The sequence below is a fragment of the Juglans regia genome, chromosome 13, assembly GCF_001411555.2.
Source record: "Juglans regia cultivar Chandler chromosome 13, Walnut 2.0, whole genome shotgun sequence".
Taxonomy (NCBI): domain Eukaryota; kingdom Viridiplantae; phylum Streptophyta; class Magnoliopsida; order Fagales; family Juglandaceae; genus Juglans; species Juglans regia.
In genome coordinates, this window is record NC_049913.1 from 33,898,752 (window position 1) to 34,018,474 (window position 119,723).

General features: G+C 35.2%; 7 protein-coding genes and 1 pseudogene across 9 annotated transcripts; 2 read left to right on the forward strand and 6 right to left on the reverse strand.

Moving 5' to 3' along the window:
- The first annotated feature begins 5,468 nt into the window (after positions 1 to 5,468).
- Positions 5,469 to 21,808, forward strand: LOC109010817 (heat stress transcription factor A-1b-like). The gene is made up of 2 exons (XM_018991732.2): positions 5,469 to 5,799; positions 20,023 to 21,808. Exons 1-2 carry the CDS (start codon positions 5,563 to 5,565, stop codon positions 21,301 to 21,303), a joined length of 1,518 nt encoding a protein of 505 aa, XP_018847277.1. The 5' UTR covers positions 5,469 to 5,562; the 3' UTR covers positions 21,304 to 21,808.
- A 2,444-nt stretch (positions 21,809 to 24,252) lies between these two features.
- LOC109010828 (syntaxin-22-like) lies at positions 24,253 to 28,733 on the reverse strand. Its single transcript, XM_035684665.1, has 6 exons — positions 28,308 to 28,733; positions 26,056 to 26,149; positions 25,665 to 25,804; positions 25,395 to 25,472; positions 24,677 to 24,834; positions 24,253 to 24,321 (listed from the first exon to the last, which is right to left on the reverse strand). Exons 1-5 carry the CDS (start codon positions 28,487 to 28,489, stop codon positions 24,687 to 24,689), a joined length of 642 nt encoding a protein of 213 aa, XP_035540558.1. The 5' UTR covers positions 28,490 to 28,733; the 3' UTR covers positions 24,253 to 24,321; positions 24,677 to 24,686.
- A 2,426-nt stretch (positions 28,734 to 31,159) lies between these two features.
- Positions 31,160 to 38,842, reverse strand: LOC109010815 (syntaxin-22-like). 3 transcript variants are annotated; one of them, XR_004798036.1, is made up of 9 exons: positions 38,461 to 38,842; positions 35,843 to 35,939; positions 35,451 to 35,590; positions 34,304 to 34,378; positions 33,023 to 33,141; positions 32,781 to 32,881; positions 31,747 to 31,953; positions 31,578 to 31,634; positions 31,163 to 31,314 (listed from the first exon to the last, which is right to left on the reverse strand). XR_004798036.1 is itself a non-coding variant. In XM_018991731.2 (7 exons), the coding sequence occupies exons 1-7, from the start codon at positions 38,640 to 38,642 to the stop codon at positions 31,876 to 31,878; spliced, it is 792 nt and encodes a 263-aa protein (XP_018847276.1). In that variant the 5' UTR covers positions 38,643 to 38,842; the 3' UTR covers positions 31,160 to 31,875. The 3 variants fall into 3 exon arrangements, 1 of the variants encoding a protein (XP_018847276.1); XR_001999263.2 differs by having other exon boundaries at positions 31,164 to 31,314; positions 31,578 to 31,953; XM_018991731.2 differs by having other exon boundaries at positions 31,160 to 31,953.
- Positions 38,843 to 49,074: 10,232 nt separating this feature from the next.
- Positions 49,075 to 54,562, reverse strand: LOC109010811 (annotated as a pseudogene).
- Positions 54,563 to 59,612: 5,050 nt separating this feature from the next.
- LOC109010827 (wall-associated receptor kinase 5-like) lies at positions 59,613 to 63,159 on the forward strand. The gene is made up of 3 exons (XM_018991745.2): positions 59,613 to 59,768; positions 62,514 to 62,691; positions 62,789 to 63,159. The coding sequence occupies exons 1-3, from the start codon at positions 59,613 to 59,615 to the stop codon at positions 63,157 to 63,159; spliced, it is 705 nt and encodes a 234-aa protein (XP_018847290.2).
- Positions 63,160 to 63,892: 733 nt separating this feature from the next.
- On the reverse strand, positions 63,893 to 64,366 carry LOC109010826 (uncharacterized mitochondrial protein AtMg00810-like). Its single transcript, XM_018991744.2, has one exon. It carries the CDS (start codon positions 64,364 to 64,366, stop codon positions 63,893 to 63,895), a length of 474 nt encoding a protein of 157 aa, XP_018847289.2.
- A 7,286-nt stretch (positions 64,367 to 71,652) lies between these two features.
- LOC109010825 lies at positions 71,653 to 72,693 on the reverse strand. The gene has a single exon (XM_018991743.1). It carries the CDS (start codon positions 72,691 to 72,693, stop codon positions 71,653 to 71,655), a length of 1,041 nt encoding a protein of 346 aa, XP_018847288.1.
- A 36,381-nt stretch (positions 72,694 to 109,074) lies between these two features.
- Positions 109,075 to 114,688, reverse strand: LOC109010810 (wall-associated receptor kinase 2-like). The gene is made up of 3 exons (XM_018991729.2): positions 113,652 to 114,688; positions 112,812 to 112,997; positions 109,075 to 110,517 (listed from the first exon to the last, which is right to left on the reverse strand). The coding sequence occupies exons 1-3, from the start codon at positions 114,508 to 114,510 to the stop codon at positions 109,289 to 109,291; spliced, it is 2,274 nt and encodes a 757-aa protein (XP_018847274.1). The 5' UTR covers positions 114,511 to 114,688; the 3' UTR covers positions 109,075 to 109,288.
- Positions 114,689 to 119,723: the final 5,035 nt, after the last annotated feature.

Consider the following 119,723-nt stretch of genomic DNA (forward strand, 5'->3'; position numbering starts at 1 on the left):
CTGCATTGCAAGAGGGACTGTTGCAAATTATCCATTACATTGTCATGGGGCCGAGCATTCCAAGAATTACAAATAACATCCTCACACCCCTCAGCTCCAATCCACATAGCCTCAAAACGAAACATCTTCCTCTTTCTCCATATTGTCGATTCAGCCCCACATGTATTAAGAAGTAAACAATTATGATCTGAGTGACTAAGAGGAAAATTATTTACCTTTAGGGTATAAAAATATCCACTCAGGATTGGCCAAAAATCTATCAAGCCTCTCCTGAATGAAAGCCTCTCCTTCTCGCATATTAGACCATGTGAAAAATTCCCCAACCATGTGTAAGCTCTGAAAAGACATGAATCAATAACATCCCAAAAGTCCCTCATTTGCCTTCAGTATGCACTTTACCACCCTTTTTCAGAGTTAGAAACTACTTCATTAAAATCTCCAAAATAGATCCATGGAAAAATTGGAGGGACTGAAATAGATTTTATAAACTGCCAAATGCCTTTTCGGCATACAACATCCGAGTGATCATAAACAGCAGTTAAACGCCATCGACAATTCAAAATCAAGTCAGTTACCCAAGCATCACAATGGTTCTTTGAATATGAAACAAGATTCAACTTAACACCCTTATGCCAAAAAAGTGCAATACCCCCACTACATCCTTCACAACTCACAGCTAACAATCCATTAAATCCCAATACAAATTTCAAAATTTTCATTTTTCTACTTACACATTTAGTATCCATCACAAACAATATGTTGGGACCTTCTCTTCGCACAACATCAAGAAGAACATGAAAAGCCTGTGGGTTCCCTAGCCCACGAGCGTTCCAACTCAGCAACTTCATGGTGACCGGTGGGGCTGATCATTAGCCTCCATCTATAAAACTTTAACACCCACCAGACAACGATCATCAAAATAACAAAGCCTCTTAGAGTAATTTGTGCCTTCATTATCATCTACCACTTCAGTCAAATGTTTTAATGGTATAGTAGAAGAAGGAGACTTACTTGTGATTGGTTTAAAACCAGAAGCTTTCAGCTTCAACAATGCTCGTCACCTACCACCCTTCTCAGAACCTGCGAATCCTACGAACCGACCTCCCCTCGCACATTGCTGAGCATCCTTTCCCCGAGTATGGTACTCATGTAATGAGAAAACTGAAGCTCCCTTATCAACCAGCTTTTCCACCATAGCAGATTTCCTTTCTTCCCTAACCCAATTATCCTTTGCACCTTTAATTCCATCCACATTTACCAAGATAGCCGAATGTTCATCAAGACATTTTGAATCATTCAAGCCCTCTGAATCTCCCTTCAACATTGAACACGATTTCCCTTTAATAGCCTATGAACTGCACTGCATTTTCTTCTCGGGAGCACTAAGCCAAGTAACATTTGAATTGAACAATGCCCTAGCAGATGACATTAAAGGCCTGTCCAAACAATCCAACCCATCCAAACAATCCAGTCCCGGCCCATCAGAACAACCCAGTCCAAGCCCACATCTCATATCTGAAGTCCCTCTTTGTGTCTCCTTACTTTCAGCGTTTGAAAAAATAATCGGCATCCCACCATAACCGTTTTCAGTAATGGCCTTCCCAACTAACTGCTCTCCCAAACTTCAATTCCGTGCACCTTCACCGTAACCGTCATTAGTAACGATCTTACTCCGAGATTGCTCATCCCTTTTTCAATTGACTGACGGGTAAAACGTCCCTGACTTCGTAATAGATTCCCATCCACCCATAACCATGGCTTAAAAGGATAGCCTTCAATCTCAAATTGAACTCTATTAGATTCCCATAGATCACATTCACGGTCTGAGTGACCCAAAATGCCACAACAATAGCAAAACATTGGAAGCTTTTCCTATTTCAAGTGAATCCAACAAGACTCAAAAGATTGTAAATTCAAACGTTTAACTCGTGGAAGAGGTAATTTGATATCCATTTTAACTCGAACTCTACAAAACTCTCCCCATGCTGGCATAGACTCTGGTACATCTATATCCTCCACTTCCCCAATAGTATTACCAATCATATGAAGCACTGCAGGGTTCATGCAATTCAATGATAGATCAAAAAGCCTAATTCAGAAGGACACATGATTTAAACAAAGAGTAGAGAGCTGGCTGTTCCCATCATAATCTCGCATCAGTACGAGACTTTTGTCAAAAAATCATGGCCCATCATGAATAACATGAGACTTATCTACCACATCCGTAAACTGCGCCAAGAATAATCCATTATTGAGATCAAAGAATTTTACTGCCATGATTGGAACAAGATTGTTGTTTGGGACCCCTTTCTTCTCTGATGGTTTTTGTCGGGACTCACTATAATTTCTTGCATTTCTTCCATATTGTTTTGCCACCATTCTATCCATGGATTTGTTTTCTCAAATTGGTATATGCTCTTAGCCATGAGCCAAACTGAGATGTTTTTGCTAGGCTCTGTTTATTTAACGGTACTGTGACACTACACCCATTCTCATCATGCACCAATTTACCAAATTTGAAACACACTCGAGGCAGCCTTTCATATTACAAAGGAACCCAACTTTGCTTCCCCAACATATTAACAATTCTTCCCCTTGCAATTGGTTTCCTCAAATCAAGTTCAATTTGGACTCTCAGGTTACTTCCCCACCCAATTCTATATTCCCTAACATCAACATCCTTCACTGACCCAATTATTTTTTCAATCTAAGTCCCTATTTCTCTTGTCGTACAAATCAATGGGAGATTATGCAATTGTATCCAAAATTCTTCAAAATTGAAACTCATTTGTTTCGGAGGAGTAAGCCCATCAAAGATTTTGAGGATGAATAGGCTATTATCACATAACCATGATTTTCCAGCTAGAACTCTGTCTCGATCCATTTGCTTCTCAAAGGTTATTGTGAACAAACTAGGGTTAATATCTTGCAAAGTGAAATTTTTACTTACTCTCTGGATTTTTGCTAAAGTTGATCTCACAATCTCCTTCCCAACAGCATGATCTGAGCACAGCTTCCCCACCAAGCTATTCTCTCCCTTTTCATCACTTCTTCCATCCGATCTGTATCAAGATTAATGACAAAATCTTCCTCCTCAATTAACCTCAACTGTGACCACAAATCTTCTCTCTTCCATCTTGCCCCACTCAGCCCTTCATGCAGACTATGAGACTCTTCTTCCTTATTATCATAAGTAAAGCTGTGCATATAATTCGATTACCTGTTGAGCTCGGCTAAAATAACTCGACTCCACCCGACCTGACTTTATCGGGTTTCATCTTTTCCGATCTCCAACTCGACTAGTAGCGGGTCTATGTTTTGGGTGTCAACCTGTTCGACTATAAAAGCATACTTATCTTTAGTTCTCAAACCCTAGCCGCCCAAATCTGGATGAGAACCCTGCCTCCCATCTCCAACTCACTGATCAATTCGTACGTGAGGTTGCCTTCATTGGATGAGGCGTCTGCGTAGGAGACTATCGCATGGCAGAGCTTATTTGGGTCGCAGGATACAGGTAGGACCGTAAGAGTAGGGTCTTGGTACGGGTTTTGCAGGCCAGTGAGGAGCATGAGATTGGAGAGTAGGAAGAAGATAGAAGTGGGTTGAATATGGAGTGGAAGTTTGGGTTTGTGTTTGCAGTAAAGCCAAAAGAGTTCACTCCCCATGTCGAGGACCATGATAACGCTCTGTGGGGGCAAACCTACGGTGAGTGAGACTATTAGGGTCACATTGTGGTGGAAATGGAGTTTGTTTGGAGGTTTTCGAGCAGAACCAGGTGAGAGTAGCGTCTGGGCTTTGAGGGGCAATATGACTACTTCATGTGTTGCAGAAACAGGGTGCTGCTGCAGAAACAAAGTGACTGTTTCATGATGAACAGCCGTAGAAGAAGGAGAAGCATCGAGTTTTGGAGAAGATATGAATTTTCTTAATATCAAAAGCCATTTCGCTAATCAAGTTGAAGCTCTTTGTCTTCGTTCTTCGCAAGGATGGGCAAAGGTGCGTGTGTTTATATTCAATTCCCAACTAGCATCCACCTAGAAACAGCTAGCAGAGAGGGGGGGGAGAGAGAGAGAGAGAGAGAGAGAGAGAGAGAGGTTACTAAGTGTGTTTGATGTTTGTTATGGCCTCTTAAGGAAGGGGAGATGGGAGTGGGTTACTGGGCATTGCAGAGAAAAGTGTTCTGTTGAAGCTACGAAGTGAAGGTTAGGGTTGAGTTTTGAGAAACTCCAAATGTTGATGATGGCAATGGTGATGTTTTCGTTTCCCTTTTTCTCTCTTTATTTTTATTTTTTCGTTTGTTTTTCTTTTGTAAGTGGCTCTTCCATTCTGCAAGTATTTTTTGGGTCTTTTCTTGAATTTGAGGATGATTATAGATCTGAGATCCTTCGTTTTTCTTCTGCAAGTGGCTCTTCCATTAATTTTTTGGGTCTATTCTTGAATTTGAGGATGATTGTATATCTGAGATTCATAGAGAGATTTTGTAAATTGATGTACAGAAAGCAAATTTTTTTTGGTCGGGTCATATGGGTTTGACCCTATTCTATTTTGTTCGGGTCGGGCGAGTCGGTTTGGCGCCATAAACAAAATCATTTGGGTCGGGTCGAGCACAAACCCGGTTGTTCTAGGCCGAGTTATAGGCCTAATCATAAGTAAGAGCAGATTGTAAACTCCACATTCTCCTTTTTCCCTAGATAGAAGACGGTAGGAGACTTTTTTTCGAAGAAGAAGTAACACTTAACAGTTGAGACTATAATTTTTCCTTTATTTCATTCAAGTGATGTTGTAAAATTTGATAACCCTTAGATAAATCATTATTGTAAAAAGAGAAAAATCCAAATGTCACGTCAATTAGTTGAGTTATTTTATTTTTAAGTTAGTGTGTAAAACATACCATCCACATAATTTAAATTATAATATTTGAATTGTAAATTTAAATTTTATATTTTCTCATCTAAATCAAATTATGTCATGTAAGCACTGTATTAAATGTGTTATGCACATTGGCTTATAAATAGAATTTTTCATTTTAATTTGACAATACATCCAATAAAATTTAATGTTTATATGAAAATTTCGAGCAGCATAGTTTCTCCATAAATTTTTAATATAGTATTTTTTCTTTTTAAATCAAGCCATTTAATTTGATCAAAGGTTTTAAGAAAATCTCAATTATAAGTTCTTACGTTTGATAGATAAATTTTATTTTAATAAAGAAAAATGTAAATGTACTTGAAAAAAATAAAGAAAAAAATTTATTTATCTATATGTCAACTAAACTGAAAATTATGAAATTTAAGATTTAAAATTGAATTAAAAAAATGATAAAATAAAAAATAAAAAAGCTTTTACGAGTTACGAATGTCCTGCACCCGACGCAACCGTGACAAACCCGACTCGATGCGTTTTATTTTTCAGCGGCAAATAATAATGAACTATATATTGACCCACCAACGTACGTGGCGGTTTACTTCCATTCCTTCCTTCCTTTCATTTTCCTCCGAAACCCCCAAACCCCTCGCTTCCAATTTCACTCGTTTTCTCTCTCTCAGAACCAGAAGAAAAATGGCAGATGCTAATGATGCGGGGTCGTCCACGACGGCGACTACGAATCCATTGCCTCCGTTTCTGAAGAAGCTCTACGCCATGGTGGACGACCCGGAGACCGACTCGGTTGTGTCTTGGAGCAACGGCGACAACAGCTTTGTGGTTTGGAACCCGCACGAGTTCGCCTCCAAGCTTCTGCCCAAGCACTTCAAGCACAATAACTTCGCTAGCTTCATCCGGCAGTTGAATACTTACGTCGGTTATCTTTATCTATTTTTCTATCTTCTCTCTCTTTTGTTCTTTCTTCTTTTTCTTTGCAAAATGTTGGGGTTAATTTCGGAATCTAATTAAGATCTGGCATGCTTAATCTGAATTAATCTAAAACATTTAAGAAGCTTGGGTTGGGAATTAGGAACTATTTCGGCACCAATATTTTAATAGGTTAGTTTACTAAAACGAGTAAAAAACGGTATTATATTGTTCGGAATCTCTACTGCCATACTGTGCTGTCAGTGATAGAATATGCACATTCGAGCTCTATTCTTTATTGGTGGATCAATTTAGTGCTTTTAGTGGCGGTCCTTACTGGATAATTATGTAAGGAGCTCTCATCCTTCTTGGGACTTTTGAGGTCCTTACTGGATAAAGCAAGCACTCGCATTTCTTATCTGCCATAGATATATTTTGTAGACCTTATTGTCTAATGCTATGTCTTAGACCATACTGTCTGATGTTTTATGTATCAAATTTTGGGGCTTCCTATATTTATTGACATAATTACTGGAACCGACTATATATCTCAAAAGAAAAAAGATGTTTGGGGAGATTACTTAATGGCTAAGCTTATTTCACAGAAATCGGATTACTTAAATTCCAACTTATACAAGGATTTGTTCTTTAGGACTCTTTAGAGGGTATGAAGGTTGATGGTTTTATGTTCTTCCTTGGACAAGTAAATAAATGCGATAAAAAAATACGAAGGGGGTATAGCTGCAGCATTTGAGGTATATGGTGAGATTTGGTGTTGTTATTTTGATGTTCATATGTTAAGGGGGAGAGAATATAGTTTTTGTCCAGCTGGCCAATAGATCTACCACAGTTGCAGGCATAACAGAAGATAACTCTATCCGGCTAAAGACTTCCACCCACAAGGCTCTGGTTGTCTCGCAATGTAGTAAGAGGTGTTCCACTGTCTCGCCAGATCTCTTGCACATGCAACACCAATCTAGTATAACTATCTGGTGCTTCCTCAGATTGTCGGTAGTTAGAATCTTACCCAATGCTGCTGTCCATGTAAAGAAGATCGCTTTCGGAGGCGCCTTATTTTGCCAAAGTCTCCTCCATGGGAACAAAGTATTAGCGGCTTGGGAAAGGGACTTATAGTATGATCGAATTGAGAAAATGCCCTTACCCGCAGGAGTCCACCACATCCTATCAGCTTGTTGTCTAATCGGCTTCACAGAATAAACAAGGCTGAAAAAAGGCCCGAATCCACAACGTGACGTTCCCACTGGGGAGAGTATGGTATTTGACTTTCACTTATAAAAAAAGTATGGTATTTGACCTTTTTTTTCTCGGATAAGCGTGGTGTTCGACTGTAAATGGTATAAACTCAAATCACACGGTAGTGAGCATTGGATTGGATTAAGTGATTTAATGGAATGTGAAATGGGAAGATGTAAATTGGAAGAGAATGTGAATTGGGAGAGGGAAATTGGAGAATTCCCATCTTAGTCACTTGAAAAATTCTATTTACAAGATGGTGTGGATGACACACCTTCCACACCCTGGACATAGCATGATTTGGACATAGCATGATTTGAGCAAGAGAAATTCAACATTTTGACTCTTAAAAATCAATTCTTGTCACGTAAGCGGTGTGGATGATGTGTTTTTCACGCCAGCTTCAAGTGGAAGGACTCTAATTTCTTTAGGTAAAAATCGTGAGTTCATTCTACTCGTATCTAAATGAAAACTATCAGAATTGCAGATTGAAAGTGTAATACCCAAGATTTAGTGTAACATGGTTGTGAGTGGGATCCAATATTGCTTAGATGGAAGAAGTTCTTACTATTTATAATGATTATAAGGTGCTCCTATTGTAACCTTGACTTGCCCTTTTATAATATAGGCCTAGATGTGGCTTGGGATTTCCTTGGGTCATTATAGAAATAATGTGGTGGGCTTATTCATTAGAACTTGTAAGCTGGGGTGGTGACAAATTGGCTGATAGAATAAACATGCATATGCATTTAGAAATTAGGTAGAAGAAGCTGTGAAAACCCTTTTCTAGTTGACAGGTACTTGTGGCTTGGAATTATTATGATTATTATTTTTTATAAATGGAATAATATCAATGGATTGATAGTTTTTTTAATTAATGGAGACACAACGAGTATAGTATCTATCACAAGAGTTAATAGGCCTTCGGGAACACGAGGTCTAAGTCACATTGGATTTAATATTAGTAGTTTGAGATTTTTGGTTTCCATGGATGCTAATATCAGGAAGTTTAAAGGAACTATTAAGGAAAGTTAGGGATCTGAAATGGATTGTTCCTTTAGATCTCTATTTTTAATGTGGCAATGAGTAAGACCATGAGGTGCATTTCAACGAGGGAGCTGGTGTGGAATGGAGGTGTATTAAGTTCATTTTGGAGTAAAGAATTATGTATTTTAATGTTTCAGTTGATATGGAAGAAAGACGTGTCAATCCTTGTGGGATTAGGAGTTGATGGTTCAAATTTGCCATTTAGTTCTTAATGCTATATCTGAAAAATTCTCTCTTCTTAATTTCTACCTAATTGCTGCCTTACCATAACGACCACCCCCGTTGCTGCAGCAGCTAAATCTTTGTCGTTTTATGCACCCTATTCTTCCCTTTTAACATATGATAGTTCTGTTGTGCTCATTGTCCTCTCATATGGTGCCATTTTAGTAGGGTCATGTCTATTATGTTGTCTCGCTAAGATTCTATTTCTTTCCTTTTTGTTTTCTTGACATTCATGCTTTGGCCAAACAAAATGCCACACTCCATTAATTATATGAGAAACATCCTTTTGATTAATCTCTCATTTTTATTTTCTTTGCAATATATCGGTTTTAAAAAAGTATTCTTTCTATTTTTTTGCTCATTTGAGGACATCTGGCTTTTAAATCATCCAACCACAACTTTGGATTACAATTCAACTCTCTGTTGGACTTACCAAAAATTTCAACAAATGCACGGACCATTGTATTTTATTAATTTATAATTTCAAACTTGCAGGTCTACTTATACTTTGAGTGGGTATCTTGGCTTGTCCATTTTTGGGTTAACTTGGCCAAAACTTGGTGTATCTATAACTGAGACGTCATTGTAAGTTAGCAGAGTCCCACTCAAGTTTGGCTTCAGTGTAAGTTAGTAGGGTCCGCTCAAATTCTCGCCAAATCTATATTTTATTTTTCCATGGTCAATACATCAGGTGTTGATGCCTATAGATCAACTATTCTTAAATAATATAATCATAATCATTTTGGTTTTATTGTTCATGTCATTTTGTTGCTATTGGCACGTTACATGATAAACTAGTTGGAGAAAAACATAAACAATAAATGATGATTTTAGTTCTCAAGGAAGTTACAAGGGACCTTTAACGCGAACGAATGTTACAAGGTCAACTTTTCTCTTTAGGACATGCTTTTTCTTTTTGCGTAGAGTATGCAAAACATGTTTGGTTCAACATTTTGGATGTACCCTTCCCAAGAAGTTCTATAGAATGGAAATGATACCCATACTTCCTAGGCTTAAACTTTTGAGTGGAGATGAGGTTTAGGTTGTATGCTGTCCAATTATAAGATAATTTTGTTCAGAGCTAGTATTTGATTTGCAATTGAAATTGTCTAGAATATTTGTTTGTTTCTGCTCTATATGATGTCGAAGACTGCTAGCTTTTATTATTATTTTTTATAAGTATTCAAGAAGTTTTATTCATAATAATAGCAAAGCCCAATTACACAGGGAGTACACATGAGAAATACCTAGCTATAATTTACAACTAAAAGAAGAAAGTCATGGACATTAAGGTCTCATTTGTTTTCACAACACATCTCATCTCATCTCATCATTACAACTTTCTCAAATTTTCACATAAAATAAAATAAACAATTCAACTTTTTCAAATCTCAAAATAATAATAATATTAAAAAAGTATATTTTGACAATATTTTATTCAATTTTTAACTTTTATCTCAACTCATCTCATCTCATCTGCGAAAATAAATAAGGTATAAGTCCATTACAAACAATAGCCCCCACCCAACATACTAGAAAGTCCACCAATCTGCCAGGCATGACCCATGATAAACCAAGTCATGTAAAAAAATCAGCCCACAGGGTCCTGGCCACTCGTAATGTAGAAACAGATGATCAACATATTCACCATCTTTCTTACTCATGTAACACTAGTCCAATACTATTAATCGATGTCTCCTTAGATTATCTATGGTGAAAATTTTGTCCAAAGCTGCTGTCCAAACAAAAAAAAAGCTGCTTTTGAAGGAGCTTTGGTCTGCTAAATGCTCTTCCAAGGGATTGAGAGCCTGCCCGGGTTCGATAAAACTCTTTGAAATGATCTGATTGTGAATTTACTTTTTTTGGAAGGGCTCCAAAACATCCTATTTATAGGGCTCGTTTGTTTTCGCAGATGAAATGAGTTGAGATTAAAGTTAAAAAGTTGAATTAAGTATTGTTAGAATATATTTTTTAATATTATTTTTGTTTTAGGATTTGAAAAAGTTGAATTATTTATTTTATTTTGTATTGGAAGTTGAGAAAATTGTAATGATTAGATGAGATGAGATGAGATGTTTTCTGAAAAGAAACGAGGCCATAGTGCCCTCGGTCATACATATGGAATACAGAGCCGCATAGAAGTCTGAAATAACCTCTAACTCCCAATCTTGGGCTGCCCTAGTGAAGTCCACATTCCTTTGAGGGGAGCCGCTAGAAAAAGCCAAAAGGTCCGCTATCGCTACATCCTTTACTCGTGCTAACTCAAATATGGCGGAGAAGGTGTCTTTGAGACAACGTTCACCACACCATTTATCATGCCAAAATCTGACTCGAGAGCCATCGCCCACAATAGTATGTGTATGTCTCCTGAAAGTCTCCCAACCCTTCTTAATGTTTTTTCACAAACCTACCCCATGTGAGCCGCGTACCTCATTCAACCACCCCATGTTTCCCCAACTTGTGCATCAATGACAGACTTCCACAAGGCCTTCCTTTCTTGTTGGTACCGCTACAACCATTTATCTAATAAGGCTTGGTTGAACTTTGTCAAGTAAGAATACCCAATCCACCTTCGGAAAATGGAATGCACACCATGGTCCAATTGACCAGAAGGAACTTGAACTCGCCCCCCAAACCACTCCACAAGAAATCGGCTTCTCAATACGGTTTACAATCTTTGCTGGGAACCGAAACAGAGACAAAAAATAGGTGGGGAGGTTAGAGAGAGTACTTTTAATCAATGTGAGCCTATTGCCTTTTGATAAATACAACCTCTTTCAAGATGCCAACCTATGCTCCACCTTTTCAATCACAGGATTCCAACTCTGTTTTGATTTGAAGGAAGCACCTAATGGTAACCCAAGATGTTGAAGAGGTAAAGAAGATACCTTACATCCCAAGAGAGAGGCTAGAGCCGTCGCTTCGGGAACATTCCCCACCGGCACCATTTCAGACTTGAAAGATTAACTTTCAAACCCGAGGGAGCTTCATATGAAAAACTTTTCTCTCCGTACACATGTGAAATATCACGCTGTTTGGTGTTTCTTCGTCGATAGTGTTTTGTTAATGGCGTAAGAATATTGTGGTTTTTCTTTTCGTTGACGTTGGTGGTTTTGGGTGTTCGATAGTGTTTTGTTGCACTAGATAATGCCCTCCATGAAACGTGTTGTGATTGAGTCTAAGCTTTTTGAGGTGGGTAGGGATGGGTGATATGTATTTTTGAGCGAGAAAGGGCGGAAAGGGGTGAAAAATATGAGAGTGGGGGTGGGGACTGCTAGGTGGTTTTGTAGAGCTCTGGAGGGTGGTCTGAAGGCTGCAGATAGAGGCTTTTACCCTGCTCATAGGGATGGGGACAGAGGCTATATTGCACAAAGCTGCTCCAATGCTTGAGGGACTTACATGGTTTTGGCGGAGTATGGAGGTGGTGGGAGAGGGAGTTTCATTTTTATCCCTGAAGGCAGAGTTGGGATGTGCTGGAGGAACCTTATGGTGGTGTTGCAGGAAGTTGTTAAAGGAGATATTTCTGTTTTGATGGCACCTGCGAAACCGTCGTGTGGAGTTCTTCCGTCATCATTCAGGGAGGCGCTAGTAGGTCGGCTTGAGGGGCCTTGTGTTGCGAAGAGGACAAAGATGACAAGATTTCTTATGTCTGGTGGAGTTCCTTCTTTGGAGAGGGGTCAGTGCAACGACAGTAATGGCAGGGATGGTGTTGGTCCAAATAAGGAAACAATTGTAGAGGCCTTAGCTGTTATTGAAATTCGCTTGGGAGAACTAACTGATATAGTTGGTTGGCTGAAACGCAGTGTTTTGGGGCAAGATATGGAAATTCTCAGGGGCTTAGGAAAGGGGCAAGCCTTGGGCCCAGAAGATGGGCCTCAGCCCAAGGTCATACTCGACCCAGTAGTGGACTTCGTCAGGAGAAAGTTTCCAAAGGTCGTTGCTGACCCTTTGGTTCGTGGGCCCAACCCAATATTGCCGATGAGGTCTCAGGTGGTCTCGCCACAGGCGATCGCGTTGATGGTCTTGCCGTAGGCTGTCGTTCCATCGGCGACAACAATTATGCTAATGGGACCTCTTCCAGATCGTGAGGGTCTTGCACAAAGCCATATCGAGGGAGCTCCTCCTCCTTTGGCTATTGGACCGTTGCAGACAAGCCTGATGGGACCTCAGGTGGTCTCCGACACGGTCTTGACCCAGGTAACGCCGGCGAGGGTGGTAGATCAAATTCTACCTTCGCGCGAGGAGGAGATAATGCAGATTCCGTCTACGTTTTGTAGTTTTCCAGAAGTTGATCCCCAAAAATCGCCGATCCATAACTTAGAACCCTCATTTCTTCATTTGGGTCTTTGTTCTACCTATGATGATCATCTGGAGGTATTATCAGAAGAAGGGGAAATAAAGAGGGGGGTTTTCTTGGAAGACACAGTTGGGGGGTTATCGCAGGGACCCTTGGAGGTTAATGTGGACTTCTCGGATTCTCTTGCAGTGGACAAAGTGGGCACTGTAGTAGAATGGAAAGGTAACAATCTATTTGGGGGGGGAGGGAGACGCAGAAGTAAGGGAGCCTCTTCCATTGTACTGTTTGTTACCGAATGACTTTGAGTTCTCTGAATGGGTATTCCAAATTGTAAAGGACATCCAACAGGTTGTGGGTATGAAATGTGTGGGATATGAAGAACAGTTTATGGCCCTCCTCACGTCCATTGAGGTGAGACATGCTTAGTCCAAGAAAGCTGATTCTAAGAAGCAAAGGGAGCTTAATAGGCTTAATTGGTCGTTGAATGAGGGTAGCTCAAGCCACGTTAGGTCTAAAGGGAAGGGGTTGGTTGTGTCTTTATGAAGCCAAAAATTGTGTCTTGGAACGTTCGCGGGTTGACCGAGGCTACTAAACGTCTACACATAAAAAATCTACTTCGGGATTGGAAGGCGGATATCGTATGTTTACAAGAAACCAAACTTAAATTGGTAAACATAAAACTCGTGAGAAATGTGTGGGGTTGCCCGTATGCAAATTGGGCCTATCTAGCTTCGTAGGGGGCATCGAGCGGTATTTTGGTGATGTGGGATAAAAGGGTCGTGGAGAAGATGGAGGAGTTTGTAGGGGAATTTACAGTGGCTTGCTCTTTTAAGATGTTAGAGGATAATTTCTTGTGGGCTTTTGTAGGTGTTTATGGATCGAATGTTGACAATATTAGAAGTCATTTGTGGGATGAACTGGCTGTTATCTATAGCGGGTGGGAACTTCCTTGTTGCATAGGAGGAGATTTTAATGTAGTAAGGTTTCCTAGTGAAAGATCTGGAAGCACTCGGATACATCCAGCCATGGCTGAATTTTCAGAGTGCATTTTTGACCTGAATCTTGTTGAACTCCATCTAGTTGGCGGTCTCTTCACATGGTCTAATAGTCAAACTTGGTTCTGGCTGGACAGATTTTTAATATCGTCGGACTGGGAAAGCCATTGTCCAGAGGTATGTCAGAAGCGACTGCCGCGCCTATGCTCGGATCATTTTCCCATATTATTAGATGGAGGTGGTATTCAAGGAGGTCGTCGTTATTTCAAGTTCGAAAACATGTGGCTTAAAAGCGATGGCTTCGTGGATATGGTAAGGCATTGGTGGTCTTCTTATCAGCTTTATGGTACCCCTCTTATATTCTTGCAAGCAAACTGAAAGCGTTAGAGGAAGATTTAGACCTCGTTTGCATTCAAAACCCACCTCAACTCATCCCATTTCATTATTACAACTTTTCCAAATTTCCACACAAAATATAATAAACAATTCAACTTTTCCAAATTCCAAAACAACTTTTCCAAATTCTCACACAAAATATAATAAATAATTCAACTTTTATTATACTAGTCACAAACCATCTCAATTCATCTCAACTCATCTCTAAATCCAAACCACTCCTTAAAGTTTTGGAATTTCCAATCGTTTAGAAATATAAGGGAGCAAAAGAAAACTCTAATGGAGGATTTACAGCATCTTGATAGGATTATTGAGGATAGAGCTCTTACCCTAGAGGAAGTTTCATGTAAGACAGTGCTGACATCAGAGTTGGAAAGGGTTTTAACTTTAGAAGAGATTTCTAGGCGACAGAAGTCAAGAGCTCTTTGGTTGAAGGAAGGGGATCGAAGCACAAAATTCTTCCATAAAGTAGCTAACTCTCATCGGAGAACTAACTCTATTGAGATGCTGAAAATCAATGGTAGTGATTGCACAGAGGCCCCTGTGATCCGGGAACATGTGATGAATTTTTGTGAACATCTATTTATTGAAAATGAGGGTTGGAGGCCCAAACTAGATGGACTTGGTTTTGAGTCCATAGAACCACAGACAACATCCTGGTTGGAAAGATCTTTTGAGGAGGAGGTATTGGATGTGGTTCGAAAGATGGTAAAGGATAAAGCACCAGATTCGGATGACTTTACGATAGGGTTTTTCCAAACATGTTGGGAGGTGGTGAAAGATGACATTATGAATGTGTTTCAAGAGCTTTTCTTGGCTGGGAAATTCAAGAAAAGCCTGAATGTTACTTTTATTGCTTTGATTCCGAAGAAATCCGGAACGGTGGAGTTGAAGGACTTTAGGCCCATTTGCCTCATTAATGGGATATACAAAATCATTTTAAAGGTGCTAGCTAACAGGTTAGGGGTGGCAATTGATAAAGTAATCTCAAAGCCACAAAATGCTTTTATAAGGGGTTATCAGATTCCGGACTCGGTCTTAATTACAAATGAATGTCTGGATAGTAGATTAAAGTCTGGCACTCCAGGTATTATTTGTAAATTAGATATGGAAAAAGGATATGATTATGTAAACTGGGAATTCCTCTTGTACTTGCTAAAGAGATATGGCTTTGGGGAGAGGTGGTGTACGTGGATCAAATGGTGCATCGCAACGGCAAGATTTTCAGTCTTGATCAATGGTAACCCAGAGGGTTTTTTCAATAGCTCTCGAGGCTTAAGACAGGGTGATCCCTTGTCCCCTCTGCTTTTCGTTATCGTCATGGAGGCTTTGAGTATGATGTTATCAGCTGTGGTTAGTCATGGTTTTATGGCTGGTTTTTCAGTGGGTGATCCACATAGGGGTCTCATCTCGGTCTCCCACTTATTATTCGCAGATGACACCTTAATTTTCTGTGATGCAGAGCAAGACCAACTTAGGGCATTGAAGGCGCTTCTTTTTTGTTTCAAATCAGCGTGTTAGGTTTGAGAGTTAACTTCGATAAATTAGAGTTAGTGCTTGCTGGGAACGTCAGCTTCTCTCGGCAGTTGGCTAACACTCTTGGGTGTAGGTCGCTTCTCTCCCTATGACATATTTGGGGTTACTATTAGGGGTTGCTTCACGCTTTGTCTATTTGGAACACAGTTATTGAAAAAATAGAATGAAGATTGACTGGGTGGAAGAGACTGTATTTGTCGAAAGGAGGCCAGATGACTCTTATCAAGAGTACTCTCTCTAATTTGCCAACTTACTTTCTATCTTTATTTCCAATTCCAGCTAGTGTGGTGGTGCGAATCAAAAAACTTTATTGGGATTTCTTATGGAGTGGGATAAGAGATGAATTCAAGTTTCACCTAATCAGTTGGGATAAGATGTGTAGACCAATTCCTTCAGGTGGGTTGGGGATAAAGAATTTTAGAACTTTTAATCGGCATTGCTTGGGAAATGGCTTTGGAGATACAATTTGGATCCAGAAGCTCTATGGAAATTAGTGGTTGATTGCAAACATGGGGGGGATTGGTGTACTAGAGATGGGAATGGGTCCTATGGGGTGGGGTTTTGGAAGCACATACGACATGGTTGGGGAGTGTTTTCTCATCATACTAAATTTTTGGTGGGGGAGGGCACTTGTATAAAATTTTGGAGGGACATTTGGTGTGGGGAGGAGGCTCTAGCGGACGCATTCCCTTCCATTTTTTGTGTGGCATGTGATCAAGAGGCTTCAGTGGCGGATCTCATGGTTCGCTCAGGGGATCAACTCCATTGGAATGTCACCTTTAGTAGAGCAGCTCAAGATTGGGAACTAAACAGTTTTGAGGCGTTTTTCAGTTGTGTGTACTCTACGAGATTGTCTAGATTGAGAGAAGATAAGCTGTGGTGGAATTCAGCAGGTAAGGGTGTTTTTTCGGTTCGCTCCTTCTATAAGTCCCTTACTTTGCTTCCAAACATGCATTTTCCTTGGAGAGGATTGTCGAGGAATAAGGCACCTCCAAAAGCACTTTTTTTCACTTGGACAACGACTTTGGGTAAAATTCTGACCACTGATAATCTGCGGAAGCGCTGGGTTATTATTTTAGAATGGTGTTGTATGTGCAAGAAAGTTGGTGAGACAGTGGATCATCTTTTGTTACATTGTGAGATAGTTGGAGCACTGTGGAGGGATGTGTTCATTCGATTAGGGTTAAATTGGGTGATGCCTGCTACAGTGGTAGCGGTATTGGCTAGCTGGGTATTGCCGGGTGGTGCTTCACAAATCAAAGCTGTGTGGAAAATAGTTCCTATTTGTATTATGTGGTGCATATGGCGGGAGCATAATGAACGGACATTTGAAGATAAGGAATGGTCAACAGAGGATCTTAGAATTTTATTTTTCCACACCTTACTTCTTTGGGCTATTGCTGTAGATTTTAATGGCCTAAAGGTACATGATTTTCTTCTTTCTTTTTTAGTAACTAGATAGTTTTTATCTTTTGTATACCACCTTGTATACCTGGGCTTTGCCTATTCTTATTTATACTACCGTTTACTTATATAAAAAAAAAAACTTTCAAACCTGAGACGTCTTTGAAACAAAGAGTAGAGCCCTCAAATATTGGATATGCCCGAGATTTGCTCCACAAAATATGAGAGTGTCATCAGCAAACAACAAATGAGAAATATTAAGAGAATCGAAGTTACCATTCCCCATCGAGAAACCGTAGAGAAAGCCACCTTCCACGACCTACAATCATCTTACTGAGGGCTTCCATGACAAATAGGAAGAGTAAAGGAGAGAGCGAATCTCCCGGTCTCAATCCACGAGAGGAGTCAAAAAAGCCCGTTGGAGAGCCATTCACCAAGATAGAGAAGCAAACTATTGAGATACAAAACTCTATCCATTTCATCCATCTCTCTCCAAAACCGCATCTTGCAAGTAAATAAAGCAGAAATTTTCAGTTAACATGATCATAGGCTTTTTCCATGTCTAGTTTGCAAATTAACTCAAGTTCCTGAGATTCGAAACGTCCGTCCAGGCTGGCTTTTATTATTATGCTCATGCTATCTAGTCTTGAAAGTAGGGTGGACGTACATATGGGTACCATTGTGTTTTTCACTCATCAACAAATCATAAGGATACCATTATGTCTTTCATTTGTCCGCTTCTATCAATAAAATCTCACGACGCTCCTAGCTTGTCAAAGAAATGGTAAACTGGATGTAGTGTCCTGTTATGGTTGTATAGGGGATATTAAGTTTTTTTATACGTCAATCTTATTAGTAGTGCATAGTGGGCTGTGCTAGGAGAGGTCCCTGTTACAGAAAACTGTGGGTTTGACACTGTCCAATTATGTCGTTTGTCCTTTTTTCTTTATTTTTTTTTATGACTGGGGAATCACCCCACGACAGAGCCCTTAGGACTCACCCATGGAACCTGAACCCCCGGGGGGACTAGCACAGCAACCCACCGTCATGGCCTCCCACTTAAATCGCAGTGTGATCCCAGGGGGAATCGAACCTGTGACATGGGGCACATGCACACAAGTTTGTCCTTACCACTTGGGCTACCCGCGGGTGGGTGGCCTTTTTTCTTTCTTTATTTTTTTCCCTTGTCAAGGTCTTGGGGAAATTTATTTTTTAAATAACATGCCCATATCTCAAATTTTTTTTATGCCTTATCTAAGGCCATAGGTTCCCAATTATCTTAGGCTCCATTCGGTCAAATCCTTCCTGGTGGACACATTTTTGTTATAAAAAGATATATTTTTGAAAACTAATTTGGTTTAATGTGATTTTCTTGTGTTTGGTGTGTGTCAAAAAATCAGTATTGTACTCTTCTTTTGTTGTTTGTTAACAACTGGTTTGTGGCTGGCGATGGTGGGTTCTGTTGGTTAGTGAACAAGGAATGGATTCCTGTGTATGTCCTATATACTTGGGCCTTTGTCTATTTTATGCTCAATAAAATCTTGTTCGACCGATAAAAAAAAAAGTGAACAAGGAATGGATGAGGGCAGTCAATGACCAATGGGGGGCTGGCAGTTGGATGGTGGTGGTTGGAGTCTCAAGCTCGCTCTGGAAAATGTTTTTATCTCTTCAGAAGAGAAGGCTGGTCAATAAGGCGCAGTACTTTTTTTCTATAATAGAGGTGCTGCAATAGGCGTGCTTGGCTAACGAATAAAAACCTTAGTCTGCTTTTGTTCTTTTCTATAAATATCCCATTCCCATTTCATGTGCTCTATTAGCCAATCCCTTGCTGCTTGCTTCATCCCACCTTACCTGATCATTTGTTGTACCCTAACTTGAATCTAGAAAAACATTTGTGTCGACATCTGTCCCATTGGCTTTGAAGGTGCTGGCTGATGAAAGACATCCGCAGATGCCCCCTTCTGTGCCTATTGGCTTGTTTAAATGTCTTCTTGGTCCTTTTTTCTTGTTCTTTTTCATTTTCCCTTGTCATGGTCTCGGTGATATTGATATGTTAAATTACATGCCTGTATCACAATTGTTTTTTTGCCTTGTATGATGCCACGATCTGCCAATTATCTTAGGCTCCATTCATTGAAAATTATTCTTGGGGGAAAACATTTTGTTTAAAAAATGTATTTTTGAAAAAAAATTGTATTCGTTTGATTTTCTAGTGCTTGGGGTGTTGAAGAATCTATTTTGTATTCTTATTTTGTGGCTTGTTAACGGCTGTATATGACTTCTAGGCGTTGCTCTTGTATATGACCCGTGTACTTGGGCTTTGCCTATTCTTATGATCAATCAAATTTTATTTCTTGATAAAAAAAAAAAGGGCTGTTTGTGGCTGGCGACTGGTGGGTTCTGTTGGTGAGTGGGCTAGGAATGGATGAGGGCAGTCAACGACCAATAGGGTCAGTTGGCAGTTGGATGGTTGGGCAGTAATGGTCTGAGTCTCAAGCTCACTCTGGAAAATGTCTTAAATTCTTTAGAGGACAAAGACTTGGTCCATCTCTTAAGTGGTTATTTTCTGTTGAACCATTTTTTTTTTCTAATTGATAATTCCACCATGCATTAAAGTTATGGAAATGACTTTACAGAAGGTGATTTTTCATGAAAGAAAAGAAATCTTTGTTGCCATGTGATGTTTGTAATTGGTTGCACTTGAAGTATTGAAAGAGTTAAATTTATATATTTTGATTCTTAAAATTGGTGCCTAGGAAGTAGGTCAAAAATTATTCAAAGCAAATCAGTTCCATTGTTGTGGGAAGAAGATATCAATAATGATTATGGTGAGTGCCTGTGCTACTCATCCAAGGGAAAAAATGATGAGTGCCTATGCTGGCCTGGTCGGTGGAACTTAGAAAAATTTACCTTATGTCATATTCTCAAAAGTTCATGTCATTGAGTTCAATCTTGTTGTCTTAATTGACATTAGTATCATAAAAATTGAAACATTTTATGGAAACAATTTGAACAATTTAGGGTTTTTGCTTCTATTATATTTATATGTATAATAATTTGTTCATTTTGGTTTAACAGGGTTTTAAGAAGGTGGACTCAGACCGTTATGAATTTGCAAATGTGAAGTTTCTAAGAGGTCAAACACACCTTTTGAAAAGTATCAGTAGGAGGAAACCAGTTCATGTACCCGGTCAACAACCAACTGAAGTGCCGAGCTCCTCAGTTGGGGCATGTGTTGAGGTAGGGAAGTTTGGGCTGGAGGAAGAGGTTAAAAGACTTGAAAGGGACAAGAATGCTCTTATGCAGGAACTTGTTAGGTTGAGGCAGCACCAGCAAGCAACTGATCACCAGTTGCTGAGTGTGGGACAACGTGTGCAGCTAATGGAGCAGAGACAGCAACAAATGATGTCTTTCCTTGCAAAGGCTATGCATAGTCCCGGCTTATTAGCCCAGTTTGTACAGCAACAGAATGAAAGCAATAGGAACATTACTGGAGTGAATAAAAAAAGGAGACTCCAAAGTCAGGAAAAAGAAAGTGTAGCTGGTGAGGGTCGCACTAATGCTCCCGATGGACAGATTATCAAGTACCAGCCTTCAATGAATGAGGCAGCTAAAGCACTGCTGCAGCAGATTTTGAAGATGAATGGATCTCCTAGGGTGGAACCATTGATGAACAACCCTGGTGCATTCCTTATTGATGATGCTCCTTCTTCCCATGCATTCCATGGTGGAAGTTCCTCGGGTCAAGTTTCGGGAGTGACCCTTTCTGAGGTTCCACCTAATTCTGGACAGCCTTTTATGCCAGTAGAGTCAGGATTTCCTGTTAAATCCCCATCTACTGCCATTTCAGAGATTCAATCTTCCTCCTACATGGTGCCTGATCATGCTACAGCAGCTGGATTCCCAAATATTGATGTTTATAATTCTGGAGAAGAGACTATTTTGCCTGACTTCTCTGAACTGCAAGGAATCATGCCAGAAAGCACTTCTGAAATCCTTGATATGAACTTCGTGGGGTCCGAGACTGGGAATGCAAGTTATGTGGATCCAATGTCTGTTGTTTTGGATGCGACAACGCCCATGAAAACTGAAGCTCTTTCTCCAGAAAGTGATGTGGAGGCCCTGCTTGATGAGATCCCAGTACTTCCAGGCATTAACGATACTTTCTGGGAACAATTCCTTACAGGGAGCCCGCTCACTGAGGATGCAGATGAAATTAATTCGAGTTCATTAGCTGGTGGTGTGACCATGGATCATGAGTTACCCATAGGAGAGAAGAACAACTGGGACAAGATTCAGTATATGGATCATCTTACTGAACAGATGGGGCTTCTTGCATCTAAGACTGGAATAGCCTGACCTTCTCACCAATTGTATATGCATGTTCCTCACCATCGAGAGGTAAACTTTTAACCAATCACAGATCATAATAAGCATGTTCATTGTCACCAACTGCCAGTTTTACAAAATGAGCCAATGCATACAGTATTTGTCACTGATCCCACATTGTGGTGTTTGATCAGCCACTTAAGTGTTCCTTTTTCCCTTCATCAGCTCGAGTTCCTGTCATGGTGAGAAGATTGTATTTATAATGAAACTCTGTATATGTGATCGGCTTTTCAGAATGATGTAATGCCAGTTTTTCTAATTACTATAACACAAGGAATTCGCTAGTACATCGAGTATAGTATATTCTGATTCCCCTTAAGCTGTGCTAAAAAATTATTAAGAATTACTGACATCTGTATGTACTTAAAAACTCCTGAATTGCTTTAGTTCTTCTTGCACGTGTGACTTGTTTAAAAGCTGTCTTTGTTCCTGTGGCTGTCTTTGTTCCTTTTCAGTAAAGCATATTTTTGCCATTTGGATGCCGGATGGTTACAACATGCATGTATTGTACTCTTATGGAATTTTGTCTAGATGATTGTTGATCGATTAGAGTACTGTAGTGCCAGAGATTTTACTGTGGTCCTAGAAAATTAAATTGCGGCCAGACTTATTTTTTATTTAGATTTTTGATCAAATTGGGAGCATAGATGGTAGAAGAGATTGTGGAGATGAAGGAAAGAAAACATAGAAAGCAATAAATGATGGTAAGCTGTGTGAACAAAGGAAAAATTATGGGCTCTTTTAGGGAGAGAGATAAGATGAGGATTTTGTGAATAATTGTAAGATAATTTGTGAATAATAATGAGAAAGTTTGAGTTGAATATTTTTTGAGTTTTGGGAAAGGAAAGAGAAAAAGATTAATAAAATATTATAAAATTAAAATATTTTTATAATATAGTTTTATAATATTATTTTTGTTTGGAGCTTTGAAAAAATTGAATTGTTTTTAATTTTTTGTTTGAAAATGTGGAAAAATTGTAATGATTAGTTTGAAAAAGTTGTAATGATTAGTTTGAAAATGTTTGTATTTGAACTATGTTTGGGAAGGAGATGGGATAAGATGAGATAAGAATTTTAGGATGGGATCTATTTCCAAACAAGTTTGAATCCCCACACTTGTAGAAAAACTGCTAATTGTCTCATGATTGCACCCTTAAGCCCCCGATTGGAATTTAATTCAGTCTAATTTTAAGTTGAGTCTAAGATTTAAATACCCAACTCTCAAGTAATTAAACTCATCTTAATTCAAAATCTCTTTACATGTGAGACTCACAATTTTTTACAACTTAACATTTTTTTTATATGCGAGACTTACAATATTTTTTAATTTTTCATAAATATATCTAAATTTATCTTAATATTTAAACACATTTAAATTTATTTTAGATAGATATCGTAAAATTTATTCTATCATTTTAATTTATTATTATTTATCAAAAATTTAATTCATCTTTATACCGTATTTTCTTTTTCCTCCTTCCCCCTTATCCATAAAGAAGAAAATTAAAAGACAAAAAAAAGTGGGGGGGTTGTGTTTGAGGATAAGATTGTTCAGGGTGGTTGGAATGAAAAAGTCAAATGGACATCATATCATCTTTGTGCCTTAAGTTTGTGTACGATATTCTAACTATGTACCACTTGAAATAAAATATGCGGATGCTTCCCCTTTTTTTTTATTTGGCACTGAAATAAAATATTTTAAAGAAATAAAGAGAATAACTTGACGGATGGAAAATTTTGACGGTAGATCCTTTGCCGTTCTCTGTTTTCCCACTTTCTTCTTTTTGTAGTTAAGAAATATAAAATATAAACATTGGAAGAATACTTATGGTGTCCATGGACGGTATAGACCTTGACATTAAAGGTTATATGACTTGCATATTATATCTTTCCTCTAAATTGAAGATTTTTCTTCAGGTTGGGAACTGTAGACCTAATGAACTAAAATCCTACCCTAAAAGGTTATTTTCTATCATTATATGGAATGCCCCGATAAAAGTTAATTTTTTTTAATGTTATGTATACCTGAAAAGATAAAAAAACAAAAGAAATATATGCAAGTTGTGCACAACGTTTGTGAGCATTTTATTTGGAATACAACTTTTTCCATTCAAGTTGTGCTATATGTACTTATAATTTTACTTATTAATTAATTATAAAATTATTTTTATTAATTTTCTTTTAAAATTTAAAATCATAATTTTTAATATATCAATAACTGTCCTGTGAAGAAATAAGTTTTTTTTATAAATTTTTCTTAAGTACATTTAGTATTTTCCTTGCCAAATATTGGAGTAGATGAATAATGACCATTTTACAATTATTTTACAACCAACCAATGTGGTTGTCACCTCTCCCAAAAAATGTTAAGATTCATCATTATTTCCTTGTACCTCTCCATGACTCCTTTCTCAATATAGACTCTCTCTAGTCTCATGCAAGAGCACCCCTTACTTTTCAGCCATAGTCATCAGCCCTCTATAACAAAGACTAAACACACCCAAAACTGGGGAACCGAAAGATATGTTACCATCTCAACTTGATGATTTTCTACACCTATAAAGTCTTTAGCTTTTGTGTAAATAGAAAGATGCATGTCAAACAGGGCTCTACAAGACTCCGTTCTACGCCACCACCGTTGGAGACTCGGAGGTTCTCTCTCTCTAACAATGAATTCTACCCATTAAGATGCAGTTTCACAAACATCAATCAATATATTCATCAAGAAATATTCTTCACAGTTCACATACATAAATCTTGTGTACTAAGCTGCACCAAAGTTTGAAACAGAAGACATTAAGTACTCTAGGAGTCTTGCTACAACAATGAACTTATGAAAACACTCACTTATACACAAATGAGCAGGAGATGTAGAAGTTCCAGATTTTGTTGACAGTATAATGAAATCCTTGACAATTTACATCATTTGCGGGAAAACCTCAGAAAGTGGATGTCAGCTCCAAATGATTGGACTGTATGATTATTTATCTGAGAGGATAAAAGGAATACATGTTTAGCACTGTCAGTCATTATAGAGCATGCAGAGCTTTCAAATAACTAATAGAGAGATGGAAATGCTAGTTTTTCCCTTGGGTCTGACTGCTAGTGAATTTTAATTTTTTTTCTTATATTTAAATGTTTAAAGAGTGTCTACTATTCAATTTGTGTATTTTTATTTATATTTTTTGAAATGTTAAAGATGTTTAATAAAAAAAAGTGAAATTGCACTAGGGGCATGCCCAGCGTAAAGAGCTGGGAGGTAAAACCAATAAAGAAATCCTTTTTTCTCCAAAAAAAAAAAAAAAAAAAGTGGTGTAAATATAATTATGGACACAAGGCTTACCAATCATTGTTCAGGTGTTCAGGGCCAGGAACGCGAGATCCTTCAAAATCTCATTTATCTCAATTAGCTGTTGCTGAATTTCTGTGATCCCCTGCTCTGTTTCTTCTATAATGGCTTGATTAAGTATAATCTCATCCACCAGTACGACCTGATCTTGTCTGTACATAGTATAATGGAAATTGAAGTTGCACTATTTTTAATCTCCAGTTTGAAAAGGGAATCTCTATACACTATAGTCTGAAGGTTTTTTTTTTATCCATCCAAAAGAGAAACAAATTAAGTAATGTCCTTTAGAGATAGGTTTTGTCTGTATTTTTCTCCTTTCTTTTTTGCTTAATGATAAGAGAGATGGGAGGGAGCAGGGAGCATGGCTTCAAAAACTCTTTCTTATTGTTGACATCGTGTTCTATGCAGAAATCTCATCGTGTTCTTCTGTGGAAATTACTTCGTTAAGAGACTGACACAAGAGCATTGAAGAGTCACTTGCCTCAAATTCTTCACTTGTTTGCTAGGCAACCCCTGCAATTTGTTTGAGTGATACGGTTTTTGGAATTGCCTGGGTTACTCAAAAACAAGAGATGTAAGCTAACAGGCATAGGTTGTGGTTTTACAGGAAGAAAATTTAAGGGAAAAAAAGTAGAGTCTTAGAAATGGGTGTCTACCTCATTAGTCAAGGAGTACTAACCTTTTTAAGGATCTCCAAGCTATACATGCATACCTTTTGGATTCTAGAATAAGAGCCTGTCGTTCGGGAGACCGAGATGAACTCATATCCTCCCGCTCATGGGCATCAGAACTACATCATGATATATGAAATTTAAGGCATGCAAGTCAAATATATGATCAAAGCTATATTTATGCATAAGTATGTGTGTGATCACATAACTGCTATATATATATATATATCTATATATATGCTCAAGCTTCACTGACAAAGCCAAAAGTACATATTACCTATCTCATTATGGACAGGTAAAGATAACATTACCTTGATGGAAGACCTTCTTTGGGGACAAAAGGAGCATACGTTGCTTCCCTCTCAACTGCAAGCTTTTGAACCTTCTGAAATTCCTTAAGAACCGACTGGAAATCTTTTGCAAGCTTAGCATCAGTGATCTTCTTGGCAGCCTGGAGTTCAATGAGGAAATTTCAAGGCGTAAGAAAATAAAACCCAATAGTACCTCCATCATCCCACCCCGAAACAAAAGAAACAAAACAATAGATAAAAAAAAGAAAATCTAGAATTGTAAGATCCACTTAGTAGAAACGGAGCAGAGGAGGAAGAGCATGCGAAGGTGAACCAATAGAACAATAGAGAGAGGGAGATTCAATGATGAAGCGTTCATTTTAAAAATTATTGTGGATATATATGAACTTACACTAACTTCCAAATGCTGGTCAGTTCCACTAGCCTGTTTAAGTTTAGCTGAAGTATCTCTCACCAACCCCCCAATGTGTAACCTTGCCTTGTACCTGCCAGTTAAATGAATCCAATGTATGTATGTATATACCAGTCAGAAACAAGATTGATGGTGCAATCTTCGAGAAATGCTACAAGGAAGCCTTAAACCATACACATCTACTTAATAAACATGTGATTTGTCATTTTTATTCTTCTATTTAAACACACACACACACATATATATATATATATATTTAAGCTTTAAGATAGAATGACAAAAATGATAAATTACATATTGATTAGGTAGATGTGTGTGGTGTAAGGCTTCAATGTAAGACCTTTTCAAAACGAAAATTGGTATTATATTTTTAAATGATTTATTTATCTAGTCAAAAATTATAAAAGAGAACGGCATGCAAAAGGTGTTAAGTTGAAAAGGTAAATTCATATGCTTTAGTTAGCTTATTATCTTGGATCCATAAATGAAAAATGCAACCATCAAATTGATATGGTGAAAAAGATTGAAACAGCTATTAGTGGACTATGAGAAAAAAAAAAGGATCAAAATGGAAATTACAGTCTTTTTCAAAGATAACAACATGTATCCTATAAAACTTAATTTAATGAATTAACATAGGTTGAAATTACTCTCGATCGCCAGTAAAATAGAGATTTCATATAAAGTAAAATATCTAGCAGCTTCTGGTCTGTTGAATTCATATCCATTTTAAGAAACTATCTTTATTTTCTCTGAAAGATTATTTATTTATTTTGAGGGAGAAATTTATATTTTATGATAATCTTTTTTTTTATAGAAAATGTTTTATGATATTCAATGCTCAATGAATAAATTATCCAGAAGTTGATAGTAACATGTAAAATAACATGTTTTACTTTTCAATTAGTTTATAAGGGAGTTTCAGTCTGATTAAACTGATCTCTTCATAGTAAACTGATGGGGGGGATGCGGAGCAATAGGTCAAATTACTGTAAGACTTCTTGTTCGAGTACTAGGAAAGATTTCGGTTTTTCTCGTTCCTTCTCTTTAATAAGAATAGGGATTTGAAATAAAACAAATTCTTCATTTTCTTTATCTTCTCTTTTTGGAATGTACATATGCACTCAAATTCATTGTCCTTAATTAATACTGTACAGAATTATAAGAACATAACATCTTTTACTAAGGCTTCGTTTGGGAATAAAAACTATCTCATCTCAAAATTTCTTATAATTTAATTTCTAAACATCACTTAAATACAATAATTTTTCTTCTAGTCATTATTTAATTATTACAACTTTTCCAAACTTTCAAATAAAATATAAAAAACAATTTTAACTTTTTCAATTCTAAAACAAAAATTATATTATAATAATATTTTAATTTATAATATTTTTATTCAACTTTTTCACTATCTTTTACTAAAATCCAATAAAACTTCTTAACTAAAATTATTTCATTATTTTTTACAAACTATTTCATAACTATTGACAAATTTCTCACCTGATGTCATTCCTAAGCCTAAAAGGGAAAAAAATTCAGTCTTTCGTGTAGATCACGGGTATCCCAAGAGAACAAACAAGGCAATAATAAGGTAAAAGAATTTATATGCACAATATTGTACAAGTACTCTTTGTATGCTTGTTTAGTTTACCTTCAATTTTAAGCTATGTTTGGTTATACAGTTCAAATGAGATGATATATTGTATTGAAAGTTAAATAAAATATTATTAAAATATAATTTTTATTTTAAAATTTAAAAAATTAAATTATTTATTATATTTTACGTGAGAGTTAAAAAATATTACAATAATGAGATGAAATGAGATAATTTTGTTTATCCAAACCGACTAAGCAGCACGTTTAACCGATCGACAATGCATATTTCAGTCAACATAGTTAAAAAACAGTCCAAAAACTGCAGTAGAAACTTGTTTTGCTTCCGAGCAGCACTAGGAAATTAGACAACCTAGCAAGCAAAGGATAAAGGGAAAAAAAGGAAAACAATGACCTATAGCACGATCGTAAGCACGCCAATGGATTCTCGATCATTAAAATACGAGAAAAAAGAAGACATGAATTGTTGAAATTCAGAAAACACAAACCCAGAAGTTGAATCATCGTTTATTCCAATAAAAGAACCATGCATAAGACACATACCAGACTAAGATTAAAAAAATAAGAAAAAAAAAGCATAGGAAAGAGGTTATGAAAACGAGAAAAACACCCACAGCCGGTCACGGAGTTCGAGAGTGTCCTTGGGAGTGCCAAGGGAATTGACAAGGCGAGAAAAGGAAGACACGGCGGTGTTGATTTGGAAAATCCCAGAAGCCAAGGCCTGAGAAGGGTCTTGCTGCTGTTGTAGCTGTTGGTGTCGTGGTGGCCCGCCAGCCTCAAGATCTCCGGAGCGCATTTTGAAGCAGAAAAGAAGTTGAAGATGCTTTATCCACAAAGAAAATAAAGAGTTAACGGCTAGAGGAAGCTGTTTCTGTTGTGTTGGTTTGCTAGAGAGGATGGACTTTGATTAATGTACAATAATATATGCAGTTGGAGACTTGGAAGGAGAATGATTCTTTCTAGTGTTCTCTTGGAGTTCTGAGGTGTTTCATGTTTGAACCTTGAGGCTCTTTTGTACCTTCAATGTCCAACTTGGAAGAAACTTCCGTTGGCCCGGATCAAGAATGATTCAAGATAGGTGCTAAATCAACCATATATATATATATATATATATATGCATACACACACACACGGTAAGAGCTTATGTGCAAGTCACGTATTCTTTGTTGAAAGTCTCTTCATTTTTTATATGGTAAGATGCATGTCAATTAGAATAACAAATATGATAACTATAAATATAATCATAAATCTATGCCACAGATTTTAGAAACGATTATAATTATATTTGAAAAAAATGAAGGAAATAGAAAATTTAAAATTATTGAATACATAACAAATCAAATGTTTAAAGTTAACTCATTATATTGAATCATAAAAGGACATGCATTACCCTACCTATTATAAGACAAATTAGACATGTACATAATAACAATAATAATGATGATGACGACAACGATATTGGGATTAACAAAAAATCTAGAGACGATTTTGAAATAGATTAGCGAAAGAAAATGACAAAAATTCGACAATCTCACAAAGAATACCGAGATTTAGTGGTTCGACTTGAACAATAGTCTACGTTGGCGGAATCGATCTCAAGGAATTCACTATCACAAATATAGAGTACAAAAGAGAAATCACAAATCGCCTCTCAATCCTAAAAGCCCCAATACACCCAATAAGCTCTCAAAATATCACGAAAGGAGTTCTCACTCTATCTGGCCACTCACCCATTTTCTTTTTACCAAAATATGTTTAAAACAACGCATGAACATTCGTTCGAGTGGATTGTCGAGTGGAAGTTGAGCGAATAATCTGTCTGAAATTAGCTCAAGCGGACTATTGAGCGGATGTCAAGCAAACAGTCTGTTTGAAGTTCGCTCTAGCCACAGTCGAGCCAGGGTCGAGCCAAATCTCTGGAATGACATTTTTAACAGAAAATCAAAACACAATTCCAACAAATAATAATAATAATAATGTTCTTATAGACGAAAATAAAATAAAATAAAATAATATTTTTTAATTGTTTAAGAAAACTACATGGGTATAATTTTTATTGGAATGATAAAAGGTAAAAATAGAGTATTAATTTGAAATTTAAAAAATGATAATGTTTTTTTTTTCAAATGAAAATAATATTGTTTTAAAAAGTGTTATTCAATATGATTCATTATCATGAGAAATGATATGAAGATAATTATTATTTTTTTGAAACGATATCCTATAGTAATACAATATTATTATTTAAATTTATAGACAATATTCTCATTTATAAAATTAAATATAATATTATTATTCTGTTCAAATTTGGGATTGCAATATCGATCTTAGAAAATAAAAGCATGGTCTTACCAAAATAATTTTTTAAATGATAAAAAGTGTTATTAATTATTTTAATAATAATTTTAAAAATGCATTACAAATAGATAAATATGAAATGCGTTACCACAAAAAATAAAATAGTAAAAATGATAACTTAAAAGACCAATTATAAATTGAGGCATAAATTGGAACCTCAAGATAATAATTCCATTTTGTAAAATGAAAATATTATTAGTCCAATAACTATGATTTGTTTTTATAAATTACTATGAAAAATAATATGAAGATAATTGCTATTTTTTTAAATAAGATTATATGCGAGAAATACTATTATTTTTAAATCTAAGAAAAACTATGAAAAAAATCCTAAATTATTAATTTCTTTCACAAAAATTCAATAAACAAAAATTCACAATTGAGATAATTTGTAATACATTAATATTTCATTCTTATTATTATTATTATCTCGTGATTGCATCGGCTTCGTTTGGATCCCAAACTCATTTCAACTCATCTCAATTTATCATTACAATATTTTCAAATTCCAATACAAAATATAATAAATAATTTAACTTTTTCAAATCCTAAAATAATAATAATATTAAAAAATAATATTCTAATAATATTTTATCATCTCAACTCAACTCACTTCAACATCCAAACACAATCTCAATCACATCTCTTGAGGATAAGATTGTTCAGGTAGTTGGAGTGAAAAAGTCAAATGGACACATCATCTTTGTGCCTTAAGTTTGTGTACATTATTGAACTATTTACCACTTGAAATAAAATATGCAGATGCTTCCCCTTTTTTTTATTTGGCACTGAAATAAAATATTTTAAAGAAAAAATGTGAATAACTGGATGGAAAAATTTGAACTTCAGATATGCCCTGTCACATGGAGGGATGACTTCTTCTGTTTTCCCACTTTCTTTAGGTTGAGAATTGAAGAGGACCTCAATGCACTAAATCCTACCCTAAAAAGGTTATTTTCTAAGATTATATTGAATGTCACGAAAAAAATTAATATATATATATTTTAAAATTTTATGTTATACCTGAAAAGATAAAAACAAAAGAAATATAATGATACATCCATGACTCCTTTCTCAATCTAGGACTCTCTCTCTAGTCTCATGCAAGAGCACCCCTTACTTCTTAGCCATAGTCATCAGCCCTCTATAACAAAGACTGAACACAGCCAAAACTGGGGAACCAGAAGATATATTATCATCTCAACTTGATGATTTTGTACACCTATAAAGTCTTTAGCTTTTGTGTACCCGCCTCTCATTTATCTGTAAATAGAAAGATGCATGTCAAACAGAGCTCTACAAGACTCTCCATTCTACGCCACCACCGTCGGAGGTTCTCACTCTCTAACAATGAATTCTACCCATTAAGATGCAGTTTCACAAACATCAATCAGTATATTCATCAAGAAATATTATTTACATACATAAATCTTGTGTACTAAGTTGTACCAAAGTTTGAAACAGAAGACATTTAAGTACTCTAGGAGTCTTGGTACAACAATGAACATGTGAAAAGACTAACTTACAGACAAATGAGCAGGGGATGTAGAAGTTCCAGATTTTGTTGACCGTGTAATGAAATCCTTGACAATTTTACATCATTTGCGAGAAAAAACCTCGAAAAGAGGATGTCAGCTCCAAACAATTGGACTGTATGATTATTGGTCTACTTTACATTATGGAAATTATATGTACCTTTTATAAGCTGTGTGTGATTAGAGTTGACAAGAGCAGCACAAGTTAGGCAGTAGGCACTTGCTAGCGAACACCATCAAGGACATTACAAGGAGATCATATCTCAAAATCAAACTCAATCTGAGACGATTAATTTATTGTCCCGGCAACGATGACTACTATAACGATGAGCAGAACGATGCCAAATATCAGCAAGAGCAAACACGTCTGCATACAAAACTTAAGCATCAAAAGGGAGGGACAAAAAGGTACTTTGAAATTAATATCACACTACTACAACCAGTGTACATAACTTGCCTCAATATTGTCTGAACAAAAAATTGTATAGTTCAGAAGCAAACATAACTAATCTCATGAAATAGCTATATTACAATTTCAAGAAATAGCAACAATAAAGTCTATGAAGAACAACGGTTAGTGCAATTATAACTTTGCTGCCATAACTGTTAGACAATAAGCAGTCAGTCCACTTTCAAATCTCTTAATTAATAATGAAAGTACAAGGCTTAGATTAGTCTTCCACCTGAGGTTAAGGTCACAGAAGATTGAAAGAATGGTAAATATAAATATAATATGAAACAAAATATTCTAAGCCTGATCTAGCCACTATTGAGTGGAAACAGGTATGTACCAATACAAAGTCTTTAACAAGACAATGAAAAAGAAAAGAAAAGAAAAAAAGATCAAAACTCAAAAGTAGTATGCAGATCTAGATACCTAAGAGCATTTCTTTGACCCTGATCGAGTTGAAGCGGTCAGTACAACGGAAAGGAAAAATATACCCTCCCTTTTACAGTGTTTATCGAAACTAACATTTACAGAATCATGCTATCCCAGATATTGAGAATATTTTGTCACTTGAATTTAAGCTGACACATTGCAGAAAGTATGCTTTTTATTGTGACAAACATCTCGGTCTCAGCAAAGCGGAAACCTAGAGTCAATGATTTGGCATCCACATTTTCTATCCATAATATTTGAAAAACATAGAAACATTGGAAAAAAAGAAGACAATCACATCAATCAAACTTTACCAGAGATGAACCAGATTTCTGGGTCTTAGCTGCCTTTGCAAGTTGTGATGTGGCTTGTATGATATCAGCATGGGATCTTTCAATGTTAGAACTGACATCGTCTGAGAGGATAAAAGGAACATATGTTTAGCACTTTCATTATAGAGCATGCAGAGCTTTCAAATAACTAATGGAGAAAACCTTTTTCTCTAAAAAAAAAAAAACAAAATTAGTGTAAATATAATTATTGACACAGGGCTTACCAATCATTGCAGCTTGTTCATGGACCAGGACAGCGAGATCCTTAAAAATCTCATTTACCTCAATTTCTTCTATACTGGCTTCATTAAATATAATCTCATCCACCAGTCCGACCTCTTGTCTGCACATAGTATAATGGAAACTGAAGTTGCACTATTTTTAATCTCCAGTATGAAAGGGAATATCTATACACTATAATCTGAAGGATTTTTGTTTATCCATCCAAAACAGAAACAAAGGAATGCCCTTTAGAGATAGGTGTGGTCTGTATTTTTCTGCATTTGTTTTGGTTGAATGATAAGATAGATTGGAGCGGGGAGCATGGCTTCAGTAATTCATTCTTATTGTGGACATAAAGTACCAATATTTTTAATCTCTCTCTCTCAACATACATGTAAAGGCCTTCTATTATACGGAGTATATCCAACTATGCTGCTTGAACAAGATATTGATTGTGCTCCTTTATTTCTTTCTCTATGAATATTTTCCTCTTTTACTGTCCGGTAACTTTTCTAAACTAACACTGGCCCATAGATGACACCTTAGAGAACTGAAGTCTAGAAAGAAGTCCGGTAATAATAGCATCCCAACAATTAACTAATAAGCAATTAATGCAGGTTGTATGTCTGTCCTACGTCGTGTTCTAGAAATGGATGTCTACCTAATTAGTCAAGGAGCATTAACAAGAAAATTAATCGTTTTAAGGATCTCCTAGCTACAAACCATCAATTGGTTTTTCTTCAACAATAATCCTTGTGAAAATGTTCACAGTTAATGTAAAATAATCATTTTATATTTCCCATTTTCATTATGTAACTAGGATTTAAGTACAGCATAGACCATTGTCTTGCCCTCACCAGGAGAAGAGCATATGGGGAAGAAGTCATTTTTCCTCAACAGAAATCTAATTAACAAAAGACTAAAACCCACAAAAGGCAGCTTTTCGTGTCCCATGCATTGCATTCTGAAATCAACTCTCCTTTTTTTTTGATAAGTAACCGATTATATTAATAAGAATAGGCATAGTCCAAGTACATAGGGGTATACAAGAGTTTACACCTAGTTAGGAGGAAGTAATAGAAACAAGAAAATCATGAAAATTTAGGCCATTGAAATCAACAGCATTTGCCCAAAGGAATAAAGTTTTCACAAAGAACAATCTAATCTCCTCCAATGAGCACTCCTTATCTTCAAAATACCAAAATAAACTCTCCTAAGGCAAACAAAATTACCAAATGAATGTAGAGGGGTATAAAGAACATACTATGACAAGCCATACAGACCTTTTGGATTCTAGAAGAAGAGCCCGTTGTTCGGGAGTCCGGGATGAACTTATATCCAGCTCATGGGCATCATAACTGCATCATGATATATCAAATTTAAGGCAAGCAAATAAAATATTTTGATCAAAGCTAACTGCTAAATCATAACTTCATCCCATATATCAAATTTCGGGCATGCAAATCAAATATATGATCAAAGCTAACTGCTATTTTATGTATATAAGTATGTGTCATCATGTGGGCGTGTGGGTGTGCACGTGCATGCGAGTGGGGTCAAACTTCACTAACAAAGGTAAATATTACCTGTCTCATATGGCCAGCTAAGAAATTGGCATCCCTATGAATTCTATTATCATCGGCACTCTTTTCATCCCATAATAGAAGAGCACTCACAAACAGAATTGCAAATACTCTTCCTAATATACACTTAAATTGATCTAGAATGGTGGAAAACAAATTATACCAGTGCCAGATCTGGCAATTGATAATGATTGGCTGGATAATTACTTTGCTAATTTTCAGCCCACAACAGTAAATTTTAATGAAATCTACGGGATTGGAACAAACTGACATTCTTATGAAATACACGTGCAGTTCTTAAAATAACAGAGGATAACCAGTTTATACTAACTCTTTGGATATACAAAACATTCATATTTGGGCCTGTATATATCACTACACTCTTTGTTCCATTTGTTGGTCCTTTGCAAGTACAAATCCTTAAGGTTTAAAATCATTTAATGTTTTATAAAAAAAAAGAGTTAAATGTTTTCACATGCATGATAAAATACACTACTTTCGCAATTTACTCTCTCTTGTTCATGTCTATATGAACTATTGATTTTTTGTTCCCAAAATTATGGAGACTTTTGTACCCATATGTGGTTGAATTTCTAAAATAAAGGTGAACATTTCAGAGTAAATCAGTGACAGAATATTAACATTACCAAGGAGCAGAAAACAGACATACAGATTTAAGATCCTTTTCAACTCTCCCCATCTTCTCAAAACTCATTTGTGTTTCAATACACTATTTTCATAGTCCTAAATCCTTTTCCAGGAAAAAAAAAAAAAACAATACCAGACAGGCCAAGGACAGTTAAAAGATAAATTTGTCGAACTAATCAGGCTGTCCAGATAAAATTACCTTGATGGAAGAACTTCTTTGGGGACAAAAGGAGCATATGTTGTTTCCCTCTCAACTGCAAGCCTTTGAACCTTCTGAAATTCCCTAAGAACCAACAGGAAATCTTTTGCAAGCTTAGCATCAGTGATCTTCTTGGCAACCTGGAGTTTAATGAGGGAATTTCAAGGCATAAGAAAATAAAACCCATCTCCATCCCACCCCGAAACAAAAGAAACAAAACAATAGATAAAAAATAAAGAAAATCTACAATTGTAAGATCCACTTACTAGAAAAGGAGCAGAGGAGGAGGAGCATGACAAGGTGATCCAAGAGAACAATAGAGAGAGGGAGAGAGGGAGGGAGATTCAATGATGAAGTGTTAATTTTAAAAATTATACTGTATATGAACTTACACTAACTTCCAAATGCTGGTCAGTTTCGCTAGCCGCCTGTTCAAGTTTAGCTTTAGTATCTTTCACCAACACCCCAATGTGTAACCTTGTCTTGTGCCTGCCAGTTAAGTGAATCCAATGTATACACCAATGAGAAACAAGATTGATGGTGCAATCTTCCCACTTGATTGCATTAAGAAAAACCAAATGGGATTTTTAAAAAGGCTAAAAACTAAAACCATTGTTAATTTACAAGTTTTTTAAATGATTTATTTATCTAGTGAAAAATTGTAAAAGAGAGAACGGCATGCAAAAGGTGATCAGTTGAAAAGGTGAATTTATATGCTTTAACTAGCTTGTTATCTTGGATCCATAAATGAAAAAACGTTATCTAACAACAACCAACCACTCAAACCAATAGGGGGAAAAAGATTGAAACAACTATTAGTGGACTATGAGGATAGAGAAGGATCAAAATGGAAATTACAGTCTTTTTGAAAGATACAACTTGTATCCTAAAAGCTTTTATGCAATTCTGTAATGAATTAACATAGGTTGAAGTTACTCTCGCCAGTAAAATAGAGATTTCATATATAGTAAAATATCTAGCTTCTGGTTGAATTCATATCCATTCTAAGAAACTATCTTTATTTTCTATGAAAGATTTCTTTTTTATTTATTTATTATGAGGTAGAAATTTATGTTTTATGATCAATGCTTAATGAATACAATTATCTAGAAGTTGAAGTAACAAGTAAAATAACATGTTTTACTTTTCAATTAGTTTAGCGTATTTCAGTGTGATTATATTTTTAACTCCACATCCGTGGTGTTGAGTTAAAAAAAAAAACAGTTCTTTTTTCAAGCCCTAGTTCTGGGATCCTTCCACAAACTAGCTCGTTTAGATATAGAAACCATCTCAACTCATCTTATCTCATCATTAAAATTTTTCCAAATTCCCACATAAAATATAATAAACAATTCAACTTTTTCAAATCTCAAAACAATAATAATATTAAAAAATAATATTCTAATAATATTTTATTTAACTCATCTAAAACCATCTCATCTCATCTCATCTCACTAAGTCACAACAGGTCAGTTCTGTAAAGGACTCAGTTATAATTGTTCATATGGGAAATGAACAGAACTTGAGATTGCCTAAAAAGGAACAGTTAAACCACAATGTAACTAGGGAAAATCTCCAGATCCATGATCAGAGTTTGATGAAAAGATCAAGCCCATGAAGGCAAGAATGTCCTACAGTGATTTTAGGATTAATGATTCATTTGAAAGCAAAATTTAGATATCCAAGGTGATAAATAAGATGTGAAACACTAAAATACATCGAAAGCAAAACTTGGATGTCCACAAGAAAAAAGAGAGACTATTAATCGTTACCAAATAAAACCGATCAGAATTCATCCGCCCATATATTGAAAAAGAAACTAGGAAAACAGAGATGAACCTATAATGCTGTTTTCCCACATAGCTTCAACAAAATACAACTTACACTATTTAACATCCGGCTCTGAGCAGCAAGATATTAACAAGGTGATTGAGAAGATGTGAAAAACTAAAATATATGAAAGAAAAAAAAATGAATTTGTGAAATCATCATAGATCAAAGAAAACTGCATATTAGCACTTGTATCAATTTTCTTTCTGTTTCTTTTTGGAATGTACATAAGCACTCAAATTCTTTCGTCCTTAAACACTGTACAGAATTCTAAGAACATAACATCTTGTACTAAGGCCAACCTTGTTTGGGAACACAAACCATCTTATCTCAAAATTTCTTATAAGTTCCTTCTCAAATATCACTTAAATATGAACACTTTTCAATTTCAAATATTCAAATTTTTTCATCTAATCATTAGTTAACCATTACAACTTTCCAAAACTTTCAAATAAAATATAAAAAATAATTCAACTTTTTCAAATTCTAAAACGAAAATAATATTAAAAAATTATATTATAACAACATTTTAACTTTATAATATTTTTATTCAATTTTTTTTTTCTCTAATTTCCCAAAACTCAATAAAACATCTTAACCCAAACCATTCAACTATTATCCACAAACCATTTTATTACTATTCACACATTTCTCATTTCATCTCATCTCATTATCTGAGACCCAAAAAAAAAAAAAAAATTCATAGTTTTTCGTGTAGATCAAGGGCATCCTTTAAAGTCCCAAGAGAACAAACAACACAATAATGACTTACAGCACAATGTACAAGTACTTTTTGTATGCCTGTTTAGTTTACCTTCAATTCTAAGCAGCACGCTTTAACTGATCAACTATGCATATTTCAGTCAACATAAGTTAAAAAACAGTCCAAAAACAGAAGTAGAAACTTGTTTTGCTTCCGAGCAACACTAGAAAATTAGACAATCTAGCGAGCAAAGCATAAAGGGAGAAAAAAAGAAAGAAACAATGACTTATAGCACGATCGTAAGCACGCCAATGGATTCTCAATCATTAAAATACGAGAAAAAAGAAGGCATGAATTGTTGAAATTCAGAAAACGCAAACCCAGAAGTTGAATCATCGTTTATTCAGATAAAAGAACCATAAGACACATACCAGACCAAGATAAAAGAAAGCATAGGAAAATGAGAAAAACACTCACAGCCGGTCACGGAGTTCGAGGGTGTCCTTGGGAGTGCCAAGGGAATTGACAAGGCGAGAGAAGGAGGACACGGCGGTGTTGATTTGGAAAATCCCAGAAGCCAAGGCCTGAGAAGGGTCGTGCTGTTGTTGTCGCTGTTGGTGTGGTTGTGGCCTGCCAACCTCAAGATCTCTGAAGCTCATTTTGAAGCAGACAAGAAGTTGAAGATGCTTTATTCACAAAGAGAATAAGGAGATAACGCCTAGAGGAAGCTGTTTCTGTTGTGTTGGTTTGGTAGAGAGGATTGACTTGGTATTATTATATAATATATGCAGTTGGAGACTGGAGACGAGTTAAAATGAAGGAGAATCGTTCTTTGTTCTCTTGGAGTACTGAACTTAGAGGTGTTTGAACTTCGGCTCTTTTTATGTTGGAAGAATCTTCTGTGGGCCTGGATCAAGATAGGTGCTAAATCAACCATATATATTAATTTCAAACGAGGGATCGTGAGTGCGTAATAATTATTTTGAAAAAAAAAAGATATATTTATAATTGTGAATTATATAATTACTGTATAATTATTTTGAAAAAAATAAATAAAATATAAAATTTTTATGAAAAAATTAATTTTTTAATAATAGACTCTATTTTTTTTAAAGCGACTACATAGCGTTTATACATTTTATGAGTTATCGCTAGTGGCTCTATTGAATTTTATATTGAATTTTTTTCTTACTTAATAATTAAAAAATTATTTTTTTAATAATATTTTAATTTTTAATTTTTTTAAAATATTAAAAAGTATTAAAACAATACATATAAAAAAAAGCAAAAAAAAAAAAAAAACAAAATACACTAGTGGGAGCCTCCGACGGGAGCGGTGGCTACAGAGCCACCCATTATATGGCTAGAGGAGATGCTGAAAATATCAAATTATATACCAGAGCAATTGCTTAAAATATCATTTGTGAAACATTTACTGAAAAAGAGTAATATCATATTACAATTTCTTTTTTTAGTGACAAGTATATCAGATTACAAATCACATTACAAACTTTTCTAATACAAGTCACAAACTTGTCTTTTAAAGATGCATCACAAAAAGACAGCTGCCTTACATTATGAATTTCCATCAATCCATAACAGCTATATGTTACAGAATGAAATGACTAACATTTTCCTTTGAACCAACAAGTGGATAGAAATAGACCAAAATAAATAAAGAAATAAATAATTACAACAATGGAATTGTTAGAACGTAACTAGTCTTCTCTACTTTCTCTTGCACCTCTCTGCCTCTATTTCAAGTTGATGGCGAGTGGTTTCGATGTTTATTATTGCTTGTATCTTTTCGAAGTCACGTTTTGATCTATCAATCGATTGTTGTAATCGTTTAATTATCTTTTAGGCATATATTGGTATTTCAGAATCATACCAACAGTAAAATCTGCATGTATGTCCAGCTTGCAAAATTGAACAGTATATATTAGCAAAGAAGACTACGAACACATGAAATAGGGGGCAATGATACAAAGTTTTACCATATAGTTTTGGCATCCAAAAAATCATCGTCCCTCATTTTGCTCCATACACATGAATAACATATTAGGTACATAAGTACTCTTGATTTCCTGAGCTTGAGCTATTGCCACTAAGTGACTCAAACATTGCTATTCATAAACAAACCAAATATTAGTGTCTCGGACCCAATAATAACAAACCATCAAACCCAATAACTACTACTACAATGTCTCGGACCCAACAACCATCAAACCCAAGTATAATAACAGCAAACCCAAGTATAATAATAGCAACTATTATATCCAAATAACAGAAAACGATATAAACAGAATGTAGAAAAAGATTAGCAACTATAATTAGTACAAAATGTAAATATGTTGGAACATATCAGCACAAGGGGTCCACTACCAACTAGTTGCCTAAGTTTGGGATTATATTATGAGTTTGACGAGTTGAAGGGTCATAATAATTTTTTTTTCCTTCTTATTTTCTACCAGCTGGGTGCATCTTTTTTTCAGGATCAATGACACGTTGCCCATAACATACTCTACCAAGGTACTATCCATGGTTACTGATGTTTGAGGTCATTTGACTTGGTTACTATAACCTTTCAGACTGTAATTTTAGACAAATAACAACAAACCAATAAGTGCACCACAAAGCTAACTACAAATTTAGACTACAACGCAATTGAACACATTGTAGTTAAACAACTTGCAACTGCATTTAACCTCCAAGGGATCTTTATCAGGCGAGACAATGAAATTTGCATGTTTTATAAATTCATCACTTACTTTAATCTCATCGGCAACTATGTACGTATATTTTGTACCCTCTGTAATGACCCGGCCCAATAACTCTAAGGTCGAAATATTGATAATTTTTATTAGGTCTAAATTATATTTAATGGGTTATATTAAATAAGCCCACGAACAATAATTTATTGAGGTTGATTAGGAGCTTTAATTGGGCTCGATATCTAGGTTAAATCTAATTTATTATTTATTAAATGAGTTAGACTCTTTTTAGAATTTAAAGAATGGATATTAGAAATTTATTTCAATTTAAAATCATCACCGATTGATGTTCCTTACACAATCTCAGTCACTCCCAATCCTACATTTATTAAACTACTAGAGTATGTTTTTAATTTCAAACATACTAGGATTACAATTCTAGAATCTTCTTCACTTTAAAATTCCTAAACCCAACACATACCATTACTCCCATAGTATAAAATCTTATAAATAGAATCCTATGCATTGTACGTGCACCTATCTCTTCAAGCATATGTTTGTCTGTTTTTTTTTTTTTAGCTCTCTTTTTACCTTCAGCATGCCGCAACCTCATCTCCCTCACCATGAAACATGGCAAGGCCACCATCGTCTCTTCCTTCCTCCTACTCACAACTACCGCCGTCCCTCCATCGCACCGTCATCAATTTTATGTCTAAAATTTTAGGAAGCAACACTACAAGATAAGTAGTTTGATGATAAATTATAATTAGCATACGTTAGCTAGTTATATATATTATTATTAAAGCTAATTCTTTGAAAGCTAGTGTTTATGTACCATGCATGTCATGATATTTGCAAGCGCTTCATTCATTATGTTTCATTCCGCATATTATAATATGTATGTATTATGTATCTCACGTTGCATAAGTTACGTAAACTTTCATAAGATCAAGTGTAATATAAGCTCAGAGCGGTTAATAAGATGACCATTTAGATCCATGGTACTTGTGCGATTTATGGGTGGACGTACAAGTCATGGACCGAAGCGTGGTTCATCATAGTATGTTAGAATATTATTAGCAGCTTCCCTTGCAGCTGTGGGATGTGGAGTCGGTGCACAACCTTGCACACAATATTAAGTGTGTGGGCTAGTATGATAAATAAGATAAATTAGATAAGTCAAGATAAATCATGCATGTCTTAAGCATATGTATGAATGATCATGATTTTAATTCTCAGCATGAAATATTTTATGAAAAACCTTATGTTAAGTATGTTTAGGTTATGATGAATTTTCTACTGAGTCATCAACTTATTTTAATTGTTTTATATTTTTAAACCACCCTAGGTTAGAATATTTATGAAGGTAGAGCTATAGGATGAGACATAGTCTAGGGAGGCGTGACAGTGGCCTAGATCATGTACAAAGATTTTAAGTTATGATTTTTATGGCATATATTTTAAGAAATTTTAATAAATGCTTCAAAGCTCTCTCATTTATAATTTAAGTATTTTTATTAAAGAATGGTTGTATTTATTATATTGAATTTTTGTATCTGACACAATTATAAGAAAATATTTTAAAGTCAAGATCGATAGTAGCACTCCGGCTATAGAAAAATTTTAAAATTTACTTTATTCTTAACCGTGGGGGAGTGGGGTGTTACACCATCGCATCCCAAAAACTCAACTATAAAAATCTCCTCTTTGAACTTTGCAATTGTATATGCTTTTCAAAACTGCTTCTCAATAGGATAGTGACTGATGCATGTAATCTCGGTGTTAAACAATGCAAAGTCAGCAAGAGCTTCATTCTCTACCTTCCTCCTAAACGTTAAATCGTACTGATTTACAAATTGTTTTAGTGTGGTCTTGGAGTTAATGTAGTTTTAAAAAATGCATTCATACTTTCACTCAATTGTGTAGCTGACAGTACAGTCCAAAATGTGCCTTTAACAAAGCTGCCTTCATCATTTAAAACTGCATTAATCCTACACTCTTCCTTCTCTATTTGTCTTGGCTTGAGAACATTAGTAGCTTGAGTCTTTGATGTGCCTTGTTGTGCAGATACTGACGTAAACCATCTAATCTTCCCATCTTCTCCTTGTCTAGAATTCTTTCTACACACCCCAAGTCCAGTATGCTTAGCATACTTCATATAGTATGACCGAACCTCTTCCTCAAATGAAAATTACATTTCGACCTTAGGTTCTTCAATGGTGTCATTTTTATCTTCATCATTTTCAGGTATTACATAAACACATGAACGTTATTCGAGCTCCATATCAGAATCCATGCCAACTCCAGTGGAGGAGTTTCCTTAGTAACCATTAATAAAAATGTTGGTTGAATATTAGCAAGTACTAAAATGTGTTTGATACACATAAAGGAAATATATAATCTTTCATAGCAGAGCAAATGAATACAATTAAAGAAAATATATAATCTTTAAAAGCATATTTGTATTCATACAAGCACTTGTTGAAAATATCAGCAGTCTCCATGTGGTCAAAAGTAGCTCTAGAAGCACTTGCTATTCATAAATGCACATATAAAGCACATTGCTATTCTGTTTGGTTTGCATGAAAGCAGTGGGGTTCAAATATATGAGCTCTAAAGTCATGAGCCTGAAAAGTTCAAGTTGGCAAGTACAATAAGTTGAAGGCCATAGGAAGATTGGACCTTGTGAAGTTCTCCAAAAGATCAACAACAATGCATATAGACTACATCTTCCTAGTCATATGAGAACTTCATATGTGTTTAACGTCAAACATCTCAGCCCCTGCTTTGTCGACGATGGCGTGAACTCAAGGGCGAGTTCTTTCTAGCCCAAGGAGGCTGATGTAGGGGGATCCAAGTCTAAATCTGAGGCCGATGAGACTCAGCTGACAGATGCGTCATTAAAAGTATTGGACTACTTTGAGAAGGTAGACTAGCACAAAATTGGCGGGAAGAGATAAGGAATTGGGAGAGAAGTGGCAGATTTGGGGCGAGGAGACTTATGTCTTGGTTGGGTGAGGAGGCTTATCTCTTGGTTGGGTGAGGAGAAATGAGCGACACACGTATTTAACTATAACTTAGGCTACAGGTGTTAGAATCGCACATATGACCCCAATTTGAAAAGCTATCTTCAGCGTGCACGTTGTGGTCACAATGCTTCACCTGGTGGGCCCCTTTTTGACCCAAAAATAAGTAATTTTTACCTCTGAAGTGTCAATTTGAGTTAACTTTTTTATTTTTAGTTATTTTCTTTTATGGTGATGTTTATCTTTAGGAACGATTTTATTCCAGATTCTTAGGCTAAATGTTAGTCATATTTATCTATTGCTTGACCATAACTACAGTTTTGTCATTTTTCATTAGCCATTTAAGCCTGGCTTGTGGGCTTTAGAAGGGAAGATTGATTTATTTTATTGTAAAATCCTAATCTCAGAGTTTCTCCCTGTTTGCGATTTTTCTCAATTTCAATCTCTAACTTTCGTTGTTTAACTAGCCGTCAGAATAATCTCTTATTCTGGTCCGGCATCAGATTGTTACTAGAGGGACCGAGTCACAGCCGCTTAGTTGGCAATAAACAAATAGAGGGTAAGGAGAAGCAATGAGAGGGCCAGATAGAATCACAGCTAGTACCTTTGGATAGAATCACAGTCGTTACAACTAGGGGTAAGTCGAAACAGCTGTAAGTCATAGTTTTGAGACCATTTTGCAGAAGAGAGTTGAATGTTTGTAAGGTTGAAGACAAAGTAAAAAAGGTTCAAGGCTTTAGATGGAACAAACGGTCCAGATGAGGCCATCGTTAATGTAACAACTTCTAGAAGATCTGAAGACTCTGTTTTATTTTTGTTATATTTTCCTTTTAATAGTGATGATGTGTCAAGTGTTCAGTGGCAGTAAGTTTTTAATAGTGACGAGCTGGCCACTTTGTGATAAGCTCTAGTTAGTTACTGATTCCCTCATAACTAGAGATATGCTACCTGTTTTCATTTATGCAAAATATTCAGTAAAATCCTCAATTTCCCTCTCTACTATTATGGAGGCTACCTCTCCTCGAATTGAGGTTATCTCTCTTTTTTTGGATTATTACAAATTGGTATCTATTGTTCCTATCTATCTACCCAGTACAATGGCTGATGGTACAAGGATAAATCATTTACAAGAAGGATTAAACTCGCTCAAGAAATCCAGTGAGTCTCAGTTTGGTACAATCTAGTCTCAATTCAAGAATATTGAATCTGAGATGTCTGCATTCAGGCATCATTCCGAAGTAGTGACCCAGTAGCTTGCTCTTCTGACAATGGAGCTACAAAAGAAACAGAACAATGGATTAGGTAGTGAATCAATTAGTAACCCAGAACAAGCATTAATCCCAACAAACAATGAGGTACAAACAAGATCAATTAGTTTGAATTTTCCTGTATTTACTGAAGACGATCCTAATGGGTGGCTTTATAAGGTAAAACAATTTTTTACCTTTCATAACACTTCACCACTGCACAAATTATGTTTGGTCTCCTTTCACATGGAAGGCAATGCCTTCACCTGGTTTTAGGACTTGGAGGAATCAGGCAGCTTAGGTAGTTGGGATGCCTTTGTGAAGACATTGAGATTGTGAGGTTTGGGCCTAACTGTTAGGATGACCTGATGGAGGCAATTACATTGTTGAAGCAAATTTGGTCTGTGGAGAACTATAAAACCAAGTTTGAAGACTTATCAAATAGGCTTAGAGGGCTATCGGATCATTACAAACTAAGTTGATTTTTAAGCGGCTTGAAAGACGAGATTAGACTTTCTGTGCAAATGTTTAATCCACACAACTTGTTAACTGTCTACAACTTGGCAAAAACTCAAGAGGAGCATATCGCTCTCTCTAAAAGGGGAACCAGATGGCCCCCCAACCATTCCCTTAACCCTGACCCAGCCATCCTGAAAACACCCTTAAAAAACCTAGACTACCAAAAAAATCCTTCAAAGAACCTCATACCCATACAGAAAGTAAACCAAAGCCAAATGAAAGAAAGACATGATAAAGGCCTTTGTTATTTTTGTGATTCTAATTGGAGCCTGGGTCACAAGTGCTTAAAGCCCAAGCCGTACCTCATTGAGGAAATATTTGAGGCAGCATAGGAAGGAGAGGTTTCAGTAGGTGAAACTGGAGGTGGTGAGTTGGAGCACAACTAGGAAGGCTTAGCACTAGATCTAGACATTCTAAACAACAACCCAGAAATCTCATTACATGCTATGTTTGGGTCCTCTAACCCAAAAACCATGAGAGTAGTAGCTAACATTGGTGCTATGAAAGTGTTGGCTCTTATTGACATAGGAAGTACACGCAACTTCCTTAACCCCGGGGTGTTGAACAAGATTAGACTCCGGGTGGATAGGACTACTAAGTTCCAAGTAAAAGTGGCGAACGGTGACAGGGACAAAAATTAATTTTGACAGGGACAAAAATTTTAGCAGAAAGTTCTGGAGAGAACTCTTCAAGTTACAAGGGGCACAGCTGGCCTTCAACTCAGTGTATCACCCCCAAACCAATGGCCAATCAAAGGTCGTCAACAAGGCCTTAGAGAATTATCTCCATTCCTTCACAAGGGATAGGCCCCGAGATTGGTCAAGCTGGATTCCTTTGGTTGAATGGTGGTACAATACCACCAAACATGCATCTACCCAGATTACTTCCTTTGAGGCCCTCTATGGGTATCCCCATCCCAAACTCCTAAGCTACCAAACAAGATCTACACAAGTTGAAGCGGTGGACTCAGTTCTACGTTCAAGGGAGAAAATCATGCTATTACTCAAGGAAAACTTATTGAAAGCACAAGAGAGGATGCGAAAATATGCTGACCTAAAACGAAAGGAGAGAACTTTGGAGGTAGGCGACTGGGTCTTTATGAGATTGCAACCCTATCAGTAGTAGTCGGTGGCTTAAAGGAGAAACGCAAAGCTCTCCCCTCGTTTTTACGGTCCCTTCCAGGTGACCCACTGTGTCGGATCTGTGGCCTACAGGGTTTATCTGTAGGACTCCACCCAAATACACCCGGTGTTCCATGTAAACTTACAGAAAAAGAAACTGGGAAGGGATGTACAACCCATTTTGCAGCTACCCTTGATGGATAAGCTTGGGGTAGTGAAGCCGGATCACGTGGCGGTGCTCAAAAGAAGGGTACGAAAGAAAGGAAATTTACCGTTGGTAAAGGTGCTTGTACAATGGCACGGCCAAGAGAAGGAGGATTCAACCTGGGAGGCTTTTTGGAAGATGAAAAACATCTACCCAGACCTTGTGGGCAATGTGTTTTGAGGAGGGAGGCTTTGTCACAGTTCTGAGACCATTCTACAGAAGAGAGTCGAATGTCTGCAAGGTTGAAGACAAAGTAAAAAAGGTTTAAGGCTTTAGATGGAACAGACGGTCTACATGAGGCCAATGTTGATGTAACAAATTTTAGAAGATTAGATGGTTGTTTTATTTCTATTGTATTTTCCTTTTAATAGTGATGATGTGTCAAGTGTTTAGTGGTAGTAACTTTTTAATAGTGACGAGCTAGTCAGTCTGTAATAATCTCTAGTTAGTTACGGATTTCCTTATAATCAGGAATATGCTACCTGTTTTCATTTATGCAAAATATTCAATAAAATCACCAATTTTTCAGGCTACCTCTCCTCGAATCGAGGTTATCTCACTTTATTTGGATTATTACACTGTAGTTGAGACAGCTTGAAAATATGGACGGAATCACTCAATTTTGGGTAAGGATGGAATCACACAAATTGTGCGCAATTGCAGTTCACCGCCTTATGCGCGCCTCATCATAAGTCTCTCAGTGTCCAGTTGAAACTCCTCACAAAGCACCTCCACATTTTGACAGGCCACCCTCTCCTGGTAGTACGCATGGCTTCCACGAATCAATGTGTCATCTGCTGTCCATTTTTGCTAGCTAGGAGCTTCGTGCTTCTTTTCCTTGGAATTACTCAATTATACTCCATTATCCAACAATGTAGGAGTGGAGATCTCCTCAACGACTACGCCAAACATGAATAGTTGCAATGCATATCCTATTGCTAATGGATTTTCTTTCAAACAAAAAACTGTTAGATTACATTTCATGATTTTTTTATTCTATTTCATGTGCTGTATTAATTAATGTTTATTTTGGGATATTTGTTGGTATCATTTCCTATTCCTTACTATTGTACTCTATAATTTTATTAATGTAATTTGCCTATAAAAGAAAAGAAAAGAAAAGAAAGTGGTCTCTTTTATCTTCTCCCTTCTCTACTCCATACATATAAATGAGCTCAAATTTGTAAAAACAAATGGGTCTTAATTAAAAGAAGTTAATCTCTTTAAAAATCACACTATTGATCATCTTTGAGATTTGACTCTATCTATCTCAACCTGATTGACTGACTCTTATTTTGTCATATTATTCTATAAACCAAAATTAGATTCCACTCCAAATCTTTAAAAAATTGTTTGGATGTGTCCTTATTTTATCAGATTATTCTAAATTATAAGTTGTTTATCCTTTATTTTCTTCTTTATCATCTATAAACTATTTTTCTTTATTAATATAATTATGATCCTTTGATCACTACAATCATTCAAACTGTTGAAAAACAATAATAACTTATCTTCAATCTATTTCATTCTCTTGAAAACCTAAAATTTACAAAATTAACCACTTCGCTTGTGCAAGGTTAATTGAGTAGCTGTTTGGATAGTGAGATGAGATAATGAGATGAGATAGATTTAGATGAAATTTGAAAGTTGAATAAAATATTGTTAGAATATTATTTTTTAATAATAATAATAATAATATTATTATTATTATGTTAGGATTTGAAAAAGTTGAATTATTTATTATATTTTGTGTAAGAATTTAGGAAAGTTGTAATGATGAAATGAGATGATATAAAATGAATTGAGAGTGTTTCTTAATCCAAATGACTCTTTAATTATTTCCAACGACAATGGAAGAGATTCTTTGTGCAAGTCCTACACTATATATATAGTTACAAAATATCCTTAGTTATAACCATGTTAGAAACATTTCATAAGTGAGATACCATATTATAAAGCGTCAGTGAAGTTACACTCTTTAAATTATGTGACCAATATCTTGTCTGTAAAAAAAAAAAAAAAAAAAGCTAAAAGGCTACATGCATCCTTCCAAGTAGTCTCTTAATTTTCTAGTTCGTCGTCGCGTTTTCATAGCTCCACCCAAAAGTAAAAAGAAAAAGTATTCGCAAGTCTATTTATACACCAATCATGCAACTATTTTCACAATACATTTTCACAACAATGTTATAAGATGAGGATATTTTTGTAAAATAATGTTATTTTTATAAGATGTTTTATAAAAATACCCTTCATTTAAAATATAGTTGTGTAAAGTGTTGTGAAAATATTGTAAGCCGTCTTCTCCAGTTCTCTTTCAGGTGAAACAACACAACCCTTCAATCAGCACGCCACCCAAGCTGGCGCCTCCACACTCTGAGGTCGTATCTTAATTCCAGATTGGCGCTGCTTCACAAGAGCCGAGCAAGAAGAGCCACCAATCTCTCTATTGTGGTTTGCTAGCTTGTATTCTATGCATGGATAAAGATACTATGCCCCCTTATATTAATGCAAGCAAAAGCCTTTCCTGTTAACGATAAAGTTATATACGAGTGACCATCCATATGACATCTCTAGCTTACGTTAAGGAAGATGATAAAAAACAAAACAGAAAAAAAAAAAAAGAAAAAAAAAAAAGAAAATGCAAAGACAGAGAAAAAAGTGAGAGAAAGCCTTTTATTTGGGTGAACGTAATCAATCAAGAAGGAGTTCTTAATTATTATAGATCACAAAAATAGAATGAAATATGACAACACTACTACAACATCATTTAAAACATTTAATTGCGAGGTACATGATCTAATAGCAATGACGCTTTATGACAGAAAAGGGAAGGTAGAAAGAAGACATTACACATGATATTAGACATGAAAATGTAAGAGAGCGTGAATGTATGTATGTATGTGTATATATATAAAAGCAACTGAGTTGGTTTCAAGATCTTTTACCATCATCCAATATTAATGGTTTCAAGTCTTGGTTTCTCATACTTTCAAACCCCATTGTTGCGCTGGTCGAAGAGCAACCATTATTGACACCATTGATGCTGAAAGAGTACCGTGCAGGTGGAGTGATGCAGCATTTAGCCTCTTCTGTATAGAGATCAACCTTTCCCCATTGATGCTTTTGATCCATACTTCTCAACCCCTCTAGCTCCATTGCCACTTCCTTCATATTTGGCCTATCCTCTCCTCTTACACTTAAGCACTGCTTTACAAGCTTAGCAACTTCGTTTATCTCATTAATATTACCATCGCTTACAATATGGTTTTCAAGAATTTGATGTAAGCGATCATCTTTTACTGCAGAACTAAAGATTGCTGCCAAATTTCTATCGCTTTCAGGCCTATCAAACGAAAGTGCTTTTTTACCGGTCAATAACTCTGCCACAACAACCCCAAAGCTATAGACATCACTTTTTTTTGTAAGTTGACTGCTATGGAAGTATTCTGGGTCTAAGTACCCCAAAGTTCCCTTCACCAAAGTAGCTAATTGTGTTTGATCATGTGCGACCAATCTTGAAGTTCCAAAGTCAGACACCTTTGCTGAATAGTTATCATCCAAAAGTATATTTGCAGGTTTAACATCCCCGTGTATAATTGGCATGGAAGTTGAAAAATGCAAGTATGCAAGTGCTCCAGCAGTATCTGCAGCTATCTTCAAACGCTTTTTCCATGAGAGTGAGGATGATAAGACTTTGTGATGAATTCATAAACTAGTAATGGCACTTCCATTTCTAGACAGCAACCTAATAGTTTAACCACATTTCTATGGTTAATTTGGGTAAGTACAATCACCTCATTTATGAACTGCTCAATTTGACTCTGATCACAAAGTTTTGATTTTTTAATGGCGACCATTTTATTATCTGGTAAGACTCCTCTATAAACAGTTCCATAGCTTCCTTGACCAAGTACTCTACTCTCATCATAATTGTTTGTAGCTTTTTCAAGTTCTTCCGCACTAAAGATTTTGGCAATCTCCATGGAATTAGTTCTATCATTTGAGAGTTTTTGTTGCAACAACAAGCCACCATTTTGTTCGAAGAATTTCTCTTTTAGCTTGAAAAGTCTTTTTCTCTTTAGTCCACAATATACTGAAGAACCTACCACAAACAATGCTGAGAGGCCAATGCTGATAGCTGACATGTTCAAACATGCATTGTGATCAAAATGCTATTTTTGTTTCCACGACAAATTTGCGAATCAATATTGCAAGTACCGTATATATATTTTATCAAAAAACAAATACCATATATATATATGTTTTATTTGAAGACGACTAGCTCATTCAAGATTTAAGAGTTAAAGCATAGTATTAGTTAATTTCTATCATAGTAGCAGCATATATAGAATTTATATGCACTTACACACACACATGAGAAATATATATATATATATATATATGTATGCATGCACACATGATATATATACACACACATTTGGCGAGTACAATATGGTTGATACTTTGTTAAAAAAAACAAGTAACATAAATTGGAAATGGTTACTTTGAGACTTTTCATTTCTTAAAACCGTAACATTTCAAATGGATTTTTATTATTTTTTATTTCTAAGTAAAAATACGTACACTGTTTGTTGCGTCTTTTCCTGCATCGATCAGCAAATTAAGCAAAAGGTTCTCTAAGACTTTAACAGCGAAAAATTAGGTAGGTATACAAAGTAGATTCTACATCATTATATCTTGAATATTTAATATTGTTGATCAAACTAATCACATGCAAGACTAGTTGGGCCTACTTATAAATGAGTCCATTTCACTTTAATTTATTGTAGATCTTAGAGTTCGCCCAAGAACTCCAAAATTAAAATCCTAATTCGTTAGCTTTTAATATAAAAGACAATAGATATTAAATACTAGAATCATAACAAGAAAAAAAAAAATAGTTGGAGTTTTATATTTATTCTCCGGGATGTCTTAGTTGTATATTGCTCTTTATGATCATATCCTTGCATGCCAACTAGTTTAGGGATCATATTTCAGAAATGAGTAATGCTAAATATAATTATCGAGTATGTTAATCTCGCATATTCTGTTTGAAAAAAATAAGGCTCACTATTAAAAAAATAATACTAGGTACACTCATAGAGTGTGCAAATATTGCGTACTCCCTTTGAAAACGATTTGGGCCTACCATTAAAAAATATTTTTTTCATGTGTCTTAAATTTGTCTACTTTTTTAAAAAATAGTATATGAGATCTGTACATTCTAAAACTGTACAAATCATTATTCATGTTAATGTGGATTCTAGATTTATCTATTTTTTAATAGGAGTGAGCTATATATACCTACATATTTTAGAACTATATAAATATCTTTCTTTCCAAAATATATTTACAACAATTAAAGTTGGTCATTCTTCCTAACAGGCCATTGATACTTACCCCCCCAGGCCGCGGAGAGAGATATTTGTTGAATTGAAAATAACGGAGATATTTGTGAAAGAAAAATTCTATTCATCATTTTCATATCACACACCATACATAATTTTTTTTTATCTTATTAAATATGTGGTGTATGAATAATGAGTAAAATAACTCAATTAATTTAGGAATAATTAAACAAAAAAATTAAAAGTTAAATAATTAAAAATAAGTGCATGTAGTGTATGATGAATAGCAAAACACTTTGCGAAGGTATATATAGAGAATATATATTCCAAAATTGACAACAATATAAATTCAGGGATAAACCATGACAGGGACCTACTACAGGGTCACGAATCTTTCTGTTCATGTAAGAGTAAATCTCAACCATTGACGAAAAATCTTCAACCATATATGCAAATTTAAAGTTAACCACTGTGATTAATATATACCCTAGAAAATGTGTTATATATATATATGAGAGATTTATTCAAGAAATTAAAGAGTTAAAGATTTATAAATATATCTTATAATAATAAATTTGTAAACTGATGTAATTAAATATGATATGACATACTTATTTTATAATAAAATAAATTTTATAATCTAACGTATTATTTCAAGACAAATTAATCAGTTTGTAAGATTTATTTATGAAAAGACCAAACATTTCTATTAGTTTAATTCAATCAACTCATGTGAGTGAACAAATTACCAAGAAAAAAAGAAAAAAAATTATATTACTGTTATTAATAATTGATACGTACCAATTAGTGCAATAATAATGATCTTCGCATGGCTGCCGCTGGCTTTAGGCCGACTGCAACCTGTTCCGTTAATTTTTCCATCGCCTTCGTATCCGTCGCGACAAGTACATGCGAAACTCCCTTCTGTGTTGATGCAGTTTGCTGTAGCATTGCAAGGTTTTCGAACTTGCAGGCACTCATTAATATCTGAAACACATGCAGTATGATCAATTCATGCCCAACAAATAAATTAAACATTAATTGACTTGAATTATTATTTCAATATATCTAAATATTACCCGTACGTATAATTTCTGAAGCCTTTCTAGCTAATTTCTATTCTAATAATAATATTGAATTGCCTCCTAATTTATTTGTCTTGTTAAACAATATATCCCAACAATTCACATATTTAAAAGACCTTACATTTTGTTGCTTTTCTTACCGAAATAATTAACATACTCGATAATTTGAAATTATACATGAATTTTTAAAAGCTTTATACATGAAATTATACATTTTATTACTTGTTTCTTTGGTTTTTCCACTATTTAACTCTTATATCATTCTATATTATTTTTCAATAAACAATTATTTTATATTAATACATTATTCGACTAAGATTGAGGTCTCCTGATTAAGTTCTTGTTCGAAATTCGACAAAGTTTCTATATTTTTTTTTATTATATATTATATGAAAGTTCTCTCAAAATTCATGAGAAGCTTCTATAAGAAACTCGTACGTACGTACCTTGGCAGCCATCATGGAGGTATGGGTTTCCTTCATAACCTTCTTTGCACTTGCAACGATACCCATCAACCCCTTCTGGGGGATTATCACATGCGGTGTTCTGTCCACAAACGTAATCCTGCTTGTTCCGAGCAGTTTTACATTTTTCATTACCGACTGCCCAATCAAGAACCATTGGAGAAGTATCATACATGTCAGCTGGCATTTTTTCAAGATCATCAGAGGAGAATTTGAACTTGTCTTGTTTAGCCACAAAAGCAAAGCTGCATGGATTGAAGTCATAAACATTTGTGTGATTGTAATAGCTATGAGCTTCCAAAGTATAGTTCTTCAATCCTGTTGGGATGTCAACCTGGCAACACCCAATCCCAGAGCAAGATCCATTGACCGCATTTTTAAGACTTTTACACAGAGACATGCAGCCAATGGAGAAGGGTTCATTGTTCCGGTAAGCATTGAGGTAGACGTAAGTGTCGCAGCCGACAGCGACGAACTTGTTTTTGGTGTTGGAAATTGTGAAAGTGGGGGAAGTGAGAGAGGGCTTGTTGTTAAACACAGGCACACCGCTCGAGTTTTGGTAACATTGATGGGCTGTAAACATCAAGATTTCAAGCTCGCCTTGATCAATGGAAATGCTGGTGACTGGAATATTTTCCCACAGTGGTTTGGAATTGCTACAATTGATAAAATAATCATCATTAAGGTAGCAATCTTCAGTAATACCAAATGGATAAGGGATCTCAACATCTCCACACCGAGGGTGCTGACAGTCTGGCTTGGCTAATGAAGCTGCTACTGCTGCTGCTGCCATTTTCGATAACATCACAACAACACATGCCACGTACAAGAGCATCCTACGGAAAGCCATTGCTCCGGCCCTCTTTTCAGAGAATTAAGGGATTCGAGTTGTTTTGTCCCTTGTAAGGCTTCTTGTACATGCTAGTCTTTTAAAAAGATGGAGGCTGCAGCCTAGGAGTGGAACTAATTTTTATGAAGTGTATATTCTAGAAAACGACTCTCAGAAAACTTCACTTCTAGAGGGCTTTTTTTCACATGGAGGCTGAAGCCCCACAAGACACAATTATATTTAAAATCATTACCGATGTATGATTTATTTTCATGATATATTAATCTTTCTAGCTCTTATATTATTGGACTCCCTGTTGATTGAGTAGATCAGTTTAATTTGGATTATTTGTTGCATGTTGGAATGGAACTCGCTAAATGTAAAATACGTATATCATAATAGCTAGGATATATACAAAGAACACGTATCGAGTCCACATCATGCATGTGATCTAACGAGTAATAGGAATTGATGAACTCAAGCAATTAGCTAGCTAGCGTCTGATTTAGTAAGTAATTTGACTAATAAATATCCATATCACACGTACGAACTCTTTTAGATTTGAAATAAATAACAAATATAAAGAAAGAAATAGATTTTAAATAATTTTCAGAATTTAATAAAAATTAAATTTTGAAAGACCTTTTTTTTTTTTTATATATATATATATAAGATAGATTATATAAAAATTAGGATTTGATCCCCAAATATTATTTTTTTTTAACTTGAACTCCCAAGATTTTCTGATTCTACCCGTATGGAAAGGATATAAATATATATTATTTTCAGATTCTGCCCCGTTTTGAATACATAAATATATTATTTATAGAAGACCCAGTCCACTCGACACGATCATTGACTTGAATTTTGTTGCAGTTGGGATATAATAAGAAGAATTTAAATCCGTTTATCTTATTTTATTTAATTATTAATTTTTTTTAAATTTTTAAATAAAATATAATAAAAATTAAAATTTTTTAATTTTAAAAAATAATAATATTATTAAAAAATAATATTTTATTTAATTTTAAATTTTTATCTCAACCTACTACCTAAAACTTATTGGTTGCACAGAAGGGCCGGGCCTGCATGAGCCGTACGCGATCGATGTGGACTCCAGTGAAAAAAGAAGTAAGGTCAATAAATTAATAAAAAAGGGGATATTTACAGTGCTTTAGATAAGCACAATTATATTTATATTCACTAATTACTGGCTATAATTTAATGATCCAATGCATGCAAGAATGTTTAAGCTTAATATTATTTATTTATTTATTTATTTACGTACTCAAAAATCCAATCGTTAATTGAATAATTAACACTACCTTGTAATTCTAATTTTATGTTAATTTCATATATATATGTATATAATTAATTACATTGGAAGATTTTATATTCCCTTTGTATAATAACTCAAACAAGTAATTTGGTTGGTGATGATCAGTACTACGCATATTCCCTTTGTATAATAACTCAAACAAATCATGTCTTCCTATTAATATGCTTGGCGGGTTGCTATCACTTAATTATTTAATTTTGACAATACAATACGTACAACTAAATTTTATTAAGAGTAATAATTTAGTTTGTGATGACACCAACACATCTTGGAGAACAGATCAAAGCAATATGACTTTTCAATTGTGGAATATGATTGAAGTGGAGGCAGCTGGCTTATGATGATCAGATGTCAGCCACCAATTAGATGGTAGAAATTAACTCTTATATATGTTTATTCTAGATCTTGGCAAGTGGATGCTAATTTTAGGCAGCAATAATGATCATCAGCAAATCTATTCATCATTATCTTTCTTATCATCCTCTCATCATTCTATGATGTGGTATTAGATGATTAGATACTATTTATTATATTTTACTTTTGAAACAATCATCTAATACACATTATGATGAGATGATGGAAGGATGATGAGAAAGAGGATGATAAATAGCATTACTCAATGATCATATGTTAATCTTTATATAAAGTACTCTTATATTATTGCATGTTGGAATGAAACTCGCTAAATGTAAAATACGTATATCATAATAGCTAGGATATATAAAGAACACGTATCCCACATCTTGTGATCTAACGAGTAATAGGAATTGATGAATTCAAGCAATTGATGTGTGATATAAAGATGATGATGAGGAGAATAGCTAGCTGGTCGCATGGAGCACCCTAGCAACTTCCTAAAAGCGCACGCCAATACAAACCACAGGTAGAAGGTTTGTATTTGAATTGTTGCTATTTGAATTTGTCGTCCTCGCTAATGTCGGCTTCCTAGCAACTTGCTAAAAGCTCACGCCAATACAAACCACGTACGGGGAAGAAGGGGATATGAAAAAAGCTGCAGGCTAGTAAAAGGTCAATTCGAATTGATTTTAATTAGCTCGAAAGCTAGGAAAACGAAGAAATCACAAGTTTGTAAAAAAAAAATCTATACGAACTTGTTCGATACGTCTGGAATATTGAAAAAGAAGTGATGATGGCTATATTTTTGTTTTTATGTGACGACTCACGACCTTACCGCGTCAACTTTCATATTACTTAATGGCATTAATTTATATATCTCTCTATATATATAAAGAGCCTATGAAACGGAATTTTCTTGTTTTAACAGAAATTTCTTGTTTTAACGGAATATGCTATTTTTTATTAACTTTCCATCCGTTTGTAATAATTACAGAACACAGGGATATAATTGTATTTTCATCTACATTCTATTTATGGCTACTTTTATAGTTTCTGTTGGTTTCTATTCCACTATTAATATCTTTAAATATGCTAATAAAGCAGATTTATTATAATAATAATCATGGATTCAATTTCCAATTTGAAAATACGTTATAATAGGAAAACAGATTTATGTAGATTTGTCTTTTCGTATTTATTATAATAGGAAAGCATTATAATAATTTTCAAATAGCTTATCTTTCAATAGCTTTTAAGATATATATTAGTAATAAAATAATAAGATATATGTATTTTATTTTTATTTTAATAAAATATATTAGTGCTTTGAACTGCGTATACGTGCCTCAAGCACGTAATATCTTACTAGTATATATATATATATGTATTGACTTGGCCATCTGGCCTAATTAAGTTTCGACCAGTACCAATGCATGCATCCGGATCACTAGTGTCGATCACGTCCTATTCTTGTACAATTAAGCTAGACTTTTTATTTTAATATAAACGTCCATTTATAGAGTTTCTTTTCTCAAATAGTAAATATTTCTAATATAATCTAAACTAAATATATATGGAAAGCCTAAGAGTACAAATTAGAAAGATCTCAAAAAACAAAGCACAAGAATGTTACGTACGTTCCTACTCAATGAGAAGTATTAATAAGTAACTAATTATCTTTGATCAGACTAACGGTTTATCACAGGAGACATTTAAATTGTATAAAATACTATTATATACGTTCCTACTCAATGATCAGAAGGTATAATTTTTTATATACTTTCATAAATCTTCTGTTTTTCATAAACACACTAATATGTTTTGTTTTTCATTCTTGCAAAGGAGCTCTCACCAGTTGGAGTGATCATATTAGTATGAATAAAGTGAAAGAAATAAAGCAAAAGATTAAGATTCTAAAAAAGCTACAAGATGAAGAGAGTAGTTATAATTCTGCAGAGATCAAAATAATGCAAAGGGATATTGGGGTCATGCTTGAAAAGGAAGATGTGAAGTGCATGGAAACAAAGAGCTAAAAGGAATGCATTGGGGGACAGAAACACCTAGTTCTTTCATGCATGTGCAAATCAGAGAATAATGAAAAACAACATAAAACAGGTTATGGATGGGCAAGGCAGGGTGTTTAAAAGCCATGAAGAGATTGATGGAGCTTTTAGACTCAAAGTGATAGTAAATAGACTCAAATGAGTGTTGACAGAAATCATATCAGCCAACTGAATTGCTTTCATACCAGGGAGAATAATAACTAATAACATTATGGTTGTATATGAGGTTTTGCATACAATGATGGTGCATAAGAAAGGTAAAAAGGGAAGTATGACAATTAAACTCGATATGTCAAAGGCGTATGATAGAATATAATGACCATTTGTGGAAGTAGCCATGAATAAGTTAGGTTTTTGTAATGAATAAACATATTTGATTATGAAGTGTGTTACTTCTGTATCATATTCAATTTTGATAAATGGTAAGCCAGGGGCTAGAGTTTTTCCTTCTAAGGTTTTAAGATAGGGGATCCTTTATCCCCTATTTATTCATTATGTGTGCTGAAAGTCTGAGTTCTCTGCTTAATAATTCTGATTATAAGGGGGGAAACAAGAGGGGTATCAGTGGTGAGAGGGGGATTAAGGATAAATCACTTGCTATTTACTAATGACTGTGTGCTGTTTGGAAATTATGAACAGTTGGGAAAAAAAATTTCTCTCAAGAGCAGGGAAGGAAATTATGATCAAGGCTGTCCTGCAAGCTATACCATCCTACACTATGAGTGTTTTCAAGTTGCCTAAGAAGCATTGAAAAGAAATTAATGCGATGTTGTCCAAGTTCTGGTGGGGAAACCAACTGAAAGAAAATTGTATACAATGGAGGAGTTGGGAGAAGATGGGTCAGTCAAAACGGAAGGGATGCTTGGGTTTTAGAGATCTAGGAAGCTTTAACTTAGCTTTATTGGCAAAACAAGCTTGGAGAATAATTCAAAACCCTTTGTCCATGGTTGCAATGATTTTCACAAAGAAGCATTTAAAAAATTGCTCACTTTTGGAAGTAAAGCTGGGAAATGCACCCTCTCTAATTTGGAGGAGTGTATGGAGTTCTATTGGGCTGCTAAAGGAGGATCTTAGATGGAGGGTGGGGAATGGAAATAAAATTTAAAATATGGGGTCAAAAGTGGCTGTTAACTCCTTCATCCTTTTGTGTTCAATTCCCCATTTCGAAGTTGAATGGTGATGCAAATGTCAAAAACTTATACATGAGGAAAATAGGGAGTGGAATGAGGGTCTAATTAGATTATTATTCAGGAAGAAAGAGGCTGATTAGATATGCAATATCCCTCTATGTCGAAGGAATGTAGAGGACAAAATGGTATGGGGTCCTTCTAAGAAGGGTTTATTTAGTGTCAAGAGTACCTACTTTCTGGAAGAAGCAAGGGAAAAAGTAGTGCAAAGGGAAACATTAGAAGAGATTGAGATTGACAGTAGGTGGAAAAATATATGGGGGTTGGATATATCTGGAAAGGTGAAAATTTTCTTGAGGAAGGCAGGGAACAATCTGCTAGCTACAAGATGAAACTTGTTTGTTAAAAAGATTGTTGATGAACCAAAGTACCCCATCTATTTACAAGAAGAAGAGTAAGTGATGCATGTATTGTGACATTGCCTTACTGTGAATGATGTATGGACCATGGCTGTAAAGCCAATCCAGAAAAGGAGGGATAGCAGAAGATGATATACTGAAGTTGTGGGAAGAGTTGACAAGAAAGCTCATCAAGACTGAATTGGAAGAAACATCAGCAATCATAAGAAGCTAATTATGGATAAGAAGGAACACATTTTTTTTAAAAATAAGTTTCACAGCCCCTGTAGTGTGATTAGATAAGCAAATGAAAGTTTGGATGAATTTCAATTAGCTAATCAATTTTTAGAGAGACTAGAGAGATCTAACAATACAAACAGGGTGGGGCAACTATGGAGACCACCAGGAGAGAATTGTTTAAAGGTTAATTGGGATGCAACCCTTGATGTTAAGTCAAGGAAGATGGGCATATGTGTTATCATTAGAGATGAAGTAGGGCAGGTAATGGTAGCATGATGTGATCATAGAGGCAATGTGCAGCAACCAGCTATAGTAGAAAGTTTTGCACTTAGAAAAAAAATGGAAATCTGAAGTGATTTCAATTTCAATAGAGTGATACTAGAGGGAGATGCACAGGTTATAGTCAAAGTAGTTAATGATCCAAATGAAGACCTCTCCTACTATGGAAGCATCATCAAAGAAATGGAGGTTTTTTTACAAGCATGGCCTAACTGGAAGGTGTAGTATACACGTAGAAGTATAAATTCTATAGCTCATAACTTAGCTAAAGCAGCCATACATTTAGATGTAGAGAAGGGGTGGATATTTCAACTTGTTTACAGAAAGACAAAAATTGTAATGTAGACACTGTTCTATGAATGAAAGTGGAAAGTTCTTTTTTTTTTTAAAAAAAAAAAAAAAAAACATAATGGTTCATATCTCCTTAGCATACGAGGCAAAAAAATGTTAACAATTGAAATTAAATACATAAATTATATGTTTATTGAAAGTATTTGGATTTATATAATATTTTTATTGAAACCAGTCAATGAATTTATACTTTATATTATTCTATACATGATATTAAATGCTTGAACTGCATTATATACGATTTTTAATATTTTTTTTATTAACATTGAAATAACCAATTCAGAATTATTATGAATCTACCGATTAATTGAATCTATCGTTACCCAATTTCGAACCCTATTCTGATTTTCCGAGCCTTGGGTTGTTTAAGCCTTTTAACCTTAAGATAATAACATAAATACGGATGAAAAGCTTAAATAATGGACCCTGTAGTGTTTGAAGCATATGGGGAATGACTGGGAGTTAATTTTCCTCATTTTACAAGTAACTAATGTGCTCTTAGAAGGAGTTCCTATGGAGCTATGGGAGTCGTCCTTGCCGATCGAGCATTCACATGGACAAAAACTTTGTTTTGAATGATCAATTACATGAAAATTAGTTTGTTGAAATTTCTATATGAAGTCATTATATTTAATTAATATAAAACAGAAAACTAGTCAATTTAGAAATTTATTCATTTTAAAAATAGTTTAACGAAATAGAAAACAATCAAGAAAATTAGTCAATTTAGAAATCAAGATGGAAGAGAGGTAAGAATATTAAGGTGTCATAGGCCAGATGCAGATCTACCATGTAATTGGAGGCTGACATCTGATCATAAGCCTATGATGCATCATGCATGTACGTGTATATATATATATATATATATATATATATATATATATATATTAAGCATGCATCCAATTGCTTATATATGCATGTAATGTGACTTTCAATTATGGATGGTTGATTAATGGTAGGATCATGCATGCAGTAGATAGGGATGGATGTGAAATTAAATTACGACTTTGATCTAGTCCCTAAGATGTGTTAATGCTGTCACAAACTAAATTATTACTCTTAAGAAAATTTAGTTGTACGTATTGTATTGTCAAAATAAAATTAGTGATAGCAATGTCCCGCCAAGCATATTAATAGGAAGACATTAGCGAGGACGATAAATTCAAATAGCAACAATAAAAGTCCTTGCGAAATAGACTATTAGCGAGGAAAAATTAAGTATTTCGTTGCCATTCACCAATTGAGACAATTTTGATGACTAACTAACGACGAAAAATCGTTGCAATTGATTTTTCTCAACAAAAAATTGGCTAATACTATAGTAATTTCATAGTGTGCTGTATGGAATTAGTTTTTAAATTTAATTTGTTCTACCAAGAGCACATGACTTTGACTACCACATATGCGTAGTGGTCACGAACTAAATTACTTGTTAATTTCATGAGTTATTATACAAATGGGATATAAAATCTTCCAATGTAATTAATTATATATATATATATATATATATGAAATTAAAATAAAATTAGAATTTCAAGGAGGCTATGGAACTGTTTATCGAGGTGTCTTACCAGATAACAAAGTTGTTGCCATTAAGAAATAAAAGATTTGTGATTAAAGCCAAATTGAACAATTCATAAATGAGCTAATTGTGCTTACACAAATTAACGATAGAAATGTGGTTAAGATGTTAGGTTGTTGTTTAGTAACAGAAGTTCCATTACTAGTTTATCAATACATCACAAATGGGACTCTTTCTAGTCACATATTCATGATAGAAACCTATCATTCTCACTCTCATGTGAGAAACATTTGAAGATAGCATCAGAAACTGCAGGGGCACTTGCATACTTCCAATCTTCAACTTCGGTGCCGATTTTACACAGGGATGTGAAAACTGCAAATATACTTTTAGATGATAACTATTCAGCAAAAGTGGCTGACTTTGGAACTTCAATTGTGGTCCTTGTTGGATCAAACACAATTATCTACATTGGTGAGTGGGACTTTTGGATATTTAGACCCGTAATACTTTTATAGTAATCAACTTACAGAAAAAAGTAATGTCTACAGCTTTGGTGTTGTTGTGGCAGAGTTATTGACAGGTGAAAACGCACTTTGTTTTGATAGGCCGGAAAAGGATAGAAATTTGGCAATTTACTTAAACTCTGCAGTAAAAGAGGATCAATTGCATCAAATTCTTGACAATCAAATTGTTAATGATGTCAATATTAATGCAATAGATGAAGTTGCTAATATTGCAAAATGGTGCTTAGGTGTAAGAGGGGAGGATAGGCCAACTATGAAGGAAGTGGCAATGGAGCTAGAAGGATTGAGAATTATAGGAAAACATCCATGGGTAAAGGCTAATCTTGATACAGAGGAGACTGAAAACTTGCTTGTGCCACCTACACACTTGTTCAACATTGATGTCTACAATGGTTCTTATGCAAAAATAGACTAGAGGGTAACATAATTGTATTCACTCTAAAATCATACTTTTTACAAAACAGCATTGCTGTTTATATACAGATGTTCCCATAATAGATGGGATTATAAGAATAAAAGGAAATTACAAGATTACAATAAATGTAAAAGATTACAATGTATATAAAGGAAAGAATAAACTTTTATATGGAAACAAAGTAATAGAGGCATTGCCAACTGTCCAGTGTGTTGTTGTCTTTCCAAACTTGCAAATTCATGGTCTTGGGCAGCTGTGCATGATTTGCATTTAGATCTCCATCCGAGGCTGAATTGGAGGTAGAGATCAAGCCTCCATCTTTGTTGATTGAGTCTACTGTTGAAGATCTTCTAACATCCCCTGCAAGCTGATGGGTGAGGTAGTCACTCTCAGCTTGTCTCTTAATAGTAGGAACCTTGTTGAAGTAAGTCCCTTAGTAAATATGTCAGCCACTTGATCAAGTGTAGGGAGATACATGGTTGTAATGTCTCTGTTGACAACCTTTTCTCGAATGAAATGGTAGTCTACTTCTATGTGTTTAGTCCTTGCATGAAACACTGGATTGGTTGCCAATGATAGGGCCCCTAAAGTGTCACACCAGAGAGTAGGGGCTGTAGCTATAGACACTTGAAGTTCCTTCAAAAGCATTCTGAGCCAATATAACTAAATTATGGTGAGTGCAAGAGATCAGTATTCAGCTTCTGTACTGGATTTAGAGACCACATATTGCTTCTTAGCACTCCAGTTGATTAAACAAGGGCAAGATATATGGCATAGCTAGTTGTTGACCTTCTGTCATCTGGGTTCCTAGCAGGCATTGAGAGTGAATGAGCCTTTGGTGAATAACAATCCATGGTTGAGTGAGCCTTTGAGGTCTCTTCATACTCTCTTGGCTGCTGTCCAGTGGGCAGTTGTGGGATTGTGCATAAACTGACATAACTGGTTGACTGTGTAGGTTATGTTTGGTCTTTGTTAGAGTGAGATATTGCAAGGCCCCAACAAGTTGTCTGTATTCAGTAGCATTTTGCAAGGGATCACCATGATGCTCAAATAGCTGAGAACGTGCTGGAATAGGTGTTTTTGCATCTATCATCTTGAATCGAGATAGAAGGTCTAGTGTGTACTTGGACTTGGAAAGCAGCATGCCATTAGTCAGATTTTGAGCATGTATTCCAAGAAAGAAACTGAGAGAACCAAGGTCTTTCATTGCAAAATGTTGCTTGTCATTGCTGCAACATTATTTCCTGTGAGGATTATATCATCTACATACACTAACAAACACATGTGTATGTCAAAACAATGATAAACAAAGAGGGAACAATCCACTTTAGATTCTTGGAAACTAAGACCAATCAAAGTGGTGGCAAGCTTGTTGAACCAGGCACGATGGGCCTGTTTAAGACCACAGATGGACTTGTGCAACTTGCAAACATGATGAGGATATCTTTGATCTTTAAAACTAGCTGGCTGTTCCATGTAAACTTCCTCTTCAAGTGTGCCATGCAGGAAAGCATTGGAGACATCAAGTTGTCTTAAGGGCCAATTATAACGAACAACTATGGCTAAGATTGTTTTGATGGTTGAAACCTTGACTACTGGACTGAATGTTTCAGTGTAGTCAATCCCATCTTTTTGTTCATACCCTTTGGCTACGAGTCTAGCCTTGAACCTGTCTAAGGAGCCATCATCTTTCTGTTTAATTTTGAAAACCCACTTATTGTGAATAACATTCTTGGTAGTAGGTCTTGGACACAAGGTCCAGGTGTGATTGGACAAAAGAGCATTAAACTCCTCTTGCATGGCTCGAAACCAGTGAGGGGACTTGATGGCTTGTGAATAAAGATGGGGTGTTATGGGTAGATTGGTGTTGGATGTCACAGAGTTCAAAGCCATGAGAGGATGTTTGGTAGAGGAATAGACCTTGTAATTAGAGAATGTTTTTGCTTTCCTAGAGCCATCCATGGACCTGGTAGCCATAGGATGTGTTGCAACAACAATGGGCTCAAGAAGTGTTGCAGTAGTGTCTGCTACAGTAGGGATTGCTATGACTTCTGCTTCACATGTTTCAGGTATGGAACATGCTGTGGATACCATTGGTTCCTCGAATTGAGGTGGTTTTGGAAGAGGATTAGAAATGGAAGGCATTGTGGTTCAGTGGGTGATGAAACAGTGAGAGTGTTTTCAGAACCTTGTGTTGATACAATGTGGTAAACAGGTAAGATAACATCATTTGAGTGTAAAGTGCAAACTTGTTGAGGAAGATCTCTTGCAGAAGACTTTTGTAGAGATGGTTTCCAATATTGAGCAGGGAAAGAATGCTCATCAAAGATGATATTTCTACTGATAAGAATTTTTCCTGTCATGGGATCAAGACATCTATATCCTCGATAGTTTGAACAATACCCTATGAAAATGCACTTTTTGGACCTGAACATAAGCTTATGAGTGTTGTAAGGTTTGAGAAGGGGATAACAAACACAGCCAAAGACTTTGAGCAGGGAATAATCAGGAGCTTTGTTGAGTAGCTTGGTGTATGGACAATTATTTTTGAACACAAGACTTGGCAGTCTGTTTATGAGATACATTGAGGCATTAAAAGCATCTACCCAATTGGTATTTGGCAATTTGGACTATGCTAGGAGAGCAATACCCATCTCAACTATGTGCTTCTGTTTCCTTTCAGTAAGGCCATTTTACTGTGCAGTATAGGGACATGATATGAGTTGGTGAATGCCATTTGCAGTGAGGAATTGTTTAAATTGAGTAGAAAGAAATTCACCTCCACTATCAGATTGAAAAGATTTAATTTTCTTAGACAGTAGGTTTTCAGCCTGGCATTTAAACTTCACAAAGCACTCAAATGTTTTAGATTTTGTCTTGAGAGGATAAATCCAAGTAAACCTAGAGAAATTGTCAATAAAAACAACATAGTATTTAAAACCAGTTGTAGACAATATAGGAGAAGTCCATAGATCAAAATGTATTATTTCCAAAGGTTCATTGGTTACATTCATAGAATTTGAAAAAGGATGCCTCACACAAGATCAACTATTTAGTGGACTGACTAATAGGGATGTGAGCATATTTTCTGACTTTATCTAAGACAAGGGAAGCAGGATGTCCTAGTCTACGATGCCAAACAGTGGCAGTTGCTGTTATTCTAAGGAAGCTGGTAAACTTCTTGACTTTATTGGTGGACTTGGAGAGATTAATTGCATAAAGGCCATCTCTACTTGGTCCTTGCATAAGAATCTGCCCTGTGAGTTGTCCTTCACAAAAAAATGAGTGTCAGTTAGTTTAAACCAACAATCATTATCAACACAAAATTTCTGAATAGAAAGTAAGTTTCCTGCAACATTAGGACAGTGAAGAATATTTTTGAACTTGAAAGGTTTTTGAGAATGAAAAAAGGTTGAGGAACCAGTGTTTAGGATAGATAAACCTAAACCATTGCCCATAGCAACTTCTTCATCACCCTTGAATTGTTCTTGAAGTGTAAGGTTGTCCAAATCTGCAGTAACATGATTATTTGCCCCACTGTCAGCAAACCAAGGTTCTTCTTCAGGTTCAACAGAGTTCATTCTTGCAGCCCTTGCAACTAGCTGCGAAGGAGGATGCCTCCCTTGATAGGAATAATTCATCCTATGGTAACAGTCTAGTGCTTGATGTCCAGTCTTCCCACAGATTTGATAGTGAGCCCGCTGATTTGTTTCACTCTTGAATCTATTTCCTTATGGTTTCTTAGAGTGAAAATTTTGCCTTTGCTGTCCAGAATTATGTCCTTTATAATTGGACGTTTTGGACTTTTGTGAGTAAAGAGCAAAATTACCTGACTCATTTGTTTGTTGGTGTTGTTGATTTCTAATGAGAATCTCATGGTTCAAAAGCTCAGCTTGAAAATCTTCAAAAGACATAACAGACTCTCGAGTGGCAAAATGAAATGATGTGATAAAGGCAGTGTAATTGGGATTGAGTCCTCCCAAGATATAGGAAATAAGATCATCATCATCCACTGCCTTACCTGTTGCAGTAAGTTGATCAGCAAGGATTTTGGCTTGTCCTAGGTATTGAGTATAGGTTTGTGATCCCTAGCTCAAGGATTGAAGCTGTCTTTTTAGATAGGCTACTCTGGACCTGAATTGTGAGGCAAATCTTGTTGCCAAGGAGGTCCACACTTGTCTAGAAGTGTATAAGCCATAGACAGATGACAACACATTGTCTGACAACAGGGTGGTATTGAACCAACTAAGAAGGTATTGATCCTTCTTTTTCCATGATAAAAAAATGGATTGATCTTAGTTGACAAGTTTCCTGAAGCATCAGCAAGAAACTTTGGTGGACATGGCTGAGTGCCATCAACAATGCCCATGAGATCATGATTGCATAACACAGGTAAAAACTGTGATACCTAGTTCAAATAGTTGTTACCATCTAGTTTGATAGAGATAAAATGAGTGATGCTTGGTAGTGATTGACCAGAATTCGACATGATGATATAGAAGTTAGAAAGCAAGAAAATGTGTTAACCCCAGAGGGCCTCTGATACCATGCAAAAATAGACTAAAGGGTAACAGAATTGTATTCACTCTAAAATCATACTATTTACAAAACAACATTGCTGCTTATATATAAATGTTCCCATAATAGATGAGAGATTATAAGAATAAAAGGAAATTACAAGATTACAATAAATGTAAAAGATTACAATGTATATAAAGGAAAGAATAAACTTTTATATGGAAACAAAGTAATAGAGGCATTGTCAACTGTCCAGTGTGTTGTTGTCTTTCCAAACTTGCAGATTCGTGGTCTTGGATAGCTGTGCATGATTTGCATTCAGATCTCCATCAGAGGCTGAATTGGAGGCAGAGATCAAGCCTCCATCTTTGTTGATTGAGTCTGCTATTGAAAATCTTCTAACATCTTCCTCTACCGTCACAACAGTTGGTCTTGAAAGTATGAGGAACCAAGTCGTGAAACCATTAGATCATGACGGCAGATGATGAGCTAGCTAGTCCATGGCCAATACATACATTATGATCTTCACCAGTTGATCAAATTTATTACTTGTACGTACATATATATATATATATATATGTATCTCTCCTATTTTTTCATGTTTAATGTGTCAATTTTCTTGCCGCGCACCTTCATTTTCTTTTTTATAATAAGAGTCCATTATCAATAGAAATTATATATACCTTAAAGAAATCTTTTAAATGATCATGTTATCTTTCATTCTTTTTTTGTTATCAATATTACTTAATTAGATATTTTATATATTACGTACCCTTTCTTTTATGGATTTTACTTTGTTACATATGTTAATATATATTATATTCATATATACATATATATTTTGAGTTGTGTATATTATATATACACATACTAATTTAATTGGCAAGTTTTCTGACCAACCCAACATGAGGTTTGAATTGTTGTTTTTCCATCCATTTTATTGTCCCTGATCTTGCCCTATGCATGGATTAGCTAGGCAGGTTTCCTCCCTAGTTACATACTTGCTTTTGAGGTTTGAATCGTTTTCAATTAAGCATATATAAATAATACTTGAAGATTTGAAATAGAAGATCCATCCTAGATGCAGTACTAAGCTATTTATAGTTAATTATAAGCTTGTGAAAAGAAAAAAACACCTACCTAATTATCGAAGCAAGGACTTTAAGCATACAAGTGGGCCCATTGTATTAATTACTATATATATCATTGATCGTGGCCTAATTAAGAACACCTACCTAATTATTATTGAATATTGCACGCTACGTTCACTTAACTTCTGAAAGGACTGTTCTGTCACATGTATGATATTGATTTGGAACATTACGTGCAAACTGGTGAATTTCCTTCTCCTGGCCTGTCAATCATCCGTAAATCGTAATGTTTGAAATATGATATTACGTACGTACACAAGCAATATTCGGATTGATCTGAATAAAATATTACACACATGCACATGAAATCCATGCATGCAATACGAAGGGATGGGAAATTGAAATAAATAATATTACATGATGGTCATGAGACACCTACGTAACGATCGATCAGCATGATATAATACATCCGGCAGCTTTGATCTAGTCTCAAATATGCATGTTGCGGTACTCATATTCAGCCACGATCCAAGTTTATGTCGTGGTCGCAACCAAATTAATTGTTTGAGTTATGCAAAGTAGAAAATTTTCCAAAATTGTAATTAATTAAATGAAAATAACGTCATAGAATTTCGAGTGTTAATTCGATCAATGATCATACGTTTGATCATTCCAAATTAATACCGAATGCTGGAACTTAACTAATATTGAACAAGTAAATTAAAACGCCAAGATTAATCCCGAAGTTTATTCATTGGGCTATACCAACAAATTGTTTTTACATTATCACTGGTGAATTTTTTTAAAGGAAAGAACCTACGTCCTACGTACCAACTTAAAAATATAATAACTCATCAAATTATATAAATATATATATATATATATATTAATATATATACTGAATCATATCCGACTTTGCAAAAGTGTGATGTCAGTCCGGCCCACTGATGATTCATAGTGACATTCCCGGCCATTTTCTGAGTATCGATTATTCAAAAGGCCAGTGAAAACCATCCCATTATTGCTGCCTAAAATTAGCATCTACTTGCCAAGAATAAACATATATAGGCCAGATGCTGTTCTACCATCTAATTGCCAAGAATAAACATAATTTGTGCATAAATTATATTTTTGTGATCTGATTTGTTCCATTTTGGAGATGTTTTGTACTCTGATATGATATGATGTGATTTCTGAAAATCTCTGCATGACATTACCACGGGTATAAAACTGTGGCCCCAATTTAGGTTGGTACTAACTTTTCTATTTCTGGTGCACCTACTGCGGAAGCAAACTGATTTTCTTCGTGGTATTTTCTGTGTGCACACTTGGGACTCCGAGAATAATAAGTAGAAGATTCATATTCAGTTTCTCCTTGGTTTGTCGTCGGGGTTTATACAACCCTACCACGAGGGTTAAACATGGTCTCTGCTATGCCAAAGGAAATTTGAATAAGAATATTTTTGAACTTTCGTCTGATATTTTTGATAACATGTTCTGACTTTGCATTTTGAAAATAAAAAGTGTTTTGTTGTTCATTCTGAATTCTATAAATGTTCATGTTTGCATGCTAGTATATGTTTTCTGCTGACTAAGTTGTTTATAACTCACCTCTTATCTCCACACTATTTCTCAGATAATTTTGATAGTTTAGTTGGAGAACAAGAGTATGAAGTTTTAAAAAGCTAGGTGTGATAATCGTAGAGATATAAGTATCATTTGGTACAAGTACTTATTCGGTCATATTTAGTAGAACTATAGTTTTCCGTTATTTTGGTATGTTAAGTTATGGATATTTTTTAGTTTTTGGTGACTTTTTAATTGATTTTATTGAGGATTTTCTTTAGTGTCCTTATGAAGGAACATGGATATTTGTGTTGAATATTTTACGAAATTTCTGGATTATATATAATTGTGCTATTGGAGAGGATATTCAGTATTAGGAGCTAACTCTCTGGATCTCCGAGTTCGGGTCGTCAGATATTGACTTCTAATCATAAGCCTCAAATTCAATCATCCATATATATATATATATATATATATATATATATATATATATATACATACAAAAGAAAATTTATTGTATGCTTCTTTATCATCTAATGGTGATGAATGTGCCACATACCACTTAATATGATAAAAATAAGATGAGAGTGTGGTGTATAATATTACTCATATATATATATATGATGCATGCAATATATTTTTATTGGGACGGATGTGAAATTAAATTACGACTTTGATCTAGCCTCCAAGATGTGTTGCTGTCATCACAAACCAAATTATTTAATTACTCTTAATTAGAAAATTTACTTGTACGTACTGCACTATCAAAATATTATATTATATATGAACTTGGAACTTCAAATACATGCATTTGCCATGAAAAACTTTGCAACGATAATATCATGTTAAAATTACATCTTTTATTTACGATATTTGTAGTACTGTATCCGTTGAAAATGCTTGGGATCGCTGGAGCTCCGGCTCCAATTTTTTTTTTCTTTTTTATTTTATTTTATTTTATTTTTTTACTTTATGATTAAGAAAGTGTTGTTTAATAATAATGTGAATTTTATTTTATTTTTAAATATTTAAAAGTGTTACGAAAATGACATGAAAAAAAAAACTTAAAGTGTTTTTCACACCATTTAAAAAAGAAAAAAATTCATAATATTATTATAACATAATTTCTTAATGATCACTAAGGAAAAAAAAAACTAAAAAAGAAAAGTAGGAGCGGGAGCTCCTAGCAGGATCCCCCAATGGGATCCCTAGCATTGTCCATCATGTTATAATTTATTAATTAGTTTTTTTTTATTTACCCAAAGTTATTTATTAAGCTCTTTTTTTTTTTGAATAAACCTCGTTCCATTCATATTAATCAGTCATTACAAGCCATATCAAAAGCAATCAAACTTGAGATAAAAACAGGACATTCTTCTATCCAACATGTTAATTTTCCTATGTTTAAAGCAAACTTTGCCAACCTATGAGCAATCATATTGCCATCTCTTCGAACAAATAGAATCTTCCAGTGCAACAACTCTTTCAAGCTACTCTTCACATCTTCCACCACCTGTCCATACCATGTCCAGCACATCACATTCTCTTTCACAGTATTAATTATTACAAGTGCATCACCTTCAAAAATCACTTTGTTAAAACCCATCTCTTTACAGACTTCAATTGTTCTTCTCAGGGCAATGGCTTCAACTACCACTGCTTTGGTTTTCATTCTCTGTGGTTCACTATAAGCGGCCATGACCTCCCTTTTATTGTTTCTGATGATAATCCACAGTCCAACAATACCATTTTGCTCATCTATTGCCGCATCAAAATTAGCTTTCAACCAACCATCTTCAGGTTTCTTCCACTGTTTAATGACAGAAACAGGGCACCCACCACTTGAGTTAGCTTTCTTACACTTCAAAGCATTTCTAAACCCATCCAAGGAATGAATGGCCCCTTCATAAACCTGTGCAGGACTAGAAAAAACATTTTCAAAAACATATTTATTTCTTCTATTCCAAATACCCTTGAGAATCATCGCCACTTCCTCTAACAGTCCAGAGTTCATTTTCATACAGAGCCTATCCCATAGATCCATAAAATCCACTACCATAACACTCCACTTCTGTACACCACTCCCCTTACAGGCCCATACATCATTCACAGCTGTGCATTGCCATAAAGCATGTAAAATTGTCTCACTTTCAGACTTGCAAATCGGGCACATATCATCTTTCCCAACTTTTTTCTTAAGGAGCAAGGCATTTGTAGGAAGAGAATTGGTGCATGCCCTCCATAAGAAATGTTTTGTAGCCCCTGATATGTTTAAATTCCACAAATTTCTCCATTTGGCAGCTTCTTTCACCCCACCCAAACCCTCGCCTTCTTCTCTTCTCCTTATGTCCCTTGCCATGTGGTATGCACTTTTGACACTAAAATTTCCATCGTTTCTATGAATCCAGATCATCTTGTCCTCCCCTTCTCTTGTGCCAATCGGCAAACTGCATATCATCTCAGCCTCCTCTTCTCCAAAGTGATCTCTAATCAATTTCTCATTCCACACCTTTAATTTTGAAATGATTAAATCTGAGACCTTTGCCTCAATCCCTAGAGAAGAGACTCGAGATTGAACAAAGTAAGATGATGGTTTAGGTAACCACTTGTGTTTCCAGATTTTAATACTCCTTCCATTGCCCACACGCCATACTACCCCCTCTTTAATAATCTCTTTTGCTGCCCACACACTTCTTCATATAAAAGATGGAGCATTGCCCACCTTTGCATCCAAAATACTACCATCTCTATAGTATTTACTACTATACACCTGTGCTACTAGGGATGTGGGGTCATTTAAAAACCTCCAAACATGTTTACCTAACAAGGCCATGTTGAAGTCCTCCAGGCTTCTAAAACCCAACCCACCACTGTTTTGGATTAAACCTTCTTGCATGCCTTGGATTAAATTATAGTTAGTAATTAGTGAATTTAAATGTAATTGTGTTATTTTAAAACACTGTAAATTATCTCTTTTATTTATTTATTTATTGACCTGACTTCTTGATTTTATTTAGTTTGGATTAAAACATTGTAAATTATAGTTTGGATTGAGAAATACTCTCAACTCATCTTATCTTATCATTACAAATTTTACAAATTTTCACATAAAATACAATAAACAATTCAATATTTTCAAATTCAAAAAAATAATAATAATATTAAAAAATAATATTCTAACAATATTTTATTCGACTTTTAACTTTCTTCTCAACTCATCTCATCTCAACTTTTAATTTTTCACTTGAGTCCACATTGATCATGTCTCGAGCATGCCGCCTTGATCTGCAGCCAATTAGTTTTGGATTGAGAAATGATCTCATTACTATTCACAAATTTCAACTCACAAATCTCACTATTATTCACAAACCATCTCAACTCATCTCATCTCGTCTCTTAATCTAAGCAGGGACTGAGTCTTCTCATAAAAAAAATCCATTAATTAATTACGTACCTATTCAACACACGGCATGATCCCTCCACATCATGATCTAATTAACATAAAATGATAGAATTATTCAAAATAATATTGATTGATATTCTAAACATTTTTCCATAGCTCTAATATTAGTATAATATGTATATATGGTCCATATTTGGGTTTTAATTTCCTTTATGCCTCCATCCAATAAATGATCAGCATCTATATATATATGAGAAGTCTTGCAAGAGATCACCAAAACAAACACTTTTAGAATCAAAGATTTTCTTGGAAAAACAATGGGTTTGCGTAAGATGTTCTTGGAATTAGTGACATGTGTTGCTGTGATATTATCGGGAATGCGGTGGGTGCCGCTGCTGTAGCCATTTCAAATAGCCAAGCCTAACTGCGAGGATCGATGTGGAGACGTTGAAATTCCATATCCATTTGGTACAACTAAAGGTTGCTACCTAAATGAGGATTTCTTCATGAGATGTAACGATCCGTCCGGCCATCCTCCTGAACTAATAGCCGATATAAATTTGACTGTCACAAAGATTTCCATGGACGATGAGCTTGACATCTTGATGTATATAGCCCATCAGTGTTACGAGAATGGTGTGCTTGGGTATAACAACAATCCCTGGCTCAACTACCCGGCTTTCACAGTTTCCAACACCAAAAACAAGTTCTTCACCATCGGTTGTGACACTTACGCCTACCTCAATGCTTTCTGAAACAATGAACGGTTCTCCATAGGCTGCATGTCTATATGTCGAAGTCTTCAAAATGTCAAAAATGGATCTTGCACTGGGATTGAGTGTTGCCAGGTTGAAATCCCGCCCAAAGGGACAGAAGAACTTTACCTTGGATGCTTGTAGCTATCGCAATCACACAAATGTCTCTGAATTCAATCCTTCCAGCTTTGTTTTTGTGACTAGACAAGAAGAGTTCGATTTCTCCTCTCATTATCTTAAAAGCCTGCGAGAGAAAGAGACCTATCCAATGGTTCTTGATTGGGCAATCGGTGATGAAAAGTGTGAAACTGCTCAAAACAAGCCAGATTATGTATGTGGAGGGAACAACTCATGTGATAATCCCCCAGACACGGTCACTGGGTATTGTCGCAGGTGCAAAGAAGGTTATGACGGAAACCCATACCTCCCTCATTGTAAAATTGCTAAGAATTGAGAATTGAGAAACTGAAGATATGGAAGAGAATTGGAAAACAGAGGATGTGAAAGAGAGAGCTTTGTTTCTTCTCATTAGACGAATGAAAAATGACTTGATGAATGTTAAACTATACAAAGTATCCTATTTATACAACTTGAGATACAATCAAGTAGGTTATTCTGAGGCTAACTAACTTAACTGTCAAGTTGGATGAGGCTAACTAATTAGAATGTCAAGCTGGATTAGGAATTAATAAAGTCCCTTGTTTGGCTTATCGGGATTTCCTTTCCAATTCCTTGATATGGTTTTCTATATTCCATCACTCATGGTTGCCAAGGTACGTACGTATGAGTTGCACATGCATTGAACAAAAGCTTCTGCAAAATCTGAAGGAATACTAAACAACTTTTATATAGAATAAAACTTTTGTTGGGCTTTTGCAAAATCTGGATCAATAGTCTGCAATAGAAGATGAACGCTTGCATCAAATTATTGACGATCGAATTGTCAACGATGGCAATATTAATGCGATAGATGAAGTTGCTAAAATTGCAAGATGGTGCTTAAGTGTAAAAGGGGAGGATAGGTTAATTATGAAGGAAGTGGCAATGGAGCTAAAGGATTGAGAATTATGGGAAAACATCCGTGGGTAAAGGATGATCTCTATAAGGAAGAGACTGAATACTTGCTTGGGGCACCAACACAATGTTTCAACATTGATATCAACAATGGTTCTTCTTCTACGATCACAATAGTTGGGTTTGAGAGTATGAAGAACCAAGTCGTGAAACCATTAGATGACGGTAGATGATGAGCTAGTACTCCACTGTGATCAATACACTACAATACAATTACTTTTTAGTGACGGTTGTGAAATTGTGATAGTCCCCAAACTGTCACTAAAAAGCCTTTTCTATGATGATTTTTTGAAACCGTCACTAAAGACAGATGAGATTTTTTTTACGTTCCAATGTATGAGAAATTTACGTTCGAACATTGTGGCTACTTACGTGTGAACGTGAAATGTTTTGCGCCAACATTCGAATGTCAATTACTAACATTCAAACGTTAATTGTAAATTTAAATTAAATATGACTCTAATTTAAAAATTATGTGATTTTTATAGTGCATAAAATTATATATTTTGTAATATATAAATATATATTTATATTTATATATTTGAAGTACAGTAATTTAGTATTAAAGATGGAAAATATAACATTAAAGAAGATTAAGAATTGAAATTAAAAAACCATAGCAATATTTAAATAATATTTTTCTTTACATATAATAAAAGCGAAATACAAAATATGATCGAATTTCTTAAACAACACTCAGATGATAGCGTTGCTCGCGAGATTTGAACTCTGTACCTCCTTAGTCAAGGTATCAACCTTGTCGTTGAGGATACCTACACGATGGGCAATCTCGGAGATAGATGCCTCTATAGCCGCAAGCGATCAATCAATCTTACGATCGATATGCGTAGTCAGCTGTGAGATCACTACATCAACCCAAGCAGGCCGTGCATCTCTCGTAGATGTACTAGATGGCTGCTAACTACTACTCCATCACTACATCAACCCAAGCAGGCCGTGCATCTCTCGTAGATGTACTAGATGGCTGCTAACTACTACTCCCCACGTGACCTAACTCAAGATGTGTCGGAGGAACTAGATCCTCTACATGGGTGGCTGACGTCCCCTCGCCTGTCCAATGCTACGTTGATGCGTGGTCATGTCGAGGGGGCTCATCTGATCTTTGACCCGTTCCTCTAGCTGGGTTGACACTCCTCGTACAAGTAATAGTCAGCTGATCAGGACACCGTATGTGAGATTATCCATGGAGACGATGCTCACCTCGTAACGGATCCTCTCAAAGATATGCAGTGGAAAAGCTATGGGATCTCCATGTGCCACTTGTATAAAAAATTGTGCCCGAAGTCGACTAAATGTGATTTTATGTGTCATAGGATCCACGTTTGTTGCAACAATAAGGTGCAACAAGCGGAAGAAAGGTAGCAGATGTTTCTGGTTGAAGGCATTCTTCATCTCGATCTGCATGTGGTCCCTCCAGGTGAGGATGTAGAAATCCTCATCTCGGTCATCATCCTGAGCCTCGAGGCCAATATCCTCGGCCTTTAACCTGTCTGCATCTCTGGCTGATGTTGGCTCAAATGAGCAACCAGTAGATGATGTAGAAGTGCCTACATACTCACGGGGTGTAGCGTGTGCAGATGTCTCAACTCCTCGATGAATCCCAAGGTGCTCGATGATGACATTTGGTGAAATCTCAATGAAAACACCGCGTATAGGATGAATTTAAAGATGTACGTTCTTATGTTATACATTCTCACGTATGGGTTTTACGTGCGAACGTAAATGATGAATGTCCAAATGTTGAAGCATAAATAAACTTTAAAAGTAGTACATTCGGACGTTATAATTAAACATTTGGATGAAAATTTCATGAAAAATAACGTCCGAATGCAAAAAATACATGTTCGAACATAGAAGCCTTAACGACTATATAATTGAAACGTAGTATGTTCAAACGTCTTGGTGAAACGTTCGAACATTATGACACAAAATGACTGAGTCGACTCAGTTATTATTAAATTCTTGAAAATCAAACTACAAGGTTCTAAATGTTGAAATGCTACCATAGAAATGAAGTATACACTTGAAGAAACTTTTCTATGGTAACTATTTGGCCAATGGCAAGCCGTGGTGGCCGAAAAATGGAGATGAAAATCTGGCCACCATTTGGCCAGTTTTAAACAAAACCGAACCCAAATCTCAAATAAAATACATGTTATTTGATTAAAAGATCAATGCTTACCTTTTAGTGACGGTTGTGGCGGAGTTTGATGGCAGCGGCGATAGAGGAGTGGCGGCGTGCAAACGGGAATGAAGTTAGATAAGTTTTTCGATTTATTTTTCAAAATATTAACTATAATATATTATTAATATATGTTATATATTATCATGTATACTATAACATATAGCATACTATATATAATATTTTATAGTATATATATAAACTGTGTATTATATATATAATGTATTATATAGTATATTATATATATACTATACTATATATATATAGTATAGTATATATCTAATATTATATTATATATTACAATATAATTTATAATATTATATATACGATCTATTATAAACTAATGAAAACAACAACATTAGAAGCACAAGCTCTTATTACTAGCCCAAAAGATATACTTTATTATTACAATCTAGTACTCAAAATTCTGGTGTACAAAATCCTAGTGAATGACAATTAGATTAATTAGTTTTTTTGAATTTGTGAGTGCTAGTTATGTTTCTAAAGTTTAGCAATATATTTATACATGTTGTTGTGATTTTATGCTTACTCTTGAAATAATTGTGATTATTGTTTGTGAATTTTGTGAATAGTTTGTGAGTTTATGGTGTTCATTGATGAGTTAATATGTGTATAAATATTATTGTGAGAATATTGTTGTTGTTGTGATATGGATTTGAAATATTGTGATTATTGTTTTTGAATTTTTACTGAATATGTTTTACAAGAAAATTATAAGTTTAGGATCTTAATTTAAGTAAAGATTAAAGATGGGGCTGGCCATTGGATCAGGAAATAGCAAGGCAATTTTAATGGGAGGATCGATCCCTTTTGTTTTCAAAGTAATGTTCAAACATCTTCCATGATTGTGTTACAAATAATAAATATATAGAGGATTGACTATCTAGCTAGCTTGGTGATCATGTTGTAGTTATGTACGTTCATTTGTTGCGTTTGTGGCTATGAAGTGAGCCGTACGTATCTTCAGACATCGATATAGGTGTCCATTGAGTGAGTCATAGCTGTACGGGCCACTACTGATAGTCATGGTTACATTAAGTGTTAATGTCGATGGTGTAAAACTTTGTGTGCGATAGGGTTAAATGGAGTTGAAAGTCATATATTTATGAACGGTATGGATTTGAGTTAGATGAAGTTGAAAGTCATATATTTGGATGAAATTGAAAGTCATACAAATTATGACATTCAGATGATGTGATTCCAGAAAATCATTATTATATAATATATATATATAGTGCATTATATATATAATGCACTATATATATACTATGTAGTGTATTACATATATATAAGTTTTGTTGTTAGTTTTATTAATTATATATTATTGATTCATATATATAGTATAGTATATATACTTTTAAAAAAAATTTCGTATTTTTCTGAGCTTTTCAAAAAAAAAAAAAAAAAGAGATTATATTGAAGAGAAATATTATAAGTATCTAGAAAAAAATACATATATATATATAACTATTATATTAACAAATACTAACTATTGAATAAAAGTAACGTTCGAACAAGAATTTTTAATGTTCGAACTTTAATAATGTATTCCCGCCAGATTTTCTCATATCTATGATGATATTTCTATGTTCGAACGTTAATGGAGGTGTATGAGAGTTCATTTTCATGTTTGAACGTACAATTATAATACATTTGAACACGAGAAGAAAAATGCAGAAAATTTCCCGCTCGATTTAGGCATCTTTGTGATGATCTGAAACATTCAGACGTACAAAATGTACCTTTGAACGTTAGAGTAAATGTTCGAATGTACATTATGAAAATAACAGTGCGGAAAATTTCCCGCTCGATTTAGTATCTCTGTGATGATCTGAATGTTCGAACGTTAAAATTTTACGGTCGAACGTTAGTCGATGAAAATCACTGGGAATTTATAAACGTTCGAATGCTAAATTTCTTAACGTTCGAACATGAAAATAAAAGTGCGGGAAATTTCTCGCTTGATTTAGGTATCTATATGATGATCTGAACGTTTAGACGTTGAAATTTTACGTTCGAACGTTAGTCGATGAAAATCATTGGGAATTTATAAACGTTCAAATGCCGAATTTCTTAATGTTCGAACATGAAAATAAAAGTGCAGGAAATCTCCCGCTCGATTTCGGGTGCTATCATAGGAAGATACATTCGAACGTGTATAGAAAATGTCCGAACATTCTTCGCAGAAAATTTATCTTTGTTTTTTAACGTTTGGACGTTATCGAAAAATTGGGTGAGATAATATAACGTTCAAACCTTTTATTTAAAAATTTTATGATTGAATGAATACACGCATGAGAGGTAGCAAACTCATTTCTGCTGCTTCTCTCGTGCGCGCAACAGAGAGAGACATGAGAGACAGTCTTCGTGGCTAAGAGAGAGTGAGAGGGTTAGAGTGAGAGAGAGTTGAGTGAGAGAGGGACGTGGGTTAGAGAGAGAGAGAGAGTTAGAGTCAGAGAGGGACGTGGGTTAGAGAGAGAGAGTTAGAGTGAGAGAGTGTTAGAGTGAGAGTTGAGTTGAGTTTTGGTAAGAAAAAATTATTTTTCTTTTCTATTTTTCTTTTCTATTTTTCTGAATTTTATGATATTTGTCTTGTGTTTTTGTTATATATATTTCTAATAAGTTAGTGTTGTATTTTTTTGAACGATTGGTTGTTTTGGCAAGTTGGAAACTTTTTATTTGTAAGAGGATATTGTGAGTATTAGGTATATTTCTAAATTTTAGCAATATGTTTATACATTTTATGTTTACTCTTGAAATAATTATGATTATTGTTTGTATAGTTTTTGAATAGTTTGTGAGTTTAAGGTGTTTATTGATGAATTAATATGTGTAGAAATATATTAATGGGAATATTGTTGTTGTTGTTGTGATATGGATTTGAAATATTGTGATTATTGTTTGTGAATTTTGTTTGAATATCTTTACATGATTAGAAATATATTGTCTTTAGGTTTTGGATTTATGTGAAAATTTTGATATAATATTTTTTGGTTTTGAAGAATTTGTGAGTGCTAGTTATATTTCTCAAGTTTAAGAATATATTAATATATGTTGTTGTGATTTTATGCTTACTCTTGAAGTAATTGTGATTATTATTTGTGAATTTTGTGAATAGTTTGTGAGTTTATGATGTTCAGATTGCTTAATGGCTGTGCAAGTGGTGAATGCCGAAATTGAGGCTACAGCTTTGCTTGAGGATTTGGTTTTTGAAATTAGAAGCTTCAGGCTTTAGATACTGAATGCCAAATTCAACATGTTTATAGAGAAGGAAATGAGGTAGCTCACAAGTTTGCCCGTTTCGCTTAGAATGTTGAGAGTATCACAATGTGGTTTGATTGTTTTCCAGACTTTATCTCTCAAGCTATTTGGCTTGATAAATGTCTCGAATTTCTATTCTATTAATGAAATTGTTGTTTTTATAAAAAATATATATATGTGTAGAAATATATTAATGGGAATATTGTTGTTGTTGTTGTGATATGGATTTGAAATATTGTGATTATTGTTTGTGAATTTTGTTTGAATATGTTTATATGGTTAGAAATATATTGTGTTTAGTTTTTAGTATTTGTGTGAATTTTTTTTGTATTTTTTGAATTTGTTCTTTAACAAGAAATTATAAGTTTAGACTCTTAATTTAAGTAAAGATTAAAAACATTTAATATACATTTAATATGAGACTTAATATTTAACATTTAATAAGTATATATAATATATTCATACTAATTTAGTTAGAATATGATTATTATTCAAGTTATAACTATAGTATAAAATTTAATTTAAAAAAGAAAAAGAAAAAAGAAGTATATAACTTAACTATATATAAAGTATAATATATACATACGATAACTATAATTAATAATTACTTATTAAATATTCTTACCATTGTGAGGTTCCAAACCATTATATTATTAAATATATATATATATATATATATAAAGTAAAATACTCTTTAAGAAAAAAATGTTGAACCTACCAAATAAGTAGAGAGTTGAAATAAATAAATATACTTATTTATAATAAACTAGAGAGTAAATAAATAAGGATCAAATAAATGCTTATATAAAAATTATATACGTATTGTCTATATAAATAAATAACTCACTCAATTAAGTATAACAATTAACATTATATTTTAGGAATGATAGTAATTAAAATTATATAATAATCTTTGAAATTATATATAACAATTATAATAACAACTATATAATAAGAATTAAAATTACATAGGTATCAATTAACAATGTCCTAAGATATATAATAACAATTAAAATTATAATTTAGAAATAATAATCCGAGATCAATCATTATAGTATTTCGTATAGGATAGCCTCATCCAATCCAAAATCACTATAAAAAACTTTGTTGCTTGTTGAAAAATCTGAAGTTTCGATTCCATAACTATTAATTTTTATTTTTTTATAAATTAACAATGTAACATTCTAGTAATGTTATATTGTTAAACTAGAGATAGATGAAAGAATATGTGAACCAGTTTCGTGTCGTATACACCCCGAGGAAGAATGATCTTGAAGAAATGTCTGTCAAATTGCTTGACTCTCAAAGTCTCTCTGGCCTTGAGAGTTGTCAAGGTCGGACAGTTTGTGACAGTTAAGTAATTAGACTAAAATTTAGACATTTCTTCAAAATCATTCTCTCTCGTTGTATACTGATAAGAAACTTGTTTACATAATCTTCTATATCTCTCTAGTTTAATAACATAACACTACTAGAATGTAACATTGTTAATTCAAACAACATGCAAATATTGTTTGTAGGGTTTTTTGATAGATATGGTGTGACATTGTATAAATAACCTTAGACCCATTTGGAAATTAGTATACGTTTATGTGTCCATTAATTTCTGAATTGTCCAGTGTGGACAATTTGAGATTATATTATCTGTATTGCACATTTTTGTTACTCCTACCTTCCATGTTTAATGTGAAGTTTTGGCATCTTCCTCTACTGTTCTTCGTGTATACTGGACGGAGGGTCACAATCCTCCTATTTGAACATGTATACTTGGAGAACTATGGGGAAGTGCTTCAAAAATTTCTACTAACATGGAAAGTAGTAAAATGGCGAGATTTGTGCAATATGGATAATATAATCTCGAATGGGATAGGACCAACTACCTTATAAAAAAAGCAATGAGAATTGGAGCATACATGCATGAGAATTTTTTATGTACGTGTTATTAATATATAGATGTTTTTAGAAATTGACAAAAATTGGATGCGTTTGAGCGATAGACTTGGACGGGTCTCTACTGATAGTCGTGGTTACATTAAGTGTCCATATCGAGGGTGTAAAAATTTGTGTGCAATAGGGTTGGATGAAGTAGAAAGTCATATATTTATCAACGGTATGGATTTGGGGTATACCCGATGGGTACTGCATGGTGAGGCGTATGAACAGTCAGCTAATGTATTGGTCGATCATCACAATTATTTGTAGCATATGGATGATGATTATGAACAGGATGAGATGGAGGAGATGTTGGGTGACATAGGAGCCGAGATGTTTATGGATGAGGTTGACGACAATGCCTCAAGTGGCGGAGGAACTAATTGTGAAAATTTCACTTCAACGTGGGAAGATGCAAAGTGTGAGTTTTATCCAAGCTATACAAAATATTCTAAAATATCGTTTATTGTGCAATTGCTTCACATTAAGTCATTGTGTGGGATGTCGACGAAAGTAATAAATATGATATTGGACTTATTTAATGAGGTTCTTCCCGAAGGGTCTGCATTGTCCAAAAACGTTTATGAAGCGAAACAATTGAGAAAGGGATTAGGATTTGAGTACAAGTTCATACATGCATGTAAGAATGATTGTGTTTTGTTCTGGAAGGAGAACGAGGAGAAACAAGCATGTCCTGTATGTGGAGAATTGAGGTGGAAGGGTAAGAAAAACGTGCCGGTTAAGGTGTTGAGGTATTTTCCATTGAGACCTAAGTTACAAAGACTATATATGTGTAAGAAAACAGCTCACGATATGAGGTGGTACGAGGAGAAAAGAGTTAAGGATGACACATATATGAGGCACTTAGCTTACTCACTTGCGTGGCAGTCTTTTGATAATCAACATCCAGAGTTTGGGATAGAAGCTCGGAACGTGCACCTGTGACTCACAATCGATATATTTAACCCTTTTGGGAATATGAGTACGAGTTATAGCACTTGGCTTGTAGTGTCGATTTCGTACAATCTTCTACCATGGAGGTGCATGAAGGTAACCAACTTTTTGTTAACTTTGCTTATCCTCAGCCCGAGATCACCTGGGAATGACATTGAAGTATTCATGCAGCCTTTAATTGAAGAGCTGAAAGAGTTATGGGAAACAGGCTTTAGAACTTATGATGCATCCACGTCGACATCGATGCATGCTGTGGTAATGTGGACCATAAATGACTTCCCGGCATATGGAAATCTTTCCGACTAGAGTACGAAATAGAAGTTAGCATGTCCGACGTGTAATAAAGAAACTGTTAGTGAGTGGTTAAATTATTCTTAGAAGTTGTGTTTCATGGGTCATCGACGTTATCTACTAGCAAATCATGCATGTAGAAGAGAATGTGCTAAGTTTGACTAGAGAGTAGAGGATAGAATTGCACCAAAAGAGCTGTCTGGGGAAGTGATAGTGGAACAATTGGTACATGTTAGAGCGAACAATTTTAGCAAAGGTTGGGCAAAGAACAAGAGAAAATGAGGTGCAGCAGAATTGAATTGGGCCAAGCGTTTCTTTTTTTTTGACTTGTCGTATTGGTTGTCCTGTATGTTGCGACATAGTTTGGATGTAATGCACATAGAGAATAATATTTGTGATAATATACTGGGTATATTAATGAGCATTAACAAAAAGATGAAGGACACGATCAAAACGAGGAAAGATCTTGAGAGAATGAGAATTAAACATAATTTACATTTGCGGGTGGAAGGCAATAGTGTGGTCATGCCGCATGCATGTTTTATGATGACGAGGGAGGAAAGGATGGAAGTCTGCAAATGGTTGCAAGGTGCAAAGTTGCCAGATGGTTATGCTTCAAATATTGATAAATGCGTGTTGATGACTGGAAAATCAGTGGATTGAGAAGTCATGATTGTCAAGTATTTTTGCAGAAGTTATTACCTGTGGGAATTCGTGGGAAGCTGACATCCAATGTACGTGTCGCCATATCTGAACTCTGTATGTTTTTTAAGGATATGTGTGCTCAGGTAGTAAATCAAGATGTGTTGTGAAAATTGGAAGAAGACATTGCTACTATACTATGTAAATTCGAGCAGATCTTTCCACTATCATTTTTTGATGTTATGGTCCATTTAGCAATACATTTACCGCGAGAGGTACTGTTGGGTGGACCGGTGTAGTTCCGTTGGAAAAAGATATTTGCGTCGATTGAAGCGCACTGTTGGGAATAAAGCTTGAGCTGAGGGTTCAATAGCAGAGGCCTATATGCACGATGAATGGTTAACTTTTTGCTCTCTATATCTTCGTGGTGTTGAGACATGATTTAATCATCAAGAGCGAAATGCCGATCTTGCTGCTTCGCCTCCTCGCGAGCTATCAATGTTTTCCCAGAATGTACGACCCTTGGGTGTACAAACAGGTTGTGATTTAATTGATGGAGAGTTGGGGTAAAGTTTAGCGGTATGTGCTAAATAATTGTCGGGAGATTGATGATTATCTCAGGTATGTCATTCCATGCTTCAAATAATTCTAATGTTCTTTAAGTTTAACTATAACTGTTGTACTCAAAATAAACTTCTTTTGCATTTATCTATAACAGTGAGCACATTGACGAACTTAGGACGGAAGGCGTAGAAAACATAGAAGCAAGACACGAGGAATAATTTCTCGGATGGTTTGAGGAATGTGTATGAACTAAAATTATATATATGTTATATTTTGATACTTTTAACTTTGGATAATGAAATAATAAATATATACTATTTCAATTATTAGATTTAGGAACAACGTGCTCGTGATTCCGGATCAATTTCTTCTAAATTGTATGCATTGGCCCGTGTTCCCTCAAATAGAGCAGTTCGATACACTGCATGCATGGTTTGAGATTATAGATTCCATACTCTGGACCATGAATGTAATAGAAAGAATCAAAATTTTGGTGTGTTTGTCGAGGGGAGTTATGGAACAGATGATATTGACTATTATCGTGTCATACGTGATATTATCGGATTGAAATATCTGGGTGAGTCAATAACATATGTCTTTAAATGTGATTGGTGAGATCTAGGCGGTGGCTGTGTTTCGATATATAGGGATAATCATTTTACGAGTGTAAATACAACATCTAAATGGTACGAAGATGATTCATTCGTATTGGATTGTCAAGCTATCCAAGTCTATTACTTGATTGATCCAATGAAAAGTGCTAATGAAGATAGTGGAGAGATAACTTGGCGAGTCATACAAAAATTTGTCCCTTGAAATATATATGAAGCAGGAACGAGAAGTTTGAGACGTTGGTGTTGTGAAAAACGATGACAGTAAAGTAAAAAACAATCATGGGAAAAACAAGCAATCACACACGACGCAGTATCTACGTGGTTCAGCAAATTGCCTACGTCCATGGGAGCTGCAGAGGATTTTTATTTCTTAAGGAATCACAATATAATGTATGAGACAGCTACTGTTCACTCTGATATAGTCACAAGTTAAAACAACAACTACTTGTATGTTATGCGGCTAAAGCCTTAAACAAAGTAGAATTAGTGATGTTCGCTCGAGCGGCGTGTCGAGCTCGTATCTAGCGAACCTGTTTCTCGCAATTGCTCGAGCCATGTGTCGAGCGGCTCTTCAAGCGAAACTCTTTGACTTCCCTCCGCTCAAGCTGTGTGTCGAGTGAAACTCTCTGACTTGCTTTTACTCGAGCGGTCTGTTAAGCTGTCTTTGAATTAAGCTCTCTGACTTGTATTCGCTCGAGTGGCTTAGACGCTCCACTCGAGCAGTGTGAACTAGACTTCATATACTCAACCATTCTCCCACTTGGAAACTAGTACACCCACAGTATCGCCCTCTGCCTCAAACATGATATCCTCCACATTTGCAACTCACTACTCCTATCTTCATGCTAGAAGATCCACTAAAGTTCTGCACAACTTCAGTTTCTGAAGTGTAACACCCTTTGTCAACATATCAGCAGGGTTCTTACTTCCACAAATTTCCTCAAGTAGCAACTGTCCATCATCTAACAATGATCGTATAAAGTGATATCTGATCTGAATGTGCTTAGTCCTAGAATGAAATGATGGGTTCTTGGCAAGGAATATGGCACTTTGACTATCACTATAGAGAGTGCCCTTCTGACTCTTTTTACCCAATTTCTCCAAGAAGCCCTGTATCCAAACCATCTCCTTTGCAGCTTCTGAAACTGCAATATACTCAGCTTTTGTAGTAGACAAAGAAACAATCTTCTATAAATTGAAACCCCATGAAACTGCAGTACCACCCAGAGTGTAAACAAACCCTGTGGTACTTTTTCTACTATCAGTATCTCCAGGTAAATCTCTATCAACATAGCCCTGCACCTCTAAGCCCTTTCCTAAGAAACACAAGCACGTTTCTGAGGAGCCTTTTAGGTACCTCAAGATCCACTTCACTGCTTCCCAATGTTGTTTTCCAGGGTTACTCATGTATCTACTAACAACCCCCACTGCATGGACAATATCTGGTCTAGTGCAAACCATAGCATACATAAGTGAACCAATAGCTGTGGCAAAATGAAGCTTACTCATATAGTCTTGTTCCTCTTCTAACTTTGGTGTATGATCATTGCTGAGTCTGAAGTGACTACCCAAGGGTGTGCCAACCGACGTGGCCTTGTCCTTATTGAACCAGCTGAGTACCTTTTTCACATACTCAGCCTGTAAGAGTCTCAACGTGCCTCTGACTCTGTCTCTGACAATTCTCATGCCAAGGATTTGTTTTGCAGCTCCCAAATCCTTCATTGCAAAATGCTCTGATATCTACTTCTACAGATTATTGATCTCATCAATTCTAGCCCCTGCAATAAGCATGTCATCCACATATAACAACAAGATAATGTAAGAATTGTCAAACTGCCTAACATAGCTGCAGTGATCTGCCTAACATCTGATATATCCTGCATTGCACATGAAATTGTCAACCTTCTTGTACCATTGTCTAGGAGCTTGTTTCAGGCCATACAAGCTCTTCGTCAGTCTACAAACTGAACCTTCATTTCCCTGTACTACAAACCCTTTAGGTTGGTGCATGTAGATGTCTTCTTCAAGATCTCCATGAAGAAAAGCTGTATTTACATCTAACTGCTCAAGAAATAGATCTTCAGTAGCAACCATAGCCAAAACTAGCCTAATGGTTGTGATCTTTACCACAGGAGAAAAGATTTCCGACTAATCAATACCTTGTTCCTGCTGAAAGCCTTTTACAACAAGTCTGGACTTATACCTCTTGCTACCATCATGCTCAGTTTTCACCCGATACATCTACTTGTTATGCAATGCCTTCTTCCTTGATGGAAGTTCTATCAACTCCCATGTCTGATTCCCTAGCAAGGAATCCATTTCATCATTCATGGCCAACTCCCACTTGCTAGAATTTTCATTTTTCAAGGTTTCTTGGTAACTCTGCTGTTCTCCACCATCTGTCAATAAAATATAATTCAAAGCAGGTGAGAAATGCTGTGGAAGACGAATAGTCCTAACTGACCTGCAAACTACAGCTGTAGGAGTGGACGGCTCTGGGTCTGATTGTGGAATAATAGGAATGGGTGTACTGGACCCACTCTTCCTGTCACTCATTTCTCTACACTGCATTGTGACCTTTAGTTGGCCATCTAAACTCACAAACTCAGACTCTTGAGGAGCTACTTCAGCAACTGTACTAGACTTGTCCTTGTACACTTCTCATTGAAGAGCACATTCTTACTTCTTATAATCTTCCAGCCCTGGTCATCCCAGAAACGATAGCCAAATGCCTCGTCTCCATAGCCAATAAAATAAGATTTTGGTTGACTTAGCCTCAAGCTTACTACGAGCATTAGAATCAATAAGAACATAAGAAAGACAACCAAAAATTTTAAGATGAGAAAATTTGACCTCTTTCTCGCTCCAAGCCTCCTGAGGCAATCCACAATCCAACTGAACTGATGGCCCTCTGTTTATCAAGTATACTGTAGTGCTAACTGCATCCGCCCAGAAAGTAGGTGGTAGCCCAGCATGCAGCCTCATGCTTCAGGCACGCTCATTTATGGTTCTGTTCATGCGTTTAACAACTCCATTTTGCTTAGGTGTCGTAGGAATGATCTTCTCCATTTTGATACCCTGAGTTGCACAATACTCATTGAACTCACCATCAATATAATCACCACCATTATCAGATCTCAAGCATTTCAACTTCAAGTTTGTCTCTGTCTCAACCATGGCTTTCCAAATTTTGAACACATTAAATATTTCAGATTTATGTTTCAAAAAATAGACCCATACCTTCTTGTTGTGGTCATCAATGAATGTAAATAGTAACGAGAACCTCCAAGGGATGCCACTAGGGAAGGTCCCCACACATTAGTGTGCATAAGATCTAGTCTCCCTGACTTCAGTGTTCTGTCTCTCTTCAAGAAACTGACCTTCTTCCGTTTCCCCATAATGGGGGTTGATTATTGTTTCGGTTGGCAGAGTTAAAGCTACCACGATAGCCTCACCCCCGTCCTCGAGAGCCACCACGACCATTCCTTGCAAATGAGTCTGATTGGCGTTGAGCAACATTAGCAGAAGGTTGTTGAATTGCTAGAGTGAGTTGGTGTTGAGAGAGACAAGCTTCTGTGGTTAATAAGAGAGAATAAATTTCTTCAAGCGTCATACTATCAGTGTGAGCAGAAATGGAGGCCACAAAACTACAAGAATATATGTGATAGTATCATCTCCTGTCTTTGGCTGGCCTGTGATTACTAGCTCATCCGCTAGCCTCTTAATGAAGTGAAAGTATTCAGTGGTAGATTTACTGACTTTAGTGGCAGTGGCCAGTTGTGTGCGGATTTGAACAATGCGCGCACGAGATTTGGAGGAGAAAGTGGCATCCAAGGCACACCAGACATCGTGGTATGATGTATAAGTAACAACTTAAGCAAGCACACCTTCTGTAGGAGAAGACATGAGAGTACTAAGAATGAGGTTGTCCTACTTGACCCAGTGAGAGTAAGCAGGATTGAGTCTCTCAAAAACAACATTGGTTTCAGGGTGGGAGATGAAAATTGTTTTGGGTGGTTCCGTCGAGGTAACCGAAAAGATCATGTCCTCAAAAATACGGTACCAATTGGGCCTTCCAGAGAAGATAATTATCTTAGCTTAGTTTGATAGTAGTAATAGAAGGCATGGAGGTAATGGAAGGAGATTGGGTTTCGGAGTGGGAGGAAGACATTTAGATGTTAGTCTTTTGATGGCTATACTGATACCATGTAAAAGAAATTGAATCCTCTGCTTTTCATTTATTGAATATAATCTGTACAACAACATATATATAAGAGTATTACAACTGATCCCTATATTTACGTAGACATTTGAACTAAAAGGATTACAACAAGATTACAGCTACACAATATTAACATAACGGAAACGTAGGATCGAGTCTTCCTCATTTATTGGGCTCCTGATTTATTGTTGAGATTTCACCAAATTTGCTACTGTCATTTCGGTCATTACCGTTGTTGCATATCTTGACTTTCTGATCTTCAATATCTTCAACCTTGAATTCAGTTATACTAACTTGATTCTCTACAATAACAAACCATCAAATCCAATAACTACTACTAAAATCTCTAACCCAATAACCATTAAACCCAATTATTAATGTCTCGGACCCAATAACCAGCAAACCCAAGTATAATAATAGCAACTATTACATCCAAATAACAGAAAACGATCTAAACAGAATGTAGAAAAAGATTAGCAACTATAATTAGTACAAAATGTAATTATGTAGGAACATATCAGCACAAGGAGATCTTTATATATCAGCACAAGGGGTCCACTACCAACTAGTTGCCTAAGTTTGGGATTATATTATGAGTTTGATGAGTTGAAGGGTCATAATAATTTTTTTTTCCTTCTTATTTTCTACCAGCTGGGTGCTTCTTTTTTTCAGGATCAATGACATGTTACCCATAACATACTCTACCAAGGTACGATCCATGGTTACTAATGTTTGAGGTCATTTGACTTGCGGCTATTATTCAAATTGCATTAATTATATTATGTAAATATAAGTTAGCATACAATGCTTCAAACTACACCTTTAGACAAATAATAGCAAACCAATAAGTGCACCACAAAGCTAACTACAATTTTAGACTACAACACTTCAGATTGTAATTTTAGACAAATACCAGTAAACCAATAAGTGCACCACAAAGCTAACTACAATTTTAGACTACAACACAATCGAACACATTGTAGTTAAACAACTTGCAACTGCATTTAACCTCCAGGGGATCTTTATCTAGCGAGACAATGAAATTTGCATCTTTTATAAATTTATCACTTACTTTAATCTCATCGGCAACTATGTATATTTTGCACCCTTTGTAATGACCCGACCCAATAACTCCAAGGTTGGAATATTGATAATTTTTATTGGGCCTAAACTATATTTAATGGGTCATATTAAATAAGCTCACGAGCAATAATTTATTGAGGTTGATTAGGAATTTTAATTAGTCTCAATATCTAGGTTAAATCCCATTTATTATTTATTAAATGAGTTAGACTCTTTTAGAATTTAAAGAACGGATATTAGAAATTTATTTCAATTTAAAATTATCACCGATTGATGTTCCCTACACAATCTTAGTCATCCCCAATACTACATTTATTCAACTACTAGAGTATGTTTTTAATTTCAAACACACTAGGATTACAATTCTAAAATCCTCTTCACCTTTAAAATTCCTAAACCCAACACATACCATCACTCGCATGGTATAAAATCCTATAAATAGAATCCAATGCACTGTATGTGCACCTACCTCTTCAATCTTAAGTTTTTTTTTCTACCTTCAGTATGCCGCAATCTCATCTCCTTCACCATGAAACATGGCAAGGCCACCATCATCTCTTCCTTCCTCCTACTCACAACCACCGCCGTCCCTCCATCGCATTGTGATCAATTTTATGTCTAAAACTTTAGAAAGCAACACTACGAGGTAAGTAGTTTGATTATAAATTAGGATTAGCATACGTTAGCTAGTTATATATATTATTATTAAAACCAGTTCTTTGAAAGCTACTATTTATGTATCATGCATGTCATGATATTTGTAAGCGCTTCATTCATTATGTTTCATTCCGCATATTATAGTATGTATGTATTATGTATCTCACGTTGCATAAGTTACGTAAACTTTCATAAGATCAAGTGTAATATAAGCTCAGAGTAGTTAATAAGATGACCATTTAGATGCATCATACTTATGCGTTTTGTGGGTGGACGTGCAAGCCATGAGCTTAAGCGTGGTCCACCATGGTATGTTAGAATACTATTAGCGACTCCCCTTGCAGCTATGGGATGTGGAGTCGGTGCACAACCTTGCACACAAGATTAAGTGTGTGGGCCAATATGATAACTAAGATAAGTTAGATAAGCCAAGATAAGTCATACATGTCTTAAGCAAACGTATGAATGATCATGATTTTAATTCTCAGCATGAAATATTTTATGAAAAACCTTATGTTAAATATGTTTACATTATGATGAGTTTCTTATTGAGTCATCGACTTATTTTAGTTATTTTATGTTTTTAAACCACCCGAAGTCAGAATATTTATGAAGGTAGAGCTATAGGATGAAACTTAGTTTAGGGAGGCGTGACAGTGGCCTAGATCATGTACAAAGATTTTAAGTTATGATTTTTATGGCACGGACTTTGAGAAGTTTTAATAAATGCTTCAACACTCTCTCATTTATGTTTTCAATATTTTTATTAAAGAATGATTGTATTTATTATATGGAAGTTTTGTATCTGGCACAATTATAAGAAAATATTTTAAAGTCAAGATCAATGGTAGCACTCCAGCTACCAAAAAATTTTAAAATTGACTTTATTCTTAACCGTGGGAAAGTGGGGTGTTAAATCCTCTCATCCCAAAAACTCAAATATAAAAATCTCTGAAATTCATTTTTCTTTGAACTTTGCAATTGTATATGGTTTTTGAAACTACTTCCCAATAGGATAGTGACTGATGCATGTAATCTCGGTGTTAAACGATGCAAAGTCAGCAAGAGCTTCATTCTTTACCTTCCTCCTAAGGGTTGGATCGTACTGATCTACAAATTGTTTTAGTGTGGTCCTGGAGTTGATGTAGTCATAAAAAAATACATTTATACTTTTACTCAATTGTGTAGCTGATAGTACAGTCCAAAATGTGTCTTTAACGTACGTTGGCACCCAAAGCTGCCTTCATCATTTAAAACCACATGAATCCTACACTCTTTCTTCTCTATTTGTCTTGGCTAGAGAACATCAGTGACCTGAGTCTTTGATGTGCCTTGTCGCATAGATACCGACGTAAACCAGATGATCTTTCCATCGTCTCCTTGTCTAGAATTCCTTCTACGCACCCCAAGTCCCGTATGCTTAGCATACTTCATATAGTAAGACTAAACCTCTTCCTCGAATGAAAATTACATTTTGACCTTGGGTTCTTCAATGGTATCATTTTTATCTTCATCATTATCAAGTATTACATCAACACACGCATTATTCGAGCTCCATGTCAGAATCTATGCCAACTCCAGTGGAGGAGTTTCCTAAGTAACTATTAATAAAAATGTTGGTGGAATATTAGCAAGTATTGAAATGTGTTTGATACACATAAAGGAAATATATAATCTTTTATAGCAGAGCAAATGAATACAATTAAAGAAAATATATAATATGTAAAAGCATATTTGTATTCATACAAGCACTTGATGAAAATATCAGCATATTTGTGAAGGCCATAGGAAGATTGGACCTTGTGAAGTTCTCCAAAAGATCAACAACAATGCATATAGACTACGTCTTCCCAATCATATGAGAACTTCAGATGTGTTTAATGTCAAACATCTCAGGCCTTGCTTCATCGATGATGGCGTGAACTTGAGGGTGAGTTATTTCCAACCCAGGGAGGCTGATGTTGGGGGATCCAAGTCTGAATCTAAGGCCGATGAGACTTAGCTGATAGATGTGACGTTAAAAGTATTGGACTACTTTGTAAAGGTAGACTAGCGCAAAATTGGCGGGAAGAGATAAGGAATTGGGCAAGAAGTGGCATATTTGGGGCGAGGAGACTTGTCTTGGTTGGGTGAGGAGATTTATCTCTTGGTTGGGCGAGGAGAAATGAGCGACACATGTATTTTAACTATAACTTAGGCTACAGTTGTCAGAATCGTGCATATGACCCCAATTCGAAAAGCTATCTTCGGCATGCACATTGTGGTCACAATGCTTCATATGGTAGGCCCCTTGTTGACCCAAAACTCATCCGTTTTTACCTCCGAAGCATCAATTTTAGTTAACTCTTTTATTTTTGGTTATTTTCTTTTATGGTAATGTTTATCTTTATGAACGATTTTATTCTGGATTCCTAAGCTAGATGTTAGTCATATTTACCTATTGCTTGACCATAATTACAATTTTGTTATTTTTCATTAGCTATTTAAGCCCGGCTTGTGGGCATCAGAAGGGAAGATTGATTTATTTTATATTAATATCTTAATCTAAGAGTTTCTCTCTATTTGCGATTTTTCTCAATCTCAATCTGAATCTCTAGCTTCCATTGTTTAACTAGCCATCATAATAACCTCCTATTTTGGTTCGGCGTCATATTGTTACTGGAGGGACAGAGTCACAGCCGCTATCTTGGCAATAAATAGCTAGAGGGTGAGGCAAAGCAGTGAAAGGGCCAGACAGAGTCACAACCGGTACCTTTGGACGAAATCACAGTCGTTACATCTAGGGGCTAAGGCGAAACAGCTGTATGTCATGGTTCTGAGACCATTCCGCAGAGGAGAGTCGAAGGTTTGCAAGGTTGAAGACAAAGTAAAAAAGGTTCAAGGCTTTAGATGGAACGAACGGTCCAGATGAGGCCAACGTTGATGTAACAACCTCTAGATGATCTGAAGACTCTGTTTTATTTCTAATGTATTTTCCTTTTAGTAGTGATGATGTGTCAAGTGTTTAATGGCAGTAAGTTTTTAATAGTGACGACCTGGCCAGTCTATGATAAGCTCTAATTAGTTAATGATTCCCTTATAACCAGAGATATGCTACTTGTTTTCATTTATGCAAAATACTCAGTAAAATCCCCAACTTCCCTCTCTACTATTATGGAGGCTACTTGTCCTCGAATTGAGGTTATCTCTCTTTTTTTGGATTATTACAAGTTGGTATCTCAGAGCCATCGTTCCTATCTATCTACCCAGTACAATGACTGATGGTACAAGGATAAATCATTTACAAGAAGGATTAAACTCACTTAAGAAATCCAGTGAGTCTCAGTTTGAAACAATCCATACTCAATTCAAGAATATTGAATCTGAGATGTCTGCATTCAGGCATCATTCCGAAGCAGTGACCAAGTAGCCTGCTCTCCTAACAATGGAGCTGCAAAAGAAACAGAATAATGGATTAGGTAGTGAATCAAGCAATAACCCAGAACAAGCATTAATCCCAACAAACAGTGAGGTACAAACAAGATCAATTAGTCTGGGTTTTCCTGTATTTACTGAAGATGATCCTAATGGGTGGCTTTATAAGGTAAAATAGTTTTTAACCTTTCATAACACTTCACCACAGCACAGATTATGTTTGGTCTCCTTTCACATGGAAGGCAAGGCCCTCATCTGGTTTCAGGACTTAGAGGAATTAGGCAGCTTGGGTGATTGGGATGCCTTTGTGAAGGCATTGATTGTGGGGTTTGGGCCTAGCTGTTATGATGACCCGATGGAGGCAATTACATGGTTGAAGCAAATTGGGTCTGTCGAGGACTATAAAACCAAGTTTGAAGACTTATCAAATAGGCTTAGTTACCTTTTAAGCGACTTGAAAGACGAGATTGTACTTCCGGTGCGAATGTTTAATCCACACAACTCGTTAACTGCCTACACCTTGGCAAAAATTCAAGAGGAGCATATCGCTCTCTCTAAAAGGGGAACCAGATGGCCCCCTAACCATTCCCCCAACCCTAACCCAGCCATCCTGAAAACACCTTTAAAAAACCTAGACTACCAAAAAAGTCCCTCAAAGAACCTCATACCCATACAGAAAGTAATCCAAAGCCAAATGAAAGAAAGGCATGATAAAGGCCTTTGTTATTTTTGTGAGTCTAAGTGGAGCCTGGGCCATAAGTGCCTAAAGCCCAAGTTGTACCTCATTGAGGAAATATTTGAGGCAATGTAGGACGGAGAGGTTTCAGTAGGTGAAACTGGAGGTGGTGAGTTGGAGCACAACCAGGAAGGCTTAGCACTAGATCTAGACATTCTAAAAAACAGCCCAGAAATCTCATTACACTCTATGTTTAGGTCCTCTGACCCAAAAACCATGAGGGTAGTAGCTAACATTGGTACCATGAAAGTGGTGGCTCTTATTGACATAGGATGTACACACAACTTCCTTGACCCCAAAGTGTTGAACAAGATTAGACTCAGGGTGGACCGGACTACTAAGGTCCAAGTAAAGTGGCTAATGGTGAGTTGGTAGGAACTGAATGGAAGGTAGGGCAAGTACCATTATCAATCCAAGGCATTGCCTTCAAAACCGAGGCATACATCTTGGGATTGGCTGGCTGTGATGTGGTATTAGGCATGGCATGGCTTCAAGACCTAGGAGCTATCCTTTGGGATTTCAAAAATCTGACTATGCAGTTTGTGTGTGAATGGTAGAAGATAGTGCTGCAAGGGTTGCAAAATTCCAAGCTCATAGAAGGAAGGGGGGGGGGGGTTATCGGATTGTAACAACTTGGAAAACAAGGGTATACTGCTGCAATTATTGGAATCAAAGGATACTGTGGACCAGCAACCACTTCCTGAAGCTACTCATCAGCTTTTGTAAAAATTTCAAGACATCTTTTCAGAACCCAAAACACTACACCCACATATAGCCTGTGACCATTCTATCATCCTACACCCCGGCATAAAACCCATCTCAGTCCAACCCTACCATTACCCCTTTTTTCAAAAAGATGAAATCGAGAAAATAATGAAAGAATTATTATCCACAGGGGTCACTCAACCTAGCCACAACCCCTATTCATCTCCTACATTGTTGGTTCGTAAAGATGATGGCTCTTGGCGATTGTGTGTTGTAGAGCCCTCAACAGTGTCAGAATCAAGGACAAATATCCTATCCCTGTGGTGGAAGAGCTCTTAGATGAGCTTTGTGGAGCAACTATTTTTTCAAAGTTAGACTTGAGATCTGGGTACCACCAGATCCGTGTTAAGCCTTAAGACATTCCAAAAACTACATTTCGCACCCATGAAGGACACTATGAGTTTTTGGTCATGCCTTTCTGCTTGACCAATGCGCACTCTACTTTTTCAAATTTTAATGAATTCCATTTTTAAGCCTTACTTGAGAAAGTTCATCCTTGTATTTTTTAACGATATTTTGGTGTATAGCAGGGATAAAAAACAACATGTACAACATTTGCAAATCACCCTAGCCACCTTAAGACAACATCATTTGTTTGCCAAGATGACCAAGTGCAAGTTTGGAAGTAGTGAAGTGGCTTATATGGGGCATTTCATATTTTCCCAAGGAGTCAAGGCAGACCCCGAAAAGCTAAGAGCTATGGTGGAGTGACCAATTCCATCCTCACTCAAGTCCCTTAGAGTATTTTTGGGTTTGACAGGGCACTATAGAAGATTCATCAAGGGGTACGGTGAAAGAGCAGCACCCTTGATAGATCTCCTAAAAAAAGATGGGTTCCATTGGAGTGAAGTGTAGAAAAAGGCCTTTGGGAGTTTGAAGGAGGCTGTGATGAAACCTCCTGTGTTGGCTCTTCCCAATTTCTAAGCCTATCAGCATCGAGTGTGATGCCTCAGGCAGGACAGTAGGGGCTGCTATATTACAAGAGGGGCACCCTATAACATACTACAACCAAGCATTAAAAGGGAGGGCCTTGTTGAAGTCTACATATGAAAAGGAATTGCTAGCTTTTGCTTCAGCAGTGAAGAGATGGCGGCCTTATCTATTGGGAGTTAAGTTTACGGTGAAAACATACCATAAGAGTCTGAAATTTCTTCTTGACCAAAAAGTAGGGAACCCTATGCAACAAAAGTGGGTGTCCAAGTTGTTGGGCTATGATATTTTGGTCGAGTATAAGCAAGGCAAGGAGAATAGAGTAGTAGATGCTCTATCTCAAAGGGAAGAGGAAAAAGAAGGTACTGTGATGACACTTGCCATGGTGTCAGTGCCTGCTTTGAAGCTATTGGAGAAGTTTAAACAGTTGTATCCCAAGGATGCTTGCCTACAAGAGTTGCTACTACAGGAGAAGGCAGGGAAGCTAAACTAGAAATACTCACGTAGAGATGGCCTGCTATGTTACATGGAGAGATTGTATGTGGTTAGTCATGAGCCCTTTAAGAGGAAGTTACTAGAGTTGCTACATAACAGCCCTGGTGGGGGGCACTCAGGTTATGAGAAAATAGTGCACAGGGTTAGAAGAGAATTTTATTGGCCCAGCCTAAAGAAGGAGGTGAAAGAGTACATTCGTGCCTGTGATATGTGTCAGCTGGTTAAGCTAGAAAATAGCTTACCAAAGGGGACTTTTACGGCCTCTATATATTCCCTCTAACCCATGGACTAGTATCTCGATGGACTTTGTTGAAGGATTACCAGCCTTGCAAGGCTTTGATTGTTTGTGGGTTACAATGGATAGGCTAACCAAGTTTAGCCATTTTATTCCCTTGTCCCATCCCTACACGGCCTCCACTGTAGCTCAACAGTTTCTAAAACATGTGTTTTGGTTATATGGGATGCCTAATCAAATTATTTCTGATAGGGATAAAACTTTCACCAGTAAGTTCTGGAGAGAACTCTTCAAGTTGCAAAGGGTGCAGTTGGCCTTCAACTTAGTGTATCACCCCCAAACCGATGGCCAATCAGAGGCCGTCAACAAGGCCTTAGAGAATTATCTCCATTGCTTCACAGGGGATAGGCCCCGAGATTGGTCAAGCTGGATTCCTGTGGCTGAATGGTGGTACAATACCACCAAACATGCATCTACCCAGATTACTCCCTTTGAGGCCCTCTATGGGTATCACCATCCCAAACTCCTAAGCTACCAAATAGGATCTACACAAGTGGAAGTAGTGGACTCAATTCTACGTTCAAGGGAGCAAATCATGCCATTACTCAAGCAAAACTTACTGAAAGCACAAGAGAGGATGCGAAAATATGCTGACCCAAAACAAAAGGAGAGAACTTTGGAGGCAGGCGACTGGGTCTTTGTGAGATTGTAACCCTATCGGTAGTAGTCAGTGGCTCAAAGGAGGAACGTGAAGCTTTCCCCTCGTTTTTAAGGTCCCTTCCAGGTGACCCACTGTGTCGGATCTGTGGCCTACATGGTTCATCTGTCGGACTTCGCCCAAATACACCTGGTGTTCTATGTAAACTTACAGAAAAAGAAACTGGGAAGGGATGTACAGTCCATTTCACAGCTGCCCCCCGATGGATAGACTTGGGGTAGTGAAGCCGGAACCCGTGGCGGTGCTCGAAAGAAGGGTACGGAAGAAAGGAAATTTACCGTTGGTAGAGGAGCTTGTACAATGGCATGGCCAAGAGAAGGAGGATTTAACCTGGGAGGCTTTTTGGAAGATGCAAAACATCTACCCACACCTTGTGGGCAATGTGTTTTGAGCACGGAGACTTTGCCACTGTTCTGAGACCATTCCGCAGAAGAGAGTCAAATGTTTTCAAGGTTGAAGACAAAGTAAAAAAGGTTCAAGGCTTTAGATGGAATAGACGGTCCAGATGAGGCCAATGTTGATATAACAACTTCTAGAAAATTAGAGGACTGTTTTATTTCTGTTGTATTTTCCATTTAATAGTGATGATGTGTCAAGTGTTTAGTGGCAACAAGTTTTTAATAGTGACGGGCTAGTCAGTATGTGATAAGCTCTAGTTAGTTAAGGATTTCCTTATAATCAGGAATATGCTACCTGTTTTCATTTATGCAAAATATTCAATAAAATTCCCAATTTTTCAAGTTACCTCTCCTCGAATTGAGGTCAACTTTATTTGGATTATTACACAATAGTTGAGGCAGCCTGAAAGAAAATATGGACGGAATCACACAATTCTGGATAAGGACGGACTCACACAAATTGCGCGCAATTGCAGCTAACTGCCTTATGCGCGCCTCATCGTAACTGCCACCCTCTATTGGCAGTACGCATGGCTTCCACGTATCACAGTGTCATCTGCTGTCCATTTTTGCTAGCTAGGAGCTTCGTGCTTCTTTTCCTTGGAATTACTTAATTAAACTCCATTATCCAACAATGATGGAGTGGAGATCTCCTCAACGACTACGCCAAACATGAGTAGTTACAATGCATATCCTATTGCTAATGGATTTTCTTTCAGACAAAAAACTGTTAGATTACATTTCATGATTTTTTTTATTCTATTTCATGTGCTGTATTAATGTTTATTTTGGGATATTTGTTGGTATCATTTCCTATTCCTTACTATTGTACTTTATAGTTTTATTAATGTAATTTGCCTATAAAAAAATGAAAAGAACATAAAAGAAAGTGGTCACTTTTATCTTCTCCCTTCTCTACTCCATACATATAAATGAGCTCAAATTTGTAAAAACAAATGGGTCTTAATTAAAAGAATTTAATCTCTTTAAAAATCACACTATTGATCATCTTTGAGATTTGACTCTATCTTATCTCAAACTGACCGACTGATCTTATTTTGTCATATTATTCTATAAACCAAAATTAGATTCCACTCCAAATCTTTAAAAATTGTTTGGATGTGTCCTTATTTTATCAGATTGTTCTAAATTATAAGTTGTTCATCCTTTATTTTCTTCTTTATCACCTATAAGCTATTTTCTTTAATAATATAATTATGATATCCTTTGATCACTACAATCATTCAAACTGTTGAAAAAAAATAATAACTTATCTTCAATCTATTTCATTCTCTTGAAGACCTAAAATTTACAAAATTAACCACTTTGCTTATGCAAGGTTAATTGAGTAACTGTTTTGATAGTGAAATGAGATAGTTTTAGATTAAATTTGAAAGTTGAATAAAATATTGTTAGAATATTATTTTCAAATATTATTTTTTAATATTATTATGTTAGGATTTGAAAAGTTGAATTATTTATTATATTTTGTGTTAGAATTTGAGAAAGTTGCAATGATGAGATGAGATGAGATGAGTTGAGAGTGTTTCTCAATCTAAACGACTCGTTAATTATTTCCAACAACAATGGAATAGATTCTTTGTGCAAGTCCTACACTATATATAGTTACAAAATATCCTAAGTTATAACCATGTTAGAAACATTTCATAAGTGAGCATACCTATATCACATAATTATAGATACCATATTAAATAAAGCGTCAGTGATGTTACACTCTTTAAATTATGTGACCAATATCTTGTCTGTTAAAAAAAAAAAGCTAAAAGGCTACATGCATCCTTCCAAGTAGTCACTTTTCTAGTTCGTCGCGTTTTCATAGCTCCACCCAAAAGTAAAAAGAAAAAGTATTCGCAAGTCTATTTAATGTAGAAGCCTGCAACATTAGCTTACATAAAAAAGCTTTACTACTTTCATTAAGTTATTAACAAATCAAATTAGGATTTTGTGGTTACTCCTCAAATCACTATTTAACTGTAAACTAGTTCAACTAAATCAGGCTGGGTCATCTATTGGACTCATGACCAAATGGGCTCATTATATATACTTTATGGGTCACTTTCGGAATACAAAACCCATATATTATGCATACATAATTAATTGGACTGGACTTGAGGGTTAATTTAACTTCCTACCCCGTTTTGAGCCCAAAGATTTACGTCGGTGAGCCATCTTTTCCAGTTCTCTTTCAGCCGAAACAACACAACCCTTCAATCAGCATGCCTCCAAAGCTGGTGCCTCCACACTCTGAGGTGATATCTTAATTCCAGACTGGCGCTGCTTCATAAGAGCCGAGCAAGAAGAGTCACCAATCTCTCTGTAGTGGTTTGCTGGCATGTATTCTATGTATGGATAAAGTTACTATGCTCCCTAATTTATACCACTCAATTTACCCTATTTACAGTAGTATTTTTCTACTCAAGGGAGTAAATTGAGTGGTATAAATTAGGGGGTATAATAACATTTTCCTTCTATACATTCTTTTTATGTGTCACATTTAGTTTGCAGTCGTCGGCCGAAGCTATAGTGGGCTTGGGTAGGTAGCTGGAGCAGGCCTGCGGCCTTTAGTTTGTAATTGGCTTGATAAGTGGGGGTTGGGCCATGGCCTACTTTTTTACGTGTTACACCCATTTGGACTATAAAGGACAGGGGTTGTTCACGTGTAAGAACCTGTCCTTTTAGGCAGTGGCTGTTTAGTCTATGGTCCATTAGATGGTCTATGCAAGGCCATAAATTGGAACACATTGATTACACTCATTCTCGTCCTTTGCTTCAGGGCTCGTCCCTCGATGTAGTCAGTACTTCATATTGTCGGGCAGCGAAGCTTACACTTGTTTACTAATTATGATGGTTTGCTAGGGCCTCCCTCCATCCTTTGAGTCAAGTAATTCGCTAATGGAGAAGGTAATAGTCGAAAGAAAATGCACATGATTCAAAAGGGAACAGGGAATGTGCTCATTGAGCTTTGGCTCTTTCATGATCTAATTAGAATTAGTAAGTTGGAGCCTTCTAATTTTAAATATGTAAAGACAAAATATATAACCTAGTTTCGCATGCGACTATAAGTAGGCCGTTTGCTATTGCTATAAGGGCTTCTTGCCTTTATATGGCTTGGTTTCGGTATCTCTCCTATGTAACGGTCGGCGTAAAAAGTGGTATTCCTACCATTCAAGAATGCCTATTATCTAGTGCTAGAAGCTTCACCAAAAGCAAACGAGACGAGGTCGCTCTGCTTTGTAGACAATGCTTGTTCTGTTCTTGACTTACGAGCTCATGTAGTACTCGCCCCTATCTCCCAAAAAGGTGCAAACCTCAAAAGAAAGTACCTAACTAGGGAGAAAACCTGCCTAATCCATGGGGTAATATCAGTGGTAATGAAATGAATGGGAAAAAAACAAATTGATGACAATCTTTTGGGTTGGTAACAAAACTTGCTAGGTAATGTCATGTGTATAAACATGTAACAAAGAAACGTATGTAGACATATGTAACAAAGTAACATAGCTAAAATACAGGGTACAGTAATAAATAAAATATCTAATTAATACTGATAACAAAAACAAAATGAAAGATAACATCATTTAAAAAAAATATATATCTACCGGCAACGAAGCCTTATTATAGAAAAGAGAAGGAAGGCATGCAACAAGAAGACTGAGACATAACACATGATGAAAAAATAGAAGAGATACATATATTGACAAGAAGATTGAGACATAAAACATGAAAAGATAGGAGAGATATACTTATATCTACAAGTAATAAAGGTTTTCAATCGGTGAAGATAAATCCATTGATCACCGTGGACTAGTTCATCATCTCCCATCATATAATGATTTCATGGTTTGGTTCCTTATACTTTCAAACCCAACTGTTGTGATGGTAGAAGAAGAACCATTGTCGACATCAATGTTGAAAGAGTGTGTAGGAGCCCCAAGCAAGTATTCTATCTCTTCTTTATAGAGATCAGACTTTACCCATTGATGTTTTCCCTTATTATCAATCCTTCTAGCTCCATTGCCACTTCCTTCATAGTTGGCCTATCCTCCCTTTATACACTTAAGCAACATTTTGCAATATTAGCAACTTCATTTATCGCATTAATATTATCATCGTTGAAAATTTGATGCAAGCGATCCTCTTTTACTATAGAGCAAACTTCTATCATTTTCAGGCCTATCAAAACAAAGTGCTTTCTTACCTGTCAATAACTCTGTCGCAACAACACAAAAGTTGTAGACATCATTTTTTTCTGTAAGTTGGTTACTATAAAAGTATTATGGGTCTAAATATCCAAAAGTCCCCTGCACCAATATAGATAATTTTGTTTGATCAAGAGGGACCAAAATTGAAGTTCCAAAGTCAGTCACTTTTGGTGAATAGTTATCATCTAAAAGTATATTTGCCGGTTTCACATCCCTGTGTAAAATCGGCACCAAAGTTGAAGAATGCAAGTATGCGAGTGTCTCTGCAGTTTCTGATGCTATCTTCAAACGTTTTTTCCATGAGAGCGCCGATGATTGGTTTCTATCATGAATGTGACTAGAAAGAGTTCCATTTGTGATGTATTGATAAACTAGTAATGGAACTTCTGTTTCTAGATAACAACCTAACATCTTAACCACATTTCTATGGTCAATTTGTGTAAGCACAATTACCTTATTTATGAATTGCACAATTTGGCTCTGATCACAAATCTTAATTGATTTCTTAATGGCAACAATTTCGTTATCTGGCAGGACTCCTCGATAAACAGTTCCATAGCCTCTTTGACCAAGGATTCTGCTCTCATTGTAATTTTTTATCGCTTTTTCCAATTCCCCTATATTAAATATTTTTGCAATCTCTGTATAAGCTCTATAATTTGATAGTTTTTGTTGTAACAATGAGCCTCCATTTTGTTGGAAAAATTTCTCTTTCAGCTTTGATGAGTTTTTTCTTTGGAGAGTCCCAGGAAGAATGCCATCAGCACTTTACACAAATCTTCATCTACCGGTAAGGAGAATCCCAGGCCCGCTTCTCGGCCTCGTGCTGCTTCCCAGAGGCGCTTGATTCGGCCAATGCCGAGCGTTGACAAGGCTGTTGCCACGTCGATTGTTCTTGAGCACCAAGTCATCAAAATCACAACTACAATAGCTGGTCGCATGGAGCACCCTAGCAACTTCCTAAAAGCCCATGCCAATACAAACCACGGGGAAGAATGGGATGAAAAAAGCTTCGGGCTAGTAAAAGGTCTGAAAAATCCAATTCGAATGGATTTAATCAAGTTTCTTACCGGAAAATAAATTTTGTGACCGATTATTTATGACGATAAGTATTATTTACGATAAAAATATATTTATTTTAATAAAAATATTTAAAATAAATAATCAATCACAAATAAATAATTTTAAAAATAAAAAATCACAACTTTCTAAACAAAAATCTATAACAACTTGCTGGGTACGTCTGGATTGAAAAAGACGTGATGATGGTTATATTTTTGTTTTTATGTGACGACTCAAGACCTTACGGATCACTGTCGATCACGTACGTTCTATTCTTATCCAATGAAGCAGGACTTTTTTTTTATTTTAATATAACCGTCAATTTATAGGGTTTCTTTTCTCAAATATTAAATATTTCTAATATAATCTAAACTAAATATGAAAAGCTAATATAATCTAAACTAATTATATACGTCCGTTCCTACTCAATGACCAGAAGGTACTATAAATTCATTACTAGAAACTAGAATTAATACTTATTTAGCAAGCGACAAAAACACATCCTAGGTGGAGCCTAGCTAGGTCAAAGCCGCCCTAAAATATGTGGTAGGATACGTTCGAACAAATTAGCTAGGCCCCCACTTACTATGTGTTGCTGTTGCCTACTAAATGAGTGACCTGATTTGTTTGATTTTAGAGATGAGATATAAGATGATTATCTAATTAGTTTAGTAGTTTTAATATTGAAACTCCTATATAGTTTTAATATTGAAATCTCTATATCCAATTGAAATACTAAATTTACAATAATTTTATAAAAATTCACTAAATAATGAACATCATCACAACCACACAAATATCTCTACAGCACACAAATTACAACTCTATTTTCTAACTCCGTTCATGAATCCCACCTCTATAGTCCAACTCTCTAGCCTCCTTGACCTTTCTCTTGGAAAACAGTACAAGCACAACATATTATTAAGTAAACGCCGAATGTTTATACTCACGCCACACACAACCGTCTAGAGCGGATTACCTTCGAGAATGAACCGACAGGCTCAGCAACTGCCTAAAATGGATTCAGGGAATCAACGGACACCCTGACCACTTAAGTACAAGTTACTACAAACAACCGACAAAATGAGAACACCAACAGAAATTTACACTAAGGGGTAAAAAATCTACTATTACCAACCAAAGTAAAAACGATTACAAAAATACACATAAAAAACGAATCATGGAAATATGTACTCTTCGCCGACAATAAAAAATCTCTCAAACAAACATTCACACAAATAAACAAACTCAAAATCGAGCTCCACATTCACACCTAATGTGGTCGAGTACATCTTACGTCTATCTCTCTAAGCTGAGCTCCTCACCGCTTAGCACAAAACAAACAGAAAACCAAGGACCGAACAACAAACTAGGGACCGAATGGGAAACTAGTGACCAATTTTCTAAATTTATTTTGTAAATTATTGACTTAAAGATTCCCAAGGCCTTCTAAAGCTTTAGAATGGCATGGAGACACCCATACATTTACTAGTATGGACCCTCAACGAGGTAGGGGAAAACAAAAGCAAGCACGTGCCCACAAACCAGCGGGATAAAAGACAGGTGCAGCGCATGCAAAGTATTTAATTTTTCACATGCTAGCACAAAGAAAATTAACGGGGTAACTGGAAGGGATATTTGAGTCTTCATAGTTTTAGCTAAGAGATAACATCAAGAAGGGACACAGACTCCTAACAGGAGATAGACTCACACTCCTAATAGGAGATGAACTCACACTACTACCAGGAGATGGACTCACACTCCTAAAAGGAAAAAGGTTTCACAATGCAAATTAGACTCTATCATTTCAAGAAAATAACCTCTATAAATAGCCTACAGGAGGTAATAAATACTAAACTTGAACTTGATTCACTTCTTTTTTACATATATTTATTATTCATATTGTTATTGACTTAAGTATCGGAGACTCTATCGGGCAATCAGTTCTGCCCCTTTGATCATTACAGGTCTTCCGTGTGGTTGGCAGAGTGAAACAAGTCCTTTACAAGTACGTTACAACTATCTTTTTGGGATATTTTTTCCTATCGCTGAAATTGATCAGAAGTGATGGCTTAAGTTCATAAAAAATGTAGCGAATTAAAAATCATCAAAATTGATCAAATGCAACGATTATTGAGGATATTTATGATGATTTTGAGTATTGAAAAATGTCTAACTTCTTGTAGTGGTATTTGCTCATGTGTTTGCAAAAGTCGAGCTGAAAATTTTACGTGTATGAAATAACAAGACGGAGAGAAACAGTTGCATGAGAAATAAACAACTATATTATAAACAGCTGCCTGACATTAATGACGTTATGCTAGATGAGTGTTAAATCTAAGGTGCTATGAGTAGAATTTCCGTTTGGTGCATTATTCCAAGAAATGTCAGTGGTGCTTCTCTCTGGACACATTAACTAGGTCCATGGAAGAACCAATCAATATCCAATGGTTACTGCCAGTAACGTACAGTAACCAAATCCTTGCCATTTAGTACTTTTTTGGTTTTCCAAGAGCTTGATTGCCCCATAGCACATAGACATGTTCTTCAAAATGAAGAATTTGAATTCAAAACCCTCCTCCTCCTAGTATAAAGAGAAAAAAACAAGTTTTTTTAGTCTAAAGCATTTTAAATGCAAGTTTGGTTTCTAAAAGATTCTTATCATTAGCTATAAAAATCATGAACATTTTCATTATCATAATAAGTTGAAAAAACATTAATTTCAACTTATGTAGACACTATGAGAATTCTCATAATTTTTGAAAGTTTCAAAACTTATCACGATTTTATTCCTAAACATCACCTAGACAAAAAATACTTCTCAATTTTAAATTTTCAGCATTTTCATTTAAGCATTACCTAATCATCATTCAAATATAAAAATTAATATAACTTTTACAAACTTTAATACAAAATACACAAATCAATACAACTTTACTTAAAAAAACATAATATTAAAAATTATATTCAAACAATTTTCTAGCTTTATAATATTTTTATATAATTTTTTTCTCTCTTCTTCCTCAAAACAAAGTAAAATATTTTTACTCAAACTATTTCACTATTATTCACAAAATTATGAGATAGTAGAAGAATCCAAATATGCCCTTATATTAATGCAAGCAAAAGCCTTTCCTGTTAACGATAAAGTTATCAGCTTTGCTATAGGCAACCAAGCTGCGAAACCATGGGAGGAATCAGCTGGCATGACCATGGGGGGAATCGGATGCCACATCAGTCGAAAAAGAACACCACTTATTATTTTTCTATTGCCCTTAGGACTTTTATCAGACACTTTCTCACCTTCCCACAACCACACACCCACACACCCACATTTCAATGGCCATCACGTCTCTCTCACTTCTCCAACCATCTATCTTGTTAACATATTCTTCTGCTTCTGCTTCTATTTTTTTTTCTTCTTCGCCTTCTTTTTTCGGTGGGACCCAATTCCAAGTCTACAATAACTTCATCTCTCTTTCTTCTTCTCCTTCTTCTTCTTTTTCTTCTTGTACGAAATTCAATACAAGGGTCTTTGTGGGGCGCTTTAGATCAGTAGTTAATGCTTTCGAGGACTACTATGCCACTCTTGGGGTTCCAAAGTCTGCTACTGGCAAGGAAATCAAGGCAACGCATCGAAAGTTAGCACGCTAGGTACTGAATTTTACTTTGGGGCTTCTTCTTTGAAAATTGAAAGGGGGAGGCAAAGGATTGAAGGGAGAGGCAGAGCTTTTGGCTTCGAAGGGATTGCGTCGTCAGTTTCGTGTGTTGATTTTGAGTGGGAAGGTGGGGCTGAATGGGGGGAATCGTGCTTGAGGAAGACAAAGGAGGGAAGATGGAAGGTTGCTCTGGAAATGGGGAGAAAGGGAGAAATGACTTGTTTTGGGCTGTTATAGGCAAACGATGTCATTTAATTTTTCAACTAGGGACGCGGTGGCCCCACGATTCCCCTGGCCTGGTGCCTGTAGACTTTTTCAAAAGTTATATACAAGTGACGTATGCATATCACATCTCTAGCTTAAGTTAAGGAAGATTTAAAAAAAAAAAAAAAGTGAGAGAAAGCCTTTTAGTTGAGTGAACGTAATCAGTCAAGAAGGTGTTCTTAATTATTATAGATCACAAAAACAGAATGAAAGATGACAACACTACAACATCATTCAAAACATTTAATTGCGAGGTACATGATCTAATAGCAAGTACGCTTTATGACAGAAAAGGGAAGGTAGCAAGAAGACATTAGACATGAAAATGAAAGAGAGCCTGTATATATATAATATATATACAGCTGACTTGGTTTCAAGATCATCTACCATCATTCAATATTAATGGTTTCAAGTCTTGGTTTCTCATACTTTCATACCCCATTGTTGTGCTGGTCGAAGAGCAACCATTATTGACACCATTAATGCTGAAAGAGTACTGTGCAGGTGGAGTGACCCGGCATTCAGCCTCTTTTGTATAGAGATCAACCTCTCCCCGTTGATGCTTTTGATCCAAACTTCTCAACCCCTCTAGCTCCATTGCCACTTCCTTCATATTTGGCCTATCATCTCCTCTTATACTTAAGCACTGCTTCACAAGCTTAGCAACTTCATTTATCTCATTAATATTCCCATCACGTACAATATGGTTTTCAAGAATTTGATGTAAGCGATCCTCTTTTACTGCAGAACTAAAGTTTACTGCCAAACTTCTATCGCTTTCAGGCCTATCGAAAGAAAGTGCTTTCTTACCAGTCAATAACTCTGCCACAACAACCCCAAAGCTGTAGACATCACTTTTTTCTGTAAGTTGACTGCTATGGAAGTATTCTGGGTCTAGGTACCCCAAAGTTCCCTTCACCAAAGTAGTTAATTGTGTTTGATCAAGTGGGACCAATCTTGAAGTTCCAAAGTCAGACACCTTTGCTGAATAGTTATCATCCAGAAGAATATTTGCAGGCTTAACATCCCTGTGTATAATTGGCGTGGAAGTCGAAAAATGCAAGTATGCAAGTGCTCCTGCAGTATCTGCTGCTATCTTCAAACGCTTTCTCCATGATAGTGAGGATGATAGGACTTTATCATGAATGTGGGCTGAAAGAGTTCCATTGGTGATGAATTCATAAACTAGTAATGGCACTTCTGTTTCTAGACAACAACCTAATAGCTTAACGATGTTTCTATGGTTAATTTGGGTAAGCACAATCACCTCATTTATGAATTGCTCAATTTGGCTCTGATCACAAAGTTTTGATTTTTTAATGGCGACCAGTTTATCATCTGGTAAGACTCCTCTATAAACAGTTCCATAGCTTCCTTGACCAAGTACTCTACTCTCATCGTAATTGTTTGTAGCTTTTTCAAGTTCTTCCGCACTAAAGATTTTGGCTGTCTCCATGGAAGTTCTATCATCCGAGAGTTTTTGTTGCAACAACAAGCCACCATTTTGTTGGAAGAATTTCTCTTTCAGCTTGAGAAGTCTTTTTCTCTTGAGTCCACAATATATTGAAGAACCTACCACAAACAATGCTGAGAGGCCAATGCTGATAGCTGACATGTTCAAACATGCATTGTGATCAAATTGTATTTTTGTTTCCACAAACGGTTTGACAAATTTGCAAATCAATAGCAAGTACCATATAAATATATATATATATATATATATTTCTATTATTTCAAGAAGACTAGCTCATTCAAGACTTAAGAGTTAAAGCATAGTTAACGTCTATCATAGTGGCAGCATATATAGAATTTATATGTACTTACACACGCACAGAAATATATATGTATATATATATATATATATATATATGCATACATTTGGCGAGTACAAATATGGTTGATACTTTGTTAAAAAAACAAGAAACATAAAATGGAAATGGTTACTTTGAGACTTTTCTATTTCTTAAAGGGAAATGCTATGCATCAGCCCCACACCAGCACACACTTCACATCATTTTTTTTTTTTTACACTCAATAGGTTGAGTGTGTGCTGGTGTGTGGCTGATGCAAATATTTTTCATTTCTTAAAACCGTAACAATATTTCAAATGGACCTTTATTATTTTTTATTTCCAAGTAGATACACGTACACTCTTTTTTGCGTTTTTCCCTGCATAGATCTTAGAGTTCGCACAAGAACTCCAAAATTAAAATCCTAATTCGTTAGCTTTTAAGATCAAGATAAAAGATATTAAAAACTAGAATCAAAACATGAAGATAAAAAAGAAAATAGTTGATGGAGTTTTATTTGTGTTCTACGGGATGTCTTAGTTGTATATTGCTCTTTATGATCATATCATAGCATGCCAACTACTTTAGGATCATATTTCATAAATGAGTAATGTTAGATATAATTATCGAGCATGTTAATTATGCATATTCCGTTTGAAAAAAATAAGGCTCACTATTAAAAAAGTAATATTAAATACACTCTTGTGAGAAGTTATGGTCAAGTAAAACAGAAGACAAGGGCACAACTTAAGCAGCACTATATATAAGTGGCAGCCTCTACAACCAGAGTGGTTGAAATTAAATGTTGATGGTACAGTTTTCTCTGAGCTAGGGAAAACAGGCATTGGTGTTGTATTGAGGGATGGTTTTGGCAGGGTTTTAATAGCTATAATTAAAGCTGAATTAGATATGGAAGGCATAGAAGCTTTAGAACTGCTGGCAATTTTCAAAGGTTTGCAATTGTGTACTGTTATGGAAATTTCAAAACTTACTGTAAAAAGTGACAGCTTGATATGTGTTGAAACTTTTCAGGATAACAATATGAATAACTCTTTGCTTGAGGGGTTATATTATGAAATTAAACAGCTTTCTTCATGTTTTGAAAGTTGTATTTTCTCGCATATATACTGGAGGGGAAATGGTAGCTCACATGTTAGCTAGGAATGTTTGTCAGGTTGATAGTATTGCTTTATGGTGGGATTGTGTTCCAAATTGTATTTTTCAAGCCTTATAGCTTGAGAATTGTCTGTAATTGTTTTTCCCATTATTAATAAAATTCTTGTTTCTATAAAAAAAAAAGAAAAATAGATACACTTATATAGTGCGTAAATATCACTCTCCCTTTAAAAAAGAGTTGGGCTTACCATTAAAAAATATCTTTTTTATGTAGGTTTTAAATTAAACTTTTTTTTTAAAGAGAATGAGCGAAACTTACACACCTTAAAACTGTATAAATCATTATCCATTTTAATATAAATCCTAAATTTGTCATTTATTAATAAAAGTGCGTAATACTTACATATTTTATAAGTGTATAAATCAGTACTTGAAATATCTACCACAATTAAAGTTCGTGATTTTTCCTAATAGGCCCAATATATATATATATATATATATATATATATATATATATATATATTTGTTGAATTGAAAATAACATAGATATTTGCGAAAGTAGAAAGAATATTGCAAAATTGACACAACAATATAAATTCATGGATAAATCATGACAGAGACGTCCTACAGGTCACGAATCTCTCTGTTCAAGTGAGAGTAAATCTCAACCACTGACATTTTATCATGATATCAACCATGCGTATATAGATAATATCATAATCACTACTTTTATATGATAATTCAAGAAAAGTATTAGGTCTATAAATATATCTTATAATAACAGTAAATTTGTAAAATGATATAATTAAATATAATATTTTAGATTTATTTTATAATAAAAAAATTTTATAATCTAATGTAACTATAAATCAGTTTGTAAGATTTATTTATAGAACAAACATTTCTATTAATTTAAATCAATCAACTCATGTGAGTGAACAAATTACCAAGCAAAAAATAATTATTATATTACAGTTATAATTAATTGATACGTACCAATTAGTGCAATAATAATGATCTTCGCATGGCTGTCGCTGGCTTTAGGCCGCCGACTGCAACCTGTTCCGTAAACCTTTCCATCGCCTTCGTATCCTTCGGGACAAGTACATGTGAAACCCCCTTCAGTGTCGATGCAGTTTGCTGTAGCATTGCAAGGTTTCCGAACTTGGCACTCCTTAATATCTGAAACACTTGCAGTACGTATCAATTAATGCCCAACAAATATATTAAACAACTGACTTGAATTATTATTTCATTATATATATATATATATATATATCTAAATATTATTTCTGCAGCCTTTCTAATTTCTATTCTAATAATAATATTGAATTGCCTCCTAATTTATTTGTCTTGTTAAACTATATATCCCAACAATTCACATATTTAAAAGACCCTTACATTTTATTATTGCCTTTGTTACCGTAATAATTAACATACTCGATAATTTGAAATTATAGATGATGAATTTTTAAAAGCTTTTTCATCATATATATATATATATATATATATATATATATTGGTAACTGATTTCCCATTATTAATTACTTGTTTCTTTGGTTTTTCCACTATTTAACTCTTATATCATTCTATATTATTTTTCAATAAAGAATTATTTTATATTAATACATGATTCGACTAAGATTGAGGTCTCCTGATCAAGTTCTTGTTCGAAATTGAGAGCATAATCTTTTTTAATATAACCAAGACGAAGAGCATGCATAATTGAAATTCAAGCTAATTAAAGTTTCTATATTTTTTTTATTCAATATTATATATATGAAACTTCTCTCAAAATTTATGAGAAGCTTCTATAAGAAACTCGTATGTACGTACCTTGGCAACCATCATGGAGGTATGGGTTTCCTTCATAACCTTCTTTGCACTTGCAATGATACCCATCAACCCCTTCTGGGGGATTATCACATTCGGCGTTCTGTCCACAAACGTAATCCGGCTTGCTCGGAGCAGTTTTACATGTTTGATTACCGATTGCCCAATCAAGAACCATTTTTAAATTCCCTTCTTTGTCAACTGGCATTGTTTCTAGATAATCAGAGGAGAATTTGAACTCTTCATTAGTCACAAAAGCAAAGCTGCATGGACTGAAATCATAGACATTTTTGTGATAGTCAAAGCTATTAGCTTCCAAAGTAAAGTTCTTCAATCCTGTTGGGATGTCAACCTGGCAACACCCAATTCCAGAGCAAGATCCACTGTCGACATTCGTAAGACTTTGACACGTAGACATGCAGCCTATGGAGAAGGGTTCATTGTTCCGGTAAGCAGTGAGGTTGGCGTAAGTGTCACAGCCGACAGCGAAGAACTTGTTTTTGATGTTGGAAATTGTGAAAGTGGCGGTAGTGAGAGAGGTCGTGTTGTCAACCACATGCACACCACTCGAGTTTTGGTAACATTCTTCGGCTATAAACATCAAGATTTCAAGCTCGCCTTGGATGGAAATGTTGACGACTTCAATATTTCCCCGCAGTGGTTTGGAATTGCTACAATTGATAAAATAATTATCATCAAGGTAGCAATTTTCCGTTGTGCCAAATGGATAAGGGATCTCAACATCTCCACACCTGTTCTGGCAGTTTGGCTTGGCTAATGAAGTTGCTGATGCTGCTGCAACCATTTTCGATAACATCAGAACAACACATGCCACGTACAAGAGCATCCTACGGAAAGCCATTGCTCCCTCTGTTCACAGAGAATTAAGGGATTCGAGTTCTTTTAAAAGGATGGAGGCTGGCTAGCTAGGAGTGAAACTAGAATTTCTAATTACTTTGGGGGTGGGCCGGGGTAGGGGGACAAACTAATTTTTTTCACATGGAGGCTGAAGTCCAACTCTATTATTGGACTCCCTGTTGATTGAGTAGATCAGTTTAATTTGGATTATTTGTTGCCTGTTGGAATTAAACTCGCTAAATGTAAAATACGTTTATCATAATAGCCAGGATACAAGCAACACGTATCGATATCAATACGTGCATATATGTGATCTAACGAGTAATAGGAATTGATGAACTCAAGCAATTTCTGATTTTTCTGCTTTGTTTTCGAGATTTTTCTAGTTTCTATTCTTAAGCTTTTCATATATATTTAGTTTAGATTATATTAGATATATATAATATTTGAGAAAAGAAACCCTATAAATGGACGAATATATTAAAATAAAAAGTCTTGCTTAATTGGATAAGAATATAATAGGTCGACGTGATCGACACTCGTGATCCGGATGCATGTATTGGTAATTGTCGAAACTTAAATATTAGGCCAGATGGCCGAGTCAATATTTATATATATATATATATATATATATATATATATATATATATATATATATACTAGTTAGGGCAACGTGCGTGCACGTATGCCCAGTTGTCTACTAAATGCTGCAAGATGTATAATAGATAGTAAAATATGACCAACTTCAGATAGAATCATCATGTAAAGTAAATCATCATATTATCACAAGCAACATATGAGTAAGGATTTTTTACTAAATCATTTCCCTTTTTATCTCATATTATAAACCCTAATATCAATGATTATATCCAATAGTATTTTTACGAGTTCCAGATAAAATAACATATAATGAGAATCTTGGATCTTGTTAGGCAGCAAACTCAAGAATTGAATGCACTTAAATGAAATGTAACATCCATAAGCAAATTAAGATTATTTCTTTTACTAAAAATAAAATATTGTTTGGTTAAAGTTACCAAAATCTCTTGTTTAAAAGGCTAATGTTTCTATAATATTAAAAAATAATATTCTAACAATATTTTATTTAACTTTTAATTTTCATTTCAACTAATCTCATCTCAATTAGGATCTAACTTATCAAAAAAAAAAAAAAACCTCAGTATCCAAACTCACCTAATCGGCAAAAGAGCAAAAACATAAGAGAACCGGATTTCATGAGAAAAATAGGAGAAAAGAGAGAGAGAGAAATTGATAAGAACATTGTTCATCCCTTACTTATTTTCAAATAAAAGTCTATTTGAAAATAGATTTTATTCCAAAATTTTCATATCATATCCCATCTCCTTTTTAAACATAACTGAAATACAAAACTTTTAAAATAATCATTACAACTTTTCAAAATTTCAAATTTCAAATAAAATATAATTTATCTTTTTAAATTTCAAAACAAAAATAATATTATAAAATTATAATCTAAGTGTCTGATAATATTTTAATTTTATAATATTTTTTATTTAACTCTTTCTCTCTTTCAATTATTTTTTATAAAATTTCATCTCATCTAACTCTCTCCAACATTATATAAATTTTCAGAGAAGGAAAAAATTAAAAATGTTCTAATATATATTAACATATTCTAGACCATATTATTTAACACTACAAATAATGTTAAATTATTGCGTTAGTTCAAAGGCAGTTTAGCTCTTAATTTAAGAATGCAAACCAGATCATCTTAATTTACTTCAAAAGTTTTCATAACTCTTTTTAATATTATTAAAACAGAAACACTATAAGAAATAATAACAATGAAAAACATTAATTTATTTAACATTTTCACACTTGGCTAAATAAAATAGTAATAATGACATATTATATTTTTAAATTATTAAGAAGTTATAATTTATTTCCTTATGAAAATTTGTAATTATACTAACCAACCTACTATTATTACTCTTAATAGTTATAGTTGGATGCACATGTTGAATATTTGTTATTTCTAAAATAAATATATAATGTGTCAGTTTTAAAATTCAAAACTACAATGTGAGTATGAAATAATTTAATCATATATTTTATAAAGTCTCATCCTTTACATTTAAAAAAAAAAAATTAAACAAACTGTAGTACATTAGAAACTGTAGATCTACCTCAAATAGTGTAATTAATTTCAAGTTAATTAATAAACTATTCAATTTATCTAGAAATGAAAAAAAATATTTAAGTTTATTTCTTAATAAATCATTAAACAAAAATCATTAATAAAAGGAAAAAATTAGATTTATACTAAAATGTAACAATTGAATTCGATATTTACATAATTCAAAATTAAAGGGAATAAAATGCTGCAGAACATTAAAGTTTAATTTTGAACATTTTGGTTTTTTATTAAAATTTTATGAAGAGTTGGTATCAATTTGGGGAAAAAAAAAACTACTATAGTCCAATTGTAAGTTTAAACCAATTTGTAACATTACTCATTTTTCACATCTAAAGCCTAAGAGCAGTGCTACACCCTCCGAGATGGGTTTCAATAAGGATAAAAAATTTATTTTTTTTATTTTTATTCAATTTTTTATACCCTTAAACATTAAAAAAAAATAAAATATCATTATTTTCTTATAATAATGAGATGAGATGAGATGAATTGATAATATTTCTATATCTAAGCGGGACCTAAATGAGAAAATGAAAAAAAAGCGAAGGAAATGTTTGTAAGAAGCTCTTGAGATGAAATAAATACAAAACAAACAGATAAGCTCAATGAAAAGTAAAAAGACATTAACCAGAAGTCGACAGAAGCAAGAAAGAAGACAAAACATAAGCTGTATTTGTGGTAAAATCAGGGGCAAAATAGGAAAAACATTATTGGGCGAAAACACTATTTATGCCCTATTCGCACAGTCGACGGCTTTGATTCGCTCGCGGCGGTTAACGGCGGCACGAGAGAGGCTAAGATTGGAAGGGGAGAGACGCCAGACAGAGGGGAAGAGAATGGGCCGAGTGGTGTTGGCCACATCGGCGTGTGGTGGCGCACTGGAGGGGACGAAGAAACGGACGGGCCGGGCCTTGGATTTCCTCGTGGCGGTTAACGGCGGCACGATAGGGGCTGAGATTGGATGGGGAGGGTCGCCGGCTGGAGGGGAAGAGAATGGCCGGGGTGGTGTTGGCCACGCCGGTGTGCGGTAGCGCACTGCAGGAAACCAAGAAACGGACGGGGGAGAGGGGAGGAGTGGCAAAACGGAAAATTGAGAATAGAAGTAGGGGCAAAATGGGAAGAAGACCAGGAGTAAAACCGAAATTTAGAAATAAAAGTAAGGGCAAAATAGAAAAAAAAAATGTTAGACGAAATACTGTTCATCCAACATTCGCACTTTATATATAAGTAGATATATATATATATATATATATATATTTATATATATATGGCATTAAGTAATCTGATAGTTGACGCGGTAAGGTCGTGAGTCGTCGCCTAAAAACAAAAGTATAACCGTCATCACTTCTCTTTCAATCCAGACGTATGGAGCAAGTTCATATAGATTTTTGTTTACAAAGTTGTGATCAGTTCTTTGTTTTCCTAGCTTTGAAGCTAAAATCAATTCGAATAGACCTTTTACTAGTCTGCAGCTTTTTTCATCCCCTTCTTCCCCGTACGTGGTTTGTATTGGCGTGGGCTTTTAGCAAGTTGCTAGGAAGCTGACATTAGCGAGGACTATAAATTCAAATAGCAACAATAAAACTCCAGCTTGCAAAAATAGACTATTTGCAAGGAAAATAAAAATAAAAACAAAAATATAACCATCATCACTTCTTTTTCAAGCTGTAAATGGTAATAGGAAGACATTAGGGCGTGGACTGGGTCTTCTTCTAGATATAATATATTCACACGGCATTAAGTAATATGATAGTTGACGCCGTAAGGTCGTGAGTCGTCACATAAAAACAAAAATATAACCATCATCACTTCTTTTTCAATCCAGACGTATCGAACAAGTTCGTATAGATTTTTGTTAACAAAGTTGTGATCATTTCTTTGTTTTCCTAGCTTTCGAGCTAAAATCAATTCGAATAGACCTTTTACTAGTCTGCAGATTTGGTTTGTACTGATCATTGACTGGACTTTTGTTGTAGTTGGATATAAGAAGAATTTAAATCCATCCTATTTTATTTTATTTAATTATTATAATTTATTTGTAATTTTTATATAAAATATAATAAAAAATTAAAGTTTTTTAAATTTTAAAATAATAAAAATATTTTATTTAATTTTAAATTTTTATTTTTAAATTAAAGTTTTTCAAATTAAAGTTTTTCAAATTTAAAAAAAAAATAATATTTTTACTTTAAATTAAAGTTCCACAGAAGGGCGGGGCCTGCACGAGCCGTACGCGATCGATGTGGACTCCAGTGAAAAAAGAAGTGAGGTCAATAAATTAAAAAAAAAAAACTGGGATATTTACAGTGTTCAAAATAAGCAGAATTATATGATCCAAGGCATGCAAGAATGTTTAAGCTTAATAAATTATAACAATTAATGGTGCTTTCTCACTTTTTTTAATATTATTATTTAGGTACTCAAAAATTCGAACGTTAATTGAATATTAATTAACAGTACCTTGAAACAAGTAATTTGATTGGTGATGATCAGTACTACGCATATACTGTAGTCAAAGTCATGTGCTCTTAGTAGACCAAATTAAATTTAAATACTAATTTCATACGGCACACTATGAAATTACCATAGTATTAGTCAATTTTTTATTGATAAAAATAAATCAATTGGAACTATTTTTCGTCGTTAGTCAGTCATCGAAATTGTCTGTGAATGGCAACGAAATACTTGTTCCTCCCTAATAGTCTATTTTTGCAAGTTGGACTTTTATTATTTCTATTTGAATTTATCGTCCTCGCTAATGTCTTGATTCTATTAATATGCTTGGCGGGTTGCTATTACTTATTTTATTTTCAGCAGATACATTATCATAATATCGCTAAAGACCGTATTTGTGGTGGCAAGTTCATACATAATATTTATATATATATTTTGTGATGAAAGCAACACAACTTGGAGACTAGATCAAAGTCGTATATTAATTTCACATCCGTACGTCCCTATCTATTGCATGCATGATCCTACCATTAATCAATCATCCATATTTGAAAAGTCACATTATATATAATATATAAGCATGCAAT

Bases quoted from the DNA above. Each gene is read 5' to 3' on its own strand.
- LOC109010817 (XM_018991732.2), top strand. From the start codon at position 5,563: ATGGCAGATGCTAATGATGCGGGGTCGTCCACGACGGCGACTACGAAT. The intron at 5,800-20,022 runs GTCGGTTATCTT...TTGGTTTAACAG, and splicing joins TCCGGCAGTTGAATACTTAC to GGTTTTAAGAAGGTGGACTC.
- LOC109010828 (XM_035684665.1), bottom strand. From the start codon at position 28,489: ATGCGCTCCGGAGATCTTGAGGCTGGCGGGCCACCACGACACCAACAG. The intron at 25,473-25,664 runs GTAATGTTATCT...ATCATGATGTAG, and splicing joins AAAGAAGGTCTTCCATCAAG to TTCTGATGCCCATGAGCGGG. The intron at 24,835-25,394 runs GTATGCATGTAT...TACTATGTACAG, and splicing joins CTTATTCTAGAATCCAAAAG to ACAAGATCAGGTCGTACTGG.
- LOC109010815 (XM_018991731.2), bottom strand. From the start codon at position 38,642: ATGAGCTTCAGAGATCTTGAGGTTGGCAGGCCACAACCACACCAACAG. The intron at 33,142-34,303 runs GTCTGTATGGCT...TACTATGTGCAG, and splicing joins CTTCTTCTAGAATCCAAAAG to ACAAGAGGTCGGACTGGTGG. The intron at 32,882-33,022 runs GTAAGCCCTGTG...TTATCCTCTCAG, and splicing joins TGAACAAGCTGCAATGATTG to ACGATGTCAGTTCTAACATT.
- LOC109010827 (XM_018991745.2), top strand. From the start codon at position 59,613: ATGGTATGGGGTCCTTCTAAGAAGGGTTTATTTAGTGTCAAGAGTACC. The intron at 59,769-62,513 runs GTGAAAATTTTC...AAACATTTGAAG, and splicing joins GGTTGGATATATCTGGAAAG to ATAGCATCAGAAACTGCAGG. The intron at 62,692-62,788 runs GTGAGTGGGACT...TTGTTGTGGCAG, and splicing joins AAACACAATTATCTACATTG to AGTTATTGACAGGTGAAAAC.
- LOC109010826 (XM_018991744.2), bottom strand. From the start codon at position 64,366: ATGAAAGACCTTGGTTCTCTCAGTTTCTTTCTTGGAATACATGCTCAA.
- LOC109010825 (XM_018991743.1), bottom strand. From the start codon at position 72,693: ATGGCAAGGGACATAAGGAGAAGAGAAGAAGGCGAGGGTTTGGGTGGG.
- LOC109010810 (XM_018991729.2), bottom strand. From the start codon at position 114,510: ATGGCTTTCCGTAGGATGCTCTTGTACGTGGCATGTGTTGTTCTGATG. The intron at 112,998-113,651 runs GTACGTACATAC...CAAGTGTTTCAG, and splicing joins CCTCCATGATGGTTGCCAAG to ATATTAAGGAGTGCCAAGTT. The intron at 110,518-112,811 runs GTACGTATCAAT...TGAACATGTCAG, and splicing joins CATTATTATTGCACTAATTG to CTATCAGCATTGGCCTCTCA.